The 144,179-nt window shown below is 41.0% G+C and overlaps 2 protein-coding genes and 2 long non-coding RNA genes across 7 annotated transcripts in view; 3 read left to right on the top strand and 1 right to left on the bottom strand.

The window, feature by feature from the left end:
• LOC148777906 (uncharacterized) overlaps positions 1-8,615 on the top strand; it is an 8,785-nt gene extending 170 nt beyond the window's left edge. Inside the window, exons 2-3 of the long non-coding RNA XR_016037385.1 lie at positions 808-857; positions 8,410-8,615. This is a non-coding gene — a long non-coding RNA (uncharacterized LOC148777906). The remainder of the gene's footprint in view (positions 1-807; positions 858-8,409) is intronic.
• Positions 8,616-24,784: 16,169 nt separating this feature from the next.
• SPARCL1 (SPARC like 1) lies at positions 24,785-74,365 on the top strand. Its single transcript, XM_088836473.1, has 11 exons — positions 24,785-25,195; positions 50,682-50,745; positions 54,066-54,233; positions 56,875-57,840; positions 59,304-59,373; positions 60,393-60,511; positions 61,238-61,358; positions 63,620-63,756; positions 65,850-65,998; positions 67,104-67,252; positions 73,919-74,365. The coding sequence occupies exons 2-11, from the start codon at positions 50,692-50,694 to the stop codon at positions 73,945-73,947; spliced, it is 1,962 nt and encodes a 653-aa protein (XP_088692599.1). The 5' UTR covers positions 24,785-25,195; positions 50,682-50,691; the 3' UTR covers positions 73,948-74,365.
• Positions 74,366-76,780: 2,415 nt separating this feature from the next.
• LOC129562148 (uncharacterized) lies at positions 76,781-82,084 on the top strand. Of its 3 annotated transcripts, XR_008687124.1 has the most exons (6): positions 76,803-76,839; positions 77,199-77,228; positions 77,865-77,935; positions 79,701-79,733; positions 79,824-79,901; positions 82,038-82,084. It is a non-coding gene; the product is annotated as an uncharacterized LOC129562148 (long non-coding RNA). The 3 variants fall into 3 exon arrangements; XR_016037473.1 differs by lacking the exon at positions 82,038-82,084 and having other exon boundaries at positions 79,824-80,378; XR_016037474.1 differs by lacking the exons at positions 77,199-77,228; positions 82,038-82,084 and having other exon boundaries at positions 76,781-76,839; positions 79,824-80,378.
• A 1,655-nt stretch (positions 82,085-83,739) lies between these two features.
• NUDT9 (nudix hydrolase 9) lies at positions 83,740-121,065 on the bottom strand. Of its 2 annotated transcripts, XM_055435167.2 has the most exons (8): positions 120,697-121,063; positions 117,066-117,305; positions 108,213-108,308; positions 104,369-104,455; positions 99,764-99,875; positions 97,883-98,029; positions 95,768-95,852; positions 83,740-89,584 (listed from the first exon to the last, which is right to left on the bottom strand). In XM_055435167.2, the coding sequence occupies exons 1-8, from the start codon at positions 120,801-120,803 to the stop codon at positions 89,409-89,411; spliced, it is 1,050 nt and encodes a 349-aa protein (XP_055291142.2). In that variant the 5' UTR covers positions 120,804-121,063; the 3' UTR covers positions 83,740-89,408. The 2 variants fall into 2 exon arrangements, with proteins under 2 accessions (XP_055291142.2, XP_055291143.2); XM_055435168.2 differs by lacking the exon at positions 108,213-108,308 and having other exon boundaries at positions 120,697-121,065.
• Between the last annotated feature and the right edge of the window lie 23,114 nt (positions 121,066-144,179).

Raw genomic sequence — 144,179 nt, 5'->3', positions numbered from 1 at the left:
AAAGTTTTTTAAAACTATAAGCAGAGACTGTTTAAGAGTAAAGTTTGTGGGTTTTTTTCCTCCAAACTTGTCACATTGCCTAGTAATAAAACAGCAGTAGATACAGTGACTGCAGTGATAGTAATAGTAGTAATTGTAGTGTCAAATTAGAGAAGATGTCTTTTATTGCACACTTGTTATATGTCAGGTTTTCCCTAACTTATTTGTCTATGCCATTTTGTTGGATCCTTATAAAAGTCCTTTGCAGAAATTTGCCTCTTGAAAATGAAGCAAAAGCAAAGTAACGTGAAGCATCTTGTCCCAAGTTACATAGCAAGTAAGTAACAAAGCCAGAATTTTAATGGCTGCCTATATTATACGTACCTAAGAGCTACCTTTTATTAAGGCACCATGATAGATACTTTGCATATTTATTAGGTCATGCTATCCTTGTATAATCTCTTGGTATTATTCACAGTGGCAAAACTGAGATTAAAAAGGTTAATAATTTTCTTAAGTCACACAACTCTCAAATAATGGAGCCAAAGGACTTCTTTGGTGGTCCAGTGGTTGTGATTCTGTGCTTCCAAAGCAGGGGCACCGGTTTGAACCCTGATTGGAGAACTAAGATCCCACATGGCTCATGGCACTAATAATAATGGACCCAATATTTAAACCCTGGCAGTCTAATTCCTGTCCTCCAGACTAATCCAGAGTTCAGGCTCAGAGCTGTGCTCCCTAGGAGCACCCCTGTCCTGGGGAAGAACGCATAAACTAATGTAACCTTATTGTCTTCTAATAACCTTTCCCTCCTGCCTTCTAATTCAGCCAGAGCACACTGGGATATGAAGTTCAAACAGCTTCCCAAGAGTGAACAGGTGGGTCTGTAACACTAGATTTGTTTTGTCTGATGAGTCATCTTTGTCTTGCATCTGGTAAGGATGAAGTTGTTTTGTCTCATTGTGGCCCTGAGAGATATTTGAGGTCATATCCAGGGATATCTTGAGTTTGTCATCTTTGTCTGATGATAAAAATAAAACCAGATGGCCTGCTGCAGGTATGAGCAAGAAGGTTGGGTGTAGAGATGTGGAAGGTATGAGAGATTCAGTGAGTGACAGGAAATTTTTCAGCCACACCATTGCAATTTCTTGCAAAAATATCCAAGCATTTTCCTGCATCTCAGATACCCATCAAAATCAACCCTCGGAAAATTCATGCAGTGCAATATATATCACCGCTCTGCTCCATCTCTGTCTTCCTTCTGTCCTTGTTTTCAGGGTGTCTCTGAGCTGCCCTCTTTGACACTCAGAAGTTCCTCATGAAGCCCCTGCCCTAACTACAACTCTGTCCCTAGCTATGTTTAACCAACCCACTCTTTAATTCATCAAATATGAAAGACATGGCTACTGTGAGCTGGCCACAGATCTAGGCTCTTGAGACCCACTAGTGAGCAGAACAAAAATCTCAGCCCTTGAGAAATTTACATTCCAGCAGAGGCAGACAGAAAATAAACACATTGCATCATAAATAAATAAATTACTGGACTTGCCTGGCAGTCCACTGGTTAAGATGCCACCTTACTTCCACTGCAGGGGGCATGGGTACGATAGCGGTTGGGGAACTAAGATCCCACACATCACATGGTATAGCCCAAAAAAAGAGTGATTATTTAGCTTGTTAAAAGATTATAACTGTTGTGTAAAAATGGACAGATGTTGAGCAGGAGAGGAGAGAAGGATCAAGACAGCTGAGGGGTGAAATTAAAGGTGTGGTTTTTGATATTAAATAATGCATTCAGAAGAGGTCTCCTGGAGGAGAAACTGCAGCAAGGACTTGAGGTTTTCAGAGAATGAGCCAAGCGGATAAGCAAGAAAAGAACATTTCAGGCTTGAGAAAGAGCAAGTACAGAGGCCCCAGGTGATTGAAGGGTTTAAAGAGCAGTGAGGAGGCCTGCATTCCAAAGCAGGGTGAGCCGGTGAGGAGAGAGGAGCCCTGGATGACGTCAACGAAACCATGGTCATCACAGCCTCTGGACCCTGCAGACCAACACCAGAAATTTGGATGTGAAATGAATGCAAATAGAAAGCAAGTCCCATTTCCTCTTGAATTTAATTGATCTAGACAGAAGATTTTTCCTTTTTCAAGTTTACTTCAGATCAGTCGTGTCCAACTCTTTACAACCCCATGGACTGCAGCACACCAGGCTTCCCTGTCCATCACCAGCTCCCTGTGAGTTCAAACTCATGTCCATTGAGTTGGTGATGCCATCCAACCATCTCATCCTCTGTCATCCCTTTATCCTTCTGTCTTCAATCTTTGCCAGCACTGGGGTCTTTTCCAATGAGTCATTTCTTCGCATCAGGTGGCCAAAATATTGGAGCTTCAGCATCAGTCCTTCCAATGAATATTTGGACTGATTTCCTTCAGGATGGACTGATTTGATCTCCTTGCAGTCCAAGGGTCTCTCAAGAGTCTTCTTCAACACCACAGTTCAAAAGCATCAATTCTTTGACGCTCAGCTTTCTTTATAGTCCAACTCTCGCATCCATACATCCTTTTTCAAGGAAACATATAAAAACCTAAAAAATAATAGAGTGGGAGGACCAATGACATTACCAACCCAATTTTCCACATCCAGAGTGTTTCCAGTTTTCTAGAAAAGAGTCTTGTACTGGATGCTAGCCACTAATCTCCCCTTAAAAACGTTTAGGCAACTTAACTAGAAAGGCACATAAGTGTAAGTGTTGCTCATTCAGTCGTGTCTGACTCTTGGTGACTCCATGGACTATAGCTCGCCAGGCCCCTCAGTCCATGGAATTCTCTAGGCAAGGATACTGAAGTGGGTTGCCATTCCCTTCTCCAGGGGATCTTCCCAACCCAGGGATCAAACCTGGGTCTCCTGCCTTGCAGGCAGATTCTTTATCATCTGAGCTACCAGGGAAGCCTGGTACATAAGGTACATAAGTCCATCTTAAAATATATTCTTTTAGTCTGCATAACTCTTTGAAAAGATGTTCTGTATGTTGAAGCTAGAAGGTTCCAACCCTTCAAGTTTACCATTTGGGATCTCCATTCATGTAGAAGCCACTATTACCATGCTCATTCTATGTCCCCAGGAACATAAGACCTCTAGAAAATTAACAAACAAACAAGGACTTCCTTGTTGGTCCAATGATTAAGAATCCACCTTTCAATGCAGGGACACAGGTTGAAACCCTGGTTGGGGAACTAAGAAACTGCATGCTATGGGTTGTCTGCATGCCACAACTAGAGAATCCTGTGCACTGCTGTGAAGGCCCAGCCAAAACTTTAAACAAAAATTTTGTTTTAATTAAAAGAAAGAGAATAAAAAAGATTAACAAGCAAACATGATTTCTTTAAACAGAAACTTGACAATTTAGATTTCATAGACATTAGAAAGTGAAAGTGTTAGTCACCCAGTCGTGTCTCTTTGCAACCCCATGGACTGTAGCCTGCCAGGCTCCTCTGTCCATGGGATTCTCCAGGCAAGAATACTGGAGTGGACAGCTATTCCCTTCTCCAGGGGATCTTCCTGACCCAGGGATTGAACCCAGGTCTCTTGAATTGCAGGCAGATTCTTTACTGTCTGAGCCACCAGGTTTAAAGCCACAAACTTCTCTTTTCAGCCCCAAGTTAATATTTAGGTGAAGAGATTCTTTTCTCTGGTTTTCATTTTTCGTGCAATTTGCTATTTACCCATCATTTGAATAGGAAGGAGGAGATGGGATCAAATTAATGTACATTCAAGGGGAAACATTTACATTAAGACCAAGAAGAGTTTCTTTATCTAAATTTGTCTTGTGAGGACACTATATTTGTTCAGGAAAAAGTGCCGGCAAGCTTCTTGAGTGAAGGCTGAGACCTTAAGGGAATGCTTGAGTAACAGAAGACAGTTGATGAAATAACCACTGAATTAAGGGAGAAGGGATGAGAGGTTGGAAGAAAGCTATCCTTCAGGGAAAGAAAGGGGCCGGGGATGAGCACAGAGAGGAAGGAAAACGCTGGGACAGAGCAGCCACGGAGAGCCCGAGAAGAGCAAACCCTCTAGTTGTGGGTTTCTCCATGGCTTTCTGCACTCTGCGTCCTGTGATCTTCTCTCTGTGACCCCACAAAGGGATAGCAGACACAGTGGTTTTAAGTGTCTCTAAATTATTTAAACTTTTTAAAAAAAGTCCTGAAGCAACAGAGCCACAAAATCTGGAGACATGTAATTCTCTCTCTCAATAAAGAGTAATAATTCTCATTGTTAGGGATTTTTAGTGTTTGAATGGTTTACAGTGTTTTATGGTCATTATCTCCTCCCAGCGAGGGAAGAAATGTGCACTTGTTATTAACCTAAGTTGCATATGATGACATCACCAAGGCAACAAGAAGGCAAATGGCTTGGAAAGGAAAAGGGAAAATGCTAACCATGTTATAGGGCAGGGTTTTGCAATCACAGTACAACAAACATTTTGGACAGGAAAATCCTTTGTTGAGATGTTGGGGGTAGAGGGATCCTATCTTTGGCATTGTAGAATGTTTAATAACATCCCTGGCTGATGCAGAGTTGCACTAAGTTTTCTAGTAGCGCCTTCCCAGTCATGAAAATGAAAAATGTCTCCAGACTTTGATAAATGCAAAATCCCTGCAGTGGAGACCATTTGCTATTGTTACTGTTGTTCAGTCACTAAGTCATGTCCAACTCTTTGGGATCCCATGGACTGCAGCACGCCAGGCTCCTCTGTCCTTCACTGTCTCCCAGACTTTGCTCAGATTCATGTCTGCTGAGTCAGTGATGCCATCCAACAATCTCACCCTCTGTTGCCCTCTTCTCCTTTTGCCTTCTCTCTTCCCCAGCATCAGGGTCTTTTCCAATGAGTCAGCTCTTCTCATCAAGTGGCCAAAGTATCGGAGCTTCAGTTTCAGCATCAGTCCTTCCAATGAATATTCAGGGTTGATCTCCTTTAGGATTGACTAGCTGTCAGAGAGTGACCCTATTGTACTAGACATAATTCTTAGCTCATGCTCACCCTCAAAAAACAGTCAAAAACAAAAAGGAGCCTGATGATATGTATGTAATTTTGAAAACTACAACTGATTAAAAAGTCAACAGAAGTTTTAAAAAATTTCATAATTCTGCTTAGATGGGATCCAATTAATGCCTTTGCGGTGACCACGTGGATATTTTGCATAGAAAAGACACTATTTTATATAAATTGGTGTTTGCTGATGTGATCGAGAAATGTAATTCATGTAAAAAAAAATGTATCAATTGCTAAAGGAAACGGAAGGCTGAATATTTTCTTTCCTTGGTCAAAAGGTGAGCTTGTCCCTTTCCTTCATCTTTTTAGTGAAATAAAGACAGAGTTTGAAAACACACCTACCCATTTGGCTCAATGGTTAAGTCTCGTCTGGCTGTAGTGTAAAAATAGACATTCCTCTGTCTGAACATGAAAATAGTACTTCCCCAACAAAACCCAAACATCTTCGAGCTGCAAAAGATGTTTACTTTTAAATAAAACACTTTTCCTCTGGTGTTTATTTTGAGATTGTGTAGGTGTTCTAGCAGAGGTAAGCAGGTATATAAGGGTCAGAGGCAAACCTATAAGAGCATGCTTCCTGCAGCAGGTGAGAAAATTGTGATAGTCACAACTTTCTACATGTTAGGTTGAGAATATATGCTGCTGTAATGGATATCCTCCCCTTTTGAAAAGTTGTAGATGCATGAAAATAATAATGATAATCGTAACTAACTGTCTAATCTTTGTGGAACACTTTACACTCACTCATTCATTCAACAGCTATTAAGACTTACCATGTCCTTTTCAGGCCACACTGTTTCTCCCTCTGCCATTGTAGGGCAAAATCAGCCATAGTCAAGACATTAAAAAATGAATCTGATTGTGTTCCAATAAATATTTATAAAAACAGGAGGTCCTAGTTTGTTGACCTCTGAAATAGGGTGAAAGGAACAAGGAGTTCAAGAGGGCCATCAATTTAAAATGGGATGATCAAGGTGAGACTCATTGAGAAATTAACTTTCTATCAAACACTAGAAGGATTCAGTTCAGTTCAGTTCAGTCACTCAGTCATGTCCGACTCTCCGCAACCCCATGAATCGCAGCATGCCAGGCCTCCCTGTCCATCACCAACTCCCGGAGTTCACTCAAACTCATGTCCACAGAGTTGGTGATGCCATCCAGCCATCTCATTCTCTGTCGTCCCCTTCTCCTCCCACCCCCAACCTTTCCCAGCATCAGAGTCTTTACCAGTGAGTCAACTCATCGCATGAGGTGGCCAAAGTATTGCAGTTTCAGCTTTAGCATCAGTCCTTCCAATGAACACCCAGGACTGATCTCCTTTAGAATGGACTGGTTGGATCTCCTTGCAGTCCAAGGGACTTTCAAGAGTCTTCTCCAACACCACAGTTCAAAAGCATCAATTCTTCGGCGATCAGCTTTCTTCACAGTCCAACTCTCACATCCATACATGACCACGGGAAAAACCACAGCCTTGACTAGATGGACCTTGGTTGGCAAAGTAATGTCCCTGCTTTTTAATATACTATCTAGGTTGGTCATAGCTTTCCTTCCAAGGAGTAAGCGTCTTTTAATTTCATGGCTGCAATCAGCATCTGCAGTGATTTTGGAGCCCCAAAAAATAAAGTCTGACACTGTTTCCACTGTTTTTCCATCTATTTCCCATGAAGTGATGGGACCAGATGCCATGATCTTTGTTTTCTGAATACTCAGCCATAAAAAGGAATGAATTTAAGTCAGTTCTAGTGAGATGGATGAATCTTGAGCCTGTTATACAGAGTGAAATAAGTCAGAAAGAGAAAAACAAATATCGCATTAATATATTAACACATATATATGGAATCTGAGGGCTTCCCTGTAGCTCAGCTGGTAAAGAATCCGCCTGCAAGGCAGGAGGCCCCAGTTTGTTTCCTGGGTCTGGAAGATCCCCTGAAGAAGGGATAGGCTACCCACTCCAGGAATCTTGAGCTTCCTTGGTGATTCAGATGATAAAGAATCCACCTGCAATGCAGGAGTCCTGTGTTCAATCCCTGGGTTGGGAAGATCCCCTGGAGGAGGGCATGGCAACCCACTCCAGTGTTCTTGCCTGGAGCATCCCCATGGACAGAGAAGCCTGGTGGGCTGTAGTCCATGGGGTTGCAGAGTCAGATACTACTGAGCGACTAAGCACAGCACAGTATGGAATCTAAACCATGGTGGTGATGAATCTATTTGCAGGGCAGGAATTGAGATGCGGATGTAGAGGACAGGCTTGTGGACACAGTGGGGGAAGGAGAAGGTGTGACAAATTGAGAGAATAGCATTGACATGCACACATTACCATGCATAAAACAGATAGCTAGTGGGAAGCTGCTCTGTAGCACAGGGAGCTCAGCCCAGTGCTCCGTGACGACCTAGGCGGGTGGGGTGGGTGGGGAGGAGCCTCAAGAGGGAGGGGGTACATATATACTTATGACTGCTGATTCATGTTGTACAGCAGAAACCAATACCATAGTGCAAAACAGTTATCCCCCAATTAAAAATAAAAGCACCTAGAAGGAGGTGAACAAGTCAGACACTTGGTCATAGACAGGAAGAGCATTCCAGGAAGAGGCAGCAGCCAGTGCCGAAGTCCTGTGGCATCGCTGTGTCCACTGTGTTTAGAAGCTCAGGAAGGAGACCTGTCTCATGAAAACAGAATGAGTGAGTCACTCCATTTCTAAGCACTCTCAACTGGTCTCTCCAATTCCTTTTCCTCTTCTCTCCTTTGTTTCCCCCTCACATAAATGAAATGTGTTTTATAAGAGTAAGCGAGAGTTTAGAAAGGGCTTCCCGGGTGGCTCTTGCAGTAAAGAGCCTGCCTGCCAACGCAGGAGCCATAAGAGACACTGATTCAACCTCTGGCTCAGGAAGAGACCCTGGAGGAGGGCACGGCAACCCACTCCAGTCTTCTTGCCTGGAGAATCCCATGGACAGAGGAGCCTGGAGGGCTACAGTCCATAGGGTTGCATAGAATTGGACAAGACTGAAGCAACTTAACACACACATGCACGCACGCGCACACACACACACACAAGTGTTCAGAAAGGTAGCAACATTGACACGTGTTTTGTTTTGTTCCCATGTAAGTCTTGTTTCAACTCAATGCCGAGAACTGGAGTGACAGACCAATTCAAGAACACCAAGCCACAGGGGTTTCCTCTAAGGATCTTTCACCAATGCTTTTCTAATCCTCAGCCCAGCTGGCAGAGTGCAGGCTTATAATCAAAAAGCAACTATAGAATACCACCTTCTTATTCACTCGGCCTGTTTGCTCCTGTGTGTTTTTAAGAGGCCGCTGATGGTAATACTTAACAAAACCAGAAGGCAGGGCTATTATTTCTAAAGTGTATATAAACCTGTCTTCTAGGAAGAACTCTCTAATTCTTGATCCTGACGTGCTGCAAAGGAAGAATCACTCGGGATGCCATCAGAGCAAAGCCAATCTGTTTTCAAGCCCACGGGTTCACTCAGAGGGGTTTGAACACCTGTGTCTGTGAGTGAAACTCCATGTACACGAGTGAGCCTTGATGGAGTCGTGATACGTGTGTGAGATTGTTTTTCACATAATGTCTGAAGGAGGCAGTCGGTAATGCAATGCAAGTACAGGAATAATGACTTTTAATTTATCCTCCATCTTGTTCCACAAAAATAAAAGTTTTTGTTGTGAACAAATGACACAGACAAGAGACAGAGGGTGAAACCAAAGCCTGGGTGAGCCCAGGGCGGAGTCCACCTGCAGCACAGAGGCAGAAGACACTGGTGCGACCCCAGTGTGCTCAGGAAGATTTCCCGGGGAGGACGGCATGGCAACCCACTCCAGTATTCTTGCCTGGAGAATCCCATGGACAGAAGAGCCTGGAGGGCTGCAGTCCAGAGGGTCACAAAGAGTCAGACACGACTAAAGCAACTGGTCACACATGCACACATGAAAGCCCACCCAAACCTCGGTGTCCTCTCAAGCCCGGCCTAGTCCCTTCGCCACCCGCATCTACACTTCAGCCCTCCTGGAATTTATCTTCCAGTTGCCAGGATGCACGATGCTGCCCCCTTGTGGTCAGGAATGCGAGTGCCCCACTCCTGCAACCTCAGGTCACTCCTACTCACCTGCAGGTCCAAAGGGCACTTCTTCAAATTAAGTGCAGTCCCCCTGTTACAAATCTCATGCTATAAAGCTTCCTTTCCTTCACTGCCCTTTTCAGTTTACACGCTGACCTGTGTGATTAATGAATATCTGTCCCCTCCACTAAGCTGTAGGCTTCTTGAGGACAGAAATTCTCTACTTGCACTCCCCGTCACAGCTGGCACAGAAGGGGTGCTTCATAGATGCTTGTTGGATAAAAGACGGCTCCTGACAGTCAAAGGAAAGAGAGAAAGGTAATACATTAAAGCATTTACAAAGTCAATGAGGAAAAGCAAACAAGTTTTCCAGGCAAAACACAGCTTTTCCTATGTTCTGAGCTTTGAGTAAATTTTCTCCCATAGGCCCTCAAAAACAGAGCATTGTGTGAATTTGCAGGCAATATCTTTATGTTGATATAATAATACATTTTAAATAGCTGTCTCTTAAAGTATCCCTCAACATAGGCCTATGTGTGCATGCAAAATCGCTTCAGCCATGTCCAACTCTTTGTGACCCTATGGACTACAGTCTGCCAGGCTCCTCTGTCCATGGGATTCTCCAGGCAGGAATACTGGAGTGGGTTTCCATGCCTCCTCCCAACCCGGGGATCAAACTCACATCTGCCTGCATCTCCTGCATTGCAGGTGGATTCTTTGCCCACTGAGCCACCTGGGAAGCCCCAAACATGTAGAATATATACCCCCTCTTTTTTTAATTTTCTTCCCATTTAGGACACCAGAGAGCATTGAGTAGAGTTCCCTGTACTGTACAATAAGCTCTTATTAATTATCTATTTTATACATAGCAGTGTATATATGTCAATCCCAATCTCCCAGTTCATCCCACCCCACCCCTTTCCCCCTTTCATGTCCATATATTTGTAAATATAAATGGTTCTTAAGGGGAGCAGAGCAAGGTGACCTATGCGTGCAGGTTTCTCGGGGTTCTGGCTTAACGAAAAGGTAACGTAACGTCAGCGAAGCTGAGAGAGAGGGTTGCCTGTCCTTCAGGTCCTCTTCCCACAAATACTTCTTGCCGTCAGGGTTAAAGTGCAAATACACAGCGGAGAGCTGAAGGTTATATTCTCTGTGAACGTAGAAAGGGCAAACCCACACGCATCCCTGACGATCAGCTGGAAGGACTATGATTCAGTTGACTGTTGCTCTGAAGGGAGCAAGCGTTCAGCTGGCGAGTCCTTCAGTTCCTCTCATTTGTTTGTGAAAGATGACAGGGGTTCACACTCCCCTCTTGTGGCCACTTCCAAGTTTACTGGCTTTCAGGCATGCTACAGGAGCATAGTAAGGCAAATGAGAAATCATATTCCTTTTCTCAAGTCAGGTAACCTTGCAATCAGCCCATCAGTCATTCTAGAATGTCAGACCAATTTTTTTTTAAGTGGCAGGATGTTAAAAGCATCTTAAAACAACATTTGAGTTAAAACTGGCAGAGGATTTGATGAAAATACATGAGAGGTCTGATCATTCCTTGTGTATTACCCTTCCTTAATTATATTCAGCTTATCTCAATTTGGGCTTCCTAGGTGGTGCAGAGGAGCCTGGAAAATCCCATGGACGGAGGAGCCTGGTGGGCTGCAGTCCATGGGGTCACGACTGAGTGACTTCACTTTCACTTTTCACTTTCATGCACTGGAGAAGGAAATGGCAACACACTCCAGTGTTCTTCCCTGGAGAATCCCAGAGAGGGTGGAGCCTGGTGGGCTGCCATCTATGGGGTCGCACAAGGTCGGACACGACTGAAGTGACTTAGCAGCAGCAGCAGGTGGTGCACTGGTAAAGAATCTGCCTGCCAACGCAGGAGATGCAAGTTTGATCCCTGGGTCGGGAAGATCCCCTGGAAGAGGAAATGGCAACCCACTCCAGTATTCTTGCCTGGGAAATCCCATGGACAGAGGAGCCTGGTGGGCTACAGTCCATGAGGTCGCAAAGGGTTGGACACCACAGAGAAACTAAGCAAATGAGTACTTATAGCTCAGTTTAAGTGGCACAGCAGTCAATTTGGAATTTGGGGAGGAATATCAAAAGGAATGGCCTGGTGGATGAAGCAATTGCTTCACAAACTTTCATATTACAAATGTTTATTGAGTACTTGACACTGTAGGGCATTGTGGAAGTCACTCAGTCATATCTGACTCCACGACCGCATGAAGTGTAACCTACCAGTCTCCTCTCTCCATGGAATTTCCCAGGCAAGAATACTGGAGTGGGTTGTATTCCCTTCTACAGGGGATCTTCCCAAGGGATCAAACCTGGGTCTCTGGCATTGCAGACAGATGCTTTACCATCTGAGCCACCAGGGAAGCCTGAGGTTACAGAAAAATAATCCTTGCTTTAAAATATTACCCAGTAGGAGAGAGACTCCGGTGGCTTAGATGGTAAAGAGTCTGCCTGCAAAGTGGGAGACTTGGGTTTGATTCCTGGATCCAGAAGATCCCCTGGAGAAGGAAATGGCAGTCCACTCCAGTATTCTTGCCTGGGAAATCCCATGGATGGAGGAATCTGGAGGGTTACAGTCGGACACGACTGAGCAAATTCGCTTTCACTTTCAGGGGAGATAGGGACTTATATACATATAACTGTATCACATGATGAAAAGTGATAGATTCCAAAGAAAAAAATTAAATTAATACACTTTTCCCCTCTGACACAGGACAATACCAGAGATGGGAAGTGTTAGGGACACAGTAATGTGCTACGTCTTCTGAACCAACGCATTCTAGCACAGGACAAATATGGACAAAGCACTTACTCTGCATCAGATCTTCAAAGCATCTTATCAAAAGTAGTATGCTATTCACTCCACACACACTAGGATGGCTGCTATCCAAAAAGAAAATAACAGAGACTTCCCTGGTGGTTCAGCGGTTCAGACCCTGCAGTCCCCATGCAGAGGGCCCAGGTTCGATCCTTGGTCAAGGAATATCTCACATGTTGCTGCTGCTAAGTCACTTCAGTCGTGTCCGACTCTGTGTGACCCCATAGACGGAAGCCCACCAGGCTCCCCCGTCCCTGGGATGGCAAGAACACTGGAGTGGGTTGCCATTTCCTTCTCCAATGTGTGAAAGTGGAAAGTGAAAAGTGAAAGTGAAGTCGCTCAGTCGTGTCCGACCCTTAGCGACCCCACGGACTGCAGCCTACCAGGCTCCTCCATCCATGGGATTTTCTAGGCAATAGTACTGGAGTGGCTTGCCATTGCCTTCTCCGATCTCACATGTTACACAGCCAAAAATAAATAAGTAAATAAAATTTTAAAAGTGTGCAATTCTGTTTTTAAAAAAGAAAGGAAGTGTTTGCAAAGATGTAGGTAAATGGAATTCTTGTGCACCATTGTTGGGAATGTCAAATGGTATACCTACTGTGAAAAGCAGTATGGCCATTCCATTCCTCAAAAATAAATAAATAAATAAAATTGAATTACCATATCATCCAGCAGTTCCACTTCTGACTATATTACCAAAATAATTGAAAGCAGGAATCAAAGAGATATTTGTATATCCATGTTCATAGCTGTAAAAATAAACAATAACAAAAATGTGGAAACAAGCCAAGTGTCCATTGACAGATACACAGATAAACGAAAATGTGATACAGATGTACAACAGAATATTCTCCAGCCATAAAAAGGAAGGAAATTCTGACATATGTGCCGACATGGATGAACCTTGAGGACATTATGCTAAGTGAAATAAGTCAGTCACAAAAAACCACAGGTACCACTGTGCAATTCCATTCATATGAGTTACTTAGAGTAGTCAGAATTGTACAGACAGAAAGTAGAATAGTAGTTCCAGGATTCTGAGGGATGAGAAGGGATAGGGGCTATTGTTTAATGGGCAGAGAGTTTCAGTTTTACATGATGGAGAGTTAAGGAGATGGATGGCCTAAAAAGTATTAAAAGTGTTAGTCGCTAAGTTGTGTCTGACTTTTTGTGACCCCATGGACTGTAGCCCGCCAGGCTCCTCTGTCCATGGGATTTCCCAGGCAAAAATACTGGAGTGGGTTGCTATCCCCTTCTCCAGGGGATCTTCCCAACCCAGGGATCGAACCCAGTTCTCCTGCACTGCAGGTGAATTCCTTACTGTCTGAAAATGAAAGTCACTCAGTCCTGTCTGACTCTTTGTGACCCCATGGACTATACATCCATGGAATTCTCCAGGCCAGAATAGTGAAGTGGGTAGCCTTTCCCTTTGGTCAGTATTTGATAAGCACATAAAGTTTCAGATTTCTGACTTCTCTTTAAACCAATAAAATGATCTGGCAACACTGGACATTTATTCCCCCATGGGAATAAGAATGCAATAGTAGAACAACAGCTGACCCCTTTTAGATCAGGGGTCCCCAACCTCCAAAATCTAATGTCTGATGATCTGAGGTGGAGCTGATGCAGTCATAATGTAAATAAGGTGCACGATAAATATAATGTGCTAGAATCATCCCCAAACCATCCCCCCACCCTGGTCCATGGAAAAATAGTCTTGCATGAAGCTGGTCCTTGGCGCCAAAAAAGGTTGGGGAGCGCTGCTTTAGACGGACCATACGTCACAGTTCCCGAGTCCCAAGCACTTCCTCTTGTCTTCCTGACACGGGGCCCAGTGTCAGCTGCCAGTCGTCATTGTCCTGAGTGTGTTGATTTCTTGCTTCTGACCTTCTCTAGTCATTCCTGGGTCCGCCCTGGCCCTTGCAGGCAATTACATCTGTGAATGTGAGTCCAGAGGGAGAGAAGAGTTGGCTGTGAGGTGGCCAGTCTTTCCCATCAGGAAGGTGATCACAGGAATGAAGAAGAAAGTCATGTGCCAAAAATACTTCTCCTGCTGTTTTTTGCTGAATCTCAAACTATTAACATATAACCTAAGAAAAGCTGACAAAATGGAACAAAAAACTTATGAAAAATTTGACTACATTTTTTCAGAAAAGAAACCATAATGTTCTGACCTTGTTCCTTTATATACGTTTTAGAGTAACGAATGCTGTTAGATATTGGAAAAGGTGTATGGATTCATTACATATTGAATGTGTTGTCTATAGATTATAAGATAAAATCAAGCATATACCTGCTGATACTTTTTAAGTTGACCTGTCTTTATATTTAGAAATCTCTCTTAATAGTAGGCTTCCCTGGTGGCTCAGATGGTAAAGAATCTGCCTTCAATGCAGGGGACCCGTGTTCGATCCCTGGGTTGGGAAGATCCCCTGAAGGAAATGGCAACCCACTCCAGTATTCTTGCCTGGAGAATTCCATGGATAGAAGAGCCTGGCAGGCTACAGTCCGTGGGGTCACAAAGAGATGGACATGACTGAGTGACTATCACTCATATATATTAAAAAGAGTTCAACAGGAAAACATAAATGACTCAATCTCTCCAACCATGAATTATTATAGTCAATTGATTGTGTGTGTATGTGTGTGTGTGTGTGTGTGTGCACATGTGCACTGTCATGTCTGATTCTTTGCAGCCTCATGTACTGTATTGTAACCTGCCAGGTTCCTCTGTTCATGGAATTTTCCAGGCAAGAATACTGGAGTGGGTTGCCATTTCCTACTCTATGGGATCTTCCTGACTCAGGGATTGAATCCACGTCTCCTGTTTGGCAGGTGGATTCTTTACCATTGTGCCACCTGGGAAAGTGATGAAAGTGAAAGTCGCTCAGTCATGTCTGACTCTTTGCAGCCCCAAGGACTATATAATCCATGGAATTCTCCAGGCCAGAATACTGGAGTGGGTAGCTGTTCCCTTCTCCAGGGGATCTTCCCAACCCAGGGATCGAACCCAGGTCTCTCACACTGCAGGCAGATTCTCTACCAGCTGAGCCACCAGAGAAGCCCAAGAATAGTGGAGTGGGTACCCTATCCCTTCTCCAGCAGATCTTCCCAACCCCGGAATCAAACCCATGTCTCCCGCATTACAGCAGATTCTTTACCTACTGAGCCACCTGGGAAGCTTCAGTCAATTGATTACACTACAATAAATTGTATATTTTTAAGCATGAGAACGGAGAAGGCAATGGCAAGCCACTCCAGTACTCTTGCCTAGAAAATCCCATGGATGGAGGAGCCTGGTAGGCTGCAGTCCGTGGGGTCGCTAAGGGTCAGACACTGAGCAACTTCGCTTTCACTTTTCACTTTCACACATTGGAGAAGGAAATGGCAACCCACTCCAGTGTTCTTGCCTGGAGAATCCCAGGGACGGGTGGCCTGGTGGGCTTCCGTCTATGGGGTCACACAGAGTTGGACACGACTGAAGTGACTTAGCAGCAGCAGCAGCAAGCATGAAATGTGCTTTAGTCAATTGTTGAGGCTCTTTAGTTAAGGGCACAAAACTGATTCTTGGGAGAGGTAAAAAAAATCCTATTCTTTTTTATATATAAAACACAAGTATGGATAGAGTACATAAATGCACATCCAGTATAGCTATGGTATTACAGTTTCGTGAAGTGGGAAGAGCAGAGGCACTCAGGAAAGCAGTTTCAAAGGGTCTTTGGGAGAGTGACAGGAAAGAAGAAATGTTGAGAAATACTAGACTAGCAGGGACAGGCCTTGTTCAAATCACCCTCTGCATCTGCATTTGAGTTGCCAGCGCAGACTCTGCTGTTTGTGCTTAGTTGCCCAGTCGTGTCCGACTCTTTGAGACCCCATGGACTGTAGCCAGCTAGGCTCCTCTGTCCGTGAGATTCTCCAGGCAAGAATACTGGAGTGGGTTGTCATGCCCTCCTCCAGGGGGTCTTCCCAACCCAGGGATCGAACACAGGTCTCCTGCATTGCAGGTGGATTCTTTACCAGCTGAGCCACCAGGAAGGCCTTCTGCTCAGTCCTGATCAGGCTCTCTCATCATTTGCTAGAGATGGAGCCTCAGCTGTGGCACTGCCAACGCTCATGCATACAACCAACCCACGCGAAACCTAACAACCCCAGTGCTCTTCCATGACTGAATTATTAACAAAAATACAAATGCCCTTGCTCAAAACCAAGAAGAGAACACAAGCACTGGAGCACATTTCCAGAACAGGATTGAATTATTACACAAACAGGACTTCTTAGTCTAAAACATCTTGCTCTGGGAACCTGACAGCACAGCCAAAAAAACATCAGACAGATTTAGAGGAGGGTGGCCTTTGGCTAAGAACAGCAAAATGACCTCACCCCTGAGATGGCCTGAACATAAACTTCAGTCTTGGTGAACAAGACACATCCTGTGAGTCAAACGCACAGAAATATGAAGTCCAGCTGCACCTCACTTGGGCACAAGATCCAAACACTGAATGTTTGATAGATTGCGTTGTGTGTCTAGCCCAAAGTGGGATCAGGATGAGAGTAGTTCCGCGGCTCACACTGCTAGTACAGGGCCACCCAGATTCCCCTGAACTCAATGAGGGCTCTGTCTGAGAAAAGACAACAACCCAGGCCTCCCGGGACGGATGTGAGCAGCTGCCGTGTTTGTAGAGCTTAACTGCAAGGATGTGTCTTATCCCCCTGCCTGAAAGCCATCATCCCTCAGAGGGTTTATTAGCAGTTTTTGTGAAAAGAGAGGGCGTTCTAATCTCTACTGCAGAAGGCTCCATGACACTTCCAGCAACATCCAGCTTCCTTATTGGTGGCTTCACCATTTATTTATTCCCCAAATAAATCCGCCACAGTTTTTAATTATTATTATTAATAATTTATTGCTCCTATTCCACTCATGCATTAGACAAAGCATTATGCAGACATCATCTCTTCCTCAAAATTACCCTATGAGGTAGGTATTGGGTTGGCCAAAAAGTTCTTTTGGGTTTTTCGGTACCATCTTAGGGAAAAACTTGAGCTACCTTTCTGGGCAACCCATTATTATTAACATCTTCATTTGACAGGTGAGGACTTGAAGACACAGAGAGGTTAAGTGACTCCCTCAAGGTCACACAGCTAGCAAGCAGCAGAGCTGGGACTTGGAGTCAAGTCTGTCAGACTCACCGATTCTCTACTGCACTTCATCCTGGGAGAAGAAGGATTTTCAATACATGCTCCATCACCTGAGAGCTGGATTGGTATAAATCATATTGAGAGGTAGTAGAACTTGTTTCCAGTGATATTCAATCGCATCAGTGATTAGAAATATCCTGTAGGCCTTTTTAATGTCCTTTGATAATCTGGCAACTGATAGGGAAGTCAGCACAGAAGATTGAAGGTAGAAGAAAATGACAGGCATTGAATTTCAACTTTTAATGTCCTTCAGTTTAGAATTTACCAATTCTGAATCAAACCACTGGGTTTATGTATCTATGGGTAACTTTTTAGACTGGGACTCAGACACGGGTCTTGCATCTTAGTAACGGATTTAACAATTCATGTTCATAGTCAAATACTATCAGACTGGGTCCTTTAGGAATCTTTCAATGGTGATTAAAACTTCTCAGGGGACAAGAAAAAAGAGAAAAGATTTCTTGCTATTGTGATGAAGGACTTCAGGAACACAAAAATGGAGACAGACGCTTAACTACTAAATGAAAACCATCTGCTCATATGCAGGTGCAAAAATATCATCATGAACTGGGAGGCATAAAAAACAGCTGTGGATTTTGATTAAGCTGAGAATAACCTTAAGCAATTACAGAAGACAAAAATATGTATGAAATTCTCCTATTTCCTTCATCAGGCCATTGCAGCTTCACTGTTTTGAATTTCAACTTTATTCTTTAAACTCAGCTCTCCAGAACAGAGACATAGACATAGAGAATGGACATGTGGTCACAAGGTGGGGAAGGGGAGGGTGGGAGGAACTGGGAAATGGAGATTGACATATGCACACTACCAAATGTAAAGTAGATAGCTAGTGGGAACCTGCTAGAAAGCCAGGGAGCTCAGCTCGATGCTCTGTGATGAGCTAGAGGGGTGGGGTGGAGCAGAGGGGGGAGGCCCAAGAGGGAGGGGATATATGTATACATACAGCTTCATCTCCTGAAGATCAACCCTGAATATTCATTTGAGGGACTGAGTGAAAGCTGAAGATACTGTGGCCACCTGATGCAAAGAGCTGACTCATTGGAAAAGACCCTGATGCTGGGAAAGATTGAAGGCAGGAGGAGAAGAGGGCAGCAGAAGATGAGATGGTTGGATGGCATCATTGACTTAAAGAACATGAACATGAGCAAACTCCAGGAGATAGTGGAGGACAGGGAGGCCTGGTGTGCTGCCTGAGGTTCCAGAGAGTCGGACACAACTTAGCAATTGAACAACAACAACATAGCTGATTCACTTTGTTGTATGGCCGAAACAACGCAACATTGCAAAGCAATTATACTCCAATAGTAAAACAAGAAAAGAAAAACTGAGCACTCCACCTGAAAATTACACACAATCATTATTTTCCTTGTGTCTTCAGAGACTTCTCACATGTTCCCAGATTCTCAGTAATCACATCTCCAGCTTTGTAATCTCTAGCATGGCTCATCCGGGGTCATCCACTGTCTGGGAAGCTACTTGAGGTGGGTCCTGCTCTGAGACCCATGACTGGGTCACCAGCCATTGCCCCCTCCTATTTAGTTCCTATTTAGTGCCCTCTTGGGCACCGCTGTTACTGCCTAAGCCATGAACCTCACCAGGCACTCTGCCTCGGCCCAGCACTGTCACTGCTAGTCAACATCACTATTGCCATCACCCCAAAGGTCTACACTGTACACTGTTGCTGGAGTCATTGAGATGCTCCAAGGAGCTCCATGTGCTCTGGAGTCATCCATACCACCAGAGCCTGCCAAGCCTTGCATGACATTGAGTCACGTGGTATGCAAGCAGGACCTCTTATCAAATTAAGAGAATTAAATAGCTTGTTCCATTTAAACCTAGTGCCCCCCTCATCCCAGAGTGTACTTGAGTCCACTGAAGACTGGCTTAGGGTCAAATATAAGAGAAATAAACTATTCCATCACTCCACAGGCTAGATTATTGAGCTAATCTTATCTTCCTGGCTTCCTGTTCCCTTAGAATAAGTCTTTCCCAAGAAGTCCTTAGTTCTTCCCAGAGGATCCATCCCACTCATCCCGCAGGCATGCCCAAATTTTTCAGTTGTGCATACAACTAGGAGCCAACTGAACCACAGAATAGATATCAAAATTTAATTGCAAATAAGATTTACATTTTTTTGGAGTTTTGCTAATGTCAAAACTGAAGGATAAAAACCAAACTATCACAGATTGTTACTGTCTCATAGAATCTTTTACTTAACTAGACTTTAACATTTTTCCATTACCTATCCACCTTAAGGATGTTGTAGGAAACAGCAAAAAGAAGTGGGATATTGTAAGCGTGCTCTCAGGGTACCATGTGCTGCTCTTCATAGTGCGTTATGTTTTTTTTGAAAATTTGTTATCCTATGAGTTTTACCATTCATCGTAGTTTCCACATTCCTTTAGTTAAACCAGAAGTTTATGGTAAACTGCAACCCACCTTGTAGTGGGTCGAGTCGTGTTCCTCAAAAAGATATATTCAGGACCGCTCTGGTGGTTCGGTGGTTGAGAATCTGCTTTGCAATGCAGGTTCGATCCCTGGTCAAGAAATTAAGATCCCACATGCCATGGGAAACTAAGCCTGTGCCCTGCAACAAAGCCTGGGCCAGTGCAGCCAACATTTTTTTTAAAAAGATATATTCAGGCCACAATATAGTCAAGCCTTTGGTCAATGAAATGTGGGCAAAAGTGATGTGTGTCACACTCTGGCAGAAACTTTAAGAACTAAGCAGAGTTTCATCATTGATCCTATGTCTAAAATAGGTAACTGTTGAAAAACTGCTGCTACTCAGTGGTGAGCCAAATGGGAAGAAAAAAGAGGGGAATATATGTATCCGTGTAGCTGATCCACTTTGCGGTACAGCACAACATTGTAAAGCAATTATACTCCAACAAAAATTAATTTAAAAAAAGAACTAAGCATAGTTTGCCATATTTCTTCCTCCTCTTTCTGCATTGGTCAACCCGAATCCTGGAGTAAAGACAATGCAGAGCAGAATTTAAGGAGAATATAATAAACTTCATGGCAAATAGATGGGGAAACAATGGAAACAGTGGCAGACTTAATTTTGGGGGGCTCCAAAATCACTGCATATGGTGACTGCAGCCATGAAATTAAAAGATGCTTGCCGCTTGGAAGAAAAGTTATGACCAACCTAGACAGCGTATTAAAAAGCAGAGACATTACTTTGTCAACAAAGGTCCATCTAGTCAAAGCTATGGTTTTTCCAGTAGTCATGTATGGATGTGAGAGTTGAGCACCGAAGAATTGATGCTTTTGAACTGTGGTGCTGGAGAAGACTCTTGAGAGTCCCCTGGACTGCAAGGAGATCCAACCAGTCCATCCTAAAGGAAATCAGTCCTGAATATTCATTGGAAGGACTGTTGTTGAAGCTCCAATACTTTGGCCACCTGATGTGAAGCACCAACTCATTGGAAAAGACCCTGATGCTGGGAAAGATTGAAGGTAAAAGGAGAAGGGGGTGACAGAAGATGAGATGCTTAGATAGCATCACCAAGTCAATGGACATGAATTTGAGCAAACTCTAAGAGATAGTGGAGGCAGAGGAGCCTGACAAGCGACAGTCCATGGGATCACAAAGAGTCAGACACGACTTAACAACTGACCAATGACAAAGCTTCCCAGTGTGTGTACTTTGTTATGGTCACCCTAGAAAACTAACACAGGACATCAGCAAGGAGAAGGTGCTACAGACTGCATCTTGGCCAATATAATCGTCACACTCTGTTGTCACTACATCTTCCCTTCATCCAGACTCTTCCTACCTGGGACTTTCCACTATGTGAAATAAAATTCCTATTTTATGGGATGACAAGAAAAATTTAAACATAAGCAATTCTTCTCTGCCCTTTGCTCTCCTCTCTCCCTCACTGTGCACTGTGCATCTACATTATACATGGACCAGCCCTCCCCCATCAGCAGGAATACCTGCTCAACCATAAAGACCAACGTTCTCTTAGCATCAACACAACACCTTCTTAAAGAAATCACATTCCCTCTGGATCTTGGGCAGGGTCACATGAACCACCATGAGGACACTCAGATCCGGAGTAGGTAAACTGTCAGTAATAATGTCGTTCAATCGTTCTATAAGTCTGTGAGTGCTTATATTTAAAATGGATAACTAACAAGGACCTGTTGTATCACACAGGGAAATACTCTGTTCAGTATTATGTAATAACCTAAATAGGAAAAGAATTCGAAAAAGAGTAGATACATGTGTAAACATAACTAAATAACTTTGCTGTACACCTGAATATAACATAGCATTGTTAATCAGCTATATTCCAATATAAAATAAATTTTAAAAGATAATACGTCATTTGATGCACAGCCCTCTGTCTCAAAAAACTTATATAACAGTGCCTTGACTTCTAATGGGTGGAACAAGTCTTGGAGCTTGCTGAGATGTTCTTCCGGGGCCATAATCCTCAAATCTGGCTCTATTAAAATTTTCCTTCTTTTTTTCTTAGGTCAACTGATTAATTGTTCATTGAAAACTTGTCCAAGGGAACCATGCCTTCTTCTGACAATGAGTGTACTCTTGTCTTTTAGGTTCCTAAGATGCAGGAACTACGACGTTTCTCTCCTATCACCCAGAGATTTGTGCTGTGTATAACAAAAGGACTTATCCGATGCCTGAGGACGGATGAATGTGTTCCCTGGCCCTTAACCTGAATCAAAGGTTCTTAACTTCATGGAATCCCTTGGGGGAGGAGAGGTTCATGGATGAATTTTAGGAGCTTGGCCACAGCTTTCACTAGGGTAAAAGGGAGTCCCGGCATTAAAAGCTTGAAAAACCACCAACTTTGAAAAAACACTTCAAGGGTCTGACTTTTGTTGGACCCTTCTGACCAAAGCTGATTTTATGTGGGTCAGTTCATATGCAGGAATGTAATAAGTTCCTTTTTTAACAAAGTCCTCCCATCACATTTAGATACTGGATAAGTTTCGAAATCCATTCCACAGCTCCATCTGTTAGTGTGGTATTGGTGTGGGCTTATTGTCCTCAGCTTCTAAACTATTTTAGAAACAACAATTTTAGAAACAATTAGTTTGGATATCTGCCCATAAACATTCCCAAAATAAAGTCATACTTAGATATTGTGGATTCAAGGTCCTTTTACTAAAATCCACACACTCTCTCTCTCCTCTGTTATCTAGTTGTAAGAAATACAATGGGTCTTTTTAATCGTTACAGATTAATAAGACCTAGAGTAAAATCCTGTACAACTGAGAGGCAAAATTCTCAAGGTTTGCCACCGACAAATTCCCTAGATACATGTTTACATTTGAGAGATAAATCCAGTTTGCTCTAACCAAGTTATTTGTTATATTAACAGATTTCTGTAAGAAATTTTATTAGGATCATTTTGTAAAAACATAAAATATCAATTTTAGTATTAGAAAAAATACTTTTCTCGGTCAAATCTTTTGCCCACAGCCCTCCAGCTGAAACTTTCCTTACATTCTCATTGAATTGATGTAATTACCTGAAACCAATCTCATGAAACCGTGTCAAACAAACGGGGACTATTGTTACAAGAAGTTAACACTTTAGGTCCCAGAGAAAATTTCCTTTAGCCTTTCCAGGTAAAATCTTCAGTAAAGCTTGTCCTTCAGTAATGCTCGTCCTACCTACCCTGTAGGGCTTCCCAGGTGGCACTAGTGGTAAAGAGCCTGCCTGCCAGTGAAGGAGACTTAAGAAGCATGGTTCCTTCTCTGGGTTGGAAAGATCCCCTGGAGGAGGGAATGGCAACCCACTCTGGTATCCTTGCCTGGAGAGATATCCCATGGACAGAGGAGCCTGGGGGGCTACAGTCCATGGGGTCGCAAGAGTTGGACACAACTGAAGTGACTTAGCTCGCACACACATACCCTGTAAGTCCCACCACACCTGAGGTCCTCAGAGCCTTTGAAGAAATGGTGCCTTGTCTCCCACACTTCTCAGACCCAGATGTGTGCAGAGGCACAGAAGAACCAGAGTTTAACACAACCCACCCCTTTGATCCTTCTCTGAGGAGACTGCTCACACCCCAGACCTTTGCTAAGGAAAAACATCCCATTGTCTGAGGCAAAAGGACATCACGTCATTTCATCCTGCGCCTGGCAAGGCAGTTTGGAACAAGCGATCCTGATTGCAGAGACATTGAGACAGTTCCCAGCTGCACTGTGGCTTGTTTGCAGTTCCCAGGCAACTTGCCCAGTTTCCTCTGCTCCCAAATTTTCCCAACTGCAAAACTGAGATAATTCTTATTACCTTTCTCTTGCAGTGATCTGAAAAATAAATAGCGCCAATGTTTCTAAAGTGACTGAAGACAATTGTCTGAGGGCGTATTTGCCTAGAATTACAGGTGGGGTTTTTCTTTCTTTTTGATAATGTTGTTTGGCTTTTGTGCTGATTTTGGCATAAGCGTAGTAAAATTTAAAGCTGCATTAAACTCTGACCTACCTAATGTTAATGGAACATTCACATTATGCCAAGCATGGCACTAGGCGCATGGGGAAAACACAGAGGCATGTTCCCACCATCAGGGACCTCACAACTCACTGAGAAGTAGGTGTTAGAGCCTAGATATTGAGTAGCATCGGTCAGCAAGGTAGCTAGGTTGGAATCCTGCTCCACTTTCTATGAGTTAGAGACCCTGGAAAAGTCACTCAGCTTCACCAAGCTCCCGTCTCCTTATGTAAAGCATAATCATGAACATGAGGATCTATTGGGTGGCAAGAGTTATTTACCTAGCTACAATGCAGAACAGCCACCTGAGATGGACACTATTATCATCTCCTTATCTGTATCCCCATCCTATAGATAAGGATTCTGAAGTTTAGAGACGTTATGTGACTCATCCCAGGTCATATGCAGTTAGGAACCAATGTACCAACCCACGCGGTGTGGCCTCAAACATGCAGACTTTTCCACCAAACCACACTGTCATCGCATGGATGTGATGGTCACTTCGTGTAGACTGGGCAGGATCAACTGAGATGGATGCATAAAAAACTGACATATAACAAATGTTCAAAAAATGTAGAAGTTGCAGTGGAAGAAGTGAGACACACATAGAAGTAACGAAAATGCTAAGTCTATTTCATGGAAAGCTCCCGTTTACAGATCAGTCATTATACAGGGGGTTATGATAGGGAGTTGTGTTGCAGAAAGAGTAGTTTATGAACTGCAACATTTCTGGATCAGCATATAAGTGATCCATACTATGAAGGAATAATGCTTCATATATATGTAAATTTCTGAAGGTCATCTTTTGAAAAGATTAAAGTACCTGCAATATCCTGCTGTTACTAAATTCAGACGCATTCGCGAGAATAGTTTTTGCACAGGGGACGTAAAAATGCATCTGCTACTATTATTCTTTCCCCTTCCTTAACCCCCACCACCACTCCCCCCTCTCCCCCGCAATTTCCTTTAGGAAGAAACCACAGCATGGAGTCTCTTTTCCGTCTCTTTTAAAATAAAATAATAATAATAAAAAAAACCAAAAGAGATCCTGCTTGTAAAACCTTTTACAGTTGTTTGAAAAAGAGAAGGGGAAAAAAAAAAGGCATAAGGAGCCAAGTGCTTATATTCTAGCCAAGTTATGAGCCTCTGAGAACAAGAGCTTGAGGGAGGACAGTTAACCCCATTCTCTCGGGCAGAGTGAGCTCCTTCCCACGGGTCCTCACTGCCTGTGACGCTCAGCGCACCCTCGCCCTCCTCGGGAGAGGCTGGACCGCCGGAGAACTGCGGGAATCTGCAACAAAAAAAAACGATGACAGTCTGAAATAAGTCCCAGTGCCAACCTCTGAATTCATCTGTCACCTCAGACCCTGACGAGTTGACAGAGCAGCAGAATTTCAACTCCAATAGACCTGAATGTGTTTCTGGGCAAAGAAGCAGAGCTAAACAAGGAGAGAGATTTAAAGAATATTGGGCATTTGTCAAACTTATTTCCAGGCTGTGTGCAAAGACAGGATTCAGCTACAAATTTCTGCCAAGGCTCTGGGTCCAGCCACCTACCTGAAGGTAAATTTTAAGAAGTTTACTGTATCGGCTTAATTGTATTTGTTAACCTAGTTTGCATGATCAGACAGAGAGGTCTAATATTTTTGCCTAATACAAAGCCACTTTTTAACAACAACAATGAAAAAAAACAATCCTTTTGCATGATTTACAGAAAAACTACTTACTAGGTAATTTTAACACTAGAATTGATGTTTCCTTTTCTTCCCCATGGTTAAAGAGCAAATACTAATAAATGATGCTTAGAAATGTAAAAATATTGTTGGCCAGACTAGCATTCAGATCTTGGTGAAGTCTGAAATCCTGAAATGTGTTTTTCAGAAATACTTGACTAACTGTATTAAATAAATCAAAAGGAAAGTGGTTGTTAAAAATGAACTTTCAAATCAAAGTAATTTGGGTGTTTTCCCTGTTTAAATTATCTGAAGTTATTCAATCATCACCATTGTCCCAGTCTTTTACTTAATAGCAATGTAGAAATGGAACGTTTTGCTTTTCCAAAAGATAAGAAAATGTCTATAGTATTATATTCATCTTTGACAATTTCTTTAGTTATTGACTATTTTTTTCCTGATTCCCTTTTAGAGTTTTCTGATTCATTGTCTCTTGTCTCCTTCCATTATTTTTTAGGAGGCAGACTCACATACACAAAACTCCTAATTCCTAATAATGTCTTATTTAGGAAGAGATAAAGGGGGAGGGGAATCAAAGAGCTAAAAAATGATCATAACTCCTATATTGTAAGGTACCTTCAAGACTCTATCTTCTAAAATAAAACAATAATTCAAGCCATGCTCCCTCATTCCTCCTGGGAATTAGAGGTTACCCTGCAGGAGAAAACCGTGCTTTCAACTGCAGATCAATGCTGTTGATGCTATAACCAAGAGGTCTTGCAGAGCGTGTATCCCTTTTGAACTGCCATTAATCTGCAAAGAGGTTAAATATGTCACCTTGGCATTATATCCGAGCTCCCCTCTGGCCCAGGGCCTAAGTACACTGAATAGAAATGTTCACTTGGTCCAACTCAGCAGAAATCCTTTTTTTAATTCTCCCCTTTCTCATGGATATCAGTCTTTTTCAGTTCACAGCTTATTCAGCTCAACCCTGATGGTTAAATAGTCATTCACTATGACTATTTAAAAAAAAAAAAAGGACACCCCTTTCAGGAAATATTTATATTTATGTCCATTCAGTAAGATTCAGCAAAGCACAGCAGTCTGTTTCATCTACTGACCATCCAGTCCTGCTTTCCACATTTTGGAAAAGAATATATACATGCTATTAATGGATCTTGTTTATTTTCTTTCAGGGAATTTTTTACAGCCATTTAGCAATTCAAGTCTTGGGCTTTCCTTTTCAGATCCTTTGGTGTTTAATCCCCAATAGGCACTCAGGCACAGTTTCACTTATCAACTAAGTAAAAATAATAAATTGTGATGACAGAAATGAAATGAATAGTGATGTGTTTGGACAGTTTCAAACATTTTTCATTTCATTTCCTCTCAACTGCTTGTTATTTTTATTCAGTTGATCTGTAATGTAAAACTTTGTTATTTTGTTTAAGTTTAGCACAAGGTCCAGAATGTGTTGGGAATCTTTTTCCCCCAAGAATATAAGTGACTGTTTTTCAGACTCCACATATCATTTTGGAATAACCTTCAGTGAAGGAGAAGAAAGCCCCCAAAATTCAGAGGAACTTCCCCTGTAGGCCTGGATGCTCAAAGAAGGTCCAATTAGGCTAGGAACCGGTTCACACAAGGCCCACAGAGCATCTTCTCCCAAGGGCTGTGCTTGCAATGGTGGTACCACCTGAGGCTAGCCTGATTTTTATCTTGGGCATCAAAACATGGTCAGAAGTCTGGGGAATAGAGTGTGTGGTATGATCTTGACTGATTGTAGGGAGATGGTGTAATAAAGTGAGTAAGATCGTGGGCTCTTTAAACATACAGATCTGGTTTACATCTGGGCTTTACCAGGGTCTGTGACTTTGTGAAAATGACTCTTTGATCTTCAGTGCCCTCATTTGTGGAAATCAGGATCTTAAAATTAGTTACTGCCTTAGCGATCTGTTGTGAGAATTGAGAGGAAAGTAGCTATGCCTGATATATTTGAAGCAATCTATCGATCATAGCTAATATGAATGGAACTCTGTAGAAAGGGAATTTGCTCTAGGTTTTTCCTCAGGGTTTCTTCCTTGTAGTTACACACTTGGTGTAAAATAAAATGTCAATGACAGGTCTATGCCTGGAAGAGTAGGTAGACCATGGGTTTCAATGTCTTACACGCCTGAGTTTAAATCCGACTTCTGCCTCTTACAGGCTATGTGAGCTTGCGGGGTCATGTCACACCTTCTGGACTGAATTTACCCATCTAGTAAGCAAATAGTGATAATAATGCCTACACTAGGGTTGTTGTAGGATTTAAATAAGGTGTTTTTTTAATGTCAGGTACAGCACCTGGCAGAATACTAGACACACAGTGAAGAAGTTTTTGTTTTTGTTTTAATTTTTTATTGAAACGTAGTTGCTTTGCAATGTTGTGTTAGCGTCTCCTGCATAGCAAAAGAAATCAACCATATGTATACATATATCCCCTCCTTTTAGATTTTCCTTCTATTTAGGTCACCGCAGTGCACTAAGTAGGGTTCCTTGTGCTATATAGTATGTTCCGATCAATTGTCTGTTTTATATATAATATCAATATTGCATTAGGGTCAACCCCAATCTAGTGAGGAAGTATTTGATTAAACACTTGGAATAATTTTTCTTGCAGTAAAATTGGGGGTCAAGAAAGAAATATTCTTTGAATTTTCTTTTGATCCAAAGAAATGGAAAAATAAATAAATCTGACCCTAGTGAATTCCCTTGTGTGTGTGGTGGGGGTGGAGAAGCTCGACATAAAGTATTACTGCTTTATCAATTAGTTGCTTCATAATGGCCAAGTCAAGTGAAACCAAAGTGAGCTTTCTGTTTCAGATTGCTGTTAAAAGGGGTGAGACGAAGTGGGGCTTTGTGCTCAAATCTGTTTTATTGGCTACTTGGACGGGAGAGAAGGCCTCAACATTTCTCTTTTCTTATCTTTTCTAAAGGCAAGAATAGGGGTTTTGACTTGCTCTCAGGGGGTTTGTTTTGTTTTGTTTTTTTTCTCTCTCTAACTGAAATTCACACGCCAGGGTTTGGGTTTTGGTTTTGGTTTTTGTAAACCTCTCCCCTACGTTCCTAGGACCGAAATGTCAGCTGCTTTTTCTGGCTACATGCAGCAGGAGCCTCCTGTCGTCATAGCAATGAAAGCGTATAGAGAGACTCGAGTTTCACAACCCTCTCTGTGAAATCACTCTTAGTCGGCTTTAAAAAGCCTTCTTTAGAAATGGAGCCTCCCGTCCTGGCTTCTTTCCTTCCTATTATGCAACCAACTTATGTACACCAGTGGCAGTAGCCAAACATTTCCTTTAAAGAGTCAATGAATGGATGTAAAGACAATGAACAAGAAAGTTACTAAATGGTGACCATTTTACTGTGGAGTGCAGGGAACAACCACGGGGAAGGCCAAGGAGGAAAAAAAAGCAAGGACCTCACTTTCTAGCACAGGCTGCACATCCCACAATAGAGCCATTTTCAGAGTTCCCACTACCTCCTGCCAGCTTCACCATGAGCTTATCCAAGCCGTTATCAATCAAGGGGGTACAGGGGCAGGTTTCCTGGAATCCTGGCACTCAGACTCTAGATTTTTATCTTCTCCGCTCTTCACCTCATCCTCCCATATATAAAAGAAAGATAATAGTGGTCATAAATTTGTCATGGGAATTGAATGAGCTACTGTGTGTAATACTCTTATTACAGATTCTGACCAGTGGTAAAGGTTGGCTGTGAAACTCACCGAGCCTCAATTTCCCCTGTGTCTTAAATGGGGATAACATAGATTGTTGCAGGGTTCACTGGAACAATGGATGCAAGTGCTCAAGAAGTTGTAGCTCTTTTAATACTCTTCTCATTAGCTCTAACTCTGCTAAGAATGACCTTTTTGAACCTTGAATCTCCCAGTAAGTAAACTATAATGAAAACAGGCCTCAGAATTGTCACTGTATAAACATGAACCCTTGCGTGTCTTAACAGAATAACAGGGAATAATTGAGGATTTTTACATTTATAAAGAGCAAAAAAGATTCTTTTCATCTTAATTAATGCTAAGGCAAAAGGTATCAAAGGCATCTTATCTTTCATTAAAATGCTTTTTTTTTTTTCAGTTCCTAGCAGACCAGTGATTAAACGCTGTGCGTCCACCATAGAGGGCACTGGTTTGATCCCTGGTCAGGGAACTAAGATCCTGCTTGCCACATGGTTCAGCCAAAAAAAAAAAAAAATTCCATTTTAGTTTCCTCAGTGTTGAAATATTACTTATTTCTTCAGGTCATGAAACAAATAATATTTTTATCTTATGTCTCAAATGACTAATATGATGGCATCACCAAATCAATGAGTGTGAGTTTGAGCAAACTCCAGGAGGTAGTGAAGGACAGGGAAGCCTGGTGTGCTGCAGTCCACGGGGTCACAAAGAGTTGGACACAGCTGAGCAAATAAACAACAATTCTGTGTGAAATGCCTGGAATACTACAGGTGCAAACAGAGAAGTGTTGTGTTCTTGTAGCACTTTCTATGTAGTTAGGGAGACAGGTATTAATCAAATCATTGCAGTAATAAAAAGTGGAAAACTACATATTTTTGTTAAGAACATATATGTGTGTGTATAATTGAATCACTTTGCTGTACAGCAGAAATTAACACAAAATTGTAAATCAACTAGATTTTGATAATTTGTTTAAATAAGTATCTTTGCCCAAACGTAAGGTGACCTCAAACAAAAAGTCACCTTCATTTTTCTAATGAAAAGCTTCTCAGCCAAAGTCTTTGGCCAGTCTAAGTGCAGAGATGGATAATATATTGTAATGTATACCTAGGACACTTACTCTATTGTTACAAATACATTATTTTAAATCTCATATCATTTTAAATATTTTATGTGTCTAAAAATAATTTTTCCATTCTCCTATTTCATGAAACGACATTGTTAAAACTCTTTGTGTGCATCTTTAGCATCATTGTGTTCACTGGATCCACTCTGTAATTATCTAATAGAGAATAGTGCATCATCCGTCTTCTGCAAGTCACTTCTCAGAAATCTGCTGATGCTGCAGATTTGAGCCCCAGGCATAAATTCTCATCCTCTGGTTATGATCTCTACATTTAATTACCTACTATATGACTTTTTTCCAGTGCTCTTTAAAGGGCTTATTTAAAACCACCTGAGTCTATAAAGTGTGGTTTTCTAAAACTGTGTGATTCCAACACTTGCAAAAATGAAGTCATGCCTCAGGAATAATTACTAAATCTGCTTTAAATATCTTCATCTCCTTTTTTCTTGTCCAGGTGACCTTCTTAAGATCAAAAATAAGCCTTGCTTGAGATCATTTTAGGCTGTTTGCCTGAAATGGTACTTTGTTGTTGAAAATGAAATAATTGAAACCATGACCTTTCATGTAGGAGACATCAGAAGTACTAGGATATAAGGCAAATCCCTCTTTTTTGTGGTTTGATTTGGGGTGGGGGGAGTTTGCATTATATGGAGCTTGAATTGTGTATAATTATATGCTGATTAATAAGTGTTAAGAAGGCAAAGCACCTTTGTTCTAAGAAAGTATATAAGGAACCTGACCTCCACTCAAGGTCAGTGATGGCTTCCCTTGATCCAAAGGCTAAACAAAGATGAACTCTATGAGAACTGTGTGTGCTGGGCAGTGGTGGTTGGGGCAAGTGGGTGCTGGCAAGAGAATTCTGAGTGTGTCAATACTTTGTGCAAAGACCCTGTAGCAAGAGGGATCGTGGTATATTTGAGGAACAGAGAGAAGGCCAGCTCCTCTGAGAGGAAGGGGCAGGGCAGAGGGAGACATGAAGCCTAAGCAGGTCCCCATAACACCCTCTTCCCTAAGCACTAAAAGTATTTATCCTCTGCTTGAGTCATGTTTAATATTCAGTTCTGGTTAGAACTGAAGGATGGGTATGAACCGTATCCGTCCCTGCCTAGACTCACCTATTGTTGTTTTTGTTCAGTCACTCAGCCGTGTCCAACTCTTTGTGACCCCATGGACTGCACAATGCCATGCTTCCCTGTCCTTCACCGTCTCCCAGAGCTTGCTCAAACTCATGTTCTTTGAGTCGATGAGTCAATGAGATCCAACCATCTCATCCTCTGTCGTCCCCTTCTCCTCCTGCCCTCAATCTTTCCCAGCATCAGGGTCTTTTTCAAAGAGTCGGCTCTTTGCATCTGGTGGCCAAAATATTGGAACTTCACCTTCAGCACCAGTCCTTCCAATGAATATTCAGGGTTGATTTCCTTTAGGATTGATTGGTTTGATCTCCTTGGAGTCCAACGGATTCTCAAGAATCTTCTCCAGCACATTTTGAAAGCCTCAGTTCTTCAGTGCTCAGCCTTCTTTATGGTCCAACTCTTACATCTGTACACAATACTGGAAAAACCATGCTGCTGCTGCTAAGTCGCTTCAGTCGTGTCCGACTCTGTGCGACCCCATAGACGGCAGCCCACCAGGATCCCTCATCCCTGGGATTCTCCAGGCAAGAACACTGGAGTGGGTTGCCATTTAGATTTGAATATATGGACCTTTGTCAGCAAAGTGATGTAGGTTCAGTTAGTCAAGATGACAGGCAGGTGAAGGTCAGAGCCTTAGAAAAGTCTGCATCTGTGAGTCTGAGTGTATTATACACTGGAAGGGCTGGAACACTTTGATATCAAGTGGTGATTCAGCAGAGATCTGAAATAGAAAGCCATCTTTCTTAATCCTTCAGATTATTGTAACACCCAGCTATAGAGCTCTCCCAAGAGATTCACTAATACTTTAAAAGCCCTGAAGCAACAGAGTTAACTCTGGATCAGGTAACAACATGTATACCTTAGCCAAAATGTGACTAAGGGATTTGCTCTCTGATAACTTGGCTGTGTGTAAAGGCAGGGTGGAGGAGAATGTCTGCTTGAGTCTGATTATGAAGTATCTATAATAATCATTTTGTTCACTCCATTTCCTTGAGGGGAAATTTTTCCATAGCTGTAATAATTACTAAAAATAGCAGCCTACAGTCTTCCCCTGATATAAACAAACTTCACCAAAGATACCTGACCTTTTTTGGAAGTGTGGACATACATACTCCGGGAAACAAGATACTAACAGTAAGAAGAAAAGTGAACTAATAGGGAAAATGGTCAGTGAAAACATATCCTTTTTCTAGGCCATATGTTATGTCGTTCATGTTCAGTTCTTCTTACTTCCGATGAGGCAAGATGATCAGATCAAGTAGTCATCATCTGCCTTGAAAACCAAAAATGCTAAAGGAAATTTCCCAGGTCTCAAAGAGAAGGAGTAGGACTTATAAGTTTGGCCGAGGCTGCCAATGAAGGAACAAACAGTGGTAGAGTATATACTGGCTGCCTGAGGAACTCAAGTCAACGTGAGGATTCAATTAGAAAAACTTGAAAGAATAACTGCCAGAACTAAGATTTCCAAGGAGTCGACACAGCCAACACAAGAGATGGAAGAGTAGACTCCAAGCCCATTCCTGACTTTAAAGGCATGGAAGGCCATGTTTCCATTCCAGTTCAGTGGTCAGACAGCTTGTCAACACTTAGGAGAAAAAGAAAGAGCAAGGAGATAAGAAGGGAGTAGAGACCTAGTGAGACACAAGTACCCCATGGAGATGGATGGTTGGAGCAAGTAGATTTATATGGCAAGGCAACAAGCAGAACTTTAAAAATAAAATGTGACATTTAAAATGTAAATGTAAACTCATGTTCTTTTTTAAAACATCTATAGGAACTGAAAATAAATCAAATACAATACCTACTCTGACCCAATCCTATTCCGATTTAAACTTCTAGAAAATATTATGGAAACTGAAATGGAACCAATACAAATAAGAACTCAAAATGAACCACAGTGCCCAAAATGTTTTTTGGTTGTTTGTGTAAATTCTGTCTAAATCTAGATGGAGAATGCCAAATTCTAGAATATGCCAAACTTTAGGTGCCCTTGCATTCTCTAAGAGGTAGAAATTTTAGGAAACCAAGAGACAGAGAGACCAAGAGTCAGAGGGCTTCATTCGGAGGAATGTCCTATGTTTCCAAACAAATGGCAAGCAATATTTAGCTATCACTTGCACTGCTTTCTACCATCAACCTGAAGGACCACACACTTAGTCTTGGAGACCAGAGCTGAGATTACTCTATTAGAGGTCAAGGGTGGCTGACACCCACATGGCCCATTCTACCCGTTCCTTTCAGACCAATCTCTGCAGGCTTGGCTGGGCTACCCTTCTAGCTAGAGGGAAGATTATTCAGACCCTTTCTGTTTTTTTTTTTCCAGTGACAGAACTCATAGACCTGCTGAGAAATCTAATTACAATCTCCTTTCATGGTGAAATCCAATTACAACCTCTCCCACTGTGAAAGCTAATCCTTTAGATACAAAAGGAAACAACAAAGCGGTTTCAGACTTGAGGATGTGTCTATGTTCTGTCTTCTCTCTTAAGCAACTATGCAGAAAGGTTGCAGTGACCTTGACCTGCCTTGTTTAGGAACAATGGTCATACTATTACTACTCCCATTCCCAAAAGAAGGAAAAGTATGTTCTTATTTGATCCCAGGAGTTCCTAAACTCCTGCCTCAAGGATCCATTAGTTGAGCAAAGCAAATCCTCCACATACACATCCTTGATTCTGCAAAAAGACCTCTTTTTGAATGTGGAATGTCATGTCAAACAAGAAAAAAAAATGGTGAGTTTGTAGTCAATATCTTCCTATAATCTTTTCCTGACATCTTTTTTAACATTTATTTATTTTCATTTCTTTATTTGGCTGCCCCAGGTCTTAGTTGCCGCCTTTGGGATCTAGTTCCCTGACAAGAGATCGAACCTGGGCCCCCTGCATTGGGAGTTCAGAGTCTTAATCAATGGATGGACCACTGGATACATCTTTAATGTCCCATACCACCCTTTCAGCCAACTCATTCCCTGAGGACAATGAGAAACTGCCATGCTGCTTGAAAAGGGTCACCCCAAATTCCTAAAACTTAATTAAGATAAATGGAGACACTTCTCAAGATAGTCACTTATGGAAACACATATTTTACAAATACCTGGCAAAAGTCTGTAATTGTTGAAACAATGAAATTACCAACCACATTCCTATCACATTGTTACTGCTACCACATAATCCCTCTAGTCCACTGAATAAGACCCAGATTTGCAGCCTAGCCCCCAAAATGGGCAATATTTTTAGAAGGAGCATCCAATCAACTTTCAAGTTTTTTTTTCAAAGGGTCACTTATTTATTTATTTACTCTGGGCTCTGATGGATCTTTGTTGCAGTGTGCGGGCTTCCCATTGCAATGGGTTCTCTTGTTGCAGGGCACAGGCTCTAGGGTGTGTGGGCTTCAGTAGTTGCAGCTCCCAGGCTCTAGAGCACAGGCTCAATAGTTGTGGCTCACGGGCTTAGTTGCTTCAAGGCATGAGGGATCTTCCCAGACCAAGGATTGAACTCATGTCTCCTGCATTGGCAGGTGGATTCTTTACCGCTGAGCCACCAGGCAAGCTCAACTCATAAGTTTTTAATTGAGTATGAGCAGAACAAGAACACATAGATGCATTTGTTTTGTTTTGTTCTGTTCTATTCTATAATAGGGTAAAGTTTACCATGGGCTTCCCGGGTAGCTCAGCTGGTAAAGAAGCCACCTGCAATGCGGGAGACCCCAGTTCGATTCCTGGGTAGGGAAGCTCCCGTAGAGAAGGGATAGGCTACCCACTCGAGTATTCTTGGACTCCCCTGGTGACTCAGACGGTAAAGAATCCACCTGCAGGAGACCTGGGTTGAATCCTTGGGTTGGGAAGATCCCCTGGAGCAGGGCATGGCAACCCACTCCAGTATTCTTGCCTGGAGAATCTCCATGGGCAGAGGAACCTGGCGGGCTACACTCCATGGGATCACAAAGACTCAGACACAATTGAGAGACTAAGCACAGCACAAAGTTTACCATAGTTTCATAACAATGCTATGCCCATAGAGTTAATAAAAGTAGATAAACAAGGATAAGAATCCACCATTCAGGGTGACCCTCAATAGCCCCCAGAGTAATGTATTTTTACTTGATTCAGGTTGAGTTACCTAATTATCTATATAAAATGATAGAGACACAGAGGGAAGATGACCTAAAATCTACAGAAGTCAGAATTGATCATGACTGTGGGTCAAAGAAAACCTGTAGCTGGTTTCAAGACATGATGACTGGTCACATCTTCATACTGCCTCTCTTGTTGTTTATTCGCTAAGTCGTGTCTGACTCTTTGTGACCCCATGGACTGTAACCCTCCAGGATGCTCTGTCCGTGGGATTTCCCAGACAAGAATACTGGAGTGGGTTGCCATTTCCTCCTCCAGGGGATTTTCCTGACCCAGGGACCAAACTTATGTCTCCTGCATTGGCAGGTGGAAACTTGACCAGGAAAGCCCCTCATGCTGCCTTAGCACAGTGGAATCATTCTTAACTCTCAAACCATTTTCTTCAATAGATTCCGCAGCCTTCTACTGGAGCCAAACAACTTTGAGCTAACTCTAAATCGACAAAGCATTCTGTTGGAATTCACAAGGAACGAAACACAGATGCTGAACCCCAAGTGTCTTCTTTCCTTCTCTTTTTCTTCCTTGCTTCCCGGTTCCAGCACACGTAACAGCAAGCTTTTAAGGGGATACAGTTTAAGCTCTTTCTAGGACAACATTTCAATGATTTCTAAAATACAGGCAGAGAAAACCACGGGAAGCTTCTGTGTGAAACCAGGAGCTTAGAGCTTCTGGCATAGACCTTGGCATGCCCAGTGGTCTTGCATCAGTATCTTTTTAGATAAGCACAGGGGGACAGAGAGGTGGAAAGTACCAGCATCAGCTCACCTATAAAAACAGATGATTGATGCCTTCCTGTGATAGGAAAACAATGCAAAGTGATTGATTTCAAAAATGAATGTTTTCTTATAATTTGAAAAATAACCTGGGTAGAAAGTTAGAGATTACCATGGCCTGAGATCTGGATATGATTAACTTCTTTTCTTTCTCAAAAGGTGACACACAAAATTCCAGCCCATGCTTACTTTAAATTTGGTTGTTTGTTGTTTTATTTTTCCCAAACCCTGTGTTTCGATGGTGGCCAGAGTAAGGTCTGATGTCTTGGTCATGGCTGGAGGTGGCCAACTCACCTCACGCTTCCCAGCATCTTGTTAGAGGGGTTAATATCTCTAGAGATCCATAGCCAGTTATTGAATGAGGTGTGTACATATCAGTGCCATGAAACCCAAAATAGCCATTGTCCAAAAACAATTAACAACAGATTCCCTTGTGCAGTATTTTTCATCCAAAATACAATTTTGTTTTAATATTTCTAAGTGGATTACTCTTGATTAGGCAAATTTCTACATTCTGGGACTAATCATCTAAAACCAGTATTTTTAGAAGTGTTCAGTCAGCCTAAGCTAATGAGTTATGTTTCCTTTGGTGTGGGAATGAAAAAGAACAGAGAGACTCATTTACTTCCCAAGTCTCCAGATTAATCCTGGTGTCAGGACATTCTAGAGACTGCATGAAAAGGGAAATGGAAGAGGAAAGTGAAAAATGCCAAGTTCCAACACAAAACATTCCCAGAGCTAGTTGCCCGTATTTTGTTCTAAAATTCTTCTATTCTATAACACCTTCAAATCCTGCGTGAAACCATCTTAATTGAGTGCTAATCACATGTAATATCTTGTAATTTTTTATTGTCTCCAAAGATAAGGACTGAGATGTTCCATTTAAAAAGAAATATGTGCACTTGCTAAGATATATGAGGGAGGAAAAACTTTTTCCTCTACCCTCTTATGTTAAGCAATTGGGGTCTGCGAATTAAACTGACCGAATACAGATTAATAGGAGAAAAGGGTTACTCCCACATACAGAGAAGCCAACAAAGGTTCAGTTCAGTTCAGTCACTCAGTCATGTCTGACTCTTTGCAACCCCAGGGACTGCAGCACACCAGGCCTCCCTGTCCATCACCAACTCCCGGAGTTTACTCAAATTCATGTCCATTGAGTTGGTGATGCCATCCAACCATCTCAACCTCTGTCGTCCCCTTCTCCTCCTGCCTTCAATCTTTCCCAGCATCAGGGTCTTTCCCAATGAGTCAGTTCTTTGCATCAAGTGGTCAAAGTATTGGAGTTTCAACTTCAGCATCAGTCCTTCCAATGAATATTCAAGACTAATTTCCTTTAGGGTGGACTGGTTGGATCTCTTTGCAGTCCAAGGGACTCTCAAGAGTCTTTTCCAACACCAAAGTTCAAAAGCATCAATTCTTGGGCACTCAGCTTTCTTTATAGTCGAACTCTCATGTCCATACATGACTACTGGCAAAACCATAGCTTTGACGGACATTTGTTAGTAAAGTAATGTCTCTGTTTTTTCCTTAAGCTGTTGAAGGCTTACCTACCTAACACAATGGGAGAAAGAAAAGAGAGAGAAACAGCTTCCATTGGAAAGCAAAAAGGTTTCTTTAGGAAAGACAAATAGTTTTTAGAACAAATGAGAAAAGAGTTTGTGATACTTGTCTATAAAGATATAAGTGGTTTTTTGGTCTTCTTCAAAGTCATAGAACTCCCCTGAAGAGGATTAGATCTTATGGTAGACTCACTCTTGGTCTCTCTTCTGGGAGTAGAAGACACACTGAAGAGGGAATTTATATGACAGTTCTCACTTCTCAAATTTTCTGTTTGTAGTTAGACAAGGGAAGCTCTGAGAAGGTTTCTTTTTGCTTCTATTGAATTTCAAATGTGTTCATCCTAATCTGTGTACCAACTCTAGGATTCTGAGTGCATCCCTATCGCTACTATAGAAAGACTTGAAACAGGGCAGGAGGAAGTTTTGTTGGTAGTGGATCTGAATTATATTTAAACCCATGAATCCTAAATTTGAATCAAAGACTACGTGGTTTAAAGTCCCAGCAAGGAAATGATGGCTCCAGGAAGGAAAATTGAATTTGTGGACTTGAGCGTGTTTCAGTCGTGTCTGACTCTCTGAGACCCCAGGGACTGTAGCCCTTCAGATTCCTCTGCCCCTGAGATTTTTCAGCAGGAATAGTGGAATGGGTTGCCATTCCCTTCTCCAGGGAATTTGAGAAGAGTGAAATTAAGGGATGATTTACTAAGGAGTGAGCAGGGCATAGTGAAGTCACAAGGGGTTGTAGGAATAGACTAGTAAGAGCTAAGCTTGTATGAAGCAGGGAGAGGAAGACTTTCTGAACTCAGAAAATGCTGTGTGGAGAGGGATACTGATCTTCAGGTGAGGGACATGGTCACCAGGAGAATGCTGAAAATACATATTCCCTGATTTTACTCTCCTCCTTCCCTCCAATCTCTACTGACAGTGCACCCCATTGGCTGAACCCAACAGAAACCATCATGCAAGAAAACCTGCTGATGCAGTTCACACAGGCCCTGGGGCAGCTCAGGACAAAGAAGGCTGGAGAGTGGGTATGGAATGAATCTGAGGGAGCAAATGGAAGATATGTGGATGTTCAAAGGGACAAAATCTCTTCCCAACGTGGGAAAGGCAGAATGCACAAGCTGTAGACCAGCTGTGTCTTCTCCTTGCTTGAAGGAATTTTCTAGAACTTCCCCTCTGACAGCATAAATAAGCCTAGGGTTTTCACCCCATTTTCAAAGAACTCCCCAAACCCCAGTCACAAAATCCATTAGGGTTTATTGGATCCGCAGCTTTCACAGAAGGCAGATAAGGAGTAACATTGCACCACTGGGGTGGGCGGTTGTTCTCTGATTCAGCATGTTGGCCACGTGAGAAGCCACTGTGGCCATGAACTAAATTCTGAAGGGACTTCTGCTTGGAGTGAGTGCTTTCATTAGCAGTTCTCAAAACTACTCCTCAAAGCCCATCATTGTTCCCCAACACCATGAGAATGAGGTTACTTGGAACTGTTCTTAGGTATGACTTGCTGTTTTTCTTAATCCTGGAAAAGCACGACCCCAGTGAATGATTCTTGGTACATTCACGGAGCCAAAAGCACTTGAAATTCTTTTCCCAACTAGCTGAACTCAACAACCGACTTACTCTGTTAACAAAAGAGCAGAAACAATTTCCATTGAATCCAAAGAGGTTTTATGTGCTGGTAGAGTTTAACTAATAAAGGAAATTCAAATAAAAGCAGTCAAAGGAGAAAGCTAAGAACGTGGCGTTGAGAGAAAAGACATTCCAAGGAGGTTGAGAACAAAATAAATTAGGGGGTTGAGAAAGGGACTAAAGACAGGCAAAGAATAGGACTAATGTCACTGATCATTTCAGGGGCTAGGTCGGCTTTGAAAGGTGACTCCTCATGCTACTAGCCCTAGGAAGCAAATCATTTAGATATTAATTCTGTAACTGACAAGTGCCACAGGCCTTCAGGTGAGCCATACTCAGGAGTGGATTCAGAACTCGCGAACCAGAAGTTGACACAATGTGTGGGCCCTTCTTTTTTGAAAATAGAAAAATCGAAAGCAGGCATAGGGTTTTGTAAGAAGCCTGCACAAGTAGGGAGCCCTGGAATTTGAGCTTCTTGGCTTTATGGCACATCTACCTCTGATGGTACTCAGAAGTCTGTGCCTCAAAGGATATGCAAGAAAAGGGAGAGGAATGAGTAAATTTAAGTATGAGAAACCCCCGCATTCACAGAGAAAAAAGGAAATTGACAAATATCAGAATATGATTTGAGGAATGAAAAATAAATACTGCCCAAGTCACTTCTTCCCTACACCCCAGGGCAGGGAGGGGTGGCGATTTTCCAGAGGGCTGTCAAATGCCTCAGGAAGAAAACAGAACACTGCCTCCAGGAGTCCATCCCATATGAAGCTGTGAAATGAGACCGAGGTTGCTCTGTGTTCAAAGAAACCATCTGCCAATGCAGGAGATGCAGGTTCAATCCTTGGGTCGGGACATGCCCTGGAGGAGGAAGTGACAACCCACTCCAGTATTCTTGCCTGGAAAATCCCATGGAGAGACGAGCCTGGCAGACTACAGTCCGTGGGGTCGCAGGGTCGGGCATAACTTAGCGGCTGAGCACACACGCAAGATTAGTGGGTGGCACAGTAAGATAAGGAACTCTGAAAGGAATGATGACGAGATGTCGAAACAGAGTTATCGCACAGTCTTGCCTAAAATAAGTCTGTGGGGATCCTCTAAATGTAGTTAAAGTAATCCCTCAATTACATATTACAGGATGGAAAGAATGTACTAATTTCTCCTGAGCTAGAAAGAGAGAGATCCTTGAGAATGTCAAAGTCACCCCTTTGGAAATTCTTGCATCCTTTGGCTTCCATGCTCCTCAGTCACAACTGGGCACAGTGGTCAGAAGGATGGGCAGAAAGCTGTCATTGAATGGATGGATGGATCGATGGATACTCTACGAAGCAGAAGTGAGGTGACAAGTGGGAATACATGAATGATGCATGGGTGAAATATTTATGATAGTACCTGGCACATAGTAAAATCTCAAAAAAGATAAGCCATTGCATCAGTTACTATATTAACCAGCCAAGGATGAGAACCTATTTTTTCAATAAAATAATACACTGATGAATATAAGTGATTCTACTTCTAAAGACTATTTCAACTCAAGATATTTAATGCCCATGCCAATTTTTCATTGCTGCTTATAAATTGTGACTTTCAAATAACACTTATTGCACAATTTCTCAAGATTTTGTGGGTCAGGAGTCTGGGCACATCACTCAGGGATACTGAATTGGCAGGTGAGCCACTCTGCAGGGTCCATAGAGGCTCCACTCAGACACACTGTGCCTTTGCAAGCTTTGAAAGTTGGGGTCAGCAGGTATCATTGAACAGCGTCTACAGTAGGGTGACAGTTTCTTACAAAATGGCTTGGAACTCCCAAAGCAAAACGTTCTGAGAGATTCAGGTCAAAATTCCAAGGCTTCTTATGCACTAACCTCCAGAGTCCCAGGACATCATTTCCACCTCAATCATTTGGTCAAGTAAGTCACTAAAGCCAGTCCAGATTCAAGGGGAGGAGAATTCAACTTCACTTCTCAATGGAAGATGCAGCAAAAAATTTACAGTCGTCATACCATATGTTTATACATATTAAATGAAAAATGTTAGAAATTGTCTCAAGACTCATATGAATTAGAATAGAGTTGACATTCGTGGGCATTTAGTTGTTAATGGAAGACCTGTTTCTGCCATATCAATGTTTCATCTGGATATTTGTTTTGGTGGTCTACAGGCCAGCCAGTAGAAGACCTCCAGGCATTTGAAATTTCAAATCCTGGGCTTCCGCAGAAAGGCCATACGTATAAAAAACAGAGTCTAGCAGTCATCTTGTAAAACTCCAGATGAGTTCTCCTATAAATTTGGTAATAAGACACTTTGTTTCTAAGAGACGGAAAAAGCTCTCCTTGAATTTCTCTACCATCTCTCATCTTTAACCTCTGTATTGCCATGGGGGTGGGGGTGGGAGGGCGGGAAATGGGACAAAGGGAAGAAAATAATAATTTAAGGGAATTTCCTGGTGGTGCAGTGATTAGGACTCCATGCTTTCACTGCTAAGAGCCTAAATTCAATCCTTGGTTGGAAAGCTAAGGTCCTGCAAGTCAGGGGGCACGGCCAAGAAAAAATAATGATAATAATTTAAGAACTCTAAGTCAAAGGATGAATTAAAGTTTCTGTGAATTATTACTTATTACAGTTATTAAGCCATCTTTATCCTTATGAATGTTTCAATGAAATGATATCTTTTTTCATTTTTATAGTTAGTAAAATTGTCAAATGACTATTTGATCACATTTGAGTCTCAAAACAACCCTAGGAGATAAATAGGAAAACTACTATCGTTTTTCCTGGTTTGTGGATGAAGAAACCAGTGACTTAAGCAAAGTCTCTTGGCTAGTAAAAAGTCTATAGTTCAGGGCAGGGGACTTTCCTAGTGATCCAGTGGCTAAGACACTGTGTTCCCAATGCTGGGGTCCCAGGTTTGATCCCCGGTCGGGGAACTAGATCCCATATGTCTCAACTAAGACCAAGCACAGCCAAAAAATAAGTAAATGTTTTTTAAAAATGTATATAGTTCAGGTCTAGGCTTAGATCTCCCAGTCCCGTACTATACTTAAATTCCAGGGCTCCTTACCGTCAGTTACGCTGCTGCCTTTGAGTAAGTTCATACATTTGGGCAAAACGACATTTATCTAATTTCATATAAACACTGCATGTTTAAGTCTTCAAGAATAATAACTCTATATTCAAAATTTTTTCTCACTTCTGCATTTTTTATACAGAGTTTTATTTGCTCTTTCTGCAAAAATAACAATTTATATTCTGTGGCTGCTGCTGCTGCTAAGTCACTTCAGTCGTGTCCAACTCTGTGTGACCCCACAGACGGAAGCCCACCAGGCTCCCCCATCCCTGGGATTCTCCAGGCAAGAACACTGGAGTGGGTTGCCATTTCCTTCTCCAGTGTGTTAAAGTGAAAAGTGAAAGTGAAGTCGCTCAGTCGTGTCCAACCCTTAGCGACCCCACGGACTGCAGCCTACCAGGCTCCTCCATCCATGGGATTTTCTAGGCAATAGTACTGGAGTGGCTTCCCATTGCCTTCTCCGATATTCTGTGGAGTGCACATCAAATTTGAATGTCTCAAAATATATGACTTTTTACTTACCCAAGAATAGATGGTATTCATCATACTTAGCAAGAACATCATGGGTTTCATTTTCAAAGTATTTTGCAAGCATCAGCTAATTAAACCTTCTGTAGTCTCCAGTCTGACAGTTGTTTTTAAAAATCTCTCATTTCCCAGAAAAGTTCTCCACTCTGTCTTATTTACACAAGTCAGTACATTTGTTCAGTTCTTAAAATAAGAAGCAAAAGGCTGTGAAATTATTTTTGATCAGTATGTCGCAAATACAATTAGCTCAGAGACAAAAATGCTCAGTGACTAGTCTGAAGGACAAAGTGGAACACAGCAGGAGATCATTTAGTTCTCTCAGTAAAACCAACACACTTGCCCTATATGCCACACATTTAAATTCTAGTTTTGCACATACATCTAATCCATAGGTAGGATGTAATGTTTGCAAGTTAGTGTCTTTCTCGTCTTAGTTAAGAGCTATTTTCACATTCGCCTTGTCTCAAATGAACTATAGAATGCTGAGGATCTTGGCATAGCTGTGGAGAAGACATATGAAGCTAGGATGAGTTTGTTTTACGAGCTTCGGTGGTCAGCTGTGCAGGCTTTTTGAGAGTCAACCCCAACCTTTCTTGCATGGTGATGGACTGGGAGGCCTGGCATGCTCTGACTCATGGGGTCGCAAACAGTCAGACACGACTGAGTGACTGAACTGAACTGAACTGAGTATTTAGTATTTGGCAGAGCCAGGGCCCAAAGCCAGACTTTGGGTTTCTATTCTGCAGCCTGTTCTGTGAAATCATGTGGGAACCCCAGACTTGGAGTCCAGAGTCCTCACTCACCTCTTAAGCCTTTATGTGTGTTCACAGTCACACAGTCGTGTCCGACTCTTTGTGACCCCATGGGCTGCAGCCCACCAGGTTCCTCTGTCCTTGAATTCTCCAGACAAGAATACTGGAGTAGGTTGCCATTCCCTTCTCCAGGGAATCTTGCTGACCCAGGGATTGAACCCGGGTCTCCAGAACTGCAGGCAGACTCTTTACCGTTTGAGACACCAGGGATATATATAGCCAGATAAGTTAGATACTTCAAGCTTCTGTTTCTTTTTTTTTTTTTTTTTTTGGTCACACCATGCTGCATGTGGGATGTTAGTTTCCCAACCAATGATGGAACCCATGCCCCCTGCAGTGAAAGTGCAGAGTTCTAACCATTGCACCACCAGGGAATTCCCAGGTGTCTGTTTCTTTATAGTTAAATATTATCTCTTCTCCTTTCCTTATTGGATAAAATGAGACAGTATGCAAGAAAATATTTTACATGCTATGAAATGCTATATAAATGTGAGGAAGGTGTAAATACATCCAACTTAATGAACTGATATTTCTAGGGGCCTCACCTCAACAGATCCCTACAATTAAGCTTTCCTCCCTCTTGTCTGGAAGAACAAAGAAGCTCTCCTCTTCTAAGTAGTATCAAAGGCTTCAGTTCAGTTCAGTTCAGTCGCTCAGTTGTGTCTGACTTTTTGCGACCCCATGGACTGCAGCATGCCAGGCCTCCCTGTCCATGACCAACTCCTGGAGTTTACTCAAACTCATGTCCATTGAGTTGGTGATGCCATCCAGTCATCTCATCCTCTGTCGTTACTGAGCAAATATTTATCAAGGGCTTACTAACATTTTATCATCTTACTTAATCTCCATCATCACTTTACAGATAAAGAACCGAGGCTTCAAAAAAGCTGAATAATTTACCTAAAATTAAAAAAATTAAGTACTAATGCCCAGAAAGTCCCCTTTCAGAGCCTATGCTTTTAATCACTGAGCAATACTGCCTTCCCAATGACTGAGGCAGCTTCTCTGTTTTTCCCCCATTTTCATTGTCTATTACTGCATAACAATCCACCCCAAAATCAAATGGCTTCAATCCAATCCCCTTATTTGCACATGACTCCGCAATCTGTACTGAGCTCACCTGAGTCGTTCCTCTGTTGACTTTGTCTGGAGTCACTCAGGAGGCTTCAGCCAGCTGGGAGCTCTGCTGGGGCTGAACCTCCCACAGGCTCTCACCCTCCAGCCTCTTCTCCGTGCGGCCATTTACCGGTCAGCAGTCTGGACTGGCCTCTAGTCCAGGCTTTTTTACATCATGGCAGATGGCTTCCACAGGATGACAAATCCCACTGTGTAAGTGCTTCCCAGGCCTCTGTTGTCATCATACTGGCTGATGTCTCATTGACCAAGGTAGTCACAAGGCCAGGGGCAAAATCACAGTGTATGAAACCCAGGAGGTGGGGTTCACTGGAGGTCATCGTGTTTACCACAGCTCCTGTCTTCCCATCTACCTTCTCATTCATTATTTATGCCTCCCCCTGCGCACAGCAAATACTTGGATGACCACGTAGGTGTCTGACCCTTTGTGACCTTATGGACTGTAGCCCGCCAATCTCCTCCATCCCTGGAATTCTCCAGGCAAGAATACTGGAGTGGGTAGTCATGCTCTCCTCCAGGGGATCTTCCTGACCCAGGGATCAAACCTGTGTCTCTTACATCTCTGCATTGGCAGGCAGGTTCTTTACTACTAGCGCCACCCAGGAAGCCCTTGGATGAGCATGAAAGTGTTAGTCACTCAGTTGTGTCCGACTTTGTGACACTGTGGATTGTAGGCTCCTCTTTCTATGGGATTCTCCAGGCAAGAGTACTGTGTGGGTTGCCGTGCCCTCCTCCAGGGGATCTTCCTGACCCAGGGATCGAACCCACATCTTTTATATCTCCTGCATTGGCAGGCGGGTTCTTTTCCACTAGTGCCACCCGAGATATGGATCAGCATATTAGAATACAAATAAACATTTCCTGTAACTGCACTTTCCCCTCTATCTTACTCTCCTTCTTTTCATAGCCAGCTATCTTTTTTTATTTTTATTATTGATTGATTGATTTGGCTGAGCTGAGTCTTAGTTGTGATATGTGGGATCTTCAGTCTTATTTGTGGCACGCAGGATCTTTAGTTGTGGGATGTGAATTCATAGGTGAGGCATGTGGGATCTAGTTACCTGACCAGAGATCAAACCCCAGCCCCCTGCATTGGAAGCAGAATCTTAGCCACTAGACCACCAGGAAAGCCCCTCCCAGCCAACCATCTTAAGAGTTTTGAGTATTTCTTTTGTTTTTAACATAATTAAATTGTAAGTGTATATAATTTAATTTTCAATGATGGCTTTGTTTAATAGCCAGCTCACAAAATTCCTGAAAAGTCAGCAACTGGCTCTCATGAGCCAGGACAAGCTGGATCTGTCTCTCTGTTTTCCATTCTCAAGACCAGAGGCAAAATTTAAGGCTCTGACCATCTCTCATCTTGAAATTGCAGTTTCCTCCTGGTCAGTCTCTCTGCTCATCTGTCCCATACATCATCGCACCAAGGATCCCTTCTAACACTCAGATGTGATTATGTCACTCCCCTACTCACAATCAGTCATTGAGGCCCCATAGTTTTTCAGCTGGAATTTAAAATTCCTAGTTGAATACACAAAGACTTGCCTTGTTTTGAGCCTTATCTCCCTCTGCTTCACCCACTAACACCCTCGGAACACAAACATACACTGTCTTACGACTTTGGACTGTCACCCATGCTGTTTGCGTCCTCAGATTGCCCTTCTGTCTTTCATACAGCTAACTAGTACTGACTGGTTTTTCAAATCTCAGGTCAAAAACTTTCTCTTCTGAAAGTCTTCTCTATACAGGAGCAGTAGAGTGTAATGATTAAGAACACAGACATAAAGGCAAACTCTTAGGTCTCAAACATTGGTTCTGCCACTTAGCTGAGTAACCTTGAACACGTTCAGTTCAGTTCAGTTCAGTCGCTCAGTCGTGTCTGACTCTTTGCGACCCCATGAATCACAGCACGCCAGGCCTCCCTGTCCATCACCAGCTCCCGGAGTTCACTCAAACTCATGTCCATCGAGTCGGTGATGCCATCCAACCATCTCATTCTCTGTCGTCCCCGTCTCCTCCCACCCCCAATCCCTCTTAGCATCAGACTCTTTTCCAGTGAGTCAACTCTTCGCATGAGGTGGCCAAAGTATTGGAGTTTAGCATCAGTCCTTCCAATGAACACCCAGGACTGATCTCCTTTAGAATGGACTGGTTGGATCTCCTTGCAGTCCAAGGGACTCTCAAGAGTCTTGTCCAGCACCACAGTTTAAAAGCATCAATTCTTCGGCGATCAGCTTTCTTCACAGTCCAACTCTCACATCCATACGTGATCACTGGAAAAACCATAGCCTTGACGGACCTTGGTTGGCAAAGTAATGTCTCTGCTTTTTAATATGCTATCACTTAACCTTAATTTCCTTACTAATAAAATTATGAAAATCAAGTGTTAGCTGGTAGAACTATTTAAAAGATTCAAAGAGTTAGTATGTGCAAAACCCTTAGAAGGGTACCTAAAACTTAAGCCCTTCAGGCTCAGTAAATGTTAGCAGTGTGCGTGTGTGCTAAGTCGCTTCAGTCTTGTCTGACTCTGTATAGACCACCAGGCTCCTCTGTCCATGGGATTCTCCAGTCAAGAATACTGGAGTGGGGTGCCATTTCCTTCTCTGGGGGATCTTCCCAACCCAGGGATCGAACCCATGTCTCTGATGTCTCTTGCATTGGCAGGTGGGGTCTTTACCACTTAGCGACACCTGGGAAAACAATGTTAGTGTTATTAACTACCTAATTGTAAATGCTTCTTATCTGTATTTCCACGGCATTATGTGCACACTCATCACATTATACTAAATCATCGATTTCCTTGACGCCCTCCTTTGTTACTCTTCAGACAGGAACCAGGTGGCCCCGTGCTTAGGCAGAGTCTATCAAGTGCTCAATAAATGAATAAGAGTGAGTGAGTAATGCGGGCTCTGGCCAACTGGACACATATTTCTTTTTTACTCATTTGGTTTCATTAGATTTGAGAAAGTGAAGGGAATTTGTGAGATCCTGTGGTCAAATCAAAGGGAAATGTGTTCTCAAATGTAATTACCTGTACATACTGCTACTAAAACTAAAATCAGAAGGAAAGTAGTCTTAAAACCCACAATATTTTTGCTGATTGATTCTGCTTTTGTGTTGCTACCATTTTAAAGAAGAGTAGTTAACAGTCTCTTAGCCTAATTCCATTGTTACTTGTGATGAATGTAGGAAAGACTCGTGGAGTTAAAGGGAGCTTTGGTCAATGTGTGGGCAAAAGGACTTTATATGGTCCACTGGAAAATTCTTCTGACCTCACAGCAAAACTTAGATTATATTATTTTCTGAGGCTCTACATTGTTGTCCAAGAATTGCTATTTGACTTTTAGGGAAAATGAAAAAAGCAAAAAGATGAATCGAGCACTTCTTAGGCATCAGGCATTTTTACAAATACTATTTCTTCTTTTCTTTCTTTCTTTCTCTTTAACTGAAGGATAATCACAATACTGTGTTGGTTTCTCCCATACATCAACATGAATCAGCCATGGGTATACACAGTCCGCTCCCCATTGAGCCTCCCTGTGGGGGAGTTCTAATCTTCACAGAACTGAATTAGATGTTGTACTAGGGTTCTCCAGGGTGGAGGGGGCGGGGGGATATATGTATGTTTATGTGTACAGACAGAGAGAACGAGTGTAAGAAGTTGGCTCATTCAATTATAGACACTGGTAAAGTTCTGTGATCTGCCTTCACAAGCTGGAGACACAGTGAGCATGGGGATTCCAGTTAACTCTGCAGCTCTAGTCTGAAGGCCTGAGCGCCAGATGTGCTGATGAGTATATGCTCCAACCAGAGAGCATCCATCCAGACCAGTGTTCCCACTCAAACAGCGAGGCTGAGGGAGCAAATTCTCACTTACTCCAACGTTTTGTTCTATGCAGGTCCTCACCAGATTGGATGAAGTCCACGCACACTAAAGGGCAATCAGCTTTATGCAGTTGACTGAGTCAAATGCTAAAAATCTCATCAGAAACACACTCACAAATGCATCTAGAAATAATGTTTAACCAGACACCTGGGCATCCCACAGGCCAGTCAAGTTGTCACATAAAATTAACCATCACATAGCCAACGAAGACCTACTGTATAGCACCAGGAACTCTTGTTCAGTGTTATGTGGCAGTGTGGGTGGAAGGGAGTTTGGGGAAGAATGGATATATGTACGCATATGGCTGAGTCCCTTCGCTGTCCACCTGAAATTGTCACAACATTGTTAATTGGCTATATACCAATACAAAATAAAAAATTTTTAAAAAATAAAATTAACCATCACAGGTGTTATCCCCATTTTCACATGGGGAATCTGAGGCTCAGAGTGCTAAGTAACTTGCCAAAGATTCCATGGATGCAAATGTGGGTTCACATTCAACCATATGTGTTTCTAATCCCAAAGCACCATGTTCCTTCTCCTAAGCCAGTAGTTCCAAATCAGGTGAGTTTGCCCTCCAGGGTGACTTGGCAATGTCTAAAAACATTGTTGGTTGTCATAACTGGTGGGGATTAGGGGACTTGCTACTGACATGTAGTGGGTAGAAGTCAGCAATGCTACAAAAATCCTACAACGCACAGGACAGCCCCCACCACTAAGAATTATCCCACCCCAAATGTTAATGGTGCCAAGATAAAGAGACCCTGTGCTAAACTATACTATTTTATATTTTAACAGTTTTCTTAAATAGTAGAAAAATATGCTGATCTAAAACATAAATGCCTGCTGCTGCTGCTGCTAGAATTCCATAAATCTAATAAATACTGATGGAATGAGTGAGTGAATATTAAATTCTAGATTAAGATTTTAATAGCTTCACCTGCCTTAGAAAATCTGGGAATAGTAAGTGATGGGTACATGAGAAATTATTTTTAAAAGGGAATCAGTTTGCAGGTCCAGACAAAAGCAAAATATTGTTCAAGAAAAGAAATGTAAGTATGATTTAACAGAAGAAATTACTATTTGGCTCAGTTGTGAAGAATATTTACATTGTCATAATGTTAAATAATGATTTAAATAGGAATTGTGATAGTTACTTTAGGAAGAGGGGAAAGAGGAGAAGAGTATTGTGTATATATGTGCATGTATATTTGTGTGTGTGTGTGTTAAGTGATAGCTGATATAGTATTAAATCAGTTGGATAATGTTTAAAATTAACACATTTTTAAATACCCACTTAAAATATTTTAAATTATTTTAAAATATGAGTAACTAACAGAAGAAACTGCCCCCTTTCCGTAAAACATCAAAGTATTATTTAAGCTCTAGGGATGCATTTATATATAAAACTATGACTGTAAGAAAAATCATCTAAAACAGTCATCTCCCATTTCTAAAACTCTGAATGTGTGAGTTTCTCCAATACCAAGAAGCAGTTTGTTGAATCCAAACCTAACACACTGTATTACTTCACTTTGTGACTTTTACATTCACTGTGAACACTTACAGACCTTCAGACCTAAGATCTGCATACGCCTCCAATTAAGAAAGCACAGTCATCAACAGATACAAGTTCTGCCAAACACAGCTGGGCCAAAAAATTCCAGGAGTCATTCTCACTGGGACACAATTGAAAAACTGTCATGAATCTGTCTTTTCAGACACATTAATCCACAAAGACAAGTGCCTTTAAATACAAAGGACAGTATCAAGCTCAGTATTTGCTAAGAAGAGTATCTTTTAACTTCTTACAAAGAAACTTTTACCCATGACTGTTAATTATCTTCTTGATTTACAGGTCTAGAACAATGAAGACTGTGATTTTTTTCCTATGCATTTTGGGGACTGCAGGTGCTATTCCGGTAACTGTCCTTTCCTCTGTTGTTCCTTAAATCTCTCCCTCCTGACATTCAGTTTAGGAATCCTCCATTTTAAAAAAATGTTCTTGAGTTTGTGCTATTTACTGCGTAATGTGTTAATCATATCACTTGATTTTATAAAGCCCTAAACTGTTAGGAAATAAACAGATCAGGGATGGCTCCAACCAAAAAATAAATAAGTAAGTAAAAGTGTTCTTATATATAATAGTTTAAATTTTTTTAATTTTAATCATATTATTTTTCCCATGCAGAGAATGAATGTCTAGTAAAAATGAAATAAGGCACTTTTTCAAAATAAATTTCTTTAAGAACTATCAGGCTCTCCAAATATAAGTGAAACTGTTTACTAACAGTCTGTTAGCCAAATACCAAAGAGAAAAGGAAGAAATAAATTCTCCTATGGAAGCTCGCCATACTAATATGAGAAATCTAAGAAATTAGTTTGAGAAATCTTGGAGCAAATACCCACACTTTCCAGCAGTATTTTCTGCAAGATCAATACATCCTGACTGAGAAATTCTGAGTCTATAATAGAAACAGGAATCAAGCGGTTAAGCACAGAAAAATGATATAAATAAATTAGATCCTAACTCATCCATGGAGGTGCATCCAACCAAGCATGCTGAAAGCAGACAGGACTAAAACATTCTTTTCTTCACAACCAGATATACTGGCCCCAGAATTCACCTTGTAATAAATCAGCCACACAGAAAGCAGATCGTTTGAGACCATGTCAGCAGCATTCAAATACCTGAAAGCTGTCTTTGTTTGTTTCTTTGTTTGATTATAGCTTGGATGATCATTTGGCTATCTCCCAAGAGATCTATATCATCCTTAATCAAACTAAGGGATTTGTGCCTTTTTTTCTTTTTCACCAAATGAAGGAATCAACCTTCTTAAAACAGACAAAGCACTTTATCTCTTGTCCCTTCCCTCCCCTCTCTATTGCATCCAAGATTCTGTCCTTGCTTTTTGGATAGCTTCTGGTTGCCATCTGTGTCGGCAGGGATAAACACCATGCCACCCGGACCAACAGTTCTTAGAAAACAGAATTTGTGACCACCCCTGAGAATCGTGCTTAAGTAGCAAGGAGCTACTCCAGCTGGAATGATACATTGTCCTCTGAAATTACAGAAGTGGAATCACTGTTTTCAGCATAGAGGGAAGTTCCCACAGAACCATTGTTTTCTTGCTCTTGCAGCTGTTGTCACAAATGTAAACAGGCATCAAAAGTGTCTTTGAGCCGAATGTTTGAATGGCACGCCTGTCTACAGACATATTCCAGATGTTTCCCTATTAGGAAAACGTGTTTTGATACAGATTCGGTCCATTTGCAAAAAGCTAAGTATCTTTTCGAAGGATGCATCTACTAAAAATATTGTATCATTTTCCCCACCTGCCTGAGTTCTCCAGAAATCAGTGGGTTCTGTATGGTTAGGAGATTCCCCCACGGATTTCCAGAGGGTACACGTGGACAGAATGATGAAACAGAATTTTGCCTTTGAAAATTCCTGAAAGATAAGCTGTCATGTTTTTCATGCATTTCTTCCAGCTTGCTGAGGAGGCGTGGGGAGGCAGAACACAGACTAGGGGAGCATCTCTCCGCAAAGCCAAAGACCCCCACCCACTACTGTCATCCATCAGGCCAAACTGGCCACCGTTCTTTCTCCACATTCCTCTGAGGGCTTTTCTGGAGGGGTCTTCCCTGGTGGCTCAATCAGTAAAGAATCCGCCTGCAATGCAGGAGGCTCGGGTTTGATCCCATGGTCTGGAAGATCCCCTGGAAAAGGGAATGGCAACCCACTCCAGTATTCTTACCTGAGAAAAATCCCATGGACAGAGGGGCCTGGTGGGCTACCGTCCATGGGGTCACAAGAGTTGGACACGACTTTGCAACTAAATCACCACCACCACGTGTTTAAGACTTTGCCTTCCAGTACAGGGGGTATAAGCTCAATTTGTGGTCAGGGAGTTAAGAACTCTCATGCCTTGCAGCCAAAAAACCAAAACACAAAACAGAAGCAATATTGTAACAAATTTAATAGAGACTTTAAAAAATGGTCCACATAAAAGATCTTTTTAAAAAATTGTTTCTTGGATACTTTATTCAAATATGATCATTCCTTTTAGTTGAAAAGATCATAAGCAAGAGAGGAAGCCACATCTTAAAAAACCTCATACACTATATATTTCTTTATATTATACAATCAACAATACAGGACCTGCTAATGGAGCAGACAAGTCAATCCAAATAAAATCTGAGTTTTATACCTACACCTGGACCTGTCTGACATCTGAGTGTCCACAATATCTCCCTAATAAAGATCTGTGATAAATACCTGCCTAAGATACCAGACAGTTCATATTATTACCACTGTAGGATATTACTACTGGCTATAGTAATTTTTCACTTGGATTATCCCTTTAAAATTCAGAAAATGTGTTACATACTTAGCCTTAGCTTGATATTTCTTCTCATTGGATGAGAAAGTAGAGATGAACAATTTGTCAAACCACCAACAGATAGTAAATAGCACAGTCAAAACTTGAAGCGAGGTCCCTTGGCTCTATGTCCAGTTGTTTGACTTTCCCATCAAGCCTCACTGCCCAACTCTTCACCTATGCCTCCAATCTTGCTAGAAATAGAACCATTCCTCTAGCAGAAACAATATCCAATATCCATTCAATTCTACTAGACCTGGAGTCCTGTTTCATGTAGTTTATTAATTAGTTCAAGATTAAATTATTTTTTACTATTTTACATGATTTCTCAATGGATATAAGACTGATAGTGTTAGGAGAATATATAAATACAGAATAAAGGATTTATAACTTTTTCTGCTAATTATCAGTGAGCACTTATAAATTAACTTGAGAAAATGTTCAATGCAATGATAACCTATGATTAATCTGACTTCAATCTGACTTTATGCTAAAGAGTTTTCAAAATCATGAAGTTTAAATGCTTTGTAAAAGTTTGAAATAATTTCAAAAATTATTTTGGAAAAATTTGAAAATAATTCCAAAAGTCAAAAGTTGCAATTCTTGAGATCATTTTGCCCTATTTTCCCCTAGTCTCTGCAATATAACTTTTTCTTAATCATAACTGGGATCTTGTTATCACTTAAGATTATATTCTGACTATTTGCTTATATCTTTAAAAATTCTAGAGTATCTTTTTGCTGATGTTACAAATGAAATATATTACTACTAACAATGATGACAAGAAAAAATAACTAGAAATTTTAAGCATTAACAACTAGGCATGAATAACACAAGTCAGTTTTTAATTTTTTTTCCAGACACAAGCAAGGTTCCTATCTGATCATTCCAACCCAACTGCTGACTCCTTGAGTTCCTTCCAAAAGGCTGAAACATCTGAGCACACTGCAATCCCTCTTGTAGAGGTTGAAGATGCAGAAAATAAAAGGGAAACTGCAACATCCATAGAAGACCATTCCCATCATAAGGTAAAATTGTACTAGTACAATTTTTTAAGTCTCCAAAGGCCTCAATTTTAAAGCATGGCTATTATAAACAGTGCTGCAATGAACATTGGAGTACATGTGTCTCTTTCAATTCTGGTTTCCTCGGTATGTATGCCCAGGAGTGCGATCGCTGGATCATATGGCAGTTCTATTTCCAGTTTTCTGAGGAATCTCCACACTGTTCTCCATAGTGGCTGTACCAGTTTGCATTCCCACCAACAGTGTAAGAGGGTTCCTTTCTCTCCACACCCTCTCCAGCACTTATTGCATGTAGACTTTTGGATAGCAGCCATTCTGACTGGTGTGAAATGGTATCTCATTGTGGTTTTGATTTGCATTTCTCTGATGATGAGGGATGTTGAGCATTTTTTCATGTGTTTATTAGCCATCTTTATGTCTTCTTTGGAGAAATGTCTGTTTAGTTCTTTGGCCCATTTTTTGATTGGGTCACTTAGTTTTCTGGAATTAAGCTGCAGGAGCTGCTTGTATAATTTGGAGATTAATCCTTTATCAGTTGCTTCATTTGCTATTATTGTCTCCCATTCTGAAGGTTGTCTTCTCACCTTGCTTAGAGTTTCCTTTGCTGTGCAGAAGCTTTTGATTTTAATTAGGTCCCATTTGTTTATTTTTGCTTTTATTTCCAATATTCTGGGAGGTGGGTCTTGGAGGATCCTGCTGTGATTTATGTCGGAGAGTGTTTTGCCTACGTTCTCCTCTAGGAGTTTTATAGTTTCTGGTCTTACATTTAGATCTTTAATCCATTTTGAGTTTATTTTGGTGTATGGTGTTAGGAAGTGTTCTAGTTTCATTCTTTTACAAGTGGCTGACCAGTTTTCCCAGCACCACTTGTTAAAGAGACTGTCTTTTCTCCATTTTATATTCTTGCCTCCTTTGTCGAAGATAAGGTGTCCATAGGAGCGTGGGTTTATCTCTGGGCTTTCTATTTTGTTCCATTGATCTATATTTCTGTCTTTATGCCAGTACCATACTGTCTTGATGACTGTGGCTTTGTAATAGAGCCTGAAGTCCGGCAGGTTAATTCCCCCAGTTCCATTCTTCTTCCTCAAGATTGCTTTGGCTATTCGAGGTTTTTTGTATTTCCATACAAATTGTGAGATTATTTGTTCTAGTTCTGTGAAAAATATTGTTGGTAGCTTGATAGGGATTGCATTGAATGTATAAATTACTTTGGGTAGTATACTCATTTTTACAATATTTATTCTTCCAATCCACGAACACGGTATATTTCTCCATCTATTTATGTCCTCTTTGATTACTTTCACTAGTGTTTTATAGTTTTCTATGTACAAGTCTTTTGTTTCCTTAGGTAGATATATTCCTAAGTATTTAATTGTTTTCGTTGCAACAGTGAATGGAATAGTTTCCTTAATTTCTCTTTCTATGTTCTCATTATTAGTGTATAGGAATGCAAGGGATTTCTGTGTGTTGATTTTATATCCTGCAACTTTGCTGTAATCATTGATTAGCTCTAGTAGTTTTCTGGTAGAGTCTTTAGGGTTTTCTGTGTAGAGGATCATGTCATCAGCGAACAGTGAAAGCTTTACTTCTTCTTTTCCAATTTGTATTCCTTTTATGTCTTTTTCTGCTCTGATTGCTGTGGCCAAAACTTCCAGAACTATGTTGAATAGTAGTGGTGAGAGTGGGCACCCTTGTCTTGTTCCTGACTTTAGGGGAAATGCTTTCAGTTTTTCACCATTGAGGATAATGTTTGCTGTGGGGACATTGCAGCACTGTTTATAATAGCCAGGACATGGAAGCAACCTAGATGTCCATCTGCAGATGAATGGATAAGAAAGCTTTGGTACATATACACAATGGAGTATTTCTCAGCCATCAAAAAGAATGCATTTGAATCAGTTTTAATGAGGTGGATGAAATTGGAGCCAATTATACAGAGTGAAGTAAGCCAGAAAGAAGAACATCAATACCGTATATTAACGCATATATATGGAATTTAGAAAAATGGTAACCTAAACCCTGTATAAGAGACTGCAAAAGAGACATAGGCATTTAGAACAGTCTTTGGGACTCTGTGGGAGAGGGTGAAGGTGGAATGATTGGAGAGAATGGAATTGTAGCATGTATATTATCATAAGTGACCAGTCCAGGTTCGACGCATAAATTTTCCTCTGTTCAAAAAAAAAAAAAATTTTAAAGCATGGTTAAACCAACTACCTTATTCACTCTAAGTTTAATTTTTAAAGATGCTGATCATAGAAATACGTGTATATGTATGACTGAGTCCCTTTGCTGTCCACCTGAAACTATCCCAATGTTGTTAATTGGCTGTACTCCAATATAAAGTGAAAAGTTTTTTTTAAAAAGATAATGATCATATCAACTGCCTCCAATCTCTAAAAGAATTGTGAGGATTAATGAGTTTTTCTTGTTGGGCTGAAGTGGTACATAGTTCTTATATTTCACAAAATTCAAATTCAGGTTAAACTCGTAGTTGTTGAACGTGAAAAACATCATAAATAAGTTTATAAGACATTGTGTGAAGAAAAAGAATAATGATCTCATTCAATGTTGCTTATGAATTGCAAATATGATGTAGATTAACGTTATCATTTGTTTCAAGAATAAACTTTTTTTTCTTCAGCCTGAAAAATCTTCAGTGCTAAAGTCAGAGGAGGAAAACGATGATCAGTCAGCAGATCAGGAGGAGAGTTACAACCAAAATATGGGATTACAGGACCAAGAGAAAACTGAAAGTGACTTAACTGAGAATGTGGAGTATTCACCAACTGAAGGTACATTGGACCCAAAAGCAGACATGCGTGAACCTCAAAAGGAGAAACTCCCAGAGAGCTTGCTTGCTCGTGATGTTAGTTCCGTTATAGATTCGAACCAACAAGAAAGTATCACAAAGACAGAGGAAAACCAAGAACAACCTGCAGACGACTCCCAGCCTCAGCTGAAGAGTCAAGACCTAAGTGATCAAGGAAACCAAGATCAGGACAGAAACAGAGGAGAGGAAGGAGGAAAAGAGCCAAGTGAAGCTGGTACCCACAGCGATGATGAAGAACGCGAGACAGAGGTTCCCAAGGAGCCTTCTAACAACGAGCAGGAAGAAGACAGTACCCAGTCGGATGCTGTTTTGGAAGAGTCCTATCAACCAACTCAAGAAAGCCAGATGCAGAAAGAGGAACTTGAACAGGATAGCCGAGAACAAGAAGAGGAAATCACCAATGCAGAAATGGAAGAAGAAACTGCACCAGAAACCGATAAGCCCAGTCAAGATACAGAATGGCAGAGCCAAGAAGGAAAGCCTGGCCCTGAAGTTATCAGCAACCATGAGGAGAAGGATAAAAAGACCCTTTCTGAGCCTTTACGGGTGGAGCCTGCTGATGGTGTTAACGCCATGGCCAGAAATCACGGGGCTAAGGATGACAGCGATGATGGCCCCAGACACAATGTGAGTGAGGACTACTTCATCCCAAGCGAGGAGTTCCTGGAGAATGAAAGAGCTCAGTCTATTTACTATCACACCAAACATGAGGAGCAAAGAGAAAAAGCACAGGAGAGCGAGAACGCAGATACCAGTGAACCTGCAGAAAACCAACGGGTGAGATTATCTCCAATGATGCTTGTCCGATAAAGTGGTTAGCTTTATTTAAAAAAAAAAAAAAAGCCATGACCTTTCTCTGTGCTCTTACAATCTCTTGTGCCTATCTCTCAGTACCTTAGTAAAATATTTGATAATTATGTATTTTTCTCTGCATCTCCATCATTAGCCTGAAAATACCTGTTTTATTTGGGTTCCCCTAGAAACAGACCCTGGATTTTAGTGCAGTTTGTTTGAGCGGTACAGGGACAGAGAGGAGTGGAGAAGGGATTCAGGGAAGAAAAGGAAGGTGATCAGTGCTACATCAGTAAAACTGTGTAAAGCAGGTTTCTCTGAATTATCAAATTTGGAAAGGGAAGGAGCTATGGCTTTTACACAAGCTGAGAATTGCTGGAGAGGTGTCAATTTCCAAGTATTTCCGATCTATCCTTGAGAAGGCCTTCTAGAGTATCATGGTTTTCCAGGCACCGAGATGCAGATACTGGCAGCAGAAAGTTCCTGGTGCTAACTAGAAAGGTAAATTCTAACAGATATAAGGATGGGAGATGTGACAACAGCTGCTCTTACGCCTTGAGAGCAGACACCAGGTCACAGTCAGGCTGAATCACCAATATCTTGCAAAATGCCTCTAATAAAATAGATCCAGCAATGTTTGTTCATTTAGCTTATAGGCAACAAACAAAGGCTTCAGCCACAACTTTATTAAGCAGAAATGCACCAAAATGATAATCAGGTAACAGCAACAGGGTTGGGGAAAGGAAGAAACATTGTTATTTGGTTGTTTAATCATTTGGAGCTTTCATGCAAAACCCTGGCAGGCAGCCACCAGAAGCATCTAATATAGCTTTTTGGTAGGCAAGGTGGACAGTAATTTAGATTCCTGAGAACTCTGCCGCCATTCTAAGGTAGGAGTTTTCTTACATTTTAGAAACCTGGTAAGAAATTTTCCCAACAGCTTCCTAGAGATTACTGACGTAATCGTGTCTTAAGAGGATTGCATGGTAATACCGCATTTCTGCTGTCTTCCCAAACCAAAGGGGGAGGCTCCAACTTTGCTTCTGGTGTTGGTTCCAGCTTTTACTGGGTAAACTCAGACATACACCTCTGAACCCAGTTAATAAAGATAGAAACAAATCCTGTTTTCAAAGGGCTACCGTCTCTTTCCACCACTGTGGCTCGTGTCTCCCTCTGAGATCTAAAATGATTGGGGTAGGGACTTCCCTGGTGTCCAGTGATTAACACTCTGTGCTGCCAATTCAAGGGGCGTGGGTTCGATTCCTGGTCAGGAAAGTAAGATCTCATATGCCATGCAGTGTGGCCAAGAAAAAAAATTTTTAATAATAATTAAAGTAAAATAAAATGATTGAGTATGAAAAGATGTGAAGGGATGCACAGTGAAAATATAAATAATGGCACAGCTTTCCTCTAAACGTAATTCCACTTCTGCTTTTGTTATTATACAGGCCAAGAAAGCAGAGAGCTCACCAAAAGATGAGAGCTCAACTGAAGGCCACACGAGGGTGCACAGTGTCGGTGAGAATGGGCTTAGCCTGCTGTCTATAACTGTATCAGGGGAGAGATGGAATGGGCCATGCTGGGTTATGCCCATCCCTTCATCAGAATTCTTTCTTTCCCAACTCCTTCCCTAGGAAATGCTCCCATAAATTGTCAACATTCTCCTGTGCACATTTGATAGACATCTATGGTAACTGTGTTTACAAACTGGAAGTCCAGTTGCAATATTACTGGTAGAATTCTTTTTCTCGAAATCATTTTGCTTTGAAGAAGCATTAATTCTGCCTTATCTACACTCAAACCCATAACTTAAGAATTTAGATTCCATATTAAATTAAGATCTAACCTCAATCTTTGAGTTTCCTCAGTGGCTCAGATGGTAAAGAATCAGCCTGCAATGTAGGAGACCTGGGTTTGATCCCTGGGTCAGGAAGATCCCCTGGAGAAGGGAATGGCTACCCACTCCAGTATTCCTGCCTGGAGAATTCCATGGACAGAGGAATCCAGTGGAGTACAGTTCACGGGGTTGCAAAGAGTCAGACACAACTGAGTGACTAACACTTTCAATCTCAGTCACACACCCCAATCACAAAATTTTAAATTTCAACCAATAAAATTCTCGTGGCTTATTTAGCTTTTGACCAATTTGTGCAGCATGGCATTATAGATGTCAGACTATGACCATTACAGGCTGGCCAAGAAGAGCTGTTTGTTCTTTTTAAATCCCCAATCCAAACTGCACAGAAATCTAGCCTATTGTGTAAAATAGCCTCATATCAGAGGGTCCCACTTGAAAATCAACACATTCATTATGAGGGAGGGGATATATGTAGACTACAGCTGATTCACTTTGTTGTACAGCAGAAAATAACACAACATGGTAAAATCATTATACTCCTCTAATAACAATTTTTTTTTAATTTCTAATGTTTCCCCAAATTTTCTGTTATTCATGAAAATGGAACTATCTGGGTGAATCTGAATTTATGTACTCAATTTAGCTTTGTCCATGTTTCCTGTCCAAATTTTTCTGTTAGATTCTTGCATGAGCTTCCAGTGCAAAAGAGGACACATCTGCAAGGCTGATCAACATGGAAAACCCCACTGTGTCTGCCAAGATCCAGCATCTTGTCCTCCTACAAAACTTCTTGATCAAGTAAGTATTTTACAAAATGGTCTTTAAAGGACATCAAACAGTTGGGTGATTTGAATGAAAGTAATTTGCAATTGAAATTTTTGTTTCAAAAAAAAAAAATGTAGGGACTTCCCTGGTAGTCCAGTGGTTAAGAATTCATCTGCCAATGCAGGGGACACAGGTTCAATCCCTGAACTGGGACGATCCCTCATGCCCATGCCATAGAGCAACTAAACTCATCAACAAGAGAAGCCACCATGATGAGAGGCCCTTGCACTGCAACTAGAGAGTAGCCTCCACTCGCTGTAACTAGAGGAAGACCATATGCATCAATGAAGACTCAACACAGTCAAAAATTTTAAAATTAAGTTTCAAAAGAAGTAAATGTCCCAGTTATCATCTGATATTTAAATTACAGCCAAGAGAAACAAATGCCAACAAAATCAAAGAATTCAACTGTGCCCCCAAATAATAATGGCATTAATGTAGAATTCATATCAAAATTCATTCTATCCTTGGAATCATCTGCAGTTTTTATTTTGCATTTATCTAGAGATAAATTGTCACCACCATGGGTATAAGTTAGTTGATTTTGGATGGCCAGATGGGATAGTTACGGTTTTAATAGCATCCTCTACCTGACCACATTTTTGGCTCAGCAGTTGGTTAAACAGCCTTTAAGGAGGAAAGTATTTTCCCAATGAACATCTGTCAACTTGAGGTTTTTCTCATGCTTATCTTTCCTAGGTCTGTGGCACTGACAATCAAACCTATGCCAGCTCCTGTCGTCTCTTTGCTACTAAGTGCAGGTTGGAGGGGACGAAAAAGGGGCACCAACTGCAGCTGGATTACTTTGGAGCCTGCAAATGTAAGAGTCCATCACTACTGACATCTACCATCGCCAAAAGAGTTTGGAGTGAACCTGAATAAAAAATATATATACATGTGTACTCATATATATATATATATATATATATATGGGCTTCCCTGGTAGCTCAGCTGATAAAGACTCTCCACCTGCAATGCAGGAGACCCTGCTTCAATCCCTGGGTTGGGAAGATCCTCTTGAGGAGGTATGGCTACCCACTTCTTGCCTGGAGAATTTCATGGACAGAGGAGCCTGGTGGGCTATAGTCCATGGGGTCTCAAAGAGTTGGATATGACTGAGCAACTAAGCACAGCACAGCACAGCACTCATATATATGCAGACAACATGAACAACAAAATATAATGTAGTTCTGAATTCAGGCTGTATATTAAGATAACTGGGAAGACTTTTTTTTTTCTTTAATTAGGAGAATGGGGACTTCCCTGGTGGTCCAATAGTTGGGACGCCATGCTTCCAAAGCCAGGGACACAGGCTCCATCCACGGCTGGGGAACTAAGATTCCATGTGCCTTGCACCACAGACAAAATAAATAAAATAAAAATTTTTAATAAAAATTAGAAGAATAATTCCCAGGCTTTAACCATAAGTGATTCTGATTTAATTGGACTGAGTTGGAACCTTGATATTGTTCATTCATTTGTTTTCAAAGTAACCTAGACAATTCTAATGTGCAGCCAGGGTTCAGAACCACTATGATAATGTTATCCACTTAAGAACTGAGATGAATCATTGGAATTTTGTTAAATTAGTTGTCCTCTTCCCAAGTTAAACTCTGCCAAGAAGTTTTAACAACAACTTATTCTTCCAGACTTTTAAAAATTTCTCTTCCTTCCCCAGGATATTCTCAATTGTGTTTGCATCTTCTGGTTACTAAATGATTCTCCACATGAGCAGTGCTCACTAACCTCTCCTGTCCTTCCGGACACATGAGGGGAGTCAGTTTCTCAGCCCCCTTGATGTTAGATGCAGCCATATGAGTTGCTTTGTCCGGTGAAATCTGAGCAAAAATCATCCATGTGAGTTCTGGGCAGAGCGTTCAAGAGCTGGTATATGGGGACTTCCCTGGGGGTCCAGTGGTTAAGACTTCACCTTCCAGTGCAAGGGGTGAGGGTTCAGTCCCTGGTTGGGGAACTAAGACCCTACATGCTTCTTGGCCAAAAAACCAAAACGTAAAACAGAAGTAATATTGCAACAAATTCAGTAAAGACTTTAAAAATGGTCCACATCCCAAAAAATTCTAAAAAAAAAAAAAACATGAGCTGGTGTATGGCTCTCCATGCTCCCTTCACCTTGTGTTGAGATGGTGGCATCTCCCCCACCCTAAGCCCCAGAGAGACTGAGATGAGCAGAGCTCAGTTGCCAACTTGTATGGGACATTTAGCAGGATTGAGAAATAAATGTTTGATGTGATATACAACATAACGGTCAGCACTGCTGTCTATATGAAAGTTGCTAAGAGAGTAGATCCTGAAAGTTCTCATCAGAAGGAAATAAAAAATGGGGGTCACTATATGAGGTTATGAATGTTAACCAAACTTGCTGTGCTATCCATTACACAATATATATGTATGTAAAGTCATTATGCTACACGCCTTAAACTTACAGGGTGGTATGTCAGTTAAACCTGAAAAAAAATTGTTCCTTTAGGTCGAGATTTGGTAAAGAATCTGCCTGCGGTGCAGGAGACCCGGGTTCGATCCCTGGGTTGGGAAGATCCCCTGGAGAAGGAAATGGCAACCCACTCCAGTATCCTTGCCTGGAAAATCTCATGGACAGAGGAGCCTGGTGGGCTGCAGTCCATGGAGTCACAAAGAGTCAGGCACGACTGAGCGACTAACACACTTACCACAGTATTAGCTAACTTCTGCCTTTTTCTCTTTTCTCCTAATAAATAACTCTTGTGACCTCCACCTCTGAATTCCAACTCTCTGATTCTAGAGCAGTGGTTCTCAGTCCTTGCTGCATGTCACAATTACTTACGGAGCTTTTAAAGCATCCGGATTCCTAGGCTCCACGCCAGATCAACCAAATCTTTGAAAGGCTGCTGGCACCTGGTATGGCTTTACAATGCTCCTGGCAACTGTGTTTCAGCAGCAGGACAAAGGACCACTGTTGTGATGGAGGACCAGTGAGGATGCTGTCAGTCACCGGAAGGTGTTAAGCATCCTGTTATGAGGATTTTTCCTGGGACAGGAGTAAGACTTCAAAATTAAAATCAGTGTACTTTCCGTTCGGAACAGCTATTCCTGCTTGTACGGACTTCGAAGTGACCCAGTTTCCTCTAAGGATGAGAGACTGGCTCAAGAATATCCTCGTGCAGCTTTATGAACCTAACCCTGAACACTCTGGATATCTGAATGAGAAGCAAAGAAATAAAGTAAGTTATCCACGGTCAGCTACCCTGTCTGTCTACCGGGGAAAAAGGTATGGACCAGGAGGGAAGTAGGGGGAGGGCTTACTTTCCTTTGCAAAACCACACCTGGTTGATACATATGGATGAACAGAGCAGTTCATGCCCCAAAGTTTGGGACATGGCCAAACCCCACCCCATCCCCATTTCTACACTCAGGGCAGGGGACTTAGCAAGGGCTCTGGAACTCATACCCAGAACAAGCTCTACTGACCTCAATTCAGTGTTCTTATCTTCAGGCCCAGACATATTATTTAAATCTAAACCTCTTTCTTACCCTCATAGACCAGACACAGATTTATGATATAAGATCAGTTCAGTTCAGTCACTCAGTAGTGTCTGACTCTTTGTGACCCCATGGACCGCAGCACACCAGGCCTCCCTTTCCATCACCAACTCCCAGAGTTCACTCAAAGTCATGTCCATTGAGTCAGTGATGCCAACCAACCATCTCATCCTCTGATAAATCCATTATTAACAATGTCAGTACTATATTAAGATGAAAAAGGGCAGAATATTGGTTCTAGAAGTTCCCAGGGGAAAACTCTCATCTGATAGTTTTGAGTGTATACCAGGTACCTGGAGTTGATTTGCACTCTGGAAATACAGCAAAGAGGAACTCCCCAGAGGCTCAGAGGTAAAGAATCTATCTGCAGTGCAGGAGGTGCAGGAGACCCGAGTTTGATCCCTGGATCAGGAAGACCCCCTGGAGAAGAGCATAGCAACCCACTCCAGTATTCTTGCCTGGAGAATCCCATGGAGAGAGGAGCCTGGCGGGCTACAGTCCATGGGCTCTCAAAGAGTCGGACACTACTGAAGTAACTTAGCACGAACAATACAGAAGTGAAGCAAACAAAAAATCTCTGGCTTCATGAACTTATATTCTAGGCAAAGAGACAATATATAGTTATATACAGGCATGCTAAATCACTTCAGTCATGTCCAGCTCTTTGTGACCCCATGGACCATGCATAGCCCGCCAGGCTCCTCTGTCTGTAGGATTCTCCAGGCAAGCATACTGGAGTAGGTTGCCATGCCCTCCTCCAGGGGATCCTCCTGATCCAGGGATCAAACCCTTGTCTCCACCATTTCCTACACTGGCAGGTGGGTTCTTTACCACTAGTGACACCTGGGAAGCCCATGTATGTGTATATAATTATGGGGCTTCCCAGGTGGTGCTTGTGGTAAGGAACATTAGATACAAAACATGGAATTCAGTGGAGACACCTCATGGCATCACACCAAGACTAACCTGACATGAAGCAGGCACTGGATGGAAATACTTAGACCAGGGTCACAACCTCCAGAATCTAACGCCTGATGATCTGAGGTGGAGCTGATGTAATGATACTAGAAATAAAGTGTGCAATAAGTGTAATGTGCTTGAAAGTGAAGTGAAAGCATTAGTCTCTCAATCATGTACAACTCTTTGCAACCCTATGGACTGTAGGCTGCCAGGCTCCTCTGTCCATGAGATTTCCCAAGCAAGAATACCTGAGTGGGTTGCCATTTCCTTCTCCAGAGAATCTTCCTGACTCAGGGATCGAACTCAAGTCTCCTGCATTGCAGGCAGACTCTTTACCCTCAGAGCCACCGATCATTCCAAAACCTTTCCCTCCTCTGGGTCTATGGAAAAATTTTCTTCCATGAAACCAGTCCCTGATGCCATAAAGTCTGGGGACCACTGACTTAGAGGATTAAGAATGGAGCATGCCAAGGGGGAAGAGCAGGACTTTTCACCAACTAAGTGCCTAGATCAGTTCAGCCCTTTTCATTCAAACCTTCTCATTGTTTTAAGAAACATGATGGATATTATTTGGTTAAAAGATCAAAAAAAGATTTAAATTTCTTCGAAAACTGCAGGATTTTTCACTGTTAGCTATTATTCTATGTAGAAAGGCTGTAGTGTTGATTAGTTAGAAGGCGTGTAATTTATTCTCAAATAACATTCTGGGTTTGTTTTCCTCTGTTATTGTTAGAATGACTCTTCAAGTAAAGTTTATTAAATGGTAATTCCATTACACTTGTCTGATTCTCTGATGATCCTCTCCCTTCCGAAGGTCAAGAAAATTTACCTGGATGAAAAGAGACTCTTGGCTGGGGACCATTCCATTGACCTTCTCTTGAGAGACTTTAAGAAAAACTACCACATGTACGTGTATCCTGTCCACTGGCAGTTCAGTGAACTGGACCAGCATCCTCGGGACAGGTAAAAACTGTCCACCTTCCCGTCACTAGGCCATGTCCCTGATATGTAGTGGCTAGTTGTTTAAACCAATAGAATTCTAAACAGATTTAGGAAACTTCCCACTTCCATTGGAGAACACAGAAATGCCAAATAAATAAGGCTAGGAGTCTACATACAAAGCTGCTTTGAAAATAACAGAATATGGCCACACCTCTGCTTCCTAGTTCACTTGTTAGGGTCCAGCCCCCCACAGAGACTCTTTCAACTCTTTCTTATTTTTTTTTTTAATATTTCTTTATTTGGCTGCACCGAATCTTAGTTGCAGCATGTGGGATCTAGTTCCCTGGTCAGAACCCGCGCCCCCTGCACTGGGAGCTCGAAGTCTTAGCCCCTGGACCACCAGGGAAGTCCCAACTCATTCTCATTCTTCTTTTAAAAAAGTATTTATTTATTCATATTTTTGGCTGTGCTGGGTCTTGTTGCTGTACGGGCTTTCCTCTAGTTGCGGCAAGTGGGGGTTACTCTCCAGGAGTGGTACACAGGCTTCTCATTGCAGTGGCTTCTCTAGTTGCAAACCACAGGTTTGAGGACTTGTGGGCTCAGTAGTTGCAGCTCCCAGGCTCTAGAGCACAGGCTCAATAGCTGTGGCGCACGGTCTTAGCTGCTTCCCGGCACGCAGGATCCTCCCAGATCAGGGATCGAACACGTGTCTTCTGCACTAACAGGCTGACTCCTTACCACTGACCCAACAGAGAAGCTCTCTTTCTCACTCTTGATCCTAAATTTCCAAGATACTCTGACAGACCCCACTTGAGTCAAATGCCTACAATCGGGTAGGCCGGTGGTAAGAACTAGGTTGCATAAACATGATTCTTGGGGTGCATCCCGATAAATTTAGGGTGGAAGGAGGACAGTTCCTAGTGAAGAAGGAAACCGTATGCATTGACACTCAAAAAGCTGCATCTTACCCATAAATAGTTTATTTCATTTGTAGCTTTTCATGAAAGTACTATGTATTTGCCATCCTTGGCAACCTTGTGAAAGAAAAATGCCCTTGGTGATCTGAAGAGTCCCCTTTTCATACATCAATTACTCAGTTAACTGGCTGCCATTTATCTCGTCGCAGGGTCCTGACCCACTCTGAGCTTGCGCCTTTGCGAGCATCTCTTGTGCCCATGGAACACTGCATAACGCGCTTCTTTGAAGAGTGTGACCCCAACAAGGATAAGCACATCACCCTGCAAGAGTGGGGCCACTGCTTCGAAATTAAAGAAGGTAAACTGATCATCAGCCCAGGGAGAGGGGTGTTGTCTTCCCCCAGACAAGCCCTAAGCCCTGCAGTTCCCAGAGAGGTCCTGCTTGCTGTATTAGCCTGCAACCTAGAAGCCACAAGGTGGCAGTGTCCCCGGTAGAATTGCTGTCACTGCAAGGTCATTTCTTAATCTCTGTTCCAAAGGGTGTACCATTGTGCTCAGTCACTCAGGCATGTCTGACTCTTTGTGAACCCCTGGATTGTAGCCTGCCAGGCTCCTCTGTCCATGGGATTTTCCAGGCAAGAATGCTGCAGTGAGTTGCCATTCCCTTCTCCAGGAGATCTTTCAGACCCAAGGATTGAATCCAGGTCTCCTGCATCTCCTGCACTGGCAGGTGAATTTTTTTTTACCACTGAGCCACCTGTTCTAAAGGGTAGCAAGGGTGAATATTTAAGAGACAAAGGCACTGAGGTCTCAGAAATCGGTTAAGCCTAAGAGAGTGATGTGAACTCCGAGAGCTGAGCCAAATCTCAGAAGGCTACCCTTCTGAGCAAGGAAGGATTTTATAGCCTTCCTTAATTTGAATATTGGGCCAAACTTTAAAAATTGTATGCGAAACTGAAACTCCAATACTTTGGCCACCTGATGCAAAGAGCTAACTCATTGGAAAATACCTTGATGCTGGGAAAGATTGAGGGTGAAGGGGGTGACAGAGGATGAGATGGTTGGATGGCATCACCAACTCAATGGACATCAGTTTGAGCAAACTCCAGGAGATAGTGAAGGACAAGGAAGCCTGATGTGCTGTAGTCCATGGGATCACAGAGGTGGACAAAACTTAGTGACTGAACAACAATGTGAAGGGTAAAACAGCAAGCTTGATTCTGAAAATCGGAGATGCCAGAAGAATCTTAGAATTTATTACCAACACAAAAGATTTTCACCAGTAATACCCAGATATAACTCCTTTACTCCCAAAGGAATTCCTCCTGCAGTGGAGGAATTTAAATTTAGACATTTATTTTGCTAGATTATGTCTTAATCTACTTCCTTTTCTTTTCCTAAGTTACAGTCAATTTTTTTGAGCAACCATGTTTTTAATAATCAAGATAGGGAAAACAGTAAAAATAAATGAGCAACCAAATCTGCTTGCAGAATATAAATCAACAATGAACAACAAATCTCTAAAGCAGGGGTCTGATCCATATGTTCATAACATACATACATGTAGGATGAATACACAACCAAAAAGAAAAGTAAGTTCATCAAAGGTCAGAGTTTCCCCAAGAGGGAATCTGTGGGACCTTCACTTTAAAAATATTCTTCATGCACATGTGTGATGTCTTGACATTGGAAAGAAAGAATTGGAATATGAGGATTTAGTCATTTATGCATAAACAGATGAGCATTTCTCTACAATGTTATTCTATGAAATAAACACAGCTGTAGCGAGCCAAGAATGAATAAGCATCTGAAAGTGAAAGCTTAGTTGCTCAGTCACGTCTGACTCTGAGAACAGATGGACTGTAGCCTGCCAGGCTCCTCTGTCCATGGGATTTTCCAGGCAGGAATACCGGAGTGGGTCGCCATGCCCTTCTCCAGGGGATCTTCCCGATGCAGGGATTGCACCCGGGTCTCTTGCATTGCAGGCAGATTCTTTACTGTCTGAGCCACTGGAGAAGCCTGGTAACATAAGCACAATTGTAATGAGCAAACAATGGAGAAGCACCTCACTCTGCGTGTTAGCTGTCTATTTCTGCACAACGAATTGCCCTAAAGGTTAAAAGTTTAAAATCTCTCTCACAGTTTCTGAGGATCAGGAATCCCTGGTAGGGGCCACGCTGAGGATCCACGCTTTAGGATCTGCTCTAAGCTCATTCACGTGGCTGCTGGCAGGAGCCTTCAGTTCCTCACCACGTGGTCCTTTCCACAGTGCTGCTCATAACATGGTATCTGGTTTCCTCCAGAGCACGTGATCAGAGAGAGATGGAAGGAGAGAGAGAGAGTCCAAGAAGGAAGCCGCAGTGTCTTTTAGGACTAATCTCAGGAGTGACATTTTTCTGCCATATTCTGTTTGTCACACAGTCGAACCCGGCCACAGTGTGGGAGGAGATCGCAGGAGATGGGGATCACTGGGGCCTCACGGAGACTGGTGACCACATACTATTTGCACCCTATTAGCATCAACAGGAAATTAACAGGAAGTTAAGAACCAGACTCAAGCAAATAATGCCAATTTCCTTTCTAACATCTCTTCTATAAACACAGAATATGTGTTATCTGTGTGGCTCAGAAGGTAAAGCATCAACCAGCAATGAGGGAGACCTGGGTTCGATCCCTGGGTCGGGAAGATCCCCTGGAGAAGGAAATGGCAACTCACTCCAGTATTCTTGCCTGGAAAACTCCATGGACAGAGGAGCCTGGTAGGCTACAGTCCATGGGGTCACGAAGAGTCAGACACTACTGAGTGACTTCACTTTCACTTTCACAGATATCTAACATCTATTTTACATACTCACATACATCCCTAAAAAGGGTTCAGTTCAGTTCAGTTCAGTCGCTCAGTTGTGTCCAACTCTTTGTGACCCCATGAATCACAGCACGCCAGGCCTCCCTGTCCATTACCAACTCCCAGAGTTCACTCAAACTCATGTCCATCGAGTCAGCACAGTGTTTTCCAACTCCGATGTTAAAAAGACAAAATGTACCCAAGCTGCCCCGCCCCCTCCTCTCCACCAGAATCAAGAGAAAAATTTAGCTGAGACAGGACATATTTATGCATGCCCTCCTCACACGGCGCATGATTTTAAGGGCGTGATCCAAAGGCAAATTTAAACAGAGGCATTTCAGGAACCCAGTTGCCCTTCACTGTCTGTTTTGAAACTTCTGGCAGCTCTTCAGCATGTGGGCCCCCTTGTGCTGGCTGATTGTCTGGGAGAAGTAGGAAGAGCTTCAAGTTCAGCCACTCGCAAAGCCCCTAATGATCTTGTTTGTTCACTGTGGTTTGGCCATGATTATTTAGAAGAAAGGAAAGATTTATCACAGAGTAAGCCAATAAAGCAGATATTAAATATTCAGTCGGAACATATAAACAAGTACCGATTTGGGATGCAGCTAGGGGAAAAAAAAGGGCTATTTGAAGGCATACCCTTTACTCCCTTAGGACTGAGAAATCCACAGGGCAAAATACATTTTAGCCAGTGTTGTCCTGAATTTTAACTTCCTTTGCTCTGAACTAGATGTGCTGAAATATTCCAGCTCTGTCATTAACGAGTTCTGCAGATTAGGGCATGCCACTTAACCTCAGTAAGTCTCTTCCTTGTGTGTAAAATGGGATTCAATGCAGAGGTGAGGAGTCTTATTTATTGAATACCTATGACATACCATGGACTGACATATATCCATGTGAATCTTTAGGAAAACCTTCCAAGTAAGACTAATAGGGGAAACAAGTCACATCATGCAGGTCCTACTAAGCCAGTTAAAGATGTTATCCTCAGAGTACTGGAGGATCACCAAAGTGCTTTAAACAGGGCAGTGATTTCACTGGATTTGTATTTAAGAAGGATTCTTCTGGTTACATTGTGGATAAGCCAGAGAACCCTTGTGGTAAATCCAGGCAAGAACTGATGAGAACTTGAATTAGGGCAGCTGTAGTGGGGGAAAAAGACAAGCAAACATATTTCAACTATATTCATTTTATTTTTTATTTATTTGTACATTTTCTTGGCCTGGCCATGCAGTATGTGGGATCTTAGTTCCCCTACCAGGGATCAAACCCGCGGCCCCTGTGTTGGAAGCACAGAGTCTTAACCGCTGGATTGCCAGAGAAGTCCCCTTGAATATATTTTAAAATATCGACATATTCAAGATATAGTTGAGAATATAAACATATTCAAGATGTATAGTATGTAGAAATAATAACACAATGTTTGATAGGAAACACATGGAGGCGGGAAGCCGGCAGTTGAAAGACTGAGAGGCAGAGGCCTACAGTGCCCAGGTTCCTGGCTCGGGCCGGGCAGACTAAGGAGAGGTACTTTCCACTGAAACAGCAAACACAAGAACAGAAGTTGGCTTGGGGAAAATGTTAAATCCCATTTGGAACACATTGTGTTTTTAAGTCCTTGGGTGACAGTGTACAGTTGATAGTTGAATATATGGGTCTGCTTTTCAAGACGGAGTTGGGGAGCTGAAATACGTACTTGGGGATTGCAAGCATACAGAAAATAACTGATACCAGGGAAGGAAATCAATGCCCTCAGGAAAAGGTGCCAAGTTACATGGGAAAGGGTCTTGCATTGAGTACCAAGGAGCAACATCCAGACAATGGACAGAGGAGGAAGGGGTTCGTGAAGGAGAATAAAGAGGCTCCTGAAAGGAAAAGGAAAAGAGGAGAGGGCCACATCTCTGGAGGTGTTTTAAGAGGAGGGAGAGACCACAGTGCTACATGCTGCTGAGACATCAAGTAGAGTCAGAATTTCCCATGGATGTAGAAATAAGGATGCCCTCAGTAGCCTTGGAAGCGCGGTTTTTGTGAAATGGTCAAGATGAAAGCCAGACACAGTAAGAAAGAGGTGATGACAAAGGCTAAAGAGAGGAGGTTTGAAGGCAGGAGTGAGCTAGAGAGGGATGCAGAGCCGAGGGAAGCACTTCCGAGGACAAAAGAGGCTTGAGCTCTCATCCGTTCTCTCATTCACTCATTCCTTCAACAGATCTTCACTGGCAGTCTGCACAGTGCCAGGCACTGTTCTCAAGGCTGGATATGCGACATTAATGGGAAGGGCCTGGTTAAAAAAGGAAAGAAAAGGAAAGGAAAGACTGAGGATATAAGAAAAAAGAGGAAAATAGGGATGAAGAGACCCTGAACACAGGCAGAGGATTAGTCTCCAAGTCAACAGGAGGGCTGGGTGCCAAAGAATTGATGCTTTCAAACTAGAGAAGCAAGGTGCTAGAGAGGATTCTTGAGAGTCCCTTGGACAGCAAGGAGAGCAAACCAGTCAATCCTAAAGGAAATCAACTCCGAATATTCATTGGAAGGACAGGTGCTGAAGCTCCAGTACTTTGGCTACCTGATGACTCATTGGAAAAGACCCTGATGCTGGGAAAGATTGAAGGCAGAAGGAGAAGGGGGTGGCAGAGGATGAGATGGTTAGAAAGCATCACCAACTCAATGGACATGAATTTCATCAAGTTCTGGGAGTTGGTGATGGACAGGGAGGCCTGGTGTGCTGCAGTCCATGGGGTCGCAAAGAGTCGGACACGACTGAGTGACTAAACAACACAATAGGAGGAACATTTCTCATCTGAACAGAAAGAAGACAAAAAGTATGAATGCAAATATAAGTAAATTTATGAGTAAGCAGACTATTATCCCTACTTTACAAATGAAGCCAGTGCTCAAGAGAAATACACCAGAAGTCTGTAATCTTCCTCTCTCTGGGGCAAGATGAAGACTGACAGGCAGGGAGACTACCTGGTGTTCCAGATGGGGAAGTATGCCTCAGATTAGTCCACTTTACGGTCTGTTCAAGAATGAAGAATGAGCCACCCTACTAAGGAGTCTTCCATCCCCCAGAGGATGCTGTTTTCTTCCATAAGTGTGGCAACAAGTTCTTTTACAATTACTTGTTTGGAAATTTGATATAATTGGCACTCAGTTCAGTTCAGTCACTCAGTCATGTCCAACTCTTGGTGACGCCATGGACTGCAGCATGCCAGGCCTCCCTGGCAATCACCAACTCCCAGAGCTTGCCCAAACTCATGTATACTTCTATTTATTTGAGTTATATCTCAGCAACCCTTATAGATTAGTCCAGTAGGTCCTCTACATACGAATGAGTTCCGTTCCCAGAGCATGTTCAATTGGTTCGTTAAGTCCAACAACATGTGCCTAGGTACCCATCTAATACAATCAGCTACGTACAGCTACTCTTTGTGTGCTTCTAGACATCCTGGGTTTGAAATAAAGATACTGTATTACTGTACTCTGTACAGTAAAGTACACAAAAGCATAGCTAATTGTAGAGGATGCATGCATGTGATACTGTATACCAGACATGAATGAATTTACATGACTGGACTTAAGAATGCATGTTCACATCTTTGAAAGTTCGCAACTTGAAGCTTCGTATGTAGGAGACTTACTATCTGGCAGTTCTTGGCTGGGCTTCCCCTCAACCTCCTCTATCAGCGGTTCTCACCCTACATCAGAACTATGCTCAGTTGCATTGTCCTGTCCAATTCTTCGCAACCCCATGCACTGTAGTCCGCCAGGCTCCTCTGTCCATGGGATTCTCCAGGCAAGAATACTGGAGTGGGTTACCATTTCCATCTCCAGGGGATCTTCCTGACCCAGGGATCGAACACATGCATCCTGTGTCTCCCGCATTACAGGTAGATTCTTTACTACTGAACCACCAAGGAAGTCACAAGTAGCGGCAGAGCTCTCCTAAATGTATACATGTCATTGGTCCACCCCTGGGGATGCTGATTCAGGAGGCCAGGAGTTAGGCCCGAGGATATGTATTTTTTCAAGTTTCATGGGTGATGTTGACACCTTTCCAGGACTGAAGAACCACTGTCGTACTGCCTTATTCATGGCTTCTCTGATGCCCTAGTTCTAACCTGGTTTATGCTACTGCTCTGACTGCTTTCTAAAAGTATGTTTTGTGTTTGTTTTTTACAGAAGACATAGATGAAAATCTCCTGTTTTGAATGAAGATTTGAAAGAACTCAAAATACCCAGCCTCCTTTGTTCTGACCACTTCCGAAGTATATTCAGTGTGATACTTGTAGATTTATATTTAGCAAAATGCTTGCATGTCTGAGAAGACAATGAGAGTAACTGCTTGATAACAGTATAGGCACCAGGCATTTACTATTAGCTTTGGAAATAAAACTTTAAAACTAAAGAGTCAATATATGTAAAATACTGTACACTGTGAACAGGAGTTTAACTCATTACTCTCTGCATCCATTTATAATATACTTAAAGATTATAAAGGTAAAAAAATGCATTCATTTTGTCACTAGTATCACGTGCACTTCAAAAAAGTGAAATAAGTCTCTTTGTCACTGGTGTGTGTTATTGTCAATTATCTTAATATCCTAATAAAAATCCATATAAATCCAATGCTTAGTCAAGTTTATTTACAGTCATTTACTTAAATAATTATACGTGATAACCAACCCAGAGCTCATATTTCATATCAAATAACACTTTCTAGAACCTACTACTTTAAAAAAAAGTGAGAATAAGTTCATCAGTACCATTTTTCTAGATTCTATATGAATGCGTTAATAGACAAAGTTTGTTTTCTCTTTATGATTTCCTTCACTCTAATAGGCTTGAGGTTCATCCACCTCATCATAAATGACTCTAATGGCAATGGAGATGCAGACATAAGAGAACAGACTTGTAAACACACTGGGGGAAGGAGAGGGCGGGGCAAATTGAGAGAGTAGCATTGAAACATATGCATTACAGGGTGTAAAATTAGACAGCCAGTGGGAATTTGCTGTGTAACACAGGGAACTCATATCTGGTGCTCTGAGACAACCTCTAGCGGTGGGGTGGGGTGGGAAGTGGGAAGTGGGAGGGAGGTTCAAGAGAAGGGACATATGTATACCTCTGGTGGATTCACGTTGATGCATGGTAGAAACCAACACAATATAGTAAAGCAATTCCCCTCCAATTATAAATAAATAAAAGACAAAAAGAAAAAGTGTGAGTGTGGTTGAGGGGGATTTTTCCTATGGCAAACAAATATTCGGTTGTGAAATGGTAGCTGCTCATCAATGTTTTTTGTCATAATTTAAGTTTAAACAGAAAATAACTAAAGCCAAGCACTCTTCACCAAATTCAGTTTAAAATAAGGGTGATTATACACTGCTTGATACGACTAATTTTAGCTTCTGTGCTGGTGTGTGTCTGATAAAAGGGAGGCCCAGCAAAATCTCTACACAGTTCATGTCCTCAAAATAAAGAGACTGTAAAGACAACAGACAGTGAAGAGCCCTGGGGTGTCTTGATGTCCAGTGGAGTCAGAGATGAACAGTAGTACTAGTATCATTTGATAGCAGGACAATGTATCCTAAGAGAAAACAGGTATCTTTATTTGAGCTCTTCGTTGGTAACTATTAATACAGTAAAAGTCAGCTTGTACAAAGAAGATACCAAAATAAAGTTTAACAAGGATTGAAACAAGGCAATAAAAAAAAAAAAACTGTCACTCAGTTAAATATCTATTTACCATATTTTTTAAAATATAAAATATCTTTCACATATTTTCCTATCTTTTTTTTTTTTCTTTCTGGCCACGCAACTTGACATTTGGGATCTTAGTTCCCTGAATAGGAATTGAACTCATGCCTCCTGCAGCAGAAGTGCAGAGTCCTAACCACTGGACCACAGGGAATTCCCCACATTTCCCATCTGAAATGGAATATGTCAATGCAATTGTCTTTTTCAAATAATCAAAAATGTGTTGTTATTTAGACTTTTTGTAATAGTCACTGAAAGAATATTCCCCAGGAGTTTTATCTGAAGGATATTTGTGGAAAAGTTTGTTTTTTCATCAGAATTGTACTTGTTATCTCTTTTCTTAGTTCAATGACTCACTTGTTCTTAATCAGACCACATCACACCAGGTCATGTCTAAATAATTAAGTTCACTGTAATTAATCAAAATCTAATTAAGCTAGCCAGTGGGAATCTGCTGTATGACTCAGGGAACTCAAACTGGGGCTCTGACAACCTAGACAGGTGGGATGGGGTGGGAGGTGGGAGGGAGGTTCAAGAGGGAGGGGGCATATGTATACCTACGGCTGATTCATGTTGATGCATGGCAGAAGCCAACAATATTGTAATTATTCTTCAATTAAAAATACATTTTAAAAATTTAATTAAGCATTGTTTATAATTTCTTTCAACTACAGAAATATATTTAGAAATTATCCCAAAATTCAAAATGTTATTTATGCATGCATACACAGAAATATCATGGAAGGTCCTAACTAATTAGAAACCAAGTTTCTTATTGCACGTTTGTTCAGAATAGTAAAATTAAAAGACCTGATTTACTATTTTTAATGTTTTAAGTATTTTAAATGTTTTTAAATAATGAAAGTGATTTTAATGCTAAGGACACTACCTAAATATTCACTAAAAATGTTTTATTTGAAAATAATTTTCATTTTGAAATAAAAATATTATTTAATAATAGTTTTAGAACTTTAAAATATTTTTAGTTAAGGCTCCCACATGGATAACTGCCTTGGATGATATATTGTAAAAGCACTTTAATATCCTTAATAATCACAATTTTTGATTGTGAGTTGTTTGTGATAAAGACATTAATCCCAGCCAAGGAGATTAAGTTATTTCTCAGTAATCAGTCTTTAAGCCTACCTCTGTGTAATTTAAATTCTTTAGACATTGGTGTTCCTAATGTAGAACCAATTATTCAATTTAGCTTCAAATTCTGTGACTCATATTACCCATGACCACAAAGGCATTAGCAATATGGCTTAAATATGAGATGGGCATAGAGATTCTAGATCACACCGCTCTCTGAATTTGTTGCCCAAGGACCATTTGAAGTGAAGGTAATTGAAAAGACACAGTATACTTTGGACTGATTCTATTCCACTTGGTAAAAGTTATTGTGTTGGATAATTTAATGAATAGGTCCACTTTTCAAAGGAAGAAAAAAAGTCAAGGGTTTGAATGCAGAAGGAAGAAAAATACAAAGAAGAAATATGAAAAGGGGAAAGGGAGATGAGCTGCCTAAACTCGGGTAGAGTGAAATAGCACAGAGATAAATCTCAGTTGTTTCAAGTACATATGTGGTAAAATAGTTGAAGAGTGACTTGCATATCAAGAGATATAACTTGCTTCAGGTGCTGGGGATAAGTCTTAATAGGAATATGATGAAACTGATTTTGCTTCCACAATTCAATTCCAGAGTAGAGTGATTTGGTTTGAAACTCCTAAGGTAAGTTAATCTGAATTAAATGTGATTTAAGATCATAAAAAGGTTTACTTTCAGAAACTGCTGGCCAGTAAAGACCACATTGACTTGCTTTATTGAATTTATTCATAATGTGCCTTTTCTCTACCAATCCAAAATGCCTTTCAAGACTTTTCCTGTATCATTTTCTTCTTGAGAAATTATAATTGTCAGTAATAGCAGCCATACCATGTGAAGACCTGGTAAATCTCATGGGGGTAGAAGCTCAAGGTGGATTTATTTGTATACTTTATTTGTATCCATAAGAAATCTCACTTGAGCCAGTGGTACTATATCTCCAATAATAAGCAAGCTATGACACTGCTGTTTGATTTGTGGGAAGAGATCACAAATTTGAATCACTTCATAGACCAAGCAGTACAGGTTGAACCGTGAGATTACAAGGAAGAGTTGGTAAGAGTAAGTGACATTATGAACCAGAGAATGCATGTCTTGTCTAAACACCATTTTTAAAGCACTGACGTAGGCTTACAAAACCTGGATCTAGGGGCAGAATTGTCTCATCACTATTTCAACACCTCTGACTAAACAGTCTACTAATAATAGGCATAGGACTTGGGAAAAAACTAAAAAAATGATCTCCTAACCCTTCAATTCCAGACTCCTCCTTCAGAATGAAATGTCTTCTCCTGGCTTGCCTTTTGATTATGGCCACTGCTTTGCCCATCCCTGTGAGTACTGCCCTCAATTTTCCATTCCGTTTCTGTCCTAGAGACAGTACCTAGAAAGCACTTCCTGCATCTTTTCATTTCATGGAAGCGGAAAGTGGACCCCAGGAAAATTGTAGAACCAGGAATGTACCACTCTTCTTCAGTCCAAGGGTCTTCCCAGTGCAAATCCCAGCTCTCCGTGCTATTTGCAAGCCACATGACCTTTTAAAATATGTGTGTGTGTGTGTGTGTGTATTTGGTTGGTCTTAGTTGTGGCACACAGGATCTTTGATTTCATTGTGGCATGTGGAATATTTCAGTTGAAGCATGAGAACTCTTAGTTGCAAGATATGGGATCTAGTTCCCAGACCAGGGATCGAACCCGGGTCCCCCACATTAGGGGCACAAAGTCTTAGCCACCAGACCACCAGGGAAGTTCTGCAAGCTGTACGACCTTGAGCAAGGAAATAACCCATGGCTTCCTAGACTGTATCATGAGTTATAAGAACTACCTCAGAGCTGTGCAAGGATGCTAAAAATGCATCAATGCACTTACGAGTCCTAACCGAAACATAGGAAGCTCTCAAATAAACTCTGCAGTATAGAGCAAGTATTCCACACTGACCTAAGTCTGGGCACTTCCGTCCATGGGATTTTCCAGGCAAGAGTACTGGAGTGGGTTGCCATTGCCTTCTCCGAGGCTTAATTAGGCAGTTAAAATTGTTTCATTTACAGTATCCTCACCCCAATTCGGTTCATGTGGACTATAGACATGCTTCCTCATCTATACGCATGAGATCTATGAGTTTAAGCTGTGTTTATTATTATCTGGACATGTAGGGCACCTAGGAAGCAGGAGGGCTTCCCAGGTGGCACTAGTGGTAAAGAACCTGCCTGCCAATGCAGGAGACACAAGAGACGTGGGTTCGAACCCTGGGTTGGGAAGATCACCTGCAGGAGGAAATGGCAACCCACTCCAGTATTCTTGCCTGGAGAAGTTCATGCACAGAGAAGCCTGGCGGGTTACAGCCCACAAAGCGTCAGACAGGACTGAGCTGACTGAGCACGGCTATTCATAGTAGGCAGGAACACCGGCTCCTGGCACATTTTGTAACAAAGGGGCTCTCAGAGAAGTGAGGCAGCTTTCAAAATTTTATTTGGGGATACCAAATTTAAGTTTACGTTTCCATACTCTCTCTACTTTGAACTTCTAAGTGCTGAGAATTAAACTGAGAACACTGTTGATTTGCAGATAAAGAGGTATGTGATATGTAACTAACCGTATGCAATGTACAGAAGAATATTCTTTGGAAATAAGTTTAAAGGTAAAAAGTATAATGTCTAAATTACTGGACAAAATTAATTCAACCTTTCTCTATTAGACTCAACTGCTTTTTTTTCCTTTAGACTTTTTATTTTATACTGGAGTATAGATGATTAACAATGTTATGATAGTTTCAGGTAGACAGCAAAGCGATTTAGTCATACCTACATACATGCATACATATATCCATTCTACCAAAATTTCCCTCCCATCCAGGCTGCCACATGACACTGAGCACAGTCCCCTGTGCAACACAGTAGCCTCTTGTTGGTTATCCATTTTAAATAGAACACCTTGCACATTAGACTCAACTGCTTTTTATTCCAGAGGAAGATACATCGCTGATGAATATAATGCTTGTTAGTGGCTTGTGGCCCGTTCTCATTTAGAACCAGATCTCTTTGTAATGAATAACGCATCGCCACATGCTGTTTTACCTTGTTGATGTTGTTTTTTCACAAGCTTGAACAATCTGGAGGAAGTTCCAGTGCTCAGGTAAACTTCTGGTTATATTTTCAAATGATATGTTCATCATTTTAAGTTTTTAAATGTTTGAAATGACTGACATCATGTCTCTTGTTATAGAGATTTAACTTTTACCCACCCCAAGGAGCACCATTTTTCCCTCAGATCCCATTTCCCCCACCTGTACAACTGCCCCTGGTAAGCCTGGGTTTGGGGAATCTCAAGTTACGAAAAATGGTTATTAGTCGGATGACGGTTATAACATTTTCCAGATTTGGACACAGGCAAAAAAGGCATTAAGAAACCACCAGGCAGCAGCTATTCAGACTTCCCTCCCTGCACAGCTTGCAGAGTGTGACCAGGGGAGCAAGTACTCCTCCAGGGCTTCAGTGACTTCTTCCAATTTCTCCCTACACTTGCGATCAAAGACGTGTTTATACTGAATTACCTCGACTATGATGAGCTTAGTTACTATCAGGAAGGGAATGCTAACATTTGTCTATATTACCTGTTGTTTCTTTTAAATCACCTTGTCGCCTTCTCTAAAAAGTTCCCCCCCTGACCCCTAACGTTTTCTCACAGGTCAAACAATATAATTATTTTGCTCTTCTTGTACCCTCTTCAATCTCTTAATATCTGAATTCTCACAACATCTTGTTTAATAAAGGCCAGAACAACGCTAACTACATAACAGACACCTTTATTGGGACAGACAGGATTCATTTGGCTAATATTTACTGTCTGCCAGATAAAGTGGTCTATAGTATCGCTAGAAAGACAAAAAATATGAGTAAGCTCTCAAACTGATAAAGAAAAGAGATTCATAAATGAAAAAAAAAATGCATTGAGCTAGTCAAAAAACTTTGCTCAGGTTTTTCTGCAACATCTTAATGGAAAAACCCCAATGAACTTTTTGGCCAAACCAGTAATTTGCTAAATGCTTCCAGATGCCAATACAAAACCAACTGACTTAGGCCGTGTGTCAGAGTTCATTCACAGAGGAGAGGCAGCCAAGCCAGGTTATGAGAAGTGAGTGACACACTCCAGGCACAGGCAACAGTCAGTGCTGAGGACATGGCAACTCAGGGAACAACCAGTGCAATGCGGCTACACACAGGCTGGGACATGTAAAATAAACAACAGCTGGGCAATGCTGTTTTGAAAAGTTTATACACATTTTAAAATAGCATCTTGTTTAACTTGTCTATCATCTAAATACTTTTAAAGTAGAAACACAACTTTGCATATATTTTTTTTCATATTTAAATATAACGAAACACCTTCCCTTTGCTTATATTTCAAACTGTTTCTCAGCTTTAAGTAGGCTTTTGTAAACTGTCACTAAAGTGACTGTCCTCAGTGGAACATTCTTTCCCTTTAATGTTTTCACATGACCTAATGGACTCTTAGGCGTCCCAAGAGGCACTCGTGGTAAAGAACCTGCCTGCCAATGCAGGAGACCTAAGAGATGCAGGTTCAATCCCTGGGTCAGGAAGATCCCCTGGAGGATGGCAACCCAATCCCATATTCTTGCCTGGAGAATTCCACGGACAAAGGAGCCTGGTAGGCTACAGTCCATAGCGTTGCAAAGAGTCAGACACAACTGAAGCATAAGGACTTAGCCTGCATGCAATGGGCTCTTAAGACACTAAATTTATAAGTTCTTGCATTTATAACTAACTGCTATTTATTTTGTTTCCAGTCAGGCACACTGGTTCTTTTTTTTTTTTTTGGCTGAAATCCAGTAAGATTTGTTTTAAATTGATGCAAAACCCTGGGGTCTTGGTTTATAATTTGAGTTTATTAATTGCTACTAAAATCATATGCTTAAAATTATGTAAATCTATGTGTAATTCTTGCCCAGAGAATTCCATGCACAGAGGGAGCCTGATGGGCTACAGTATATAGGATTGCAAAGAGTTGGACACTGACAGCAGCGACTTAGCACACACATGTGGCAATAAAAAGAATTACTAGTATTTGAAACAGTTGCTCTTCCTTCCACCAGATGGCAGAACAGTATTAAAAATCAGGCAAAGATGGCCTACCATAACTATCAACGCATAAGGCAGGTTTCTGGGCTTTAGGTTTGACTAATTAAGCAAAATAAGCATCCTTTTTAAAAGAGAAATATGACTTGAAGTTCACTCTAGAGTCTAATTTCCACCAACTAGAAGGTGGGCTCCATGAGAGCATATAATTAATTGCTCAATAAATACTGGGTGGGTGGATGAACGGACGAGTAATCAATGAACACATGAGGAAAAAAAGCTAAAACAAAATGTTCTACTTTGTTTTATTCACAACTCATTTCCCCTCCCCCTTTTTTTATAGATTCCAATTCCTCTTCCTTTTCCATTTCCTATTAATCCAAATCAGGTAATTATACTTAAAATTTTCCTTTAAGAAAGTATTTAAATGAGTACAAAAACAAAAAACTTGTAAACTCTTGAGATTCATTTGGAAAGGAAGTTGATACCAAAAATAATGGTTCTCATTATCCTTGGGGACCATTAGCAGGAACCATTAGTGAAGCCTTTGAACTAGATTTAAGGTTATGGTTATGGTATAAAAGGATTATGTAAATTTTACTTTTGACAAGACTTTATTGGATGAGGAAAAATTACACAGAATGACAAAGTCACAAACCAAAAAAGTGTATAACACAGCATATTAATTCCAAACTTCTAATGATACTTCTATTACAATAATAGGAAATTATTTTATTAAAGTTGTGAAGTTGTTGGGAATTTCCTGGTGTCCAGTGGTTAGGACTTGGCACTTTCATTGATGGGCCCAGGTTCCATTCCTGGTCAAGGAACTAAGATTCTGCAAGCTGTGAGTCTTGCCCCAAAAAAGAAAAAAAAAATATTCCCAAATATAATCTTTTTTCCAACCTTGTAAGCGTAAGTTTCATCATCTTTCCAAGAAATCCCAGCTACATTTGCAGTCAACAACAACAACAACAGAATAAAAAATTTGGACTATATGTTTCCAGAGATAGCAGGTGTGAAGGCTGGGTGGGTACCATAGCGTGGGGAGGAGGGGAAACCTTAAAATATCAGTGAATGTCAATCTTACTGATGTAATTTTATATATGCTAAGAATTCCAAAAAGCATGTTTTCATTAATCCAGTTATTATAAAATATATAACATACAAAAGATAAAATGCTGAATTATAACTTCTTGATTATTTGATTGTATCTTTTTTATTCTAGGTCCTCACACTTAATGATCTCATAGCGGTAAATACTGCCCTGTTAATCTATAAAGTTTATAAAAATACTACATTCAACACCTACAACAACACATTACATTTAAGATGAGCCAGTTCATGATACAAATTACTGTCTTTATTAATCCAGTTCATTTGGAAATGAAATAAAGCACAGTTGTTAAATCAAAGCCAGAAAACTATCTCAATGCATGCAAACAGCTCTACATTCACTTATTCATCTCCTCCAAACTATAAACTGACAAAACAACCTGTTCTATCATTGAGGAGGATGAAGGTGAAGAGTCAAAAGATCTAAGAGTTACAGAAGAAACTACTTTAGGAGAGATGAAATACACTTGACTATTTCTTCACTAATGAAACATTTGTATAAATGCATAATATAATTAAATTTAAGTCCCAATAGGTAATTTTTTACTGAACTGCACAAAGTTCAACTTTTTAATGAGGCCCTATATTGATATAGTTATTTTGAATCTCAGTTTATGAAAACACGGGGAAATCACTTGGGAGTTAAAAAAGAGAAGACTAAAAAATTTCATTTCCCACATACTTTGCACACAAACATTTTCTGAAATCTAGATACATCTCACAACAGATGTATTTAACCTGGGATATCTTTTTCTTTAAGATGCATCATTAACTAAATGGTATACTTTATAGTTGATAGCATCTTAGAATTAGAGACCTACAGTATTTCATAAAAATGGCACAAAGTCAGGCCTAAATCATTGTGTGCCTGGGATAAAACTTTTCAGGAGTTGTCTATACAGATTATTTAAAGGCAATCATCTTGAGGAATATTTAAGTGTTCCAAAAACTTTAAGGTCAAACTAAGTAAGAGTGCAAGCCAAGTTTTAATTAGTGCTCTTTCTACAATCCACTCTAAGCATTATGATAGTCCATTTCCAATTGTAAATCATAAAAGTTCCAGCATACTCCTAATCATGTTAGAATTTATATATAGACATATATATATGAATACATATTCTAAAAATGTTTGGGGAAACTACTGTCAATAATTAATTATTGATGATTCCAAAATCGCCAAGTTCACCTTCACATCAAAACATGGCTAAAAGAGCATTGGCCTGTGGTTAATAAGTCTAGAGTCTAAGCTCATCTTTAAATTGGCTGTGTGACCTTGGGTAGATGTATTGATTTACCTCCAAAGTCTCTTCCAGTGAAAATACTGACTCCTCACACATGACTTATTCAAAAATTACGAAATCTGATTTGGTAATACCTATACTTTATTTTTCTGAACTTTATTTAAGGGGATTGTTCTTGCCTAATAAGCAGATCAGTGTTTAGCTTACACATTCTTGCATATATGTTGGGATGGACAGCACTGTAAACAGAGGCATTTGCCTTTTTGACACAGTGGTCAATTCCTCAAGCAAGCTGCCAGTCTCTTAAAACAGGACCACATGAAAGCTACAAAGTAATACTTAACCAGTGAAACTGCTTGCATAAGCAAATCCCTGAAGCAAAATCATAGCTGTCCTAAAATTCTGGTTCAAGTTTCGTTCACACAGGGAATTCCACACATAATTTAAGAAAGATAGCACTTGTATGTAAGTATATACAGCCAGTTTCTCAACCATTCACATCAATTTTCTGTATTTCAGATATAGTGAATATCATTACAAGGCAGTTACAAAAAAACAGTTCTATGAATTAAGGGAGTTCAAATCTAAATATTGCATATTCATTTTAAAATCTTATATCATGTAAATAAAACATAAGCAGCAAAATGGAATTAATTTTTCAGCAAAAACAAAGATTTTCATGTAGAAAATATTTTAGCTTATATACATACTAGTTTAAAATAAGCTAAAAGGTAAAACCATTGTTTTCACTGATACTTGATATTTTTTTCTTTCACAGTTAATCATTTCTATCTTGAACCAACTTGGGGTAAGTATTCATTTTTAAGCTACTATAAACTACAAATCTACTTAATGGGCTGAAGCTATCTCAATAATTTTTTTTAGGGCTTCTTTGGGTAAGACTTTTTTGCTATGGTTATACTGATAAAAGCAAGTGACATTTAATCTCAGAAAAGGTAAGAATAATTCTGAACAATAAAAATTTATGGCAGAATGGAACCCAAGCAATCTACCTAAGGTAAAACTCATGAGTTATAAACTCATTTTCCTCCAAGATCTTTAGATCAGAATTTCAGCAGGTCTAAAAAGGTATTCTTTTCATAATGCCCATAGCATTTGACAAAATTTCAGCTTACACAAATTAGGTTAAGAAATTTCACACAGTAAATTTTACCTCAAGCTTATTTTTGTCTTATGGACAATTCATAGTTAACAGTGAGAAAAGCCCACTCTGAAACTACCAAATCTAGAAATGCTCTCATCTCCAGGCAAGGCAACAAATCTCCTTAACACAAAAGCATCAGCACTCTTGATGGAAAGTCTACAAACCTTGAGACTTCTACTCTGATTCTCACCCAAGTTTGCTTTCATTTAAAATATATATAAGAGAAAGAGACCCAAAAGGTATATTCCTTTTAAATATCTGAATTCATGTCAAATAAAATTAAAATTGATGTTTTTGAACTGTGGTGTTGGAGAAGACTCTTGAGAGTCTCTTGGACAGCAAGGAGATCCAACCAGTCCATCCTAAAGATTAGTCCTGAATATTCACTGGAAGGACTGATGCTGAAGCTGAAACTCCAATACTTTGGCCACCTGATGCGAAGAACTGACTCAATGGAAAAGACCTTGATGCTGGGAAAGATTGAAGGCAGGAGGAGAAGGGGACGACAGAGGATGAGATGGTTGGATGCCATCACCAACTCGATGGATATAAGTTTGAGTAAACTTCAGGAGTTGGTGATGGACAGGGAGGCCTGGCGTGCTGCAGTCCATGGGGTCACAAAGAGTCAGACACAACTGAGCAACTGAACTGACTAACTGAAGATTATATACAAGATGCATTTACTTTAACTTATCTCAAGAGAAACTGATGAATCAAAATATTCTCAATCTGAATTTTGAGAAAGAAAATGGATTTCACCCAAGTTTTCCTTCTGACAAAGTTTCATTGCCCCAAAGTACTTATTCTGTGTTTCTTACCACTTCAAATGGTCTTATCAGGCCACTAAGGATGAAGTGAGAGGAATTAAGCTCTATGTTGCAGAAAAGACACTTAATAGTTCAATTTATCAGCATTTAGGTATAAAAGAACCACATTATTTTCTATCTCCCAACATACATGACTGTACCAATACTAATCCATCAATGTTAAATAAACATAATATTGGGAGACATGGGAGGAGGCAAGAAAAAAAATGACGGCAAAAATACCTAGTAACTATAATCTGTATTGTTTATTTTGGCAGAAATAATTCTCTCACTACTATCAGAAGTTACATGGTGAGTAAAATCTCCAAATATCGTTTTTATTAATTTACTTATTTGACTGCATCAGGTCTTAGTTGTGGCTGGAACTTTGAAATTTTAGTCTTCGTTGTGGCTTGCAGGGTGCTTTTTTAGTTGCAGCATGTGGAATCTAGTTTCCTGACCAGGGATCAAACCCAGGCCCCCTGTGCTGTGAGCATGGAGTTTTAGCCACTGGACCACAAAGGAAGTCCCTCCAAGTATCTTTTAAGCATTATTATATATTTTAAATACTTGTATCCTAAGAGTTTAATAGCCTCAGATTGTGCCCATACTGATGTTAATAATATGATTAAAGTAGATGTAAACAAGACCAAATAAATTACAAGTGCTTCTTCAAATGATGTACTTTAAAATCAATATATTTATTAAAACTTCACAAATATTTTAGAAAATAACAGCAACCACCATAAGTCCTTATACTGTACGACAGAGCAGCATTTAGCCTCTGAAAGTGGTTAGAAATTTTAAGTGCCCTCTTCAGCAGATTTAGTATCTTACTTCTATTTGTGTCTGAAATGCTTTAAAGTCTTAAGAACACCTGCTACCAAGACAAACACTGTGTGCAAGCACTCATCCGTAGGTTAAGATATTATCAATAAACAGGCTCTGGGCCATGATTATGCCAACAAGTTCAGTAACACTAGCCAAATCAGATGTGGCTCTTCAATTTCAGGTAACAAGCCATAAATGTACTACGGATAACATGAGTATTGCTTAAGTAATAAAGAATCTACCAAACTACAAACTTAAAGTCAGAAATAATAAAAGTTTCATAACCTTAGTAAGGAATACAAAAGACAGAGATTGTTTCTGGGACCTTGCAAAACCCAGCTCTGTTGCTTACTGAATAAACCTTGGGGCAACCTTTCTAAATTTCATTTTCATCTGTGAAGTTGGAATAATACTACCTAACTTCACAGGATTCTTGTGCGGATTCAGAGTTATAACATAGATATTCAAGAAATGGTAGCCACACTATTTATTTACTAAATGTCTCTAAAAAACAAAAATGTTCCTTATATCTAAAATATAAGAAGGGCAAATGTGAAGGCAATATCACCTATTATAGGAGCAGATATTCCTCCAGAAATGTCTTAAACTAAAATTTTAATCTGTTTTTTCTCTATTATAGATGGTGCTGGATACTTACAGTGAGAAGATTATCTACTTCTACCCTATCTACAGTGTATAGTAGTTTTATCGTTTTGTGTACTTTGTAAATGTTCCAATGAAAACTATAAAATGTGACAAAAAATTTACCTATGGATCATGTGCTTTAGTTATTCTTTAAAGACAATTTTTAATACAACCTAAAATCTTTACTAATGTCAGTTTAGATGCATCAAAACTATTAAAACATAAGTAAGTGTCATTCTTCAGGCAAGTACTCAAGCTTTCTCAAGAGCTTTTGTGAACAGCTTGTTTTAGAAAATCCTACTCAGTGTCAGTAAGAAGAAGTTTCTCCCTGCCAAACAGTGAAAGCAGAATCAAACTCCTTCACGCTGGGTCAAGGCCATCCTACTCTCCACTCAGTGAAGCACATCCTTGTCAAGCACAAGTCCCGTATCACACACCCAAGGACCAGGATTTTATGGATTTTAGAAAACTAATACTGAACATAAACCTTATAACTCTTTCAGAGGGGTTTGAGGCAACAACCTGAAATCCAACATTCTAATGTTTCTCAGCAAAACAGAGGGGAAAAAAGCCTCCTGTCGGTTCAGTTGAAGTTTACCACCAAGAGCTTTGACACTAAATAAGGGAGAAAAAAACAAAACTTTTGTTAATTTATCTTAAGCCATTTTGTTCTCTAGCCTAATACCTTTATCAAATATCTGAAGAAAACCACCATGCCTCTATTCCCTAAACCACCTTTTCTTCAAATGACCTACAGGAATGAGGATGGAATTATGACAGTCCCTACCTCAGGTCGATAGGTGTTAGTACTATGGGACTTTCCCAATGGATATATAGGCCAGAAAGTGGTAAGTCCACTGAGACAAGGCAGTGTTATTTTCCTTCCTCTTCCCTGCTTCCAAGAATACCTGGAACACCAACTCTTCCCTTCCCTCAAGGAATGACAACGTCAACAGTGAGTCTCAAAAACTTCAGTCAGTCCTTAACAATCCCTTCCTAACAAAGGACACTTTAACTCCCAAGACCTCCTCTGTCTCTGTCTCATTTCACTTATTTTAATTCGTTTATGGCACATACAGCAGTGAAAGTGAACGTCGCTCAGTCATGTCCAACTCTTTCGCGACCCTACGGACTATACAGTCCTTGCAATTCTCTAGGCCAGAATACTAGAGTGGATAGCCATTCCCACAGTTACAGCAGAGTGGAATGCATATATAAATTTAAATTACTAGTTTTCTGGACACATTTTTGTAATTCAAAATTTTTGGAAACGAAGACATGATCTCTTGTTCATCGATCTTGATCTCTTTTGACTAAAAGAGTGACTGAAATTTCCTCATATAACTTACAACTCTAAAGTCAAGAATAAAAAAGATTTCTGTTTTTGAAACCAGCTTCAACAAGATCATATAAAGCAAAGTGTGAACCAAATAATTTAAAGATAAATCAGATTAGGCAATGGTGATCGGCACTCCTGAGAGATGCTTGATATGGTAGGGAATATCCTTCATACCTCAATAGTCAATGGAGAAAAATATAACTGACAAACAAGAATTACACAGAAAGCAGAAATTATGGCTGAACAGAAATTTATCTACACTTATCTTTGTTTGAATTCTGATTCTTCAAAGAGCATCAGTTGTTTCAATTTGGTTTAAGCCATGCTTAAATAGAATACATACAAAATAACTGTTTACAGTGCTTTTGACAGAAGAGCAGAAAATTCAGTGTTGTTTCACCACACCTGCTAATTTTATTCTGATGCAAAACCTAACTGCCTGATATTTAGTGAATAAAGTAATTTCCAAGTGGCCTGCCCTGCCCTTTTTATATATGAGTTCTGTGATACTGTCTTCTTCTCCGTACACGCTCCATGCCTGGCTTTCGGCTTACATGGAGACTATGAGCTGTTACCCAGAGCAGCCAGTCTCAGAGTCCTCACTCCAGTGTGCATCTCGTTTCTCTGCCACAAGTTTGATGAACTGAGCGTGACTAGCATAAAGCTTGAGTTTATCACTGATATCCATCCATTTCACCTTTCCAGCATCATCTCCAGCTTCTAAGGTAAGGTTATCCATTATTTCACCTGATTACCAAAGAAAAAACATCAAGAAAATGTAATTTAGTCACTTCTGTTTCTGCATAATCCTGTACCTTCAAGTATTCTTACTCAAAATAATTTTAAATCATCATTTTAAGTGGCAGACTGAATTAAAAATGAGAATATTCCAAATTTCCCAAATGCCCAAATTTTAACCAAGTTTCTAAATTTCAGGTAAAGGTACCAATAAGAAAGCTTTTCTCAGACTTGCCTAGAGGTTCAGTGGTGAAGAATCTGCACTTTCAATGCAGAGGGTGTGGGCTCAGTCCCCTGGTCAGGCAACTAGATCCCACATGCCACAGAGTGCAGCCAAAAAAAAAAACAACAAAGCTTTTCTCTCTCTTGCTCTTTCTCAGTTCAACTCAATCACCCAGTCATGTTCAACTCTTTATGACCCCACGGAATGCAGCATGCCAGGCTTCCCTGTCCTTCACCGTCTCCCAGAGCTTGCTCAAACTCATGTCCATTGAATCAGCAACTCCATCCAACCATCTCATCCTCTGTCGTCCCTTTCTCCTCCTGCCTTCAATCTTTCCCAGCATCAGGGTCTTTTCCAATGAGTCAGTTCTTTGCATCAAGTGGCCAGGACTCATTTCCTTTAGGAATGACTTGTTGAATCTCCCTGCTGTCCAAGGGACTCTCAAGAGTCTTCTCCAACACCACTCTATTTATTTATGTATTTATGGCTGCAGTCCATGGGGTCGCAAGGAGTCAGACGTGACTGAGCGGCTGAACAACAATTTATGGCTGCATTTAGGTATTCGTTGCTCTGCACCGGCTTTCTCTAGTTGTGACAAGTGAGGGCTACTCTTCGTCACTGAGCATGGGCTTCTCACTGCGGGGGTTGTTTTTGTTGCGGAGTGTGGGCTTAGCTGCTCCACGGCATGTGGGATCATCCCAGACCAGGGACTGAACCCACGTTGCCTGTATTGACAGGTAGATAACCACTGGACCACCAGGGAAGTCCAGCTTTTCTCTTTTATAAGTAAAAATATTACTCTTTAAAAAAAAAAGTTAACATTAAATAAACATGAAACCTCACGTCAAAATTCCAGAGGGATTAGATTTAAACATTAAAAAAATGAAAGAAAACAATTATAAATGACTCAGTTTAGAGTCATAAGGTAAGTACACTTTTCCAAGTATTACACCAAATCAGAAACCATATACTTATATTTATTAAAATATTTATAATTATCAAAAATTAAAAATAAAACGTTTTCAATCACAATTCGCAATCTAAATGGCATATTTCTGTAGGACAGTTTGGCAGTATTTATCAAGAGCTTTTAAAAAGCAAGTGCTCTTTGATAAGCATTCATGCAACAAATATCAGATTGCCTCTCATGCACCAGACTCTGTAAGAGGCACTAGGGAGACCATAAACAACCGAATAATTTCACTTCAAAGGACTTACCCTAAGGAAATGACAAGCTTATTGAAGTATTCAAGACAACACTGTTTATAAACAAAGAGGAAAAAGAGGACATAACCAAACTTTCCATTGAGAGGGCACAGACTAAATAGATGACAAGAGTCCACTGGACTCTCATATAATCATTAAAAGTGAAGAAGCTCTCCACATACTGACATGGAAATATGTGCATAATGTATTAATATATTAAGTGAAATTGTAAGTAACAAAATAAAATGTAGAGTGTTAGCCCATTTTTACTTTAAAAACAGCTATACAAATCTGGAAGAAAATAAATCAAAATGTTAACAGTCATTATCTTCGGGAAATGAAATAACTGCTGCTTTAAAACTGTTTCCACTTTATGTCACCTATTTTCTAAATAACTCATTATAAACACACATATCCTTTATAATGATTACATTTGTAATAATAAAATAATAACACTGCTTCTTAAAAGAATCAATCGAATAGTTTAGCACATGAAAGAGAATGTGTTAGTCACTCAGTCATGTCCGACTCTTTGTGACCCCATGGACTATAGCCCGCCAGGCTCCTCTGTACATGGGATTTCCGAGGCAAGAATACTGGAGTGGATTGCCATTCCCTTCTCCAAGGGATCTTCCCAACCCAGGGATCAAATGCAGGTTTCCTACATTGCAGGAGGATTCTTTACCGTCTGAGCCACAAGGGAAGCCCATTTCAGCACAAAGGTTTCTAAATCCCAGTGCTAAAATGACAGCTCTTTGTGTACCTTCATGGCAAATACAATAAACGATAACCAATGGAGAACCAGAATTAAGAAGTAAATCTGAATCTAAAAGTTAAAATGATTATCTAAATAACAATGCTCTCCAACACGCTCTTTATCAGATCCAATAACATCTGAAAAGTATACTGCCCTCTGGTCAACTAATAAACTACACAAAGCGAAATTTTAAAAAGTTGTAAAGTTTATATGTCTGACATTCAAAGAGTTTGCAAATCATCACTCCCATTTTCACACCAAAAACAAACAAACAAACTGAAAATCAACAACTCTTCTTGAATATGCACAAGGGCCTGTTATGTCCCCCTTTGCCTGGCAAAGCAATAAAACTATGCTGTTCAGTTCAGTTCAGTCGCTCAGTCATGTCCGACTCTCCGCGACCCAATGAATCACAGCACGCCAGGCCTCCCTGTCCATCACCAACTCCCGGAGTTCACTCAAACTCATGTCCACAGAGTCGGTGATGCCATCCAGCCATCTCACTCTCGGTCGTCCCCTTCTCCTCCCGCCCCCAACCTTTCCCAGCATCAGAGTCTTTTCCAGTGAGTCAACTCGTCCCATGAGGTGGCCAAAGTATTGCAGTTTCAGCTTTAGCATCAGTCCTTCCAATGAACACCCAGGACTGATCTCCCCTAGAATGGACTGGTTGGATCTCCTTGCGGTACAAGGGACTCTCAAGAGTCTTCTCCAACACCACAATTCAAAAGCATCAATTCTTCGGCGATCAGCTTTCTTCACAGTCCAACTCTCACATCTATACATGACAACTTCACCCAAAACTCTGTCTCTGAGATTCGATCTGGCACTAGCTCAGAAAGCTGAACTTTTAGTGTCGCTCCCAACTTAACCACCCACAGCAATAGAGATTCCATAAAATAACAAGGGAGCATTAACTGAAAGAACTGCGTGGCTCAAACCTTACTTAAGTAGTCTCTAGGGAAATCAATGGAGAAGGCAATGGCAAGCCACTCCAGTACTCTTGCCTAGAAAATCCCATGGATGGAGCAGCCTGGTAGGCTGCAGTCCGTGGGGTCGCTAGGGGTCGGACACGACTGAGCGACTTCACTTTCACTTTTCACTTTCACACATTGGAGAAGGAAATGGCAACCCACTCCGGTGTTCTTGCCTGGAGAATCCCAGGGACGGGGGAGCTTGGTGGGCTTCCCTCTATGGGGTCACACAGAGTCGGACTTAGCAGCAGCAGGGAAATCAAAAGATGAAAGGAGGCAAAAGAAAAAAACATTGGGAGGTAATTTTGGTCTCTGACACCTACAATTACAGCAAATAATAAGTATAGCCTAACTCCTAGCTATGTTTGCTGCTAAGTCACTTCAGTCGTGTCTGACTCTGTGTGACCCCATAGACGGAAGCCCACCAGGCTCCCCCGTCCCTGGGATTCTCCAGGCAAGAACACTGGAGTGGGTTGCCATTTCCTTCTCCAATGTGTGAAAGTGAAAAGTTTAGACAAACATAAAACCTCACACTTGAGGTCTATTTGCCTCAGTCCCTTTTACTAGATACATCATGTTCACCTTCCAAAAAAACTAGAAGGCGTGCTAAAAGGCAAAGATGACAGTCTGAGGAGACAAAGGATCAGAATCAGACTTAGATATGGCAGAGATTTGAAATTATCGGACTGCGAAAATTTTTTTACGTTTAGAGAAAGAATGAAACAGTGAAAACAGTGATTTGAACAACTCAGACACTATATAATCAACCACTAGAGAATTAGTCATTGTTTTTTAACTTCAAAAATAACTAATGTATCAGTACTTAAGTTGCAGAGACCTGCTTCTAAATTACATATGCATTATTTTTCCTTCTGAAATATTTAAGTTCTTAATACCAAAATGAATTGTTCTAATACGTTGGTAAGAGTTGTTGTATAGAAGTAATGAAATTTGTGCTGGGAGTTTCCCCAAGTTCAGCAAGAATGTAAAAGTGACAAATCTAGTTGCAGCCCATTTTATAAGGAAAAAACTGAGTCCAAGAGAACATGTGATTTGCACAAGGTTATACTGAGACAACATTCAGAAAACTAAGATCATGGCATCTGGTCCCATCACTTCAAGGGAAATAGATGAGGAAACAGTGGAAACAGTGTCAGACTTTATTTTTGGGGCTCCAAAATCATGCAGATGGTGATTGCAGCCATGAAATTAAAAGACGCTTACTCCTTGGAAGGAAAGTCATGACCAACCTAGACAGCATATTAAAAAGCAGAGACATTACTTTGCCAACAAAGGTCTGTCTAGTAGTCAAGGCTATGGTTTTTCCAGTGGTCATGTATGGATGTGAGAGTTGGACTGTGAAGAAAGCTGATCGCCGAAAAATTGATGCTTTTGAACTGTGGTGTTGGAGAAGACTCTTGAGAGTCCCTTGGACTGCAAGGAAATCCAACCAGTCCATCCTAAAGGAGATCAGTCCTGGGTGTTCATTGGAAGGACTGATGCTAAAGCTGAATCTCTAATACTTTGGCCACCTCATGCGAAGAGTTGACTCACTGGAAAAGACCCTGATGCTGGGAGGGACAGGGGGCACGAAGAGAAGGGGACAATAGAGGATGAGATGGCTGAAGGGCATCACCGACTTGATGGACATGAGTTTGAGTGAACTCCAGGAGTTGGTGATGAACAGGGAGGCCTGGCGTGCTGTGACTCATGGGGTTGCAAGGAGTCGGACACAATTGAGTGACTGAACTGAACAGATGCTGAGACAGGAAAGGGGAAAGGCACAACCTTTAAAAGAATGATAAAGCCATTGAGAACACAATATAAACTGGTTAAACCCAACTAGGCCCAAGATGGCAGACTAGATCTTGAGCCACATTACATGTTCATTATAATACATCAGCATATGCTAAATGATACACCCACAGGAGTCAGGACAGTTCTGAGGCTAACCATAAAAGGTCAAAAAGTGAGTGTGATCCAATCCCTGGAAATTCCTTCCCCCTTTTCCAAAATAGCTGGAATAATTCTCCCACTCATTATCCTATGAAGTTACCCAGCCCAAAAACCAAACACCCCATATTCCAGAGTCTCTTGCTTTATGAGACAGCCTACACTCTGTCTATGGAGTGTGTACCTCCCTGAAAAAAATCTGTGTTCACTCGACTTCAGCTCACTCTTGAATTCCCCTTCCTGCACGAAGCCAAGGACTCTCACTTGGCAGTCCATCCCAGGGACTCGCCGGAGACCTCAGACGTGACCAGTCTCTCTCCCTCCATGTTTCCAGCAACAGTTCAGCTCAGAAAGGAACCATCAATAGAACAATTGTTTCTCTGATATGGTACCACTTCATTATGCTACAGAAGATGAAAACAAAGTATCTAAAAGGTCATCCAATTTAGCAATAAAATGTTTCAAGAGAAGCCACTCAACATATATCAAAATCCCAATTAATTTTCTAAATAGCAGATTGCCCCTTTCTTTTTATAACAGATTTCTACCCACCTGCTAAATTTTTTAAATCCACTGACCAGAAAAAAAATCATCCATTTGAAGTTTGTTCAACAGTTGGAATTTTTTGGTATTATTTTGCATTTTAAGAATACACGCTTATTACAAAATTATTTCAAACATTAAGACAGACATAAATCCCATTTCCTTTATTATACCCATACTTCCTACCCAAATCTCCAGTTGCTTTTGCTTTTGTTTCCTACAAATGGACTCAAACAATTTGACAACTTTCAGGCACATAATTAGTTTATAATTTTAACCTTAATTTTATATGCTACCAATGGATTAAAGGAGATTTGTTACTGGTAACACTTTTAAAGCTTTCTTCTACATATTCTTTCATTTTTTTTAACATATTATTTTAATATCAACAATCTGATTTCATACAAATATACTTCTATAATCACTAGATGATTGACTTAAAATACTGAAATAGTCCAGATTTAATTGTGTCCTAGTAGGCTGCTTGACTTAAATTGATCCACTAATTCAGTTAGTTTAATAAACATTAGTAACATTACCTGTTTCATCATGATAATTCACAGCTTCTGTCTCCATCCAGGCATTATCAGTGTTTCGAGGATCATCAACATAACCTTTATATATCTATTTTTCAAAAGGAGACAGATGAAAAAAAAAGCATAGGGTGAAAGGAATGGGTAGAGCAGAACATGCTGCCTTTTTCAGAATCAGAAATATCTGCTGCAAAACAATGCACATTTCAGTTCAGTTCAGTCGCTTAGTCATGTCCGACTCTTTGCGACTCCATGAACCACAACACGCCAGGCCTCCCTGTCCATCACCAACTCCCGGAGTTCACTCAAACTCATGTCCACAGAGTCGGTGATGCCATCCAGCCATCCCATTCTCTGTTGTCCCCGTCTCCTCCTACCCCCAATCCCTCCCAGCATCAGACTCCTTTCCAGTGAGTCAACTCGTCGCATGAGGTGGCCAAAATATTGGAGCTCCAGCTTTAGCATCAGTCCTTCCAATGAACACCCAGGATTGATCTCCTTTAGAATGGACTGGTTGGATTTCCTTGCAGTCCAAGGGACTCTCAAGAGTCTTCTCCAGCACCACAGTTCAAAAGCATCAATTCTTCGGCAATCAGCTTCCTACACAGTCCAACTCTCACATCCATACATGACCCTGGGAAAAACCACAGCCTTGACTAGACGGACCTTTGTTGGCAAAGTAACGTCTCTGCTTTTTAATATACTATCTAGATTGGTCATAACTTTCCTTCCAAGGAGTAAGCGTCTTTTAATTTCATGGCTGCAATCAGCATCCACAGTGATTTTGGAGCCCAAAAATATAAAGTCTGACACTGTTTCCCCATCTATTTCCCATGAAGTGATGGGACCAGATGCCATGACCTTTGTTTTCTGAATAGATCCTTTAATGTAACATTCCATATGTTTGTTCTAAATGTCCCAGGGAGGGAATTCCCTGGTGGTCCAGTGGTTAGGACTTGGTGCCTTCACCAGGGCCCAGGTTCAACCACTTGTCGGGGAATTAAGATTCCTCAAAAAGAAAAAGTGGCCAAAAAAAGTCAATGTGAAAATGAAATTAAGAAAGTAAAGTGATTCCATTTATAATAGCATCAAAAGAACAAAATATTTTTTTAAATAAATAAATTTCCCAGGAAACAATTAAGAATGTTCTGAGGTAGCTCTAACATTCACAAAACCTTCAACACCTCACATTCTAATTTCGGAATGTGAGAATAATCATATTTGGGCCATATGATTTTTTTAAGGCTCTTCATGTAAATGTGTTTCTGTTTCAAAAATTTCTGCGGGGGGTGTGAGAGGGAGACTCAAGCGGGGGACACATGTATACATATAGCTGATTCACACCACTATACAGCAGAAACCAACACAACGCTGTATAGCAATTATGCGCCAATTTAAAAACAATTTCCATGATTACAGTTTTAGACATACAAAGATAGATTCTTCTAGTTAAACAAAGATCTATAAACAAGGTTAGTAAAGACTAATATTTAAGCTCTTAACACATGAAAAGACTTGGATCCAGCCATCTGACACAAACGTGACCCAAAACCCAGACAATATAAACAATTAAGAAATCTTAATTCTAGGAAGAAAACAAAGCACATCAAACAAAAGCCAACAGCTACAAAAAAAGAAAATCCATTCTTCTCCTTATTACTAGTGCACATATACCTTATAGTGATTTTTTTAGATCACAAAGGATACATAAGCAACACAGACATGAGACTTAAACTGTTATAAATGAGAAAAGCTCTGAACAACATAAGTTAAAATGTAAATGTCTTTTCAAAAAAGCTGAATTCTTGCAAATTTTTTAAAAACAGAAAAGATTTACTGTTAGATGGGTGAACTCAGTATCACATTAGTGCACACAGAGTCTAATGAAAAACTATAAGGAAAAAATGTATTATAATAAATGATGTAAAGTTGGGCTATAAAAATTTACGTAGGAATCTGTTCACAGAGAAGAGCTACAATTTAATTTGTTTTATAAACATGTATTTCAAATATACAGGTACTTCACTTTTTTCAGAGAATAATCTACCAGATTTTCAGGTGAATTTTAAGTAATTTTCATTAATCCCCAGGACTAAATCCTTCTTAGAAATCATTTCTTACCACTAGATGTTCCTGGCTGAAGAGCTTGTGCAACTTTTCCTGTAATTCTCTCTTTTCAGCACTGGATTTCTGTAAGGAGTTGAGAGCTTCCTCACCAAATTCTCTTTTCAGTGTGGCACTAATCTTCTCTCCTGGATCCACCATCCCCTGAGAGTCATATTTTTGTTTAAAAAAAAAGGAAAAAGCTTTAATTCAATCAATAAAGATTTACTGACTGATACAGTGGACATATATTGTTCTGTGGTGGTTTAGGCGCCCAGTTGTGTCTGACTCTTGCAACCCAACGTTTTGTAGCCCGCCAGGCTCCTCTGTCCATGGGATTTCCCAGGCAAGAATACCAGAGTGGGTTGCCATTTCCTTCTCCAGGGATATGTTGCTCTATCTGCCCATAATCTTCTGTAATATGTTCTTTTCTAAATCATTTGTTTCTAGAAGCAGCAGCTTAGCAGGGTATCAACCATATATATACTCAACCACAGTAAATGGTCCAAGGTTAGCCTATGATAACTGAGCCTGTCAGACTCCTTTCCTGGTATTTTCCAAAGTCAGGCTACAGAAGGAAGGGCTGGAGGCAAGAAAGAATACAACAAACTGATGCTTTCCCCACTGGCCATTCCATTCCAGCCACAGTGACCTCCTCAATGTTCCTAGGACGTGCCAGGCATATCCCAACCTTAAGGCCTTTGCAACTGCTATTACTTCTACCTAAAGACGCCTTCCCCAGATTCCACATGGGTCACTTGTTCACCTCCTCCAGATCTTCACTTTGATGTCACCTTCTCTCAGGAGATCTTCTATAACCACCCTCTAGCTAAAATTGCAAGCTCTCCCAACACTTCCTCGTCCCCTTCCCTGCTTTTGATTTCTTAGTACTTATCACCTTCTAACATACAATAACTTATTTATGTTGTAAGGTATCCCTCATTGGAGTGTGAGCACCAAGAAGACAGGGATGCTTGTTCATGTAGTTCTGCCGTATCCTTGGATGCTCTAAATACACTGAGATGAATGACTCTCAAAATTATATTCAACAACAACAGTTCCCTGACTGATCAGAATTTCAAATGACAATAAAAATGGAAGATCCTGTGATGATGCTATCATTGTATTTTACATTCAGCATGAGTGAAGTTTACTTGGCTCGTAATAATTAGCCTAAGCTTTTATTACAGTCAGCTACAATCTTCATTTTTTTTCCATTTGACCCTACAAAGAAAGAAACCATTCTTGCAGATAGCAGAATGTGTATATGACGAGTCATCCTCTTACCAAACTATCTCCATTTCACAATACAGCATAAAATATAAAACCTGCTCTTGAACACATACACATCCTTTTAAAGCCACTTGAAATACTACTGATGTGAACTCAATAAAAGTATACTCTTCCAGATGATATTATACAAACTTAAAAAACTATAAGGAATAGTAAGTAATGTGTTATCTTTTATCAAAATACTGAAAATGTTACCTTGGTCTTAGAGTAGGGGATGGGTTCTAGGACAAGACTCAGCATTATTGCTTTAAATGCTCTCTCTAATCATCCTATGAAACAGATATAATTATTTTTAGGACAAAGGTCTGAACTCCACAGCACTCAGCTCCAAGTGGAAAGGCTAAAACACAAGCCCAGGTCTAACATCAAAGTCCATGTTGTTTCTCAAGGGTTTTAGAATTAAGACTCAGATTCTAACAGCTTTGTTGTATTATTCTATGTTTGTCATTAACAATGATACTTCACTGCAAAGGAATTACTAATTGAACTAGGGAGGGAAGAGACTCAAGGGAGGAGAAAAGATCCATATGCAATAACCTTGCATTATATGAGTAAAGCAACTAAAAAGAACTTAAAACATTGATCTGACTTTATTTTCATGCTTACCCCTGGGATTGCCCATTCTCCACAGTCTTTCCTTTTTATTGCAACAAACTGTAAGATGTTTTTCCCAGAAATGGGATGGGTGATTTTATTTCCACTTCTATCCCTTTTCCACCTATAAACAGTAATGTAAGATCATAAATGATTCAGAACAAAGATCAAGGTCTTAAATCAAGCTTAAGACAAAAATATAAAGATGTATTTTTCTTTATAACAGAGTGTATAGAAATTTACCCCAAATCAGCTAGTTTTATAAAGAATATTGTTTTGCACTAAAAATACTCTTTATTTAGCACTATTACAAGCCAAGACAAATGTCTACTTTTCATAAAGTATATTATAGTCTCCATAATAAAAATTCGAGATATAGTTTTTCCTAAAGTAAAATTTATCAAAAAGATTTTAAGGCAGAACAGAATTTAAAGGAAGGGTTATTAAGAGTTTCTTATTTTTTTATCTAAGGATCCTTTTTAAGAATTATTAATATAAGTAGTGAAAAAGATCTGCAATAATTGCTTTTAACAGTTCACCCTATTTTCAGAAAAGAAGATTATGTGATACAGGTTTGGGTGGTCTCAAAAAAAAATGCTTCTCAATCTTTATCCCCTTTTTGGATAAAAGAAATCTCACTTTATCCTTTCATTTTATATTTCAAGTTTAATTGCATATTTTTAAAGCATCAAGGTTAACATTAATTTCAAAATGTGCTTTTTGTAATCAGAGACTCCTTCCAGAAGATGTTGATAAATCTCCCTTTCCCCTTCCCTACATCACATCTACCTCCCCCTGCCAAATGTTAAGAATAGTTCTAACAGTCTCTTAGGCAAAGATGAAGAGCTTGGACTTGCAGTACAAAACCAAAACAGAAAGTCTACAATCTAATCTTCACTCTGCCTGAGACTAAAATACACCAGCTTAGATATGAGTGTCCAAGTTTCTTTATAACGTGGCTGAACACTACATCTAACCAGTAAAAGTGAAAGCACTCAGTCATGTCTGACTCTTTGTGACCTCATGGACTATACAGTCCATGGAATTCTCCAGGCCAGAATACTGGAGAGGGTAGCCTTTCCCTTCTCCAGGGCATCTTCCTAACGCAGGGACTGAACCCAGGTCTCCTGCACTGCAGGCAGATTCTTCACCAACTGAGCTATCAAGGAAGCCCCAACTAACCCATCAGTTCAGTTCAGTTCAGTCGCTCAGTCATGTCCGACTCTCCGCGACCCCATGAATCACAGCACACCAGGCCTCCCTGTCCATCACCAACTCCCGGAGTTCACTCAAACTCATGTCCACAGAGTCGGTGATGCCATCCAGCCATCTCATTCTCGGTCGTCCCCGTCTCCTCCCGCCCCCAACCTTTCCCAGCATCAGAGTCTTTTCCAGTGAGTCAACTTGTCGCATGAGGTGGCCAAAGTATTGCCATTTCAGCTTTAGCATCAGTCCTTCCAATGAATACCCAGGACTGATCTCCTTTAGAATGGACTGGTTGGATCTCCTTGCAGTCCAAGGGACTCTCAAGAGTCTTCTCCAACACCACAGTTCAAAAGCATCAATTCTTTGGTGATCAGCTTTCTTCACAGTCCAACTCTCACATCCATACATGACCACGGGAAAAACCATAGCCTTGACTAGACGGACCTTGGTTGGCAAAGTAATGTCTCTGCTTTTTTATATACTATCAGGGTTGGTCATAACTTTCCTTCCAAGGAGTAAGCGTCTTTTAATTTCATGGCTGCAATCAGCATATGCAGTGATTTTGGAGCCCCAAAAAATAAAGTCTGACACTATCTCCACTGTTTTTCCATCTATTTCCCATGAAGTGATGGGACCAGATGCCATGATCTTCGTTTTCTGAACGTTGAGCTTCAAGCCAACCTTTTCACTCTCCTCTTTCACTTTCATCAAGAGGCTTTTTAGTTCCTCTTCACTTTCTGCCATAAGGGTAGTGTCATCTGCATATCTGAGGTTATTGATATTTCTCCCGGCAATCTTGATTCCAGCTTGTGCTTCTTCCAGCCCAGCGTTCCTCATGATGTACTCCGCATATAAGTTAAAAAAGCACGGTGACAATATACAACCTTGACGTACTCCTTTTCCTATTTGGAACCAGTCTGTTGTTCCATGTACAGTTCTGAGTGTTGCTTCCTGACCTGCATACAGGTTTCTCAAGAGGCAGGTCAGGTGGTCTGGGATTCCCATCTCTTTCAGAACTTTCCACAGTTTATTGTGATCCACACAGTCAAAGGCTTTGGCATAGTCAATGAAGCAGAAATAGATGTTTTTCTGGAACTCTCTTGCTTTCTCCATGATCCAGCAGTTGTTGGCAATTTGATCTCTGGTGCCTCTGCCTTTTCTAAAACCTGCTTGAACATCTGGAAATTCACGGTTCACATATTGCTGAAGCCTGGCTTGGAGAATTTTGAGCATGACTTTACTAGCGTGTGAGATGAGTGCAATTGTGCGTTAGTTTGAGCATTCTTTTGCATTGCCTTTCTTTGGGATTGGAATGAAGACTGACCTCTTCCAGTCCTGTGGCCACTGCTGAGTTTTCCAAATCTGCTGGCATATTGAGTGCAGCACTTTCATAGCATCATCTTTCAAGATTTGAAATAGCTCAACTGGAATTCCATCACCTCCACTAGCTTTGTTCGTAGTGATGCTTTCTAAGGCCCACTTGACTTCACATTCCAAGATGTCTGGATCTAGGTCAGTGATCAGATTATCATGACTATCTTCATCGTGAAGATCTTTTTTGTACAGTTCTTCTGTGTATTCTTGCCACCTCTTCTTAATATCTTCTGCTTCTGTTAGGTCCATACCATTTCTGTCCTTTATCGAGCCCATCTTTGCATGAAATGTTCCCTTGGAATCTCTAATTTTCTTGAAGAGATCTCTTGTTTTTCCTACTCTGTTGTTTTCCTCTATTTCTTTGCATTGATCTAACCCATAATTCCCCCTAAAAGAGTTCACAGCCTAGCAGAGGAGCTAGACATGGAGGTGAATAAACTGTAAGACTGACAGCTTGATGAGTACAGTTAGCTAGAAACGAAAGAACAATTAGTATAAGACAAATCTGACTTTAAGGAAGCAGAGGGAGGAAACAAAGTTATAAAAATAAAATAATGTATTCAAGAAACTGAAAGTATACACGGCAGTATGAACACCAGTGACGGAAAGACGGATTATGAGGTTGAAGAAGTAGGCAAAGAATTCATCAAATTCATCTGCTTAGAGAGCCAGAGAACGTTTTAAAGCAGGTTAAAAGCTGTTACCAATTTGTATTTTAGAAAACTCACTCTCTGTGAAAAAGTTTGGAAGTTGGTTTGGAGGTGATCAAGACCGAAAGCAAGAAAAGCCAGCTCAGCTCAGTTCAGTTCAGTTCAGTCACTCAGTCATGTCCAACTCTTTGCGACCGCATGAACCACAGCACGCCAGGCCTCCCTGTCCATCACCAACTCCCGGAGCCTACCCAAACTCACGTCCATTGAGTTGGTGATGCCATCCAACCATCTCATCCTCTGTTGTCCCCTTCTCCTCCTGCCCTCAATCTTTCCCAGCATCAGGGTCTTTTCAAATGAGTCTGTTCTTCATCAGGTGGCCAAAGTTTTGGAGTTTCAGCTTCAACATCAGTTCTTCCAATGAACACCCAGGACTCATCTCCTTTAGGATGGACTGGTTGGATCTCCTTGCAGTCCAAGGGACTCTCAAGAGTCTTCTCCAACGCCACAGTTCAAAAGCATCAATTCTTCGGTGATCAGCTTTCTTTATAGTCCAACTGTCACATTCACACATGACTAATGGAAAAACCACTGCTTTGACTAGACTGACCTTTGTTGGCAAAGTAATGTCTCTGCTTTTTAATATGCTGTCCAGCTTTGTCATAGCTTTTCTTCCAAGGAGCAAGCGTCTTTTAATTTCAAGGTTGCATACATACACACACACACACATATATATATGCCTGTGTATATGTCGACACAAACACACACACATGCAGTCAACTCTGTATCCACAGATGCGGAACCCACTGATAAGATGGGTCAACCATACTATTCCATTTTATGTAAGCGACCTGAATATCCAGATTTTGCTACCTGCTTGAGGCACAGGGGCCTCTTCGAAAACCAATTCCCTAAAATATCAAGGGATAACTAGATATATAAACACATACATATGCATACATACATTTGCATATGTATACGATGGACATGTAAAAACATGGTTCAGTTCAGTTCAGTCGCTCAGTCGTGTCCGACTCTTTGTGACCCCATGAATCACAGCACGCCAGGCCTCCCTGTCCATCACTAACTCCCGGAGTTCACTCAAATTCATGTCCATCGAGCTGGTGATGCCATCCAGCCATCTCATTCTCCGTCGTCCCCTTCTCCTCCCGCCCCCAACCTTTCCCAGCATCAGAGTCTTTTCCAGTGTCAACTCTTCGCATGAGGTAGCCAAAGTATTGGAGTTTCAGCTTTAGCATCAGTCCTTCAAATGAACACACAGGACTGATCTTTAGAATGGACTGGTTGGATCTCTTTGTAGTCCAAGGGACTCGTCTGTATTTTTCCAATTACTTGTCTGTTACTGAAATGTGTTTTTGGCTCTTACCTGGTTATGATAGGATCTGCAGCATGATTGGGGCCCCATCGCCCCAAAAGCCCCCGGCCAACCAGTCCAGTCCGTCCTGCAGGATTTCTGGAAAAACAAAAAACCACAAAACCAACTAAATGTACTCATCTTTTTGAACCAAACTTGATATGGCCCAAAACAAGGTACTAAGAGGGAAATAAGATCTCCACACAAATCCAGTAGCACTGCTACAGATTTGACACTCAAAGTACGTATTTCTTTAGTGTTATTTAACTTTTCTTTCATGCCTGGGCTTGATCCAGGAGGAGGATCACATTTCCAAAGTTGTTTTAAATCTGGAAGGCTGAAATGCTCTGTACCTAATCACAGTCTAACTCGGCAACAGCAAAGCTTTATCCAGTATATCCACACTTCTCCCTTTCTCATCATCCTCTTTTCATACTCCACTCTCTTACAACCAGTCTCACTCATATAGTTTTGATTACATTTTAAAGTCCATTTCTTTCATAGTGGGTTCTAGATTTTTATTATTAGTAATAGATATTGTGTAGCATATAATGATAGCTTCCCAGGAGGTGCGTGTGGTAAAGAACTGCCTGCCAATGAAGGCAGACATAAGAGACACAGGTTCCACCCCTGGGTTGCAAAGATCCCCTGGAGAAGGGCATGGCAACCCATGGCAACTCTAGTATACTTGCCTGGAGAATCCCATAGACAGAGGAGCCTGGCAGGCTAGAGTCCATAAAGACTGCACAGAGTTGGACATGACTAAAGCGACTTAGCCCACAGCACACAGCATATAATGAAGTAGAAATACTTAATATTTCAAGATTTCAAATATACCAAATTCAATTTTTAAAAACAATTTTATAAAAATGCCAACAACTATTTAACCTAATGCCACAACCCAATGTTTAAAAGTCTATCAGATAAACAGGGCATACTCATGCCTGAGTAATTTTCTTCCAGTCAATATTCCTTAAATGTTTAACTTTCATTATGTAAAATGAAATGCCCTAATCTGCAATCTTATCTATTTAATATCTGTGGCCCTCCTAGTATGTGAAAGTAAATAAACAACTTGTCAAATCTTCCCTTTCAGCTTGTTTTTAAACTATATTTTTATTTATGGTTGCACTGGGTCTTTGCTGCTGCAGGGGCTTTCTCCAGTTGCTGCACGCAGGGGCTACTCTCCTCTGCAGTGCTCAGGCTTCTCATTTCAGTGGCTTCTCTTGTGGCGGAGCATGGGCTCTAGGTACAGGAGCTCCAGTGGCTGCAGCACGCGGGCTCAGAAGTTGTAGGTCACAGGTTTAGTTGTTCCACAGCATTTGGGATCTTCCTGGACCAGGGATCGAACTCATGTTCCCTGCACTGGCAGGTGGATTCTCAACCACTACGCCCCCAGGGAAGTCCCAGCCACTCTATTTTATTTTGCTCTTCCTCGCGACTGTTTTTAAAATTGAGTCAATCTTTATATTGTTTTATACTGGACTCAAATATTTCAGCAAGACTTGCAAATAAAAACAGAAAGGCAAGACACTCGGCCAGGTTGGTCAGTAACTATGTTTTATTCCATGTAACCATACACCCTTGAATACAAATAATCAAAGCCAATATTAAGAGAGAAAATGACCACACCTGTAACTGATAAACTAGAAGCTGTAGAAAAGACATACAGATTACCCTACTGCCTGAGCAACAGAGAAAGCTATTTGCAGAAAAAGCAAAACAAAGGCAACATATAAAGGAAAGCAGACATAAGGCAGAGAGACAGTTCTACTGGATTTCCAAACTCTACTCTTTTCTAAAGTTAGCTGCATTTCTGCTTTGGATTCCTGAGATGATTCTATAGGCCTGGAGTAAAGTTCACTTTTTTACTAAGGCAAGCTAGAGTTGGTTTCTGTTAGTCAGAAGGTCTTGACTAAAACAATAGGCGATCTTTCCTTTGCCTTTTCTGTCCTTTATTATGTGTACATATCTTCTAATATATTTAGCCCAGAAGAGAACTTAAGGAGTAAGTCAAATGCAAGGCAAGTTTGACTCAAAAAGACTCAATAACACAGAAAAGTGAGTAAACTATGAACAAAGAAAGAATTTAGCAAAACTGAAAGACCAGGTTGGCGTGAGAGGAACACTACTATTTCCTTGCTTTAGAAGAACTAAAAATATTCTTAGCTTTTGCAGCATTTCTACAAGGTGATGAGTATGATTACCAAATCTGTGATTTTTCTATTGTTTTCTTGAAGGCATGCTAATTTTTACATTTCTTCCTTTTATAATGACTTACGAAAAACTGAAAATTTTCAAGTTATGTAGAAAAATCACTTTTAAAAGTACAAAAAGAGGGATTTCCTGGTGGTCCAGTGGTTAAGACTCCATGCTTCCACCGGGCACAGGTTTGATTCCTAGTTGGTGAACTAAGATTCCCACATTCCACCCACTCGCCACACGACATGGCCGAAAGAAAAAAACAACGTTAAACTGTTAGGTTGTTTTTATTTTTAGTCTTACATATTTGGATAAATTCCTAAAAATATTATCTCATTTTATAAATAATCACTGAAATACAATCCTTAACCCTTTCCTTCTGTTAATTTATTCAGTTACAGCTGACCCTTGAACAATGCTTCCATATAAACTTAGTCCACCGTCTGTACACACAGGTCCCCTGCATCTGTGGTTCCACATCCAGGTATTCAACCAAACTCAGATGGAGTAGTGCTGTAATATTTACTACTGAGAAAGAATCCATGTATAGCTGGGCCTGGGTAGTTTAAGCCCCATTTTGTTCAAGAGTCAATTGCTATTATTTCTATTTTAAGGTAAAGTTATAAGAAGATGCATTCAATTCCTTCCAGCACTTACCATATGCCAACTACTTGCATCTTCTCTACTTATCTGTAAATGGAACTAAAAATATACACCCACAGGGTTATTATTATGATTTAATTAGATCACATATATAAATTCTTTCAGACAAGGTCTGGCATATGTAAGCCTCAATAAATGTTAATTACACTGATAAAATAAAACGTGTATTTTGAGGCAGGACAAAAACTTAGACCTAAAATTCTCTGTGTCCATCTGGGCCTCTCCCAGCATCCCTAACATGCGGTGCATCTGCACATTAACCAGACCTCCTCAAAGACAAGACTGTTTTCTGGACCATAAAGATCATTATTTTCCCTTTCTTCTAACACTAGCAATGTAACTTCTTAAAAGAACAGCATGTTCTCCCAACTCTGCAAGGGGACATGGTGACTCACTGCCGGCTTTGTACATGCTCACCCGGACTATGTATCTTTGGGGAACCGTATGTAAAATATCAGTATTTTACCCCATTTTGATGTACAATCTTTTGCCTAGAAAGTGTGTATGAATACACCTTTGAACAGGGCTTCCCTGGTGGCTCAATGGTAAAGAAGCCACCCGCTAATGCAGGAGATATGGGTTCGACACCTGGGCCAGGAGCATCCCCCTTCTTGCCTGAGAAATCCTAAGGAAAGAGGAGCCTGGCGGGCTATGGGATCACAAAACAGTTCACCACAACTTAGCAACTAAACAACAACGGTATCTTCTAACAGGTGGAACACTTCTCAGAGCTTCCTGAGAGTCTGTCTTCCAAGTTGTAACTCTGAGTTTGGTTTACATAAAATTTGTTTTCTTCTTACCTTGACTGTTAAGTGAAATTTCATTGACAATTATTTTCTACCTTTTCAGTTCAGTTCAGTTGTGCAGTCATGTCCGACTCTTTGCGACCCCATGAATCACAGCACGCCAGGCCTCCCTGTCCATCACCAACTCCCAGAGTTCACTCAAACTCATGACCCATTATTACAAAATGCCCCACCCCAGTACCTACCTAGGTCTTCCATTTTCAACCTCATACAGGCCATTCTGGCTCTTTCTCTCAACCTGCCCATCCTTTTCATTAAACTTGGGAGAGAAGTTGCTTTCACTGTAATGAGAATACCAATGCAAAATAAGAAATAATGATCCAATACTACCAACAGCTTAATAATGCCAACCAGTTATTTATAACAACCAGTATCCTTGAAACTAAATTTTTAGTTACAAACTTAGTTTTCACTTACAAACTCATTAACTCCTTCAAAACACTTTCTGGCAAAAAAATTTTGTTTAATCAAAAGACCTTATAAGACAAGAAGCTATGTTGTAATCCCTGTGGGGCAGGACTAACGGCAGGCAAACAGGAGCTGCTCCTACATACTACAGAAAAGAATACATTACTATCAGTAAAGTGGACTTGTCTGTGGGCACAATATGGCAATTACTGGTTCCTATTAATAAATACTTCTAAAAATAAGATTCCTTCTGACATTTTGCTGTGTCTACTATCTCAAAGTAATTTTAATGTCTTCTAATGTACACTGATTAATATCTGTATCAAAGTAAAACCCACAAAACATGAAAACACCCCACACACTTCATAATAACCATGATGCAGATTAAAATAGATATAATAAGCTGGAAATAATAACTGTGATGTAGATTAAAACAGATATAAATTGGAACTACTCCAGATCTTGATCTGGACACAGATCTGGATTAGAGTTTGATAAACATAAAATCTAACTGAGTTACACCTGCACACCTAAGAAATGTATAGTTTGTTGCATTTATGTCACACTCAATAAAAATATTTTTTAAAGCTATAAATAAACTACTTTCTTCACCATTATGAAACTGCTGACATAACTGCACTGACAGTGAATAAAGAGTTATATAGCACTGGATAGTTCACGGGCAGTTCTGACACAAGTTTCACTTTCTTTCTTGCTTTAACTCCAGTAAGCAAGAGCATAGAAATACTTGTGCTCTGTTTTGGAAATAATTTCCAACTTGAATGATTCAGGCATTTTCCCAAGACTTCTAACATACCTATAAAATTACATGGCGAAAATCATGAATTTACAAAACCAGAGTTACAATGTTCTTGGGACTCTAGAAATTCACCATTAAATGTGGAATCTTTAAAAGAAAAATGGTACAAATGAACTTATTTACAAAACAGAAACAGAGTCACAGATGTAGAAAATAAACTTATGGTTACCAGGGTGGGGGAAGGGTGATAAATTGGGAGATTGGGATTGACATATACACAGATAACTAATAAGAACTCACCAATATAGCACAGGGAACTTTACTCTATAATGACCTATATGGGAACAGAATCTAAAAAAGAGTGAATATATGTGTATATATATATATATATATATAACTGATTCAAACCAGTCAATCCTAAAGGAAATCAGTCCTGAATAATCGCTGGAAGGACTTGTGCTGAAGCTGAAGCTCCAGCTTCAATACTTCGGCCACCTGATGAGAAGAACAGACTCATTGGAAAAGACCCTGATGCTGGGAAAGATTGAGGGCAGGAGAAGGGGACGACAGAGGATGAGATAGTTGGATGGCATCATCAACTCGATGGACATGAGCTTGAGCAAGCTCTGGGAGTTGGTGATGGACATGGAGGCCTAGTGTGCTGCAGTCCATGGGGTCACAAAGAGTTGGATACAACTGAGCAATTGAAATGAACTGATAACTAACACAATACTGTAAATCAACAATACTCCATTAAAATTTTTTTTTAAATAAAAGAAACTAAATAAATATTGAATGCTAGTTAATGAAATACTTGTTGAAGTATACAGGCAGAAATGTACCAATATATCAAAAATCAAGATGGATGAAGGAGGGATAGATGGATATTTATGTGATGCTTGCTTGCTTGCTTGCTAAGTCACTCCAGTCGTGTCTGACTCTATGTGATCCCACAGACGGCAGCCCACCAGGCTCCCCCATACCTGGGATTCTCCAGGCAAGAACACTGGAGTGGATTGCCATTTCCTTCTCCAATGCATGAAAGTGAAAAAAGTGAAGTTGCTCAGTCGTGTCCAACCCTCAGTGACCCGATAGACTTCCAGGCTCCTCGGTCCATGGGATTTTCCAGGCAAGAGTACTGGAGTGGGGTGCCATTGCCTTCTCCGATATATGTGATGAAATAAGTATAATAAAATGGTAATAAGAAAATCAAAGTGGTGAGTTATGAGCGTCCCCTGTAAAGTTCTTTCAAATTTCTTATATGTTGGAAATGTTTCAGAATAAAATTTTAGATAAAGAGAGCCATTTTCAGGGGGGGGCAAGTATGAATCTAGTTATAATTTAAACATTAACATTAGTAAGGCTTGATTTAGACAGTGATACAAATTTAACTTATAAAAAATAAACTGAATGAAACAAAGGAAGACTCATTCGTCTTCCTCTATTTATACTGTACAGGGCCCCTCGTAATGTCACTAATTGTGCACGTGTATGTATAATGTACATGTAAATATATATTAATGCACACTCTCAAATGAGGGAAATGGAACTCATTTACAGGTAATGATTTCTCCGCAGGTTGGCTTCATGATTAATTAACAACCCAAATACTATCACAAACACATCTCTAGATTAAATAAGGAAACTGTGGGTCAAAATCAAGTTACAGCAATATGTGACTGGTAAAGTTTAACAACCTAATGAACTAATACTGCTGCTTCTGCTAAGTCACTTCAGTCGTGTCCGACTCTGTGCGACCGCATAGACAGCAGCCGACCAGGCTCCGCCATCCCTGGGATTCTCCAGACAAGAACACTGGAGTGGGTTGCCATTTCCTTCTCCAATGTGTGAAAGTGAAAAATGAAAGTGAAGTCGCTCAGTTGTGTCCGACTAGTAGCGACCCCATGGACTGCAGCCCACCAGGCTCCTCTGTCCATGCGATTTTCTAGGCAAGAGTACTGGAGTGGCTTGCCATTGCCTTCTCCAAATGGACTAATACTAGATCAACCCAACTAGCAAAAATGTTTATTTAACTGACTAAGTAATGCCTTGAGAGGACTAACATTTAGAATAAATTTACCAATTAAATCAAACTTACAAAATATTCCAAAACTAGAGTGGCCATTTAGCAGAGTAGTTAAGGGCACAAATTCTAAAGTCATACTGAGTTAAAGGCCAAGTTATCCCATCTACTAGCTCCATGATGATATGTAAAGGACAAACTTTCTGTGCTTCCATTTTTTGTGTGGTTTTATTTCCTATAAAGAAGAAATAAAAACCCCGTCTGCCTTCCAGAATAGTTATAAGAATAAAACACTGCTTATAAAACATTTAGTACAGTGCCTAGCTTGTAGTCCGTACATTTTACAACTCTATCATTATATTTATCAAAAGAAACATAAACATAAAATGTGAATCAAAACACAGCACTTCTCTGAATTTAGTCAAAGTACTTATTTTAATTAGGGTACACCTGCTTTACAATGTTGTACAACAAAATAAATCAGCCATATGTATGCATATACCCACTCCCTCTTGGGACTCTCTCCCACCCGCTCCCATCCCACCCATCTGTGTCACCACAGAGCTCTGAGCTGAGTTCCCTGTGCTATATAGCAGCTTCCCACTAGCTAGCTATTTTACACGTGGTAAGAATCGGGATTCACTTAAGATATATTTGGATATAATAGAGTAGTCAAAGCATGTTTTAAAGCTTAGTAAATTAAGTGCCAGAGAAGGCAATGGCAAGCCACTCACTCTTGCCTAGAAAATCCCATGGACGGAGGAGCCTGGTGGGCTGCAGTCCATGGGGTCACTTAGTCGGACACGACTAAGCAACCTCACTTTCACTTTTCACTTTCACGCATTGGAGAAGGAAATGGCAACCCACTCCAGTGTTCTTGCCTTGAGAATCCCAGGGACGGGGAGCCTGCTGGGCTGCTGTCTATGGGGTCGCACAGAGTCAGACACGACTGAAGCGACTTAGCAGCAGCAGCAGCAGCAGTGAATATAGGTCAATCCCAACCTCTCAATTCACCCCACTCCCCCTTCTCCACCAGTCCGTGTCCACATGTCCCTTCTCTACATGTGTGTCTCTATTTCTGCTTTGTAAATAAGATCACCTATACCATTTTTCTATATTCCACATATATGCATGAACATATGACACTTTTTTCTTTGACTTACTTCCCTCTATGACAGACTCTAGGTCCATCCGCATCTCCACAAATGTTCCCCAATTTTGTTCATGTTTATGGCTGAGTAGTATTCCCCTGAGTACATGAACCACATCTTCCTTATCCATCCATCTGTAGTTGCACATCTCGGTTGCTTTCATGTCTGGCTACCGTAAATAGTGCTGCAATGAACACAGGTGCATGTGACTTTGAATTATGGTCATATGGTAGTCCTTTCTCGGTTGCTTTCATTTGCAAATATTTTCTCCCATTCTAAGGTTGTTTTTTCATCTCATTTATAGTTTTCTTTTCTGTACAAAAGCTCTTCAGTTTAATTAGGTCTCATTCATTTGTTTTTATTTTCCTTATTCTAGGAAGTGGGTCAAAAAAGATATTCCTGTAGTTTATGTCAAAGAATGTTCTTCTTATGTTTTCCTCTAAGAGTTGCATTGGTGTCTGGTCTTACACTTAGATCCATGTTGAGTTTTATTTTTATATATGGTGTTAGGGAGTGTTCTCATTTCATTCTTTTACATGCAGCTGTCCAGTTTTCCCAGTACACCTGTTGAAAAGACTGTCTTTTCTCCTTGAATATTCTTGCCTTCTTTGTCATAGATTAGGTGACCATAGGTATGTGGGTTTATCTTTGGGCTTTCAATCCTGTCCCACTGATCTATATTTCTGTTTTTGTGCCAGTACCATACTGTCCTGATGACTGTAGCTTTGTAGTATAGTCTGAAGTCAGGGAGCCTGATTACTCCAGGTCCATTTTTCTTCCTCAAGACTGCTTTGGTATCAGGGGTCTTTTATGGATCCACAAAAACTGTAAAAAGTTTTTTGTTCTAATTCTGTGAAAAATTCCACTGGTAATTTGATAGGGAGTGTACTGAATGACTTCTATCAGAGAAATTAAAATGGAGGAAGTCTTGTGCAGACATCAAAAGGAGGAGAGCAGGTCTCTGATCTCCCTGGATACTGCAAAGATTCTGTGCCTGCCTGCAAGGAAAGCAAGTCAGGTGGCACTTTAGATAAGATAGGGAGTGGGTCTTGGATTCTCTTAAGCCCCTGAGGGTCTGGCTACTTCCCCCAACCCCACCTTCCACCTCCAGGGTCTAAGAAGTTGGCTGCTCTGTCCATGGAATCTCCAAGCAAGAATACTACAATAGGTAGCCATTCCCCTCTCCAGGGGATCTCCCCACCCAGGGACTGAACCCAGGTCTCCCGCATTGCAGGTGGATTCTTTACTGCCTGAGACACTTTTCCTACCCTTTATAGCTCACAAGGTGAAACAAACAGCAAAAAGTTACAGCAAAACCAGAGCTGCATTTTTGTGGACAAACTGATGATGATATCAGTTTGCTGCTTGGGATTCTAATTGGAAGCCCCCAAAACTGCAATCTGAAGTCTCACCCACAGGGTGGACACACCACCTGGGACTTTTTCCCAATTAGGACTCAAGATTGCTGTTAATGAGGGACTTACCAGCACTATCTAGGTCTGGAGGTTGGGTGGCTCAAATTTGGTGATGTACATGCCGTTACTTTTCTCTTTGTTTCTATTTCTCTTCTTTTAATGACTGTATACTGAAATTAAGTCAAATAACCTATTAAATACTGAAATTGTTTGTGTGATGTGTGGTTTCTTTGGTTAATAAATCCTTCAAAACTAAAATGAAAGTAAAACTTTCATCAAAACTACTGCTTTAGGTAGTATAGTCGTTTTCATGATATTGATTCTTCCAACCCAAGAACATGGTCTATCTCTCCATCTGTTTGTGTCACCTTTGATTTCTTTCATAAATGTCTTATAGTTTTCTGAATACAGGACTTTTTCAAGTACCTCCTTGAAAGGAAAAGTGTTAGTCACTCAGTCATGTCCAACTCTTTGTGACCCCATGGACTATAGCCTGCCAGGCTCCTCTGTCCATGGAATTCTCCAGGCAAGAATACTGGAGTGGGTTGCCATACCCTTCTCCAGGGGATCTTCCCCACTCAGGAATCAAACCCAGGTCTCCTGCATTACAGGCAGATTCTTTTACCGTCTGAGCCACAAGCCTTTACCACCTCATGTAGGTTCATTCCTAGGTATTGTATTTTCTGTTGCAATAGTAACTGGAATTATTTCTTTCTCTTTCTGATCTTTCATTGTTAGTATACAGGAATGCAAGAGATTTCCGTGCGTTAATTTTGTATTCTACAAATTTTACCAAATTCATTGATTAGCTCGAATTTTCTGGTGGCATCTTCAGGATTTTCTATATATAGTCATATCATCCATAAACAGTGACAGTTTTACTTCTTTTCAATTTGTATTCATTTCTTTTTCCTTTCTGACTGCCACAGTTAGGACTTTCAAAATATACTGAATAATAATGGCAAGAGTGGACATCCTTGTCTTGTTCCTGATCTTAAAGGAAATGCTTTCAGTTCTTTACCACTTCATGTATGGCCTTTATCATGGTGAGGTGGGTTCCCTCTATGCCCACTTTCTGGAGAGTTTTTATCATTCATGGGTGTTGAATTTTGTCAAAAGCTTTTCAGAATTTATTGAGATAATTCTATGTTTTTTATTCTTTACCTTGTTAACATGGTGTATCACACTGATTGACTTACATATGTTGAAGAATCCTTGCATCCTTTGGAAAAATTTCACTTGATCAGGGTGTATGATTCTTTTAATGTGCTGCTAGTATTTTGTTGAAAATTTTGGCAACTATGTTTATCAGTGATATTGGTCTGCAATTTTCTTTTTTCGTGATATCTTTGTCTGGTTTTGGTATCAGGGAGATGATGGCCTCACAGAATGAGTGTGGGAGTGTTCTATAATTTTTTGGAAGAGTCTGAGAAGGATAGACGTTAGCTCTTCTCCAAAAGATTGATAGATTTTGCCGATGAAGCCATCTCATCCTGGACTTTTGTTTGTTGGACAATTTTTAACTGCAGTTTCAATTTCATTACTTGTGATTGGTCTGTCTATATTTTCTATTTCTTCCTGCTTCAGTCCTGGGAGACTGTACCTTTCTAAGAATTTGTCCATTTCTTCCAGGTTGTCCATTTTATTGGCACAGAGTTGCTTATAGTAATCTCTAATGATTCTTTGTATTTCTGGGGTGTCAGCTGTAAGTTCTCTTTTTTCATTTTTTTTTTTCATTTCTAATTTTACTGATTTGAATCTTTTTTTTTTTTTAATGAGCCTGGCTAAAAGTTCATAGATTTTATCTTCTCAAAGAACCAGCTTTTAGTTTCACTGATTTTTGCCATTGTTTTCTTCACTTCTATTTCATTTATTTCTGCTCTGTCTATGATTTATTTCCTTCTACTAACTTTGGGTTTTGTTTGTACTTCTTGGTCTAGCTGCTTTAGGTATAATGTTAAGTTGTTTACTGGAGATTTTTCTCATTTCTTGAGGAAGAACTGAATTGCTATTAACTTCCCTCTTAGGATTGCTTTTACTTCATCCCATGGTTTTGAGTCATCCTGATTTCACTGTCATTTGTTTCTATGTATTTTTTTATTTCCTCTTTGATTGCTTCACTGATCTCTTCATTACTCAGGAGTCTATCATTTAGCCTCCATACGTTCATGTTTTTACAGTTTCTTTTTTTCCTGTAATTGATTTCTAATCTCATAGTATTGTAGTCAGAAAACATGCTTGATACAACTTCAATTTTCTTAAATTTACCGAGGCTTGATTTGTGACCCAAGATATGATCTATCATGGAGAATATTCCATGTGCACTTGAGATGAAAGTATATTCTGCTGCTTTCAGATGGAATGTCCTATAAGTATCAGTTAATTCTATCTGGTCTATTGTGTCATTAAAGCTTGTGTTTCATTATTCTCTGTCTGGATAATTTGTCCATTGGTGGAAGTGGGGTGTTAAAGTCCCCCACTATTATTGTGTTGCTGCCACTTTCCCCTTTCAGGGCTGCTAGCACTTGCCTTATGTATTGAGGTGCTCCTCTACTGGGTGCAGAAATATTTGTAATTGCTGTATCTCCTCCTTGGATTGATCCCTTGATTATTATGTGGCATTCTTGTTTCTTGTAACAGGCTTTATTTTAAAGTCTTGTTTGTCTGATTTGTACACTGCTACTCCAGCTTTTTTGACTTCCATTTGCACGGAATCTCTCTCTTCAACCTCTCATTTTCAGTCTGTCTCTGGGTCTGAAGTGGGTCTCCTGTAGATAGCATGTATGCAGATCTTGTTTTTGTATTCATTCAGCCATTCTACTTCTAATCAAAACATTTCTGCTTGAGTTTTTTTTCCCCTCTTTCCTCTCTCCTTTATCTAGCTCTTTTCTATCTTCTCACACTGGTCAAATTTTATCATCTTGTTGTGAGTAATCCAGATTCAAACACAAGTCTAGCTATGTTGGAAAATAACCACAAAAGATGTTACTGATAACCCAAGCAGAAGAAATGAAAACAGAAACTACCACTTGTCATTTCATAAAATAAAAAACTCCACGATAAAATAGATTTACCTATTTGGAGAGATCATCATAAAACCCCCAAAAGAATAAATAAACATGAATTGAATAGTTTTGGCAAAAATTCAAGTAAATGTGGAAACAGTTAAAGTCAAGCACTAGATACAAATTATTTTTCTGCTCCCAAATGAAAATCTACAAATACAACCGTTACCTTCTGCAAAAGTCTCCTACCCACCTAACACCAGCTAATTTACTCACCTGATCTGAGGATCTGCCCACTGAGGTCCAGCCAAGACAGAAACTGCAGTGTATTCCACAGGATTATAGTCATGCCACTCAACAAGCCAGTCCACTTTATCATTAGGAACCTGGCTGCGTTGAACTTTTGAACCTGGGTAAGGAGATGTCCGAGCTTTGTTGTGGGAATTCTCTTTGGTACCATTAAAACCAGACATCATGTTGGAATTAACATGAAATCTGCAGGATGAAAGTGAGTTTCTGAGAGGAAAAAAAAAGAAAAATGTTTTATGTAAGTACGAAATACCTAAATTAAGAACCTAATTCACAGTCTCCAAAATACAATTTTTCAATTTCAAAGACTTAAAAATCAGAAAATCCTAATTTGATGCATACTGGAATAAAGGTGCAGTATCTTTATCAAAAAAACAACAAATAACAAGTGTTGGTGGGGGCATGGTGAAAAGGGAACCCTTGTGCACTGCTAATGGGAATGTAAATTGATGTGGTTACTATAGAAAACAGTAGAGATTCCTTTAAAAAATTAAAAATATAACTACTCTATGATCCAGCAATTCTATTCCTGAATATTTATCTAAAGAAAATAAAAACACTAATTAGAAAAGATGCATGCACCCCCATATTCACAGCAGCATTATGACAGCCAAGATACAGAAGTAGCCTAACTGCCCATCAGTAGGTGAATGGATAAAGATATCATGCACACACACACACACACATAATGGAATATTACTCAGCTATTTAAAAAAAAAGAAGGAAATATTTCCATCTGTGACGACATGGTTGGACCTAGAGGGTATTATGCTAAGTGAAATGTCAGAAAGAGAAAGACAACTACTGTATGATTCTACTAATATGCGGAATCTAAAAAACAAAAAAATAAACGTAACAAAACAGAAACACAGTCATAGATACACAGAAAAAACAGGTAGTTGCCAAAAGAGAGGGTAGTAGGCGGTGGAAAGAAGTAGTAACGGGATAAGATTAAGAGGTACAAACTCCTAGGTACAAAACAAATGAATCATGTGTATGAAAAAAATCTAAGGTGTGGAGAATAACTGTTATCCCTGTATGGTGACATATGGTAGCTAAACTCATCCTGGAGATCATGTTAAGATGTATGGAAATATCAAATCACTATGTAGTGTAACAGGAACTAATATAGTATTATATAGGTCAATTATACTTCAAAAAACAAACTCACTCATAAAGGTTGTGAAGGGGAGGGGGGAACTGGGTAAAGGCGGTCAAAAGGTACATACGACTTTCCCGTTATAAGATAAATAAATACTAGGGGTATAATGTACAACATGATATATACAACAAATACTGCTCTCTATTAAAGTAAATCCTAAGAGTTCTCATCACAACGAAAATTTTTTATTCTACTTCTTAATGTATCTATAGGAGATGATGGATGTTCACTAAGCTTATTGTGACAATCATTTCATGATGTTTGTGTTTCAAATCATTATGATATATTAATCTTATAGAGTGCTGTACATCAATTTTATCTCGATAAAACTGGAGGGAAAATAAATTTTATGTTACAGGTAACTAAGTTAGGTTAAAACCAAATCTATATACTAAGTCTTCAAATAGAGAATTCATCAATTTTTGTTTTTATTTTATTTTGTTATATTTTATACGTAACTGCATTATACAGCAAACTTTACTTTTATACCTTCATAGTCAAGGAGAAGACTCTTGAGAGTCCCTTGGACTGCAAGGAGATCCAACCAGTCCATTCTAAAGGAGATCAGTCCTGGGTGTTCATTGGTAGGACTGATGTTGAAGCTGAAACTCCAATACTTTGGCTACCTGATGCGAAAAGCTGACTCATTTGAAAAGACCCTGATGCTGGGAAAGACTGAGGGCAGGAGGAGAAGGGGAAAACAGACGATGAGATGGTTGGATGGGATCACTGACTCAATAGACATGGGTTTGGGTGGACTCCAGGAGTTGGTGATGAACAAGGAGGCCTGGCATGCTACGGTTAATAGAGTTGCAAAGAGTCGGACACAACTGAGCGACTGAATTGAACTGAAGTCAAATCAGAGTCAAATCAATTCCAGTAAAAGTATTAGAAGCCTTCATCAAAATTTCCCCAAGATTACCTTTACTCCTTTGATACTCAAACCATTCTTGCTTGAAACACTATGTTTTCACTGGTTTTGTCAACTTCTTTTTTTCCAACAAGAGCATTATGGCTTTTATTTTCCACATACCAGTCCCTCTGTGCTTTGAGGAAAGTAACAAAGGATTCTACCTGCTTTTTTAATACTTTTGTTTTTTTAAGTAGTTCAGCTTCACCGCAAAATTGTGCAGAAAATAACAGAGCTCCCATATAACCCCAGTCTCCTCACCACAAACACAAAGAGCCCCAACACCACCAACATGCCCCACCGGAGAGTTACATTTGAAATAAAGTGAAGTCGCTCAGTCGTGTCCGACTTTGCCACCCCATGGACTGTAGTCTACCAGGCTCCTCCATCCACGGGCTTTTCCAGGCAAGAGTACTGGAGTGGGTTGCCATTTCCTCCTCCAGGGATGTTCCCAACCCAGGGATCAAATCCAGGTTCTCCCACATTGCAAGCAAACGTTTTACTGTCTGAACCACCAGGGAAGTTAATACCTTTGAAATAAGGGGGCCGAAACATCCTACATGAGCAGTGGGACAGTAACCACGGAAATCAGCCCTCTCTCCCTCCCCATCCTACAAACAAAAAGTCTGCAGTACTTGTTGATCCCCAGGAAAAAACCAAAATGTAAAGAAAAGGGCTAAAACCTCTATGGTGAATTAGGTATTAAAGAACACAGCAGAAACTTTGGCTTAATATCTGTACAGTTCACACTGAGGAAATAAAGTTGAGGCAGCTACAGTCAGCAGGGAAATTGCTCCACAAGTGTAAAGTCTGGACCAGAAGAGGAAGGCTATGTTTCCAGCGTGTCCACCTGCTGCTTCTTGCTCACGCACCCTCAACCAAAACCTTCCAGTCCAGAGGGCTATCACTGGAGTTGGGGGGGCGAGGTGGGGAGGAGGGAGATAGAAGGAAAAAATGGAAGAAACAAACAGAAGAAATTTTCCTTATGTCTAATGACGTGACAAAAATAATTAAAAACACACACACACTCCTAAAGGCAGCCTCACAACACTTGTTTATTACTCGATGCCTAGCATGGGCATGGTACCTAGGACATGGGTTCAGAAACCAGGAGAAAGAAATAAGAGGAGACAGTATGAGATACCACAAATCCCTAAATTTATCCAAGGCAAATTTTTTTAAAAAGAGGTAAATAACAAATATATTATCTACACTGAAATGGAGAAGTAGAGAAATGACTTACACTTTTCATCTTACACCATTTAAACGGTTCGCTAAACTCTCTGGGGACAAATAATGTTAGTGACTCACGGAAGAGGACAAATTTCAAGTATCGTAAGAAAGCGGGCCACCACTTGCTTTTCTCAAAAGGCAGGTAAAATATTTTAGAGTCTTTTTTCGAAAACGTGCGTAGGGCTGTAAAAAGCTGGGACCCAAGCGGAGCCTCCTGAAACCACCCGACCAGAAGCCGGTTCCCAGCCGCAACGGAAAGACTCGGGAGGAGCCGGCGCCAGAAGCGGGAATACCTGCACGCCGCGACGCTGCAACCGCCCGAGGACTTGACAGTCACGGATGCCAGGGCGACAGAGAGGGACACGGCGGCTAAAGTCTTCCCCAGGAAGCCTGCGGCCATCAGCGGCCCGCGGGAGACTCGCGGAGCGAGGTAGCTCTCAGCTTGGGCCGCAGCCTCCGCCCGCCCCACAGCCCCGAACCCCGAGTGTCCAGCGGGACCCGGGCGGCCCTCCGCTTCCGGAGAGGAAGTAGCTACGTCAGTCGCATTAACACATAGCGACTAGACGCCCTCCCAAGATAACAGCCCACTTCGACCGCAAGTGACGCGCAGGGTACCAGCTCCCGGGGCTGCGAAAGCAGCCGCCCCGGCCGTAATGCCCCGCTGCGCGACGGCGCTTTACGACAGCGCCGCAAAGCGAGGAGGTGCGGGCTGCGTGGCGCCGGCCTTCGGCTTCTCGTTCGTGCGGATCCGGCGATCGTGAGGGGCGTTGGACAGGGGTCTCTGGGTACCATCGAGAAAGCGGTAGGGAAAAGGGAGGATGAAGGAGACCGAGAAGTTGGAAAGGAGAAGAAAAAGGAAGGGGGTTAGGAGAAGTGTGCACCCCCCCTATTTTTTTCCAGGGAAGAAGGGGTTACAATCCTAGTCATATCTGATTACAAGTGGGGGTTACAGGGAAAGGAGGTAGGCGAGAGACTTGGAATTCCCGTATCTGAGGCTTTTCAGTTCCTTTTTTACCAAGATGTTCACCTCATGGGTAAATTTCACGAGGCTTTGACGTGTGTGGCCTTAGCAAACCTGCGGAGGAGTAAAACCAGCTGTGAAATAACCACACAGCGTGGAGGGGACAAGGGCAACATCTAACTCCAGAGGCGGCCGGTAGCTGAACCGTGATTGTAAATCAGCGTTGTTCAGAACAGTTTGTAAGGCGATTTTTGTTTGACACTTGATTTGTCATTATCTTTTTTTAGGTCTGAAATTATAAGATGCAGTAGTATACACATTTTAAAATATATTTTTAATATTCTTTTTCAGTATAGTTTATCACAGGATGTTGTCTGTAGTTTCCTATGCCGTACGTTAAGGCCTTGTTTTTTCTTTATTATAAATGTGGTAATTTGTATCTACTAACCCCAAACTTCCCAGGAACAAGTCTCTTCTTCCTCTCCTACCCCATAGATCTGTTGTCTATGGCTCTGCTTGTTTCACAGATTCATATGTGTTGGTTTTTTTTAGATTCCACATATGGATGATATTCTGTGGTTAGTATCTTTCTCTTTCTGACTTACTTCACTTAGTATGATAATCTCTAGTTACATAGCCCTCATTAGTCATCTATTTTATACATGATAGTGTATATATGTCAACCCCATTCTCCCAGTTCATTCCACTCCCCACCCTTTCTCGCTTGGTATCCATACGTTTTTTTCCTCTACATTTGTGCCTCTATTTTTGCTTTGCAAATAAGATCATCTTTACCACTTTCCTAGATTCCACATATATGTGTTAATATACTATATTTGTTTTTCTGACTTACCTCACTCTGTATGACAGCCATCCAGGTCTCTGCAAATAACAGTTTCATTCCTTTTCATGGCAAAGAAATATTCCATTGTATATATGTACCACACCTTCTTTATTTGTTCTTCAGCTGATGGACATTTAGGTTGCTTCCATGTCCTAGCTGTTGTAAATAGTGCTTCCATGAATATTGCAGTGCATGTATCTCATTATCTTATTAAAGTGTGTGTGTGGATATTTACCTTTTAAGTATGTAATCTACTGTTTCGGTGGTAGGGTATGGACACCTTAACAACTTTTCTGAAAACTGTAGAGTTCTTGGCATATGAAGGCTCCATCTGAACCTCTGTACTGGGAAACTGAACCAAATTTTTGTTGATGAAAATTCAGTTAACTATCAAGAAGAAAAAAAAGGAATTTTATTTGAGCCAAACTGATGATTTTAACTGATGATGTGAGTGCTGGACTATAAAGAAAACTGAGCACTAGAAAGTTGATGCTTTTGAACTGTGGTATTGGAGAAGATTCTTCAGAGTCCCTTGGACTGCAAGGAGATCCAACCAGTCCATCCTAAAGAAGATCAGTCCTGAATATTCATTGGAAGGACTGATGCTGAAGCTGAAACTCTGATACTCTGGCCACCTGATGTGAAGAACTAACTCCTTGGGAAAGACCCTGATGCTGGGAAAGATTGAAGGCAGAAGGAGAAGGGGACGACAGAGGATGAGATGGTTGGATGGCATCACCAACTCAATGGACATGATTTTGAATAAGTTCCAGGAGTTGGTGAGGACAGGGAAACCTGGCGTGCTGCAGTCCATGGGTCGCAAAGAGTCAAACATGACTGAGCAACTGAACTGATGATATTAATGCAGGAAGAAGATTCTCAGAAAGCTCTGAGAACTATTCTGCCTGTTAGAAGTTGAAGGTATAATGATATATATATTTGAGACAAAGGGTCATCCATCAAAATGACTGATACATTTACATCAATTTCACCAAAATACATACTCTAGGTAAGCACATGCCAAGACAGCATCAAGTTACTATGACCCCCTAGAGCGCTGGGAAAGAACATTCTTCGTTTAAGAAGTTACATCGCTAAGGTTAGAATAAAGGGAAAAAATTGATGTTTATGGTTGAGAATTTTGTAAATTCTCAAACTGATCTTTGAGAAGTTCTGGTTAATGTGTAATACACACTGCATGTTAGGAAGGGAGGAGCCCCAATTCTCAGAGAATTTTGTTTAATTTTTTCTTGTCCCACCTTAAAATATAAATTGTATTTCATTACTCTATTATGGCTTCTAGCAGCTTAAGGTCTTGTCCATAGAGTGATCCCAGCATCAACCCCTACCCCCACCATCTGCTTCATCCCCTTTTGTTACAGGCAAAACCTGGATAGGCAGTCAGACCCCAGACCCCTCTCTTGGGGCAGTTTAGAAAGCTTGCAATTAGAAATCTTTTCTCTGTCCTGGTAGTATAAATCTACCACCCAGAACTTTCCTTTAGCACTACTGCTTCTCCTCTGACAAATACCTGTTAAACCCAGATGGCCTAGTCACATGGATCACCCACCCAGCTCTCTACCACTCCTTAGCAGACTCCAGCCTTTGAATAGTCTCCAGCCTTCTGTTTCAGGGAAGTAGAGTTCAGTTCACACTGCAGTATTGAAACAAAGCAAGACCCTATGGTCCTTGTCCCCAACATCCTTGCCTGCCTTTTGTCTGTGGAAGAACTTTAGCCAAAGAATACGTTGATCAGAGAAGTGAGAACATGCAGAAACTAAGGAAAACAGTCAAAGGGGCCAAAGAATAATAGTTTAACAATTAAGTACAGTCAAGGCCCTTAGTTCCTTCTCAAGGGCTATAGATGGTATTCTGAGCCATATCCTGTGAGCTGTCTTTTAGATCCTGAAAGCTCCACAAGGTGAAGTTAACACATGTTGACCAGACTGTAAGCATGACATAAGCTGCCACAATTCTGAGAACTGGCCTCAAGAAGCAGAAAAGAACCAACCCTAGAACTGAAAATTAACTGTACTTAAAGCAGTCAAGATGATGTTAGTTGAATCACCAATGACCAATTTCCAGATGACTGTCAGAGCTGACTGTGCTGTTTCTGCAGGTAGCCCCTCCCTCAGCCTAGAAAAGTTCTAGCCCCCTGATTGTCCACAGGGTGCTTCAGGGGGCAGCCTTTGGACAGGCATTGGTCACACCCACCACCCCCCACCCCCATCCCCTTGCCAGCATCCAGAGTAAAACACAATTGCCTTTCCACCAACCTGGCCTCCTTATTGGCTTTTGCATGGCATACCCCAGACCCCACTTTTACAGTGTTACTAAACAAAATATGTCCTTACCACTGTAGTGTCCAGATTTTATGATCTTTAACAATCTATCCAGGTAGCGAAGTACTATTATTAAAATATACTTAAACCTTTCAAAAAGTAATTATCTGGACTTGGCTTCCTGAAGTCAGATAAACTTTGTTGTCAAAGTTGTTGACAGCCATTAACCTCTGCTTAAATTTAAAAAATGAAATTCAACTGAGTGAATTTGAAGATCTAATTGGCTTTCTTGAATGATTCATGAATCAGGCATTATCCCATCTAACAAACAGAAAGGAGCTCTAAGGAGCTGTACAAATGGAAGGTTTTTAAAAGCAGGAAAGAGGAATCCCCTGGTGGGTCAGTGGTTAGAACACTGCTTCTGCTTCAGAGGGCCTGGGTTCAATACCTAGTCAGGGAATTAAGATCCCCCATGCCTCACAGTGCAGCCAAAAATTTTTAAAAAGCAGGAAGGAGAGGGACAAGGAAGTCAAAATAAAAAAAAAGCATTATTATTTCTGGCAAGATCACCTTTCTTTGGAAGAAGGTTGGGGTTTATGATGGGTATCACTTCACTAGTGTTGGTCAGGAAATTCCAGGCTGATTGGTTTTAAAAAATTCCATTTCAAAGAGGCTGAAGCCACAATTGGGTATGAAGTTTTAGTTTGCTTCTGTGGTGTTTAGCACGAAGTGAACAAAGAGTTATTTGCTCAGCCGTGTCCAACTCTTTGTGACCCCTTGGACTATTGCCTGCCAAGCTCATCTGTCCATGGAATTCTTCAGGCAAGAATACTGGGGACTTAGCATAAGTGACTTCAGTGTGGATATGTTGTCCCTTTTTCAACACTGGAAAGGTACTAGGCAGGCTCTGTTAAAAAAAAGGCTCCGCTTATCAACCAAATTATCAATAGTTCAGCTGACTTATTCGGAGAAGGCAAGGGCAAGCCACTCCAGTACTCTTGCCTAGAAAATCCCATGGATGGAGCAGCCTGGTAGGCTGCAGTCCGCGGGGTTGCTAAGAGTCGGACATGACTGAGCAACTTCACTTTCACTTTTCACTTTCACACATTGGAGAAGGAAATGGCAACCCACTCCAGTGTTCTTGCCTGGAGAATCCCAGGGACGGGGGAGCCTGGTGGGCTTCCATCTATGGGGTCACACAGAGTCGGACACAACTGCAGTGACGCAGCAGCAGCAGCAGCAGCTGACTTATTAGTCATGAGGGAGAAGAGGAATAAGGCAGTTTGAGTCACAAAACCTCTGACCAAAGAACAGGAAAAACAGGAAGGTGTTCTCATAGAAGTTCCTCAAATCCTAGTCTCCAAACACTACATTCCTTCAGGGGAGTTTGGAGTGGACTCAGTTTAAGAAACTACACAACCACTCAGACAAAACCAACTCCCACGCAGACAAAACCGACTCCCTGGCACTGGACCTGCGCCACAGTTGGCTCCAACAGCAAGGTCTCCTGCAGGTCTCCATCTCCCTTCAGAGATGTCTACTCCCAGGTCTGCACACACTTAAGGGCATCTTATAATAGTTGGTGAAACAGACAAAAGACATTGCGAAATAAGTGCTTTTCAGTAGGGAAGCAGTGTAGGTGATTACTGGAATTGATAGATATGCTAAAAAAAATTCCAAATGTTTCCCCCCTTTTCCATTTATTTTGTATACAACAGATATTAACGGATCACTTACTGTTTACCAGCAACTGCTGCCCAGGTGGTGCTAGTGGCAAAGAACTCGCCTGCCAATGCAGAAGACATAAGAGACACAGGTTCCATCCCTAGGTCAGGAAGATCCCCTGGAGAAGGGCATGGCAACTCACTCCAGTATTCTTGCCTAGAGATTCCCATGGACGGAGGAGCCTGTCAAACTACTGATAGCTTACTGTGCACGATGTCGTATTCATGATCTCCAAAGAAGATTTAGCTTCAGGACCAGGGACCAGGCTTGATCACTCAAGAAGTTTTGTGTAGCAGAGTTTTATTAAAGTATAAAAAAGGACAGAGAAGTTTCTGACGTAGACATCAGAAGGGGAACAGAGAGTGCCCCCACTCGCTAGTCTTATCAAGGCCTTATATACTTTTACCAGAACCATTCCCACACATACATCTTAAATTAACAAAATTCAGTTGTTCAGTTCGTTGCTAAGTAGTGTCCGACTCTTTGCTACCCCATGAACCGCAGCAAGCCAGGCCTCCCTGTCCATCACCAACTGCCAGAGTCTACCCAAACCCATGTCCATAAGTCGGTGATGCCGTCCAACCATCTAATCCTCTGTCATCCCCTTCTCTGCCTGCCTTCAATATTTCCCAGCATCAGGGTCTTTTCAAATAAGTCAGTTCTTCATGTCAGGTGGCCAAAGTATTGGAGTTTCAGCTTCAACATCAGTCCTTCCAATGAACACCCAGGAGCCATCTCCTTTAGGATGGACTGGTTGGATCTCCTTGCAGTCCAAGAGACTCTCAAGAGTCTTCTCCAACACCACAGTTCAAAAGCATCAATTCTTCAGTACTCGGCTTTCTTTATAGTCCAACTCTCACATCCATACCTGACCACTGGAAAAACCAAGATTCAGTTCAGTTCAGTCGCTCAGTCATGTCTGACTCTTTGCGACCCCATGAATCACAGCACACCAGGCCTCCCTGTCCATCACCACATCCGGAGTTCACTCAAACTCATGTCCATCCAGTCGGTGATGCCATCCAGCCATCTCATTCTCTGTCGTCCCCTTCTCCTCCTGCCCTCAATCCCTCCCAGCATCCGAGTCTTTTCCAGTGAGTCAACTCTTCGCATGAGGTGGCCAAAGTATTGGAGTTTCAGCTTTATCATCAGTCCTTCCAGTGAACACCCAGGATTGATCTCCTTTAGAATGGACTGGTTGGATCTCCTTGCAGTCCAAGGGACTCTCAAGAGTCTTCTCCAGCACCACAGTTCAAAAGCATCAATTCTTCGGCGATCAGCTTTCTTCACAGTCCAACTATCACAACCATACATGACCCCGGGAAAAACCATAGCCTTGACTAGATGGACCTTGGTTGGCAAAGTAATGTCTCTGCTTTTTAATATACGATCTAGGTTGGTCATAACATTCCTTCCAAGGAGTAAGCGTCTTTTAATTTCATGGCTGCAATCACCATCCGCAGCGATTTTGGAGCCCCCAAAAATAAAGTCTGACACTGTTTCCACTGTTTTTCCATCTATTTCCCATGAAGTGATGGGACCAGATGCCATGATCTTTGTTTTCTGAACGTTGAGCTTCAAGCCAACCTTTTCACTCTCCTCTTTCACTTTCATCAAGAGGCTTTTTAGTTCCTCTTCACTTTCTGCCATAAGGGTGGTGTCATCTGCATATCTGAGGTTATTGATATTTCTCCCGGCAATCTTGATTCCAGTCTGTGCTTCTTTCAGCCCAGTGTTCCTCATGATGCACTCTGCATATAAGTTAAATAAGCAGGGTGACGATATACAACCTTGACGTACTCCTTTTCTTATTTGGAACCAGTCTGTTGTTCCATGTCCAGTTCTAACTGTTGCTTCCTGACCTGCATACAGGTTTCTCAAGAGGCAGGTCAGGTGGTCTGGGATTCCCATCTCTTTCAGAATGTTCCACAGTTTATTGTGATCCACACAGTCAAAGGCTTTGGCATAGTCAATGTAGCAGAAATAGATGTTTTTCTGGAATTCTCTTGCTTTCTCCATGATCCAGCGGATGTTGGCAGTTTGATCTCTGGTGCCTCTGCCTTTTCTAAAACCTGCTTGAACATCTGGAAGTTCACGGTTCACATATTGCTGAAGCCTGGCTTGGAGAATTTTGAGCATGACTTTACTAGCGTGTGAGATGAGTGCAATTGTGCGGTAGTTTGAACATTCTTTGGCATCGCCTTTCTTTGGGACTGGAATGAAGACTGACCTTTTCCAGTCCTGTGGCCACTGCTGAGTTTTCCAAATCTGCTGGCATATTGAGTGCAGCACTTTCACAGCATCACTTTCAGGATTTGAAATAGCTCAACTGGAATTCCATCACCTCCACTAGCTTTGTTCATAGTGATGCCCTCTAAGTCCCACTTGACTTCACATTCCAAGATGTCTGGCCAAGATCAGAACTAACAATAGAAAGGTCTTACTAGACCCACTCCCACAACATAAAATAACAATATTAATTAGAAGTTCCTGTTAAAAAGGACAGGAATAGGAAAAACAAGAGATCTCTTCAAGAAAATTAGAGATATCAAGGGAACATTTCATGCAAAGATAGGCTCAATAAAGGACAGAAATGGTATGGACCTAACAGAAGCAGAAGATATTAAGAAGAGGTGGCAAGAATACACAGAACTGTACAAAAAAGATCTTCACGACCAAGATAATCAAGATGGCCTGATCACTCACCTGGAGCCAGACATCTTGGAATGTGAAGTCAAGTGGGCCTTAGAAAGCATCACTACGAATAAAGCTAGTGGAGGTGATGGAATTCCAGTTGAGCTATTTCAAATCCTGAAAGATGATGCTGTGAAAGTGCTGCACTCAATATGCCAGCAGATTTGGAAAACTCAGCAGTGGCCACAGGACTGGAAAAGGTCAGTCTTCATTCCAATCCCAAAGAAAGACAATGCCAAAGAATGCTCAAACTACCACACAATTGCACTCATCTCACACGCTAGTAAAGTCATGCTCAAAATTCTCCAAGCTAGGCTTCAGCAGTCCGTGAACCGTGAACTTCCAGATGTTCAAGCAGGTTTTAGAAAAGGCAGAGGCACCAGAGATCAAATTGCCAACATCCGCTGGATCATGGAGAAAGTGAGAGAGTTCCAGAAAAACATCTATTTCTGCTTCATTGACTATGTCAAAGCCTTTGACTGTGTGGATCACAATAAACTGTGGAACATTCTGAAAGAGATGGGAATCCCAGGCCACCTTACCTGACTCTTGAGGAACCTGTATGCAGGTCAGGAAGCAACAGTTAGAACTGGACATGGAACAACAGACTGGTTCCAAACAGGAAAAGGAGTGCGTCAAGGTTGTATATCGTCACCCTGCTTATTTAACTTATATGCAGAGTACATCATGAGGAACGCTGGGCTGGAAGAAGCACAAGCTGGAATCAAGATTGCCGGGAGAAATATCAATAACCTCAGATATGCAGATGACACCACCCTTATGGCAGAAAGTGAAGAGGAACTCAAAAGCCTCTTGATGAAAGTGAAAGAGGAGAGTGAAAAGGTTGGCTTGAAGCTCAACGTTCAGAAAACAAAGATCATGGCATCTGGTCCCATCACTTCATGGGAAATAGATGGAAAAACAGTGGAGATAGTGTCAGACTTTATTTTTTTGGGCTCCAAAATCACTGCAGATGCTGAGTGCAGCCATGAATTTAAAAGACGCTTACTCCTTGGAAGGAAAGTTATGACCAACCCTGATAGTATATAAAAAAGCAGAGAAATTACTTTGCCAACCAAGGTCCGTCTAGTCAAGGCTATGGTTTTTCCCGGGGTCATGTATGGATGTGATAGTTGGACTGTGAAGAAAGCTGATCGCCGAAGAATTGATTCTTTTGAACTGTGGTGCTGGAGAAGACTCTTGAGAGTCCCTTGGACTGCAAGGAGATCCAACCAGTCCATTCTAAAGGAGATCAAATCTGAGTGTTCATTGGAAGCACTGATGATAAAGCTGAAACTCCAATACTTTGGCCACCTCATGGGAAGAGTTGACTCACTGGAAAAGACTCTGATGCTGGGAAGGATTGAGGGCGGGAGGAGACGGGGACAACAGAGAATGAGATGGCTGGATGGCATCACCGACTCGATGGACATGAGTTTGAGTGAACTCTGGGAGCTGGTGATGGACAGGGAGGCCTGGCGTGATTCATGGGGTCGCAAAGAGTCAGACATGACTGAGGGACTGAACTGAACTGAACTGAACTGAACTGAACTGTTAAAAAGGAGAAACATGTCCTTGAGCAAGATACATTGTTGTTTTATAATCCTTAGTACAGAGCTCAGGATAAGAGGCTATGGAAGCTTCCTGCTGGGAGACATTGACTGAGGGGGAAACTGGGTCTTGTTCTGATGGATGGCCCATGCTCAGTAAATCTTTAATCCAATTTTCTGTTGATGGATGGAGCTGTGTTCCCTCCCTGCTATTTACCTGGGGTCAAACTAAGTAAGCATGAGAGACCCCGCCCATGACAAGGTCTTGGCTTGAGGAGCTGGCAGGCAAGGCCGTCCAGACCTGTGGGGATTTCTTGGGGCCACCCCATCATCTATTCCCAGGCCTCTTTTCTTCTTCTGATGCTTGGTAGTCCTCTGTGCTTTCTAAGAATTCTTCTGACTCCTGCTCAAATATCCCCCTTGAAGCCTTTGCATGGCAGCAATCTAGTCCCTGAGGGTGTATGGGCCCTATAAACAGGACAGGAATGAAGAAAATATTTTTACACAGAATATCCTACCCCTTCTGGCCGTCAATTTAGAATTTGGAATGCTCAGGACTGCACAAAGCACCCCTGGCATAAAACTAAGTCTGCTAACAATAGGCCTGAACACTCCACAAGCAAAATATATACAGAGCCTTTCACGAGTTTAGAAGGGCCCCTTAGAGTGAGATCTGGAGGGAGCTCATGAGACTCTTGGTCCTCAAGGTCACATACCAGTGCTTGCTGATATGTCTCCCTGCCCCCTGTCTATGGTGTGCCTGGGAGTACACTAGAAGTAAACATAGAGATAAAGGTTGCTAACAAAATGAATAAGCATATAGTATTAGTGTAGAAATTGTCTCTGCAGACATATGGGGGTAGAGCCCAAAAACAGATACCATGCTACCTAGGGAGTCACAAAGTCTGCCCAGAACTGAGGCTCCCAAGATAAGGCTTGCTAAAAGTTTTTACAGTTGACAACAAAAGTTAGCTTGAAGCTCAACATTCAGAAAACAAAGATCATGGCATCTGGTCCCATCACTTCATGGGAAATAGATGGGGAAACAGTGGAAACAGTGTCAGACTTTATTTTGGGGGGCTCCAAAATCACTGCCTGGAGAATCCCAGGGACGGGGGAGCCTGGTGGGCTTCCGTCTATGGGGTCACACAGAGTCGGACACGACTGAAGTGACTTAGCAGCAGCAAAATCACTGCGGATGCTGATTGCAGCCATGAAATTAAAAGACGCTTACTCCTTGGAAGGAAAGTTATGACCAACCTAGATCGTATATTAAAAAGCAGAGACATTACTTTGCCAACAAAGGTCCATCTAGTCGAGCCTATGGTTTTTCCAGTAGTCATGTATGGGTGTGACGGTTGGACTATAAAGAAAGCTGAGCACCGAAGAATTGATGCTTTTGAACTGTGGTGTTGAAGAAGACTCTTGAGAGTCCCCTAGACTGCAAGGAGATCCAACCAGTCCATCCTAAAGGAAATCAGTCCTGAATATTCATTAGAAGGACTGATGTTGAAGCTGAAACTCCAATACTTTGGCCACCTGATAAGAACTGACTCATTTGAAAAGACCCTGATGCTGAGAAAGATTGAAAGCAGGAAGAGAAGGGGATGACAGAGGATGAGATGGTTGGATGGCATCACCGACTCAATGGACATGAGTTTGAGTAAACTCCAGGAGTTGATCATAGACAGAGAGGCCTGGCGTGCTGCATATCCATGGGGTCTCAGAGTCAGACACGACAGAGCAACTGAACTGAACTGAACGGAACAGAGCTTAAGCAAAACCATACCCTTGAGCCATTAGCTCTGGGTTTAAAGAAAAAATGTTTTATGTGACTAAGAGGAAGGAATGTAGAAAAAAAAAGTTTGTCGTTTTCTCCCTCTTGAGAGCCCCAGACCCCTTTATGCTTCTCAAGGGCTCTGGACCCCTTCCTCCTTGAGGGCCCCAGACTCCTTATCAATCTACCTAAGAATTAACTCTCTCACTACAGTCCATAGGGTCAAAATGTTGGACACGACTGCAGTTACTTAGTATGCACGCATTCCTGAAATGCCAGGAATACAACTGTGAATGTAAGGGAGGAAAAAATTTTCCGCTACCCTTCTGTGCCGGTATGCTCAGTTATGTCTGACTCTTTTGCGACCCCGTGGACTGTAGACCACCAGGCTCCTCTGTTCATGGGATTCTTCATGTAAGAATCCTGGAGTGGGCTGCCATTTCCTTCTTGGATCTTCCCAACCCAGGGAGCAAACTCGCATCTCTGGAGTCTCCTACATTAGTAAGCAGATTCTTTAGCACTTTGTCACCTTGGAAGTCCACTCTTCTAAATTTTATTTTTGGCTTATTGATTAATTAAGACAGATTACCTTGGGAGGAATATATTTAATTTCATACATATGAGAGAGCTTCACACAGACATGAGAGGATCAAAGGCAGGCAGGCAATTAAAGCTTATAGGCCATCCTGAGCTAAGGAGACAGATTAGGCTCGAGGGTCTTCAAAGAGAAGGAAGACAACCCACAGAAAGATGGGAAGAGCGAATGTTTATCATGCTATGCAAAGACAATGGGACACAGTGAGGAATTCAAATCAATGGATCCATTGAGCTCTCCCCAGCCCACCACACCTAGCCCACATTCTTTGTAGTGATCTCTTTCTGGACCCAAACTCACACATTTAAGGGAGACTTGTTCTGAACCCCTTCATGAACAAGCTGGACCAGGTCCTGCTTGCAGGAAGCTTACTTTCAAGGGGAGGGAAATCAACTATAAATAAGAAACAAACTGGAAATTACAGATTAGAAGAAGAGCAATGAAATAGACAACTTGCTGTGGAAAGGACTAATTGGAGCAGAAGTGGCTGCCTTAGATGACAAGGGAGAAGTGTCAGACAAGGCTCTTCTGAGGAGTTCTGCAAGTTACCTACGACATGAAGTTGCAGCCCCTGGAAAATTTGGGAAAAGAGCATTCCAGACAGGACTATAAATGCAGAAGTCTTTGAGATAGGAAAGAGTGTGGCCCCAATTAAAGAAAGGAGAAACTTTTCTGGTGGTGGTACAATGGATAGGATTCTCCCTGCCGTTGCAGGGGACACGGGTTTGATCCCTGGTCTGGAAGGATTCCACATGCCTCAGAGCAACTAAGCCTGTCTGCCACAACTACTGAGCCTGCATGTTGCAACTACTGGAGCCCAGGCTCTGTAGCAAGAGAAACCACTGCAATGAGAAGCCTGTGCACCACATTGAAGATTAGCCCCCACTGGCTGCAACTAGAGGAAGCCAACACACAGCAACAAAGACCCAACGCAACCAAAAATAAATTTAATTAATTAATTAATTAAATTATTTTAAAAGAAAAGAAAGGAAAAGGTCAGTATACTATCGCATAGCAGTAAACCAGAGGAATCCTGATCTTCAAAGAAACCAGAGAGGTGAACCAGTATGGTGGACACAGCTCACTGCTTCCCAGTACCTGTTTACCCACTCTCTCTTCTTCCATGTCATATGGAGAAATATGCCCAGTTAAAAATTTATCTCCTTGTGATCCCTGCAGCTAAAGTGGCCATTTGACCTTTCCTGGCTAATGAAATGAAAGTGGAGCCTGCTGTATGGGTCTTCTGGGAAGGTTATTGTTTTCCTGGTGAAAAAGAGACTAGTTCATACAGCAGGAACTATTAACCCTTTGCCATTTCCCCCTCCCACCTTTATTCCTCCTCGAAAGGAAGACACAATTTCTGAAGAAGGAGCAATCACCTTGAGACTGTAAAGACAAAAGCCACATATAAAGTTGGCAGACCAGGATGTTTAAAAAGGAGCCAGAGTCTTTTATGACTTCCTCAAGTAGTCACGCCAATCCTAAATATACTGCTCTGGACCAATGAGGAAAATAAGCCCCTATTTGGCTAACTGCTATGGTTGGGTTTATTTTATGTGATGATCTGGACACAAAAGCCAAATCACATAAGGTCTTATCAGCCATTAATACTCTGCCAAACTTTATTCCTCATAACATAAAGAAGTAAGTGTATAAAAGTTGGAACTGGATAAATAGAACATTAGGATGGGGGTTGGAGTGGGAAGCCAAGTTACTGGATTCTTTCTTTTTTTAATTTATTTGTCTGTGCCTGATCTTAGTTGTGGCACACAGGATCTTTGTTGCAGCCTGCAGACTCTTTTCTTTATTTGTTTTTAATTAGTTGTGTCATGCAGGATCTGGTTTCCTAACCAGGGATGGAAACCAGGCTGCTGGCATTGGGAGCATGGAGTGTTAACCACTGAACCACCAGCGAAGTCCCTGGATTCCTAATATTTGAATTCACTACTGTTAGCTCGCTCTATTTTCCCATAATCCATTGTCTTCCCTTTTCTCTTCCCTTATGGCAAGGAATTTCTTCATATCTTCCATGTTCTTTTAATCAGGAGAAACTTCGCACCCACCAGTCCTGTTTCTTAAGAAGTTATTGCATGCTGAAGGAAACTGTAAAGCCCTTTTTCACTTGACAAAGCCTGGCTTTCAAGACTAGTCCTGTACTAGAGCCTCAGAAATCCTATTTGACAGTCACTACTTTGTTCTGTTTCATATCTGTTCCTCCCTCTGAAACACTGAAACTGTTATGGCAATGGATGGGGTGACCCAGAGCAGTAAGTTACACAAAATATAAAACATCTAAAAATATTTTTAAAGTCCTGTCCTCATCATACTTCTTCTCCCCCTTTGGACTTGTACTTTGGGCAAATTACTTAACTTCCCTATGCTTGTTTCCTTAGCTGTAAAATGAGGAAACATGGTACTCAACATCATAGACCTATGAGAATTAAAAATAACTTTGCTAAATGTCTAACAAAAATTGTAATAATGGTCTCTACTCTTTGTTATGATCTTTATACATAGTACCACACTTAGCATTAGTTGCTCAGTCATATTTGATTCTTTGCAACTCCATGGACTGTATCCCACCAGGCTCCTCTGTCCATGGAATTCTCCAGGCAAGAATACTGTAGTGGGTAACCATTCCCTTCTCCAGCAGATCTTCCTGGCCCAGGGATCAAACCCAGGTCTCCTGCACTGCAGGCGGACTCTTTACAGTCTGAGCCACAAGGGAAGTGCCATCACCATACTTAATTATGACCCTAATCCCAAGAGGGCTCATGTGATTTTTCCCTGCTTTAGAGAGGATGATACAGACTCAAGAAGATTAAGTAACATGTCCAAGATCACACAGTATATCTAATAATTTGTAAATGCAGATGTATTTGTTTCCCCAGGATGCTGTAACAAGTACCACAAACTTAGTAGTCTAAAAAATCAGAAATTTATTTTCTCACAATCTGGACACCAGAAGTCCTAATTGAGTTGCACTGTACCCAAAATCAAGTTGTCAGTTGGGATTTTCTTGGTAATCAAGAGGATAAGAATCCACCTTCCAATGCCAGGGATGCGAATTGGATCGCTGGTTGGGGAACCAAGGTCCCACATGCCATGGGGCAACTAAGCCTATGCATCACAACTAGAGAAGACTCAGGACAGCCAAAACAAGAAATTCAAGGTGTCAGAACCACACTGTTCCTGGGGGTTAGTGGGGACAATCGCCATTCTTTGCCTCAGGTGGCTGCTGGCATCCTATGGTTTGTGGTCACAGCACTTTGCAGCACTCCAAATGATCATACTGCTTTCCTCTTCTCTGTATCAGTCCCCCCTCTGACTCTCTATTATAAGGACACTTGGGATTTCATTTAGAACTGACCTATATAATCTTGGGATTCCCTGATAACTCAGTTGGTAAAGAATCTGCCTGCAATTCAGATACCCTGGTTTGATTCTTGGGTCGGGAAGATCCACTGGAGAAGGGATAGGCTACCCACTCCAGTGTTCGTGGGCTTCCCTCATGGCTCAGCTGGTAAAGAATCTGCCTGCAATGCAGGAGACCTGGGTCCGATTCCTGGATTGGGAAGATCCCCTGGAGAAGGGAAAGACTGCCCACTCCAGCATTCTGGACTAAAGAATTCCATGGACTATATAGTCCATGGGGTCACAAAGACTCAGACACTACTGAGTGACTTTCCCTTTCTTTCTATATAATCTAGGTTAACCTTATCACCTCAGTATCCTTAATTGCATCTGTAAAGACCCTTTTTCCATATTAGGTAACACTTACAGGTTCCAGGGTTTAGGACCTGATATCCTTTGGGGGTCATTATTCAGTCTACAGGATTCAAATTTAGGTTTGTATGACCATAAGCTCAAATTCTAAACCATGCATTTGATCAGTAAATATGTATTACACACCTGATGTGTACAAAACGGTAGTTGGTACTGTAGATATAATAATGAGCAAAACCAATGATGTGGGAACTTCCCTGGTGGCTCACTGGTTAAGAATGCGAGCTCCCAATGCAGGAGGCCTGGGTTTGATCCCTGGTCAGGGAACTAGATCCCACACGCTGAAACTAAGAGCACGAACGTGACAACAAACGTCAAAGATCCTGTCTGCCACATCTAAGACTTGGCGCAGCCAAATAAATACTTTTAGAAAGAAAAACAATCAGGAGCACTGTCCTCATGAATGTAGACAGACAGATAGATATTGATGAAACATTAAAAATGTAGTCACACAAATAAGTGCCAAGTTGCAACTATGATTGATGTCACGAAGTGAGGTTCACGGTGCTCTGAGAATTTATGATAGGTGGAAATGGTCAAGTCTGGGAAAGCTCCACTTTTAAGAAGCAGCACTTGAGATGAGATCTGAAGGAAGAATAGGAGCCAGTTAGACATAAAATGGAGTAAAAGAAAAAAATCCTATACAGTCCTGTTGGCAGGATGTCTGGCACATACAAGTGCTCAGTAAAGCACTTGTCTGTTCCCTCTCCCCTCATTTCCTTAGAGAACCTACAGTGCAATTCAAAGAGGTATAGAATTACTATGGTGGGAGCCCTGCACATGTTTCTCTAGAGTCTTTCCAAGCAACACTCTCTGCAACAATCCATGCAATAACTGTCTTCACAGGTTCATCCATAGCTGGACAATAAACAAATCAGTGATACAGCTTGCTTGCATGAGCAAGACGGCCCAAGGATCAAACGTAGTCTATTGTATACACATTCTCAATGCAATCAGTGTTCCAGGATGAAACAGTACATGATCACGGAGGATCAAAAAACCTTGAAAACTCATCCTCTAACAGACCATCTATTTTAAAAAGAAGAAAAAGAGGGTTTTGTTAACTCTTGGGCTTTTTATTAGACAAAGTTCAAAGATAATCTTTGCAAATGTTACCATGTGGTATATGAAAGAGATTTCACAGAATGTTTCTTTGTATTTGAAAACAAATATTTTCCAAAAGTTTTCACTGATATTCTGTTGGAGTTGTTATGAGGAAGATACAAAATTAGCTTATTTAACAACTAGCTGAAAAACAAGAATTTTGTTTCCACATTTAAAATCAGTAACTTTTTTCTTTTTTGTGAGTTCCAGAGGGCCCATAAATAAACTTTCATCAATATTTATAGCTAAAGAAAGAACTTAGGAATATGGATTTAGAACAAATCAAAACTACTCCACATGGGAATTCTCTGATGGCCCAGTGATTGAGAATCTGAGCTCCCAATGCAGGGGGCCTGAGTTTGATCCCTGGTCAAGAAACTAGATCCTCCATGCCACAGCTAAAGATCCCACGTGTGGCAACTAAGATCCTGTGGGCCACAACTAAGACCCAGCACAGCGAAATAAATAAGTAAATGCCAAAAAAAGCCAAAAAACTACTGTACTCAGTTCAGTTCAATCGCTCAGTCATGTCTGACTCTTTGTGACCCCATGGACTGCAGCATGCCAGGCCTCCCTGTCCATCACCAACTCCCCAAAATCCCAGAGTGTACCAACTCCCAGAGTTTACTCAAACTGATGTCCACTGAGTTGGTGATGCCATCCAACCATCTCATCCTCTGTCGTCCCCTTCTTCTCCTGCCTTCAATCTTTCCCAGCATCAGGGTCTTTTCTAATGAGTCAGTTCTTCACATCAGGTGGCCAAAGTGTTGGAGTTTCAGCTTCAGCATCAGTCCTTCCGATGAATATTCAGGATTGATTTTCTTTAGGATGGACTGGTTGGATCTCCTTGCAGTTCAAGGGACTCTCAAGAGTCTTCTCCAACACCACAGTTCAAAAGCATCAGTTCTTCGGCACGCAGCTTTCTTTATAGTTCAACTCTGACATCCATACATGACCACTGGCAAAACCATAGCCTTGACTAGACGGACTTTTGTTGGCAAAGTAAAGTCTCTGCTTTTTAATATGCTGGATGAAGCACAAGCTGACTATACTCAGCAGCAGTGCTGAAAGGAAGAGAAGAGGAGCTCTCTAGACAAATCTCCATGAATATGAGTTCCCATCTCAGTCTTCCCACTCTTTTATTTCTCCAGAGTATCTGTGCTTTACAATTATTATCAGTTAAAGGAGGGCCTCTTCTGTATTGAATGCAATACCTTGTTTATTTAAGAATTAATGTGAATTTATAGTTGGGGAGGGGGAAGTTGTCCCCTCTCCCTATCTTAAATTCTTGTTGTTAGAATAATAATAAAATTGACCCAAGACAGGTTAACAGCAGAAAAAGAAACAAATTGCTGGAAGAAGCACAAGCTGGAATCAAGATTGCTGGGAGAAATATCAATAACCTCAGATATGCAGATGACACTACCCTTATGGCAGAAAGTGAAGAGGAACTAAAAAGCCTCTTGATGAAAGTGAAAGAGGAGAGTGAAAAGGTTGGCTTGAAGCTCAACATTCAGAAAACAAAGATCATGGCATCTGGTCCCATCACTTCATGGGAAATGGAAAAACAGTGGAAACAGTGTCAGACGTTATTTTTTTGGGCTCCAAAATCACTGCGGATGCTGATTGCAGCCATGAAATTAAAAGACGCTTACTCCTTGGAAGGAAAGTTATGACCAACCTTATAGTATATTAAAAAACAGAGACATTACTTTGCCAACCAAGGTGCGTCTAGTCAAGGCTATGGTTTTTCCCGTGGTCATGTATGGATGTGAGAGTTGGACTGTGAAGAAAGCTGATCGCCAAAGAATCGATGCTTTTGAACTGTGGTGTTGGAGAAGACTCTTGAGAGTCCCTTATACTGCAAGGAGATCCAACCAGTCCATTCTAGAGGAGATCAATCCTGGATGTTCATTGGAGGGACTGATGCTAAAGCTGAAGCTGCAATACTTTGGCCACCTCATGCGACGAGTTGACTCACTGGAAAAGACTCTGATGCTGGGAAAGGTTGGGGGCGGGAGGAGAAGGGGATGACAGAGAATGAGATGGCTGGATGGCATCACCGACTCTGTGGACATGAGTTTGAGTGAACTCCGGGAGTTGGTGATGGACAGGGAGGCCTGGCGTGCTGTGATTCATGGGGTCGCGGAGAGTCGGACACTACTGAGCGACTGAACTGAACTGAACTGAACTGAACGTGTAAATGGGACCTATGTGCGTGCTCAGTCATGTCCAACTCTTTCAGACTCCATGGACTATAGCCTGCCAGGCTCCTCTGTCCGTGGGATTTCCCAGGCAAGAATACTGGAGTGGGGTGCCATTTCCTACTCCAGAGGAGCTTCCTGACCTAAGGATCACAGCCATATCTCCTGTGTCTCCTACACTGGCAGGCAGATTCTTTACCACTGCACCACCTGGGAACTCCAGATAGGACCTAGTAAGTTAGTCACTCAGTCATGTCCTACTCTTTGCAACCCCATGGGCTATAGCCTGCCAGGCTCCTCTGTCCACGGAATTCTCCAGGCAAGAATACTGGAGTGGGTAGCCATTCCCTTTTCCAGGGGATCTTCCTAACCCAAGGATTGAACCCATGTCTCCTGTATTGCAGGCAGATTCTTTACAGCCTGAGCCACCAGGAAAGACCCAAATGAGACCTAAGAAGTGGCCAAGCAGACAGCTTTTATATATATATATTTTTAAACATATGTGTATATATTTTATTTATTTATTTATTTTTGTATTTGCAACATTTATTTTAAATTTCATCCTGCTAAAATTAGGTTTCTCTTCTTTTATCACTCTAAAGCATAGCTCATATTTTCATTAAAGGGTTTTCACTGATGAGACGCTAATGTTTCTTGGTTTAACAGAGTTCCCTTTTAACAATATTCAGTGGAAAATGCAATAAATATTATTCAACAGTGTCATGACTGATTTTAGTATAACTTCCTGATGAGACAAACAAGCTAACATTTTATGAACTCTTATGCTGAGAATGATTTTGAGGCTAAGTACAGGACACTGAGAAAAGTTTCATTGTGTATTAGGAATGGTTGCTGTGAGATGAGGGAAGCAATGACAAGAGCATCATATGTATCTATAGACTCTGGAGTCATATTTGCTCCTGGATTGTTTTAATGGTTTAAAAGAAATGGTTGAATATTTAGTCTTTTCCTTGCAAAAAAAAAAAAAATTATCATAAAGTGTGCGTGTCAAGCTGAATACATAAGTCTTCTAGTGTCTTTTCTTCTCTTTTTTTTTTTCAATATTTCTGCAGGTTTAGTAACATTGTAAAATACATTTCAACTAAAGTTCACAAATCTAAAAACCTGTTAGGCATTTTTAGGCATTTTAAGTTGGAAATGAAGGCCAATGTTACATTGTAATATGCCAATTACAAATAGTACTTCAAATAGCAAATACTACAGTTTGTCCCAAACTTTAAAAACTATTCATGAACTCAACACTGAACTATTGATGGCTATGAGAATTGTTTCCTAGCCTTTTTGAAAATTTCAACCCATTTATGTTTAAGGTAATTATTGGTAAGTACGATCCCGTAGCCATTTTCTTTATTGCTTTGGGTTCAAGTTTATACACTCTTTCTGTGTTTCCTGTCTATAGAAGATCCTTTAGCATTTGTTGGAGAGCTGGTTTGGTCGGAGGGATAAGTCGGCGAGACCACTTTCTCCCCCACAAATTCATCAAAAGAAAATTTGAACGCGGAGTAAAGTCCACAAAACAACTTCTGAATACTGGCAGAGGACATCAGGCTCCCAGAAAAGCAGCCCACTGTCTTCTAAAGGAGAGAGAAGAAATCCAGCTCCACCCACCAGAACACCGACACATGCTTCCCTAACCAGGGAACCCGGACAAGTCACCCGTCTAACCCCACACACAGCGAAGAAACTACATAATAAAGAGAATTCCACAAACTGCAAGAAGAGGGAAAGGCCACCCCAAGCAAAGCAATATAAACAAGATGAAGAGGCAGAGAAATACCCAGCAAGTAAAGGAACAAGATAATTGCCCACCAACACAAACAAAAGAAGAAGATATAGGGAATTTACCTGATAAAGAATTTCAAATTTTGATGGTGAAAATGATTCAAAATCTTGAAAGCAAAATGGAGTTACAGATAAATAACCTGGAGAAAAGGATTGAGAAGATGGAAGAAAGATTTAATAAGGACTTAGAAGAAATAAAAAAGAGTCAATATACAATGAATAATGCAATAGATGAGATCAGAAACACTCTGGAGGGAACAAACAGTAGAATAACAGAGGCAGAAGACAGGATAAGCGTACTAGAAGATAGAATTGTAGAAATAAATGAAACAGAGAGGAAAAAAGAAAAACGAATTAAAAGAAATGAGGACAATATTAGAGACCTCTGGGACAATGTTAAACGCTCCAACATTCGAATCATAGGAGTCCCAGAAGAAGAAGACAAAAAGAAAGACCATGAGAGAATACTTGAGGAGATAATAGTTGAAAACTTCCCTAAAATAGGGAAAGAAATAATCACCCAAGTCCAAGAAACCCAGAGAGTCCCCAACAGGATAAACCCAAGGCGAAATACTCCAAGACACATATTAATCAAATTAGCAAAGATCAAACACAAAGAACAAATATTAAAAGCAGCAAGGGAAAAGCAGCAAATAACACATAAGGGGATTCCCATAAGGATAACAGCTGATCTTTCAACAGAAACTCTTCAGGCCAGAAGGGAGTGGCAAGACATACTTAAAGTGATGAAAGAAAATACCCTACAGCCCAGATTACTATACCCAGCAAGGATCTCATTCAAATATGAAGGAGAAATCAAAAGCTTTACAGACAAGCAAAAGCTGAGGGAATTCAGCATCAGCTTTTATATTTTTTAGACAAAGAAACCATGTTTGGTGAGTAATTGACAGGACAAAGAAACTTAAGTTTGGGGTTCTCAATTACTGAACAATTTAAACAGAGTCTGGGCTTGGGGTAATGAATTAAAGAAGTAACCAAGGTTTGTTTATTCCTACTTCTAGACCCCTATTCTTCCCTCTGAAGTAAACACAAGACATGATTCTTCATTCACGTCAGCAAGTGATTCCTATCCTGATTAAAGGTAGACTGAAGCACAAACTAGGGCTCATTCATGAGGCCCAGGACCCTGGACAATTGTTCCCCTCCTTTCTCAGTCCAGGAGCTTTTATATGGGAGACATGGTATTCTCAAACACCCTCCTGTTTACACACTGGCCTATTTGGGAAAATAGACAAATTACTGGTAATCACTTTGAGAAATTCACATCCAAGTAGTACCTGGGTCTTTAATGCTTTGAATATATAAATTTTTAACTATAAAATTTTACCATTAAATACAGAGCATAAATATGTGCATTTTTGTTTTGTGGTTAGACTATGTGACATGTGGGACCTTTAGTTCCCCCAACCAGGGAAACTGTGCCCCCTGCAGTGGAAGTCTTAACCACTAAACCACCAGGGAAGCCAAAGCTTATGAAGTTTTTTTGGTGTGTCTTTTTTTATTTTATGTTACTTTTTTTTTTTGGCCATGCTCTGGCTTGTGAAATCTTAGATCCCAAAGCAGGGATTGAACCAGGTCCTTGGCAGGGAAAGCATGGTCCAGTCCTGACCACTGAACTGCCAGGGAACTGCCTTGTACTGCTCTTATGTCTGCAGATTTTTTAAAAAATATTTATCTATTTATTTGGCTACATCAGGTTTTCATGTTGTGGCATGCAGGATCTTTAGTTGCAGCATGTGGGCTCTTAGTTGAGGCATGTGGGACCTAGTTCCCTGACCAGGGTTCGAACCCCAGGCCCCCTGCATTGGGAGCATGGCGTCTTAGCCATTGGACCATCGAGGAAGTCCCATATCTGCAGATTTTTGAAGTGTAAAGATAAATGGACAAATAGCTTAAAGGCTTCCTTGGTGGTGCTAGTGGTAAAGAACCCACCTACCAATGCAGAAGACATAGAGACAAGAGAGGCAGGTTTGATTCCTGGATCAGGAAGATGGCAACCTACTCCAGTATGCTGTGTCCATGGAGAACCCCATGGACAGAGGCGGCTGGCAGGCTATAGTCCATGGGGTCACAAAGAGTCGGACACAACTGAAGAGACTTAGCATGCACGCACTGTAAGCATTAACTGTCAGACCTAAGTGGTGGTGAAATTCTAGATAAAAGTTACACTTTATAGCCTCCACCGCTAAGAAAGAGGGACAATGCATCATAGCCTCTTTGAGCTTTGCAGGTGGCACATATACAAGTGTAACTTGAAAATACTCCTTTGACACATTTCTTGATCAACTCAGAACGCTGCCAGTTTTGCGTGTTGCCAGAATAACAAAGTGCTCTAAGTCAGGTCCGGGCTGTGCTGCAAGCTTGCCTGCCTCTTGATCCATATGTCCCTGGATAGCCATGATGGGTAAGGAAGCTGTGTGGAGTTCACAA

This window comes from Moschus berezovskii, chromosome 5, assembly GCF_049115385.1.
Source record: "Moschus berezovskii isolate FMDL1 chromosome 5, NW_MosBer_1.0, whole genome shotgun sequence".
Classification (NCBI taxonomy): Eukaryota; Metazoa; Chordata; class Mammalia; order Artiodactyla; family Moschidae; genus Moschus; species Moschus berezovskii.
This window is presented reverse-complemented; position numbering and strand designations above follow the sequence as displayed.

Coding starts and splice junctions, on each gene's coding strand:
- SPARCL1 (XM_088836473.1), top strand. CDS start 50,692: ATGAAGACTGTGATTTTTTTCCTATGCATTTTGGGGACTGCAGGTGCT. Junction 54,234..56,874: donor AAGACCATTCCCATCATAAG/GTAAAATTGTAC, acceptor TTTTTTCTTCAG/CCTGAAAAATCTTCAGTGCT. Junction 65,999..67,103: donor GACCAGCATCCTCGGGACAG/GTAAAAACTGTC, acceptor ATCTCGTCGCAG/GGTCCTGACCCACTCTGAGC.
- NUDT9 (XM_055435167.2), bottom strand. CDS start 120,803: ATGGCCGCAGGCTTCCTGGGGAAGACTTTAGCCGCCGTGTCCCTCTCT. Junction 108,309..117,065: donor TGGGCAGATCCTCAGATCAG/GTGAGTAAATTA, acceptor TTCTCATTACAG/TGAAAGCAACTTCTCTCCCA. Junction 95,853..97,882: donor TCAGCCAGGAACATCTAGTG/GTAAGAAATGAT, acceptor TTTGAAAAATAG/ATATATAAAGGTTATGTTGA.